The sequence below is a fragment of the Xenopus tropicalis genome, chromosome 5 (assembly GCF_000004195.4).
Source record: "Xenopus tropicalis strain Nigerian chromosome 5, UCB_Xtro_10.0, whole genome shotgun sequence".
Classification (NCBI taxonomy): domain Eukaryota; kingdom Metazoa; phylum Chordata; class Amphibia; order Anura; family Pipidae; genus Xenopus; species Xenopus tropicalis.
The window spans coordinates 154,133,344-154,266,898 of record NC_030681.2 but is presented as its reverse complement, the minus strand read 5'-3'; the positions used below and the strand labels follow the sequence as shown (position 1 = coordinate 154,266,898).

Here is a 133,555-nt window from a genome sequence, read left to right as displayed (position 1 = left end):
GGTCAACTTTATTTCAAATAAAGATTTATCATCCCTTTATTTCCTCTCTATATATTTACATGTAATACACAGTATATATATATATGTGGGAGCTTTTTATATTACCAATACTGTGGGAGCTGCAGAATAACTGGCACAGGTTATCTGAAGTGCAGATTCTCACACCCTAATCCAAGGCAAGCGCTGTTGGCAGTTTCAGTGGGCAGATATAAATGTGAACATGGGCAGTGGGGCTAATTTTCTCAAAGCGCTAAATTGCAAAAGTGCAGCTGCCCATAGCAACCAATCAGTAATAATATTAATAAAATGAAAATAAAAATGTGATTGGTTAAAATTGGAAATTTATTATATATCTTAGTTAAGGTGGCCATACACCTTACATCGGGCAGATCTCGATCTGGTAGTTTTAAAAATTTAGTCGGATCAGGGACCGAACCAACGGATGCCTATACCCTTGGTTCTAATTAGATCGTTTGGCCCCAGGGCCAAAAGACTGAATTAGACCGATATAGCCCACCCGTAGGTGGGGATATCAGGAGGAGATCCACTCGCTTGGCAACCTCACCAAGTGAGCGGATCTTAGTGTGTATGGCCACCTTTATTTGCCCCACTTTAATGATTTATAATTCAGAGTGGGCAGCTCTTCGTGGGGCCCTGTAATGATAAAGCTTCCAGACTGTGCCCCCTCCCTGTGTCACATATTCAGGTTACTTTTTAAGGTTGCACCCCCTGCTACAGTGTCTAGTTATTCAGGATTAGTACAGCTTCCTATGACATAAGGATACTGTTTATTTGCTAAGAAAATATCTACATCCTCTCTACCCCCCTGCGATGTGGGAAAGGCACAAGGCATGCAAATGTTCATTTAGGCAGAACTCGTGTGAACTGTGAGACACCGGACAGACCCACATAATCATTTATTCATTCCATAACAAATACTAAAAAGCAGTAAATGATTTGGAAACATCAAGACTCAGCGTGCCGTAAGGTTATGAGATAGTGCCGCATTGTAGTGAGGCACACACGTGGGACATTCGAAAGCACAGGGGACCAAATGGACCAATTAGCAGCACACATTCATGCTCCAACAACACAGACAGGCTGGACTGGAAGATTCCCCCCCATGCGTAGGCCTGCAACTTGTGCACAGGAATCCAGAGTTATGTGGACCCACCCCCCTTCCCCATAGTACCCTAGGTATGTATATCTTCTGCATGAGAAACAATAACAGCCACCAGAGGGGCACATCTGCAAGAGGACCAGTCATTGATGGGAAACAATAATTTTTTTACAAAAATCTATGTGGACTTGGAAAGGCATGAATGGGGGGTAAAAGTGCTGTGGTTGGGTAGTTCCTCTGTAAGTAGCTTAACAATATAGCAATGTAGGCTTTATACCCCCCCTGCAAAATAATCTTCAAAGGGGCCCGTCACTCACCACAAACCTTCCTGTCCCGCCTGCTCACTCACATAGGAAAGCAGCACGATGTCTCTACAGCTATAGAGGAAGCAAACCATGAGGTCTGAGCCCCCCAAAACAGCAGGTCTGCTTACTCTATACCAGGGATCCCCAACCTTTTATACCTGTGAGCCACATGCAAATGGAAAAAGTGTTGGGGAGCAACACAAGCATGGATAAAGTTCCTGGGGGTGCAAATAAGAGCTATAATTGGCTATTTGGTAGCCCCTATGTGGACTGGGAGCCTATAGAAGGCTCTGTTTGGCTTTACACTGGGTTTTACGCCACCAAAACTGGCCTCCAAGCCAGGAATTTAAAGATGGCAGCCTACTCTGAGGCCCCTGTGAGCAACATGCAAGGGCATGTATCTCACCAACCACTGGCTGGGGATCACTGCTCTATACTGGGTGTTACAGTTTAGTTACTAGTTCAATGGCTTTAGGGCTAACTAATACCCACCATATTATTACTATAAGGAAACAATAGGGTAACCAATGACATACCCCCATCAGGTTAACGCCTCTCATTTGGGCGCGCCCAATCAGCCAATTACAGAGGGGTTCTATGTCTGTGGTATTCTGCAGCTCTCATATAAATATCTGCTTTTACTGTGATTTAAGTAAATACAACAGATCATATGGGCCAGAAACGATTGCTTGCCTAATAGAAGCAAGTGCATGAAGGGGGTGGTGCTGGCAGCATGGTACCATGTAACGTGCTTCACCGCCATGTTTGATTTGGGCAGCGCATCCAGAGAAGGGTAGATAGGAAATCTTATCATTCTCTTAATTTCTGTACTCGCAGCGCCACACTCTTAGAAAAGGAAAAACGTGAAATATGCTATGTAAACTTCCTTATAAAGGGTAAAAAAAAAAAAAAAAGGTCACGCATGCGCACTAGGTAATAGTCGGTCACACTATCGAGACGCCATTGGTGACCGACGTGGGACACGCCCCTTTCTGCGGCTCTGCTCTGGGGTGGGAGTGGTCGTCGAGGATTGACGTGACGACAAGAAGTTCAAAGTCAGACACAAAGGAGAAAGTGCAGGAAGGGAGTGTTCGGCGCATGCGCAGACGGTAGTGGTGGGTCCGTGTGACAGAGATGGGTGCTGCCATGGAAACGCTGTCTGTGTGCGTCGCTCAAACTTACCCTGTCTGACAGGAGGGCCAGGGGCACAGTATGCGCTGTGTGAGTTGTAGTTCAGCAGCCTGAGTTTCCCAGAGACGTTGCCTCGGTCTATCTATCAATCAAAGGCTGTTTAGCAGCAATGGGCAGAATCCTAAGTGGACCCCACAGAACCCACTTACACCAGCCATGAGGGGGTGCCCCCCCCCTTTAACATTCCACTAAATGGGGTTCCTATTACCCAAAGCATTGGGGATCTGGAAAGCCTGCAGCCTGCCCTCTGCGGAACATTTCATATAATAATATTATTCACCCCTCTTACTAGGGTCACAGAGGCAGTCCGTTAGCCCGCACCTACAGCTGATAGGGGGCCTGTAATGCCCAGCGCACCCCCTGACTCTACTGGATTCCGTTTCCCCCAGTTCATATCTGACCCAACCCATTCAGGTAACGATCAGGGGAGCCATCAATCCGGCCCAGTAAGAAGGCCAAGGACAATATTGGGTCCTGGCAGCTTAGGAACCACTGGGATGGTTTTTCTATGTTTATGGTCTGTTTAAACGGGTTGATATAACTCAGCCTGCAGCCTTGTGCCTTTATATGGGCACAGAACCCCTCAGTGACTGCTAATATCCTTATCATTTACAGTAGGGGGTACATTATCCCTTATAATACATGAGTGATACTCAGAGTTCCCTGTATAACTCAGCCTGCAGCCTTGTGCCTTTATATGGGCACAGAACCCCTCAGTGACTGCTAATATCCTTATCATTTACAGTAGGGGGTACATTATCCCTTATAATACATGAGTGATACTCAGAGTTCCCTGTATAACTCAGCCTGCAGCCTTGTGCCTTTATATGGGCACAGAACCCCTCAGTGACTGCTAATATCCTTATCATTTACAGTAGGGGGTACATTATCCCTTATAATACATGAGTGATACTCAGAGTTCCCTGTATAACTCAGCCTGCAGCCTTGTGCCTTTATATGGGGGGCACAGAACCCCTCAGTGACTGCTAATATCCTTATCATTTACAGTAGGGGGTACATTATCCCTTATAATACATGAGTGATACTCACAGTTCCCTGTATAACTCAGCCTGCAGCCTTGTGCCTTTATATGGGCACAGAACCCCTCAGTGACTGCTAATATCCTTATCATTTACAGTAGGGGGTACATTATCCCTTATAATACATGAGTGATACTCAGAGTTCCCTGTATAACTCAGCCTGCAGCCTTGTGCCTTTATATGGGCACAGAACCCCTCAGTGACTGCTAATATCCTTATCATTTACAGTAGGGGGTACATTATCCCTTATAATACATGAGTGATACTCAGAGTTCCCTGTATAACTCAGCCTGCAGCCTTGTGCCTTTATATGGGGGGCACAGAACCCCTCAGTGACTGCTAATATCCTTATCATTTACAGTAGGGGGTACATTATCCCTTATAATACATGAGTGATACTCAGAGTTCCCTGTATAACTCAGCCTGCAGCCTTGTGCCTTTATATGGGGGGCACAGAACCCCTCAGTGACTGCTAATATCCTTATCATTTACAGTAGGAGGTACATTATCCCTTATAATACTCAAGGGATACTCAGTTACTCAGAGCCTTTATAGGGTCACAGTAGGGGAAGGTGTATTGTGAATATAAACTTATATCTATGGGCCAATGTACATATTTGCTACAAGAGCCAATAGGAGTTAGAAGCAATGTGTTACTGGGGATAGTTTCCCATTATTCCAGTGAATCCCAGTTTGGCCACGTATGAGAATGAACAGAGTAAGTTCCGCTGCTCCCCTCAGACAATCCCCATCTGTACTGCAGCCACAATAGTTCTCTGTAGCCATTGAAAAGAATATTTTCTATGAATTTATATTAAAATGATTTCACATGGAAGCGTCAGACTGTTCCTGAATGATAATAATTCTCCCATGGAGCGGAATAATGAGCCATTCATTGGTTTGGGGTTACTGTCCGTGTTTCCCACAGGGGGCAGCGCAGCGAGACCCGCTCTCCTTCATTACTGCCATAGTCAGGATTCTTCTGTCATCATTAATGAACCTCAGCAATTAGGGAGCTGGCACAGAGTGTGGCACTGCCCAGATAGCAGCTCGGGCACCCTGGGAAGTAAGGGGTTCACTGTGGGGCAGCTCACTGGCACAGGGACACATTAATATTCATGTTTTCTTTTGTAAGCTTACTGGGGCAGGGACTGATGGGAATGTGATAGGGACCTTAGATTGTAAGCTCACTGGGGCAGGGACTGGTGGGAATGGGATAGGGACCTTAGATTGTTAGCCCACTGGGGCAGGGACTGATGGGAATGTGATAGGGACCTTAGATTGTAAGCTCACTGGGGCAGGGACTGATGGGAATGGGATAGGGACCTTAGATTGTAAGCTCACTGGGGCAGGGACTGATGGGAATGGGATAGGGACCTTAGATTGTAAGCTCACTGGGGCAGGGACTGATGGGAATGTGATAGGGACCTTAGATTGTAAGCTCACTGGGGCAGGGACTGATGGGAATGTGATAGGGACCTTAGATTGTAAGCTCACTGGGGCAGGGACTGATGGGAATGTGATAGGGACCTTAGATTGTAAGCTCACTGGGGCAGGGACTGATGGGAATGGGATAGGGACCTTAGATTGTAAGCTCACTGGGACAGGGGCTGATGGGAATGTGATAGGGAACTTAGATTGTAAGCTCACTGGGGCAGCGACTGATGGGAATGGGATAGGGACCTTAGATTGTAAGCTTACTGGGGCAGGGACTGATGGGAATGTGATAGGGACCTTAGATTGTAAGCTTACTGGGGCAGGGACTGATGGGAATGGGATAGGGCCCTTAGATTGTAAGCTCACTGGGGCAGGGACTGATGGGAATGTGATAGGGACCTTAGATTGTAAGCTCACTGGGGCAGGGACTGATGGGAATGGGATAGGGACCTTAGATTGTAAGCTCACTGTGGCAGGGACTGATGGGAATGTGATAGGGACCTTAGATTGTAAGCTCACTGGGGCAGGGACTGATGGGAATGGGATAGGGACCTTAGATTGTAAGCTCACTGGGGCAGGGACTGATGGGAATGTGATAGGGACCTTAGATTGTAAGCTCACTGGGGCAGGGGCTGATGGGAATGGGATAGGGACCTTAGATTGTAAGCTCACTGGGGCAGGGGCTGATGGGAATGGGATAGGGACCTTAGATTGTAAGCTCACTGGGGCAGGGGCTGATGGGAATGGGATAGGGGCCTTAGATTGTAAGCTCACTGGGGCAGGGACTGATGGGAATGGGATAGGGACCTTAGATTGTAAGCTCACTGGGGCAGGGGCTGATGGGAATGTGATAGGGACCTTAGATTGTAAGCTCACTGGGGCAGGGGCTGATGGGAATGGGATAGGGACCTTAGATTGTAAGCTCACTGGGGCAGGGGCTGATGGGAATGTGACACGGTGGGACTGTGGGGGGGGGGGTGGCGTTACTCGAGCCTCGCCAGAATAATCTGATCCAATAAAGGGCACATGTGCAGGTGCGAGGGCAGAGGGACACTGAGCCCTTATTATTTGCGCACATTGGGGGGTGTTGCTGTGGGTCCCTGCTGAGGGATTGGCTGTAGCGGCAGGACAACTGTACAAACACAGATCTAAGGCGCCGCTGCGCCCATTTGTGTTGCACTTCCCTAGTTTGTTACACTAGGTCTCAGCACAGCAGCTGCTGAACTACAGTTCCCACAAGTCTCAGCGAGCGGCCGGTGTCTGGATTCCCCCTGATCTTGTCATGTTAGGGGACTGTGTGAGGGACAAGCCATAAGGAGCCTCCTGGTAGCGCCAGTCAGTGTACAGTACGGGGCTGTGTGGCACACACAATGGGTGCCCTGTTACTGGGCAGAGCAGCAACATGAATGGTTAGCTTATGGGTACAGTCTGGGTAGGGTGTCTGCAAGGCGATATTCCCTGATAGGGTGTAGGAGGGGGACTCGATCTCCTCTCTCAGTGTAACCCCCAAATGATACATGCACAAAGTAACACTATATTATATAGGCACAATGGAACCCCCAAATGATATATGCACAAAGTAACACTATATTATATCCAACGGAACCCCCAAATGATATATGCACAAAGTAACACTATATTATATAGGCACAATGGAACCCCCAAATGATATATGCACAAAGTAACACTATATTATATAGGCACAATGGCACCCCCAAATGATATATGCACAAAGTAACACTATATTATATCCAACGGAACCCCCAAATGATATATGCACAAAGTAACACTATATTATATAGGCACAATGGAACCCCCAAATGATATATGCACAAAGTAACACTATATTATATAGGCACAATGGAACCCCCAAATGATATATGCACAAAGTAACACTATATTATATAGGCACAATGGGACCCCCAAATGATATATGCACAAAGTAACACTATATTATATAGGCACAATGGGACCCCCAAATGATATATGCACAAAGTAACACTATATTATATAGGCACAATGGGACCCCCAAATGATATATGCACAAAGTAACACTATATTATATAGGCACAATGGCACCCCCAAATGATATATGCACAAAGTAACACTATATTATATAGACACAATGGGACCCCCAAATGATATATGCACAAAGTAACACTATATTATATAGGCACAATGGGACCCCCAAATGATATATGCACAAAGTAACACTATATTATATAGGCACAATGGCACCCCCAAATGATATATGCACAAAGTAACACTATATTATATAGGCACAATGGCACCCCCAAATGATATATGCACAAAGTAACACTATATTATATAGGCACAATGGCACCCCCAAATGATATATGCACAAAGTAACACTATATTATATAGGCACAATGGAACCCCCAAATGATATATGCACAAAGTAACACTATATTATATAGGCACAATGGGACCCCCAAATGATATATGCACAAAGTAACACTATATTATATAGGCACAATGGCACCCCCAAATGATATATGCACAAAGTAACACTATATTATATAGGCACAATGGCACCCCCAAATGATATATGCACAAAGTAACACTATATTATATAGGCACAATGGCACCCCCAAATGATATATGCACAAAGTAACACATATTCATACCAGAAGGACAGTATGAATATTATGTAAATCCCATTTTTTCCATAGCATTTCAGTGACCAATTAAACATTTCTGCTCTAATGGAAATTACACAAATAGAGGAAACATAATAAAGTCCTTTTCCTACTTCGGCGGTTTATAAATGGGGCCCCAGATCCATGTTATTTAGCAGGAAATCAGTTCACCACTAGGGGGAGATCAATTCATGTTTTTGATCTGAGCAGGGAACATACAGCAATTTGTTCTGAGGCTTCACTGCCAGACCAGCCGGTACATGTGATTGTACGCGTGGGGTCGGTATGCTTGGGGCCAGTACGCGTGGATGCGAGACTGTACGTGTGGGGCCAGTACGGGTGGATGCGAGACTGTACGTGTGGGGCCAGTACGGGTGGATGCGAGACTGTACGTGTGGGGCCAGTACGGGTGGATGCGAGACTGTACGTGTGGGGCCAGTACGGGTGCATGCGAGACTGTACGTGTGGGGCCAGTACGGGTGCATGCGAGACTGTACGTGTGGGGCCAGTACGGGTGGATGCGAGACTGTACGCGTGGATGCGAGACTGTACGTGTGGGGTCAGTACGCGTGGATGCGAGACTGTACGCGTGGGGCCAGTACGCGTGGATGCGAGACTGTACGCGTGGGGCCAGTACGCGTGGATGCGAGACTGTACACGTGGGGCCAGTACGCGTGGATGCGAGACTGTACGCGTGGGGTCAGTACGCGTGGATGCGAGACTGTACGCGTGGATGCGAGACTGTACGCTTGGGGCCAGTACGCGTGGATGCGAGACTGTATGCGTGGGGTCAGTACGCGTGGATGCGAGACTGTACGCGTGGGGCCAGTACGCGTGGATGCGAGACTGTACGCGTGGGGTCAGTACGCGTGGATGCGAGACTGTACGCGTGGGGTCAGTACGCGTGGATGCGAGACTGTACGCGTGGATGCAAGACTGTACGCGTGGGGCCAGTACGCGTGGATGCAAGACTGTACGCGTGGGGCCAGTACGCGTGGATGCAAGACTGTACGCGTGGTGCCAGTACGCGTGGATGCGAGACTGTACGCGTGGGGCCAGTACGCGTGGATGCGAGACTGTACGCGTGGGGCCAGTACGCGTGGATGCGAGACTGTACGCGTGGGGTCAGTACGCGTGGATGCGAGACTGTACGCGTGGGGCCAGTACGCGTGGATGCGAGACTGTACGCGTGGGGCCAGTACGCGTGGATGCGAGACTGTACGCGTGGGGTCAGTACGCGTGGATGCGAGACTGTACGCGTGGGGCCAGTACGCGTGGATGCAAGACTGTACGCGTGGGGCCAGTATGCGTGGATGCAAGACTGTACGCGTGGGGCCAGTACGCGTGGATGCAAGACTGTACGCGTGGGGCCAGTACGGGTGGATGCGAGAGTGTAAGCGTGGGGCCAGTACGCGTGGATTCAAGACTGTACGCGTGTGGCTTCCTGTGAGATTTCATTCAATAACAAATGAGAGTGGCGATCAGTGTTTAGGGCACTGCCACTGTCAGGACCTGCCTGTACTCGAACTCTGGACTTTATATTCAGCAGGTTCTGCATTACTCCATTGAGCCACTTGAGACCTTGGGCATCCAGCTCTAAACATTATATTCACCCCTCTTTGCTCCACTGTTCTGACTTGTCACCTCCTCCTCCCTTAGTAAGCCCAGGTGGTTGCAATTGGACAATTATCGGGCTTTATAAGCCAGTTAGAAGCAACCCCTGGTTGCTTGTTCAATAAGCCTTTTTTGTGATCCTGTGACCGTACCTGCCTGATTCCTGCCTTGTTCCTGCACCCATACCTGCCTGTGTTTCTGTGACCATACCTGCCTGACTCCTGCCTGGTTCCGTTCCTCGTCTCCTGTCCCTGACTTCTGTTGGATCTCCCGGTAGTTGACCTCGGCCTGTTTATTTGACTCCTCTCTGTCTTCAGCCTGCCCCTGACCACTGCCTGTTATTCGGACCCTCCTTGCCTGCTGCCAGTCCTGACCCTCTGCCTGCTCAATGGACTTGTATTGTTTTGCCGCCTGCCTCTGACCACTGGCCTGTTTTATGGACTTGTATTTCTTGCTGAATCCTTAATAAATTCTCTGCATCTCAATATGCCTTCTGCCTATATACAACAGTACCCGTTATATCCATATTACACAGCATATAGGCTCCTACCTGCCAGCCACCCACCTGTGGCTGTACCTGCCAGCCACCCACCTGTGGCTGCTCCGGACAGAATGAACAAGCCACATAACAAGGAGCCTGCTGGTAACTCTGCGGTTCAAAGCAATGTTGAACTACAACTCCCTGCAGAATGGCTTTCATCCATTAAGAGGTATGAAGGGGAAGAAGACTCATTTAATTATTTACTTGACTTATGTAAAAAGTTTTCTACAGTTCAATTTTTTAAGGAAGCTCCTGACAATATGAAGAGCAAATTGATTATTCTTTTCCTTTTGGGCGGTGAGGCCGCAGAGTGGGCCGAAACCTGCATCGATGAAGATGCACATTTTTTAGAAGACCCCTGTTCTTTTCTTTCATTTTTAAAGGCAACATTCACAGGAGATTTATGGCCGGTTTCAGATATATTTTCTTCCACCTCAAATCCTTCTGTTGCTGTACGGCCTAAAACTTTCCAACTCACCCCTCCGGTTCCAAGGTATTCACCCAGGCCCAAGACCTGCCCACCTGCTTCTACTTCTTCCAGTGAGTTTTCCGAGGTAAAAGAATTTTCTGAGGAAGAGTTTTGTGAAGATTCACCTGATGAGGAAGATTGGCAAGATATTTTTGATGATGAAGAATGGGAAGATTTGGACTCAGATGAGGAAGAAATACCTACGGCATTTACCACTAGGTTTAGAGGCCGGTCTGTCTCTAAGAATCCGCCTATCCTCCAACCTTCTTCTGTTTCTTTTCCTGTTGTATCAGCCCCTCAAGATCTCAGACCCGAACCTCAATTTATTTGTTTTTCGAATATAACCAAGTCACCTCTGCTGTCTTCAGCTCCTGTGCCTGCACCTCTGCCGGCTCCAGTCTCTGTGCCAGCGCTTCAGTCTCCTGCTCCGGCCTCTATGCCAGTGTCCCAGCAACAGCGGCCTTGTCCTATTCCAGCACCCAGACAGCGGCCCTGTCCAGTTCCAGCACCCAGACAGCGGCCTTGTCCTGCCTCAGCTTCTGTGCCTGAACTGCAACCCTCAGCTTCTGTGCCTGAACTGCAACCCTCAGCTTCTGTGCCTGAACTGCAACCCTCAGCTTCTGTGCCTGAACTGCAACCCTCAGCTTCTGTGCCTGAACTGCAACCCTCAGCTTCTGTGCCTGAACTGCAACCCTCAGCTTCTGTGCCTGAACTGCAACCCTCAGCTTCTGTGCCTGAACTGCAACCCTCAGCTTCTGTGCCTGAACTGCAACCCTCCGCTCCTGTGCCGGCTCCCCGAAAGCTGTCTGCTCCTGTGCCGGCTCCCCGAAAGCTGTCTGCTCCTGTGCCGGCTCCCCGAAAGCTGCTGCTGCCTGCTCCAGCACCTGCTATTAGCCTACCGGTTCCTGTACCCGCAGTCCAGTCTCCGGTTCCTGTACCCGCAGTCCAGTCTCCGGTTCCTGTACCCGCAGTCCAGTCTCCGGTTCCTGTACCCGCTGTCCAGTCTCCGGTTCCTGTACCTGCTCCGGTGTCTGCTACCCAGCCAGTGCCTGCTCCGGTGTCTGCTACCCAGCCAGTGCCTGCTCCGGTGTCTGCTACCCAGCCAGTGCCTGCTCCGGTGTCTGCTACCCAGCCAGTGCCTGCTCCCCGACGGCTGCCTCCTTCTATGCCTGCACCCCGACGGCTGCCTCCTTCTGTGCCAGCAGTCATGTCTGCATCAATTCCTGCCTCTGTGCCAGTTCTCCAGCCATCCGTTCCTGCCTCTGTGCCAGTTCTCCAGCCATCCGTTCCTGCCTCTGTGCCAGTTCTCCAGCCATCCGTTCCTGCCTCTGTGCCAGTTCTCCAGCCATCCGTTCCTGCCTCTGTGCCAGTTCTCCAGCCATCCGTTCCTGCCTCTGTGCCAGTTCTCCAGCCATCCGTTCCTGCCTCGGTGCCAGCTTCTGTGCCTGCTTCTGCCTCGGTGCCAGCTTCTGTGCCTGCTTCTGCCTCGGTGCCAGCGGTTGTGCCTGCTCCTGCCTCGGTGCCAGCGGTTGTGCCTGCTCCTGCCTCGGTGCCAGCGGTTGTGCCTGCTCCTGCCTCGGTGCCAGCGGTCGTGCCTGCTCCAGCTTCAGTGCCAATACTTCTGCCACCAGCCTCTGAGGACAAAAATGCTTCCGGACCTGCCATCCCTGCTACTGGATCTGGTAGTTCTGGTGTCCCAGACTCTGCCAGTTCTGTTGTAGTGTTTGGTGGTCTTGTTGCTTCCCTGGGCGTCTCTCTTACACCTGTAGTGGGTGTCTATAATGGTCCTCCACCTGTAGTGGGTGTTTTGTGTGGCGACGACTCCGCTGTGGCCCCTGACCCTGGCGACGACTCCGCTGTGGCCCCTGACCCTGGCGACGACTCCGCTGTGGCTCCTGACCCTGGCAACTCATCTGCTGTGGCAACCGCTTCTGGCAATCCTCTTGCACCTGCTCTGGCCCCCAACTCTGATGACCTTTTTGCTCCTGATTGTGGCACTTTACCTGTTTTGGTTTCCAGCTTTGGTGACATTCCTGTTCTGGCCCCTGGCATCTCATCCACTCCGGCTCCTGTCTCTGGCAATTCAGTTGTTTCTGCCCCTGGTTTATTTGGCATAACTTTTTGCAGACAATCATTTCAAGTCTTTTTAAGTATTTTCCTGTTTCTTTTTGTTTCCATGCAATTTGTCAATTTTTCTATTAATGCAAAGAATTCAAGTTTTTTGTTAAATGATGTGACGTTAGCCATGGTCAGCAAGGTAAAACTAAAACATTTCAGTGCTTCTCGGGACAATTTGTTCTATACATCACAACAGATCTCTTCTAAAGGACACTTTCACATTGAGTACATGCATCCACCTGATCTGGGGATCGCCCGGAAGTCGATCCTTCAGGGGGGGGTAATGTCAGGACCTGCCTGTACTCGAACTCTGGACTTTATATTCGGCAGGTTCTGCATTACTCCATTGAGCCACTTGAGACCTTGGGCATCCAGCTCTAAACATTATATTCTCCCCTCTTTGCTCCACTGTTCTGACTTGTCACCTCCTCCTCCCTTAGTAAGCCCAGGTGGTTGCAATTGGACAATTATCGGGCTTTATAAGCCAGTTAGAAGCAACCCCTGGTTGCTTGTTCAATAAGCCTTTTTTGTGATCCTGTGACCGTACCTGCCTGACTCCTACCTGGTTCCTGCACCCATACCTGCCTGTGTTTCTGTGACCATACCTGCCTGACTCCTGCCTGGTTCCGTTCCTCGTCTCCTGTCCCTGACTTCTGTTGGATCTCCCGGTAGTTGACCTCGGCCTGTTTATTTGACTCCTCTCTGTCTTCAGCCTGCCCCTGACCACTGCCTGTTATTCGGACCCTCCTTGCCTGCTGCCAGTCCTGACCCTCTGCCTGCTCAATGGACTTGTATTGTTTTGCTGCCTGCCTCTGACCACTGGCCTGTTTTATGGACTTGTATTTCTTGCTGAATCCTTAATAAATTCTCTGCATCTCAATATGCCTTCTGCCTATATACAACAGTACCCGTTATATCCATATTACACAGCATATAGGCTCCTACCTGCCAGCCACCCACCTGTGGCTGTACCTGCCAGCCACCCACCTGTGGCTGCTCCGGACAGCCACATTGGGTGGATTCTCAGTCTGTGAATCTGCCCCGACCCTACAAAAAGCTTATTGATGTGCCTGGTACCATTGTGTTGGCCTGGGGCAGGAACACAGAGCGGATTGCAGCATGGAATTCTGCGCCTTGTGGCAAGGCCCGGGCCTAGGGTAGTCCTACACTCACTCACCCCTGGTCTGGCCTGTCCTACACTCACTCACCCCTGGTCTGGCCTGTCCTACACTCACTCACCCCTGGTCTGGCCTGTCCTACACTCACTCACCCCCGGTATGGCCTGTCCTACACTCACTCACCCCTGGTCTGGCCTGTCCTACACTCACTCCCCCCCGGTCTGGCCTGTCCTACACTCACTCACCCCCGGTCTGGCCAGTCCTACACTCACTCACCCCTGGTCTGGCCTGTCCTACACTCACTCACCCCTGGTCTGGCCTGTCCTACACTCACTCACCCCTGGTCTGGCCCGTCCTACACTCACTCACCCCCGGTCTGGCCCGTCCTACACTCACTCACCCCCGGTCTGGCCCGTCCTACACTCACTCACCCCCGGTCTGGCCCGTCCTACACTCACTCACCCCCGGTCTGGCCCGTCCTACACTCACTCACCCCCGGTCTGGCCCGTCCTACACTCACTCACCCCCGGTCTGGCCCGTCCTACACTCACTCACCCCCGGTCTGGCCCATCCTACACTCACTCACCCCCGGTCTGGCCTGTCCTACTGCTTCATTATACATTTAACAAAGGGACTGAGTTTTACCTGCAACTTGCTTGCTTTCAAGTTTAAAACCCCCAAATGGTGGCCCTTTTATTGGCCCATTGGCATCACCTGACTGTAGCTGGGAATTATGGGAGCTACAACATGGAGCTGGCCACTTGCTCTGTATAAACTATAGCAAACAAGGGGAAAGAGGCCAAGATGTGCAGCCTACAAGCCGCCTCCCACAGCGTGTGCATGTGAGTACATGATCTTCTATTGCAATTAATGTAATTACTCACATTAAACACTCCTTCTGTTACATTACATGTGGGAGACACGTGTACAGCTGAACATGGGACGCCCCTTCTTGCTCCACATCTAAACACGCCAACACCATGGAGCTAAGGATCACTTTGTTCTTTTTAGGCAAACAGACGTGGGGTTCAAATTAAACTTAATGATGGAGCCACAAAGTACATAGCACAGGTATTCACTAATAAGTAATGGGTTGGGGCAGTGAGCGAATGGTGAGTGGTACGGGGGTTTATAAGACAAAAGCATGAACAATGTAAGTCTGTATAAAACACATAAATTACATTAAACAGCTCATATGTAACACCCTGCTTCATCTAAATAAACCATTTTTATAAATATGCCATTTAAACATTTATTCTTGAACCAACCAAGCGCAAGTGCAGCGGTACCTTAGCTCCCGCACAGAGAAGGAAGCCATCTTGTGAGTGTCTGCTCCAACTGCTCTGGCCAAACAGGCATCTTATGAGCAGGATGATTAGCTGGACATCAGTACTGCTACCCACTGGCCTGTGGCTTTCTGGTTGCGCTAATGGGTTTAGCTTAATTACCAAAGCCACTAAACGGACTTTGCAGATTAAAGGGATACTGCCATAATTTTTATGGGGTACTTTTTAATTCTAAATTAGCAAATAATTCCCTCTTTAACATTCAACATTTTATTTGTGAACCAACAAATGTATTTGTAGCTGTAATATTGGTGTGTAGGCGCCATCTCAGTGCCTTGTGCCTGAGTCTGAGCTTTCAGCCAGCGCTACTCATTAGAACTGCTTTCAGCTAACCTATTGTTTCTCCTACTCCCATGTAACTGGGGGAGTCCCAAGCCGGACTTGGATTTCTTACTATTGAGTGCTATTCTGATACCTACTGGGAGCTGCTATCTTGCTCCCTTCCCATTGTTCTGCTGAGCGGCTGCTGGGGGTGAGGGGGGGGGGATATCACTCCAACTTGCAGCGCAGCAGTAAAGTGTGCCTGAGTCTGAGCTTTCAGCCAGCGCTACACATTAGAACTGCTTTCAGCTAACCTATTGTTTCTCCTACTCCCATGTAACTGGAGGAGTCCCAAGCCGGACTTGGATTTCTTACTATTGAGTGCTATTCTGATACCTACTGGGAGCTGCTATCTTGCTCCCTTCCCATTGTTCTGCTGATCGGCTGCTGGGGGTGAGGGGGGGGATATCACTCCAACTTGCAGCGGAGCAGTAAAGTGTGAGTGAAGTTTATCAGAGCACAGGTCACATGGCTGTGGCACCCTGGGAAATGAAGAATATGGCTAGCCCCATGGGAAAAACAGATTACAATGCAGGATTCTGCTGGAGAAGCTCTATTAAATGATGGGTTTGTAACAAACAGGTTTTCCCGTAACAGTGTTACTTGAAGCATTAAGGGCACACAAACAAGCATAGGGCAGTGTAAGCGAATGAGCACAGCCAGGGGCATTTGGCTAGTAAGTGCCCCCCTGAGGTGGCCCATTGGATGTTGCCCCCCTCCTACCCCTGCGCTTAGATTTTCTTGCACATTGGAGCGGGTTGAGGTGGGGGCACAATAGGACCCGTTCCAGCTGCTCCCATCCCATAGGGGCAGAAGGAGATGCCATATCTCTTTAGGGAGCATCCATTGCCAGCTGCGCATAGTTTTCCCTTTCTCCACTTTCTCTTTATCCAATAGGAGCCTGCCGCGTTTGGTGCCCGTGCCCTTGCTGAAGGTCGTTCCTACGCAGACGGTGCCAGCAGGGGGATAAGGGGAATTTTGCTGGAATTTGGGAGATTTGATATCAGCATCTGGAACATTAGAGACTGGCGAAGGAATGTGCATGGAGAATTGGGAAAAGCAGTTTGGTTTCCATGTGAAGTACAACTCCCTGCTGCTCTTGTCATTGGGATGCTGGGAAATTACACAACACCTGGCGGGTCCCGGATTGGCCTGTACCCCGGGCTTGTCTGCCTGCCTGCCAATATTCAGGGCTGCTATAATGGGTTCCAGTGCTTTGCAGTCAGTGTAGTAAAAGAAGGCAAGTCTGGCACAGCCCAGCAACCCATAGCAGCCAATCAGCCAACAGCTTTTACTGCTCTAATGCAACGAGCATAATGAATACAGACATCTGATTGGGGTGAGTGCTTATTTGTGCCCTGGGTACCCCTGGAACTATAGCAGGGTGACTGTTACCCCAATGTTTCTATATATCTGTAACCTTGTTATGGGCTAAGGGGGCCCAGCCTGAAGGCCAGTTAGGGGGGGATTTGGGGTGAGTGCTTATTTGTGCCCTGGGTACCCCTGGAACTATAGCGGGGTGACTGTTACCCCAATGTTTCTATATATCTGTAACCTTGTTATGGGCTAAGGGGGCCCAGCCTGAAGGCCAGTTAGGGGGGGATTTGGGGTGAGTGCTTATTTGTGCCCTGGGTACCCCTGGAACTATAGCGGGGTGACTGTTACCCCAATGTTTCTATATATCTGTAACCTTGTTATGGGCTAAGGGGGCCCAGCCTGAAGGCCAGTTAGGGGGGGGATTTGGGGTGAGTGCTTATTTGTGCCCTGGGTACCCCTGGAACTATAGCAGGGTGACTGTTACCCCAATGTTTCTATATATCTGTAACCTTGTTATGGGCTAAGGGGGCCCAGCCTGAAGGCCAGTTAGGGGGGGATTTGGGGTGAGTGCTTATTTGTGCCCTGGGTACCCCTGGAACTATAGCAGGGTGACTGTTACCCCAATGTTTCTATATATCTGTAACCTTGTTATGGGCTAAGGGGGCCCAGCCTGAAGGCCAGTTAGGGGGGGGATTTGGGGTGAATGCTTATTTGTGCCCTGGGTACCCCTGGAACTATAGCGGGGTGACTGTTACCCCAATGTTTCTATATATCTGTAACCTTGTTATGGGCTAAGGGGGCCCAGCCTGAAGGCCAGTTGGGGGGGGATTTGGGGTGGGTGCTTATTTGTGCCCTGGGTACCCCTGGAACTATAGCAGGGTGACTCTTACCCCAATGTTTCTATATATCTGTAACCTTGTTATGGGCTAAGGGGGCCCAGCCTGAAGGCCAGTTAGGGGGGGATTTGGGGTGAGTGCTTATTTGTGCCCTGGGTACCCCTGGAACTATAGCAGGGTGACTGTTACCCCAATGTTTCTATATATCTGTAACCTTGTTATGGGCTAAGGGGGCCCAGCCTGAAGGCCAGTTAGGGGGAGATTTGGGGTGAGTGCTTATTTGTGCCCTGGGTACCCCTGGAACTATAGCAGGGTGACTGTTACCCCAATGTTTCTATATATCTGTAACCTTGTTACACTAATTATTATGTATTCTATGTATTCTAATTCTATTTAGGTATGTAGCCAGCCCAAATGCTCTATTTCCATTGTACATATCATTGCCAGGGACTCACACTTACTACCAATAAAATCCTACAATCTCTATTTAGCATTGCTCTTTTAATGTCTCACATTTTGCTTGGCTGTAAGGGGATTCTGGGAGTTGCTATGCCTGTCAGCCAATCACTGGCCTGTTTTGTTTTTTCTGAATCTCTGCAGAATAAGAGCCTTAGTGGCACGTCTGCCACACTCACCAAGCGGCTGAGAACTACAAGCCCCAGAATTCCTGTGCAGGATAACATCTCTGTGGGGAGTGAGCTCAGCCGGTGGGCAGGCTCCGATGGGGAAGCATTAGCTGAGCATTGTGTCCTATCTGGCTGTTTTCCTGCACAGCAAAGCAGTCAGTAGAGGCATCTGCCCCCCACCCTCTCCGAGCACCACAGCATCATTGTGAGACCCCGCCTCATCCCCTGTCCTTGTTTTTGCCTGTCATTCTCACACACAGAACAGCCGCACTGCAATGAATGAGCATCTACAGCTGAGGAACAGCCAAGGCGTTTCCAGATGCCTCCCAGGAACCTGGCACAGGATTTGTCTCCGGCTCTGACTACCCACACACCGGGGGCACTTGGTACATTTCCTTATTTACCCCCTTGCTGCAGATCCCCGTCCTTTCCCGTACAAGCTAGAACGGCTCCTGTGTATCTCATGGGGGCTGCGCAATGAAGCTCCTGCAATTTCTAAGGAGATGCCACCAGGGGATTATTCCGCCCAGTAAATCCTTCTGTTCAGGAAAGCAAAGGTGAGAAGGGGAGGATTGAAAAATCCTTGCACCGGGGCGTCTGTGGGTTCTGAGGTGTGTCTGTGGGTTTGCGTTGCCTTGGGATAAACAAAAGCACCAGACGGGAGCAAAAAGGAGAGTCAAGATGTGCAGCAAAGCTAAGAGTAGCGAGGCGCTGAAGGTGGTGGTACGATGCCGCCCTACCAACAGGAAAGAGGAGGCAGCTGGCTACGAGGGCATTGTTGATATGGATATTAAACTGGGCCAAGTGACTATGAGGCATCCAAGGGCAAATCCAGGGGAACTGGCAAAGACGTTCACATTCGATGCCGTATACGATGCCAGCTCGAAGCAGGCGGACCTGTACGATGAGACAGTTAGGCCTCTTATTGACTCGGTGCTGCAGGGGTTCAACGGGACCATATTTGCTTACGGGCAGACCGGCACCGGAAAGACCTACACTATGCAAGGTGTTTGGGCCGAGCCTGAGAAAAGAGGGGTGATCCCTAATACTTTTGACCATATTTTCACTCACATCTCCCGCTCCCAAAACCAGCAATATTTGGTGAGGGCGTCTTACCTCGAAATCTACCAGGAGGAGATCAGAGACCTTTTGTGCAAAGACCAGAATAGGAAGCTCGAACTCAAGGAGAATCCCGAGACCGGAGTTTACATCAAGGACCTCTCGTCTTTTGTGACAAAGAACGTCAAGGAGATCGAACATGTCATGAATTTGGGCAACCAGTCACGGTCCGTGGCCTGCACATATATGAACGAGTACAGCTCAAGGTCCCACACCATTTTTGTCATCACGGTGGAGTGCAGCGAAATTGGAGTGGATGGGGAAGAGCATATCCGAGTGGGGAAACTCAACCTGGTGGACTTAGCTGGCAGTGAGAGACAAAGCAAAACAGGAATAAATGGTGACAGGCCTAAAGAAGCTTCAAAAATTAACCTCTCACTTTCAGCGCTGGGTAATGTGATCTCTGCACTGGTTGATGGCAGAAGCACCCATATTCCTTACAGAGACTCCAAACTCACCCGCTTGCTTCAGGATTCTCTGGGCGGCAATGCAAAAACCATTATGGTGGCAACTTTAGGGCCGGCTTCGGTCAATTACGACGAGACCTTGTCCACCCTCAGATTTGCCAATAGGGCCAAGAACATCAAGAACAAGCCTAGAATCAACGAGGACCCAAAGGACACATTGTTGAGGGAGTTCCAAGAGGAAATCGCTCGACTAAAAGCCCAGCTGGAGAAACGAGGGATGCTGAGTAAGAAGAGAAGAAGGAACAGCCGCAGAAAAAAGTCTGTGGATGGAGACGGCACTCCAGATACGGAGGCAGAAGAAGACAATGAAGACAAGCTCATCGAGAAGAACGTAGGAAGTTACCTGAAGGAGCAGGCAGAGAGGATTGAGCAGGAGAAGGCCGCCATCCAAGATGATCACAGTCTATTGGCAGAGGAGAAACTGAAGCTGATAGAAGAGAAGGAGAAGATGATGGATGATCTGACCAAGGAGCAGAAAGCTACAGAGCTGCTGGCTGTGAAATTCAAGGTAAGTTGCACTCATTCCACTGGGAGAAACACTTGTTTACTTGCTCAGATGGAGCCGAACCATTGAGGAGGGGGGAGATCAGCCTGCAGTGCTCTAATTGATGTTGAGCTACGAGTACCAGTGTCATTATCAGCCTTCCGCTGTCAGTGGGATGTTGGTAGTTGTAGTCCAACAACATTCCAATGGCTGCTGGTTGAACATCCATGGTGTATATAAGGTGGCCACCTCACCCCTTCAATACTGGCCACATATTGATTCCACGTTTTGCACGGCTAATTAGCAATTAATTTAGATACCTGCTGCATGGCTGCACATAAATCAGTTCAGTCTGCAGCGTGCATTGAAATGAATTGCTAATTAGCCATGTAGGATGTGGGTTTAATATGCGGCCGGGGTGAGGTAGCAACCCTAGTGTATAGTATAATGCAACCCTCTAGTAAAGAAGGTCTGCTTTCCCGTTACTATCGGCCACATATAAAACCCACAATGCATGCTGCAGATTGCACTGGTTTCTAGGCAGCCATGCACCTTAATGGATTGTGTGCACAGCTGTGGCCCCTTAATAACGGGTAAACAGTGATCTTAATCAGGACAATAATAATAAAATAATAATAAGATGATGTTAAATAACCCAGTGCCATTGGGGTCACCCACTATTTCATGTTACCATTTAGTGGGAAGAGATTATCACCCTACAGCTGATGGGGTGAGAGGATGCCTCTGCCTTCTCTTACAACACAGGGCTAATGTATAACTCAAAAAGGTTATCTTTACCTCTGGGGCTTGGGGGTATGTATATTGTAGTAAGGCAGAAGTTGCCATGTTAGCAATGTGCTATATCCAGCCTGCAGCCTTTTGGTTCTCCGGGGATTCTGGGAGTCGTAGTTCAACAAGAGAATAAGAATGATGCTAAAAATCCCAGATGTGAAAAGTAAACATAGCTTTAACCCTTTGGGCACTGATCTATTCAACTCAGAACTGGCCTGAATGATCCCATTTGTCCCCAGTTAAAGGGGTGACAGGATCAGCCTATTGTAGCCCTGTTGCCAAGACAATTGCATCAAAAGGGGCACAGAGTGCCGCACCCACTATACCGGATATAATTAGTGGTACAGTGCGGCTGTGTTCCAAGATCCCCTTCTCATTAGCTATTGGTTACAGAATTAAAAAAACAGAACTGGCATAACTCTGCGCAGTTGGTCAGTACAGGTATGGGATCCGTTATCTGGAAACCGATTATCCAGAAAGTTCCAAATTACCGAAAGGCCCTCTCCCATAGACTCCATTATAAGCAAATAATTCTAATTTTTAAAAATGATTTCCTTTTTCTCTGTTATAATAAAATAATACCTTCTACTTGATCCCAACTAAGATACAATTAATCCTTATTGGGGGCAGAACAGCCCTATTGGGTTTATTTAATGGTTAAATGATTCCCTTTTCTCTGTAATAATAAAACAGTACCTGTACTTGATCCCAACTAAGATATAATTACCCCTTATTGGGGCAGAACAGCCCTATTGGGTTTATTTCATGGTTAAATGATTCCCTTTTCTCTGTAATAATAAAACAGTACCTGTACTTGATCCCAACTAAGATATAATTACCCCTTATTGGGGGCAGAACAGCCCTATTGGGTTTATTTAATGGTTAAATGATTCCCTTTTCTCTGTAATAATAAAACAGTACCTGTACTTGATCCCAACTAAGATATAATTACCCCTTATTGGGGCAGAACAGCCCTATTGGGTTTATTTAATGGTTAAATGATTCCCTTTTCTCTGTAATAATAAAACAGTACCTGTACTTGATCCCAACTAAGATATAATTACCCCTTATTGGGGCAGAATAGCCCTATTGGGTTTATTTAATGGTTAAATGATTCCCTTTTCTCTGTAATAATAAAACAGTACCTGTACTTGATCCCAACTAAGATATAATTACCCCTTATTGGGGGCAGAACAATCCAATTGGGTTTATTTAATGGTTAAATGATTCCCTTTTCTCTGTAATAATAAAACAGTACCTGTACTTGATCCCAACTAAGATATAATTACCCCTTATTGGGGGCAGAACAGCCCTATTGGGTTTATTTAATGGTTTTATGATTCCCTTTTCTCTGTAATAATAAAACAGTACCTTCTACTTGATCCCAACTAAGATACAATTAATCCTTATTCGATGCAGAACATCCCTATTGGGGGATCCAAATTACAGAAAGATCCCTTATCCGGAAAACCCCAGGTCCGAGCATTCTAGATAATGGGTTCCATACCTGTATTAAATTCTATAGGCCAGAGACCAAAATCCCCAGAGACAGCAAGTCAAAACTAGGGACTGTAAACTTTATAAATGAGCCCCAGTGTGTTATGGGTGTTTAGAGAATCAGTATGTCGCTTTATGGCAGAGGCAAGAGCTGTCCCCCCTGGTGGGGCCTTAAGAAGCGTCAGGGTAGGATTTGGAGGGACCCCCAAAAGCCCAGGGAAAGGGTCAGTTTTGGGGGTGAACATTACTATTCTTGGGATTATGGCTGCAACAATGTTCTGTAACCCGGTCATAAAGCAAAATGGGTCTTGACTAATGGTTGGACCTCCCAAGGGGAACCAAAAAAGTCAAACCGTTACTGCCCTTGGGTGAGTGAAATCATGGTTCGGGGGGGACGTGTTGGAAAGCCATTAAGGTTGATGGATTAAAATGATATATTTGTTATTGCCAGCAGTATTGCAGGGGGCCATGGTAACCTCAGGGGGGGTCTGTAACCTTATTCTGGGCATTATCTCATGCAATTCCCGAGTCTGCAAGGGGTATCACCCTGAATGGTTACCTGGGCCGTTATAATGACGGCATGGGTCAGTATACACCCCCCAGTGTCCCTACGGACCATATTCTTTAATTTGGTGCAGCATTTCCTATAGCAGCCCATGGGGGAGGGAATAGGCAACAACATCACGGAGGCCCAATGCTTCCACTGTGACGTGTGGTGCTGTCTCGTGTAGCCCTGGGTAATCTCACATTCTGCACAGTACGGCACCCCGATGGCCCCCACATAGCAGTCTCTTTCCCCTCCTGTGCTTCTACCTACCCCCCCCACCCCGTGCCCAGGCATCTCACAGTAGTGTAGCACATATATATTTATTTTAGCAGCCCCCCAACACTCAAAGATGTGAGCACAATCTGTGCATCAGCTGCAGTCTCAGTACAAAGGAAATATCTAGGAGCTTCCATTCCATATCCAGAGATTAGTTGGGCCAGACGGCAGCAATTACAGAAAGAACACAAGCCCCCAATATACATAGTTGCTTTTGCATGCATCCCCCCATGGCACAGGTCCCCCAAGTACAATATATATAAATACTGTCATGAGAAAACATGATAAACTTCAGTCACACTTTACTGCTGCGCTGCAAGTTGGAGTGATATCCCCCCCCCCTCACCCCCAGCAGCCGATCAGCAGAACAATGGGAAGGGAGCAAGATAGCAGCTCCCAGTAGGTATCAGAATAGCACTCAATAGTAAGAAATCCAAGTCCGGCTTGGGACTCCTCCAGTTACATGGGAGTAGGAGAAACAATAGGTTAGCTGAAAGCAGTTCTAATGTGTAGCGCTGGCTGAAAGCTCAGACTCAGGCACACTTTACTGCTGCGCTGCAAGTTGGAGTGATATCCCCCCCCCCTCACCCCCAGCAGCCGATCAGCAGAACAATGGGAAGGGAGCAAGATAGCAGCTCCCAGTAGGTATCAGAATAGCACTCAATAGTAAGAAATCCAAGTCCGGCTTGGGACTCCTCCAGTTACATGGGAGTAGGAGAAACAATTGGTTAGCTGAAAGCAGTTCTAATGTGTAGCGCTGGCTGAAAGCTCAGACTCAGGCACACTTTACTGTTGCGCTGCAAGTTGGAGTGATATCCCCCCCACCCCCAGCAGCCGATCAGCAGAACAATGGGAAGGGAGCAAGATAGCAGCTCCCAGTAGGTATCAGAATAGCACTCAATAGTAAGAAATCCAAGTCCGGCTTGGGACTCCTCCAGTTACATGGGAGTAGGAGAAACAATAGGTTAGCTGAAAGCAGTTCTAATGTGTAGCGCTGGCTGAAAGCTCAGACTCAGGCACAAGGCACTGAGATGGCGCCTACACACCAATATTACAGCTACAAATAAATATGTTGGTTCAAGAATAAAAGGTTAAATGGCAGAGGGAATTATTTGCTGTGTAACAGTGTCATTTAGAAATAAAAAGTGCCCCATAAATATCATGGCAGTGTCCCTTTAAAGATTTTTTTTCTGTTCGATAAATATGCCCTTGGACTGAAGGATTCTGGGAATGTTTCTATTGCTACGCTACAAGTTTAAGCATCATCCTATAATGTTGGGAGCATGCTGGGATTTTAACTGTTGCCAGGCAACAACACCCAGAATCCCCCAAAGCCCTAGCCTTCAGTATGCTTCTCCCACGTAATGACAAATACAGATATCACCTATCCTAATGCACATACACTCAGCACTGTCAGCATGAAGCACCTTCATAGCTTCTCAGTTCTAAAAATAAAAGTCAAATTATTCTCAGAACTTGTACAGCAGGTAAGTTTTTTCCCTTGGAGAGATTAGCCACCCACGATAGATCTCTGCTACCACCGGTGGTCAGTCTCTCCGAAATGCCTTTCCACTGGCAACAAAGGGAATCGCCATAAAAAGGCCTACGCAGGGCTGCTGCTTACAATGGGGGGGTCAGATAGGATCTGTGCCACTGTGACAGAATGCTCTGTTATACAGATAGCTAGAATCTCAGCCATAAAGCAGGGCAGGACTGCTGCTTACAATGAGGGGGGGGGGGGGGGGTCAGATAGGATCTGTGCCACTGTGACAGAATGCTCTGTTATACAGATAGCTAGAATCTCAGCCATAAAGCAGGGCAGGACTGCTGCTTACAATGGGGGGGTCAGATAGGATCTGTGCCACTGTGACAGAATGCTCTGTTATACAGATAGCTAGAATCTCAGCCATAAAGCAGGGCAGGACTGCTGCTTACAATGGGGGGGGGGGGGGTCAGATAGGATCTGTGCCACTGTGACAGAATGCTCTGTTATACAGATAGCTAGAATCTCAGCCATAAAGCAGGGCAGGACTGCTGCTTACAATGGGGGGATCAGATAGGATCTGTGCCACTGTGACAGAATGCTCTGTTATACAGATAGCTAGAATCTCAGCCATAAAGCAGGGCAGGACTGCTGCTTACAATGGGGGGATCAGATAGGATCTGTGCCACTGTGACAGAATGCTCTGTTATACAGATAGCTAGAATCTCAGCCATAAAGCGGGGCAGGACTGCTGCTTACAATGGGGGGGATCAGATAGGATCTGTGCCACTGTGACAGAATGCTCTGTTATACAGATAGCTAGAATCTCAGCCATAAAGCAGGGCAGGACTGCTGCTTACAATGGGGGGATCAGATAGGATCTGTGCCACTGTGACAGAATGCTCTGTTATACAGATAGCTAGAATCTCAGCCATAAAGCAGGGCAGGACTGCTGCTTACAATGGGGGGATCAGATAGGATCTGTGCCACTGTGACAGAATGCTCTGTTATACAGATAGCTAGAATCTCAGCCATAAAGCAGGGCAGGACTGCTGCTTACAATGAGGGGGGGGGGGGGGGGGTCAGATAGGATCTGTGCCACTGTGACAGAATGCTCTGTTATACAGATAGCTAGAATCTCAGCCATAAAGCAGGGCAGGGCTGCTGCTTACAATGGGGGGGTCAGATAGGATCTGTGCCACTGTGACAGAATGCTCTGTTATACAGATAGCTAGAATCTCAGCCATAAAGCAGGGCAGGACTGCTGCTTACAATGAGGGGGGGGGGGGGGGTCAGATAGGATCTGTGCCACTGTGACAGAATGCTCTGTTATACAGATAGCTAGAATCTCAGCCATAAAGCAGGGCAGGACTGCTGCTTACAATGGGGGGGTCAGATAGGATCTGTGCCACTGTGACAGAATGCTCTGTTATACAGATAGCTAGAATCTCAGCCATAAAGCAGGGCAGGACTGCTGCTTACAATGGGGGGGGGGGGGTCAGATAGGATCTGTGCCACTGTGACAGAATGCTCTGTTATACAGATAGCTAGAATCTCAGCCATAAAGCGGGGCAGGACTGCTGCTTACAATGGGGGGATCAGATAGGATCTGTGCCACTGTGACAGAATGCTCTGTTATACAGATAGCTAGAATCTCAGCCATAAAGCAGGGCAGGACTGCTGCTTACAATGGGGGGATCAGATAGGATCTGTGCCACTGTGACAGAATGCTCTGTTATACAGATAGCTAGAATCTCAGCCATAAAGCAGGGCAGGACTGCTGCTTACAATGGGGGGATCAGATAGGATCTGTGCCACTGTGACAGAATGCTCTGTTATACAGATAGCTAGAATCTCAGCCATAAAGCGGGGCAGGACTGCTGCTTACAATGGGGGGGATCAGATAGGATCTGTGCCACTGTGACAGAATGCTCTGTTATACAGATAGCTAGAATCTCAGCCATAAAGCAGGGCAGGACTGCTGCTTACAATGGGGGGATCAGATAGGATCTGTGCCACTGTGACAGAATGCTCTGTTATACAGATAGCTAGAATCTCAGCCATAAAGCAGGGCAGGACTGCTGCTTACAATGGGGGGATCAGATAGGATCTGTGCCACTGTGACAGAATGCTCTGTTATACAGATAGCTAGAATCTCAGCCATAAAGCAGGGCAGGACTGCTGCTTACAATGGGGGGATCAGATAGGATCTGTGCCACTGTGACAGAATGCTCTGTTATACAGATAGCTAGAATCTCAGCCATAAAGCAGGGCAGGACTGCTGCTTACAATGGGGGGATCAGATAGGATCTGTGCCACTGTGACAGAATGCTCTGTTATACAGATAGCTAGAATCTCAGCCATAAAGCAGGGCAGGACTGCTGCTTACAATGGGGGGATCAGATAGGATCTGTGCCACTGTGACAGAATGCTCTGTTATACAGATAGCTAGAATGTCAGCCATAAAGCAGGGCAGGACTGCTGCTTACAATGGGGGGATCAGATAGGATCTGTGCCACTGTGACAGAATGCTCTGTTATACAGATAGCTAGAATCTCAGCCATAAAGCAGGGCAGGACTGCTGCTTACAATGGGGGGATCAGATAGGATCTGTGCCACTGTGACAGAATGCTCTGTTATACAGATAGCTAGAATCTCAGCCATAAAGCAGGGCAGGACTGCTGCTTACAATGGGGGGATCAGATAGGATCTGTGCCACTGTGACAGAATGCTCTGTTATACAGATAGCTAGAATCTCAGCCATAAAGCAGGGCAGGACTGCTGCTTACAATGGGGATCAATTCAAAATTGCTATTTTATTGAATTTCTTTAAATTGCATGTTATTTTTTTCCCTTATTTTATTTTCATCCCTTTCCTGTGTTTCCCATTTGCCCTTCAGCCTGGCAGGCAGGTCCCTGTGTGGCAGAGAAGACAAAGCCATTAGTGCGGCTGCGGAGGGAATGATTTATTGTGTGGGTGACAGGCTCATGTATGAGGCACGGATATGACGTGACTGGTTACATGGGGGGTGCGGGTGGGTGGGACAGAGCTTGGGATCAATATTAATAAGCAGAAAGGCCAGGGAAGAGTGGATACGGGGCACAGGCACTGCTTAGGGTCACATTCAGCTGAAAGGGAGCTGTTTGTAGGTATATGTTATACAATTTGCTTGAGATGTAGGGTTTCTGCATAATGGATCCTTCTATAATGTGGAGCACTGTGCCTTTAGGCTGCATATAAACATTCCCATAGGCTGCCATATTGTTACCCTTACACAGTACAGTCTCTCTATATTGGTATGTTTACTCTACATGTGATTGGCAGTTGTTACATTGTTTTCCCAACAATAATGTTTATAGCTGTGACTTGTGCAGAATTGTGGGTAACACCCCCCCAGTCCATGTTGCTCTGGGCACCCAGCGGGGTCTCTGTAGTCAGGTCACTGATGCCCCCCCTAGACTGTACAAGAAGAAGCCTTACCTTGCTGTCTGCACATTCTATTGGCTCTCACAGTGGCCAATTGGAATGGAGCAGCCGCTGCCTGTTGGTGGATATTGATTGGCTGACAGGACATATGTTAGTTGGGTGCTACCAATAGATCTACATGGATAATGAGAAACTGCTTCAGTGCAGACATGGCCCCCACTTCCCAGGACACAGCCATGTACTGTGCGCAACATCTTTTCATAGTAAATGTCCTATATGGTCCCGGCAGATCCAGGGTTGGGCCAAGCAGACCGGGCATCCTTGGCCACAAGCAGCAGGGACTATGGGTAGGCAGGAGACATATCTGGTGCCCCCCCCCCCATCACTGTGCCGTAGTCAGGTACCTCTTCTACCTACCCCTAGTTCCAGCCCTGGGCAGATCTCAGACCCTGCCCTAAGGTTGGGGGCGGGCCAAGCTGTCTGGATGGCCTAGGTAAACCGGCCGGCCACTTACATAAGGTCAGCGTCAGACTGGGCCGCCAGGGTAGCCCCAGGTGGCCCAGATCCTATCCCTCCCCCAACGCGCCGCAGGTTTCTTTTAGGAGTGCTCGGGGAGGGGGTTGAAGGGTGTTGGGGGCCTCTGCAGGTGGGGGGGGGGGTGAAGGCAGCGGGTGCCATTGGGGGGTGCAGGTTGGGCCCTGCACCCCCCAGTCCGACCATGCATAAGGTTGGCAATATTGGGCTAATTCAATGATCTAGACCTAGGGACAAACAAGTGAATTACAACAACAGGTATAGGAGCTGCCGGACTGATCTGATGGGAAAATCAAGCCTGCCCAATCAACACCTGCCCGATTCTTCGTCAGATATTGGTCAGAGAGGCCTATCGGGGGTCCCAACACACGGGCCATGTCAATTATGATTCTTTTGGCTACTGACCATTTCAGTGTAAAGTCCCAATATTTGGGATTCATTTTTAAGGACAAGGAACTTGTGGAACTTGCATTCACACACCTATCTGGTCAGCCTTGGCATTTAGTCATGTGATCTCCTTGGCGGATCTTCCTTGGCGGAACCGGGATCATTAGGAGAAATGACACGCCCCTTCCTGTTACTCAGTACACAGAGGAAGACACATTTAAAAATTTCCAATATGGCGTAAGGTACAGAGCGTAGCCCCTCCCACACGCTGCTGCTTTTACAAAGAGGGACTATGGGCTGTGCTGTTGTACCCATAATGCTTTTCTGCTTCCATCCGGGAGCCCCAACAAGATTTTCCTATAAGGCTCAGTCATTTATAACTATATGCTATAATACAGAGTAACCTGCTCCCTGGGTACAACCCTGCTTGGTGTCCTGTATTGATGCAACTGACTTCTTTAGGGTGAAAACACACGGAGTTACTTAGTAGCAGCTACTAAACACCAGAAAATCCCCTGCCATAGACAGTACTGAGAATTGCCCCTGCTAAACACACGTAGAGACAGTTATAAATAAATGATCAGCATTGTCTGTTTTAGTAGCCGTGACAAGTAGCTGCTACTAGTAGCTCTGTGTGTCTTCACTCTTATAAATAGATGAGTGGAAATATGGTTCTAAAGCCAAGGAGCCATGGGGGGGCATCTAAAGGGCAGGGCTGGGGGGCAGCAGAGAGCACAGTTGAGGGGGAAACTTCTTTTTAGCTGGGGGTGTGGGAGTTGGGGGAGTTGAATGATGTATCTGTGCTGCCGGCTGGCTATAAATATGTATGTTACATCCACACATGGAAACCTGTTTCATGTATCCATTCCAAGGGCTCTCAGTGGCACTAACACTACAGTATAATGCTGGGATAGTGTAATCCTGCTAATTATATTGTTATAATACCCAAGGGCCATGAATATCCTGTAAAATATATCCTTATATAGTACTTAGTGATGTCATTAGTTATAATCCGTGCTTAGTTATGTCATTTCTGTTACATGACTTACTGAAACTTGTGTATTATCATAAATAATGTACCCTTTGTAGAAAAATATGGGGATATTGGAGGTTACCTCTGAGTTCCATGACTTGTATAAAAGCCCTGGGACTTTAGCCTCGTACCTTTATATGGGCACAGAACCCTTCAGTGCTAATATCCTTATCATTTACAGTAGGGGGTACATTATTCCTTATAATACATGAGTGATACTCAGAGTTCCCTGTATAACTCAGCCTGCAGCCTTGTGCCTTTATATGGGCACAGAACCCCTCAGTGACTGCTAATATCCTTATCATTTACAGTAGGGGGTACATTATCCCTTATAATACATGAGTGATACTCAGAGTTCCCTGTATAACTCAGCCTGCAGCCTTGTGCCTTTATATGGGGGGCACAGAACCCCTCAGTGACTGCTAATATCCTTATCATTTACAGTAGGGGGTACATTATCCCTTATAATACATGAGTGATACTCAGAGTTCCCTGTATAACTCAGCCTGCAGCCTTGTGCCTTTATATGGGCACAGAACCCCTCAGTGACTGCTAATATCCTTATCATTTACAGTAGGGGGTACATTATCCCTTATAATACACGAGTGATACTCAGAGTTCCCTGTATAACTCAGCCTGCAGCCTTGTGCCTTTATATGGGCACAGAACCCCTCAGTGACTGCTAATATCCTTATCATTTACAGTAGGGGGTACATTATCCCTTATAATACATGAGTGATACTCAGAGTTCCCTGTATAACTCAGCCTGCAGCCTTGTGCCTTTATATGGGGGGCACAGAACCCCTCAGTGACTGCTAATGACATAACTACATTGCCCTAGTCCCACCCCAAGTGTGGGAGATGCTGGATCTGCTAGAAGATGACACACAGTGAGGGGACAGGGCTAACAAGGACCTTATTGAGCTCTATAGAGCAAAGTACAAACCCTTATTGTGGGCCATGCCACCCCAGCTGGCTGAGATAGCCGCATACTGAATATCCATATTGTAGCCCTTTATTCCTGAAGAGCAGTAGTCAGTGCTCCCTCGGGCTATTGATACACCATTGCCCAGTTGGAGGGTGTGAGTTGTAGTTCAGCACCTACTTAGGTGCGTAGGTGTGTAACTAGTATGTACGCATGCAAAACTCATGGCTTAGAGGGAACATAGGATCACTAACCTGTAAGGCCTAAGGGTGAAGACACACAGAGCTACTAGTAGCAGCTACTTGTCCCGGCTACTAAAACAGACAATGCTGATCATTTACTGATAACTGTCTCTACGTGTGTTTAGCAGGGGCAATTCTCAGTACTGTCTATGGCAGGGGATTCTCTGGCGTTTAGTAGCCGTGACAAGTAGCTCTGTGGGTCTTTACCATTAGGATGAAGACACACAGGGCAATTTGCAGCGGAGACTTGTAGTCGCAGCGACTAATCGCCCCATGTGTTTCTGCCCTTACAGCCAGGGCTACCTGCCCCCCTCTATGCTCTGCATGTTGTATCAGTTACAGACCAAAGTTGCCCCTTTAGTGCCACCCTGGGGGGGGTCCCCCATGCAGCAGGAATCTGTGCCAGTAATGAGCCTGGGCATGGGAACGGCTCGGGGGGCACAGGGGGATAGGAAACCGGGGCGGCCGATCACTCACATTCGCTTCCCTGTGTTTGTGCCTCTCTTTGTCTGATGAGCTTTGGCTCCCACTGGGAATTTCATTAGCCTCTGGCTGCCACTTTACTTGCCCATTAGCTTTTGTATTCTGCTGGCCAGCGAGAGTGATTTAATAGCCATGAATAGCAGAGCCCACTGCCTCCTCCATGTACAGCGTGTATTGATCCTTAGCCAATGTATCGGCTTCCATCCTGCACTTATTGCTATTCCCATACACACTCCATAGGTTCCTACAGTAACAGAAGCCTCAATCCCATCCAGTGGCCCTGAGGGATGCTGGGACTTGTAGTTCACACCATGGGAGTCACTTGTGGGAAGTACAGCTGCTTAATGGAAAGGATACAGCGTACCTGGGTGCCCAGCCTGTATCCGGATGCTCCTCTAATAGTCATAAAAGAGGGGGGCCTGCTAATTATATATATATATATATATATAAACCAGTCGCCCCATGATTAATTTGCAGCGGCAACTAATCTCCTCTGAATGTTTTGCTACTGGCGGTAACGTAAATCACTGGTAGGAAAACATATGCGCTGCTTTAGATTTCCGAAGTTGCCCAGAGTTGCCCCCGCTAGTCACAGGGCAACTAATCCCTTCTTGTGTCACTGGCCTTGTTAACTTTCCCTTTAATCCTGTTCATATCTAAGCTATAAACCTGATGTTCTAGTTAATCCCATAAAGCCAAACACAGGTCTGAGTGATTAATCCCCCCGCTAAGGAAGTAAATAGGGGGCTATGATCCTGCGTATCCCTTACACACACAGCTGCACCTTCCTCTGAGGATTTCCCCTTCCTAAATGAGCTCTGCAGCTGCTAGGGTTTCCCGACCCCCCCGGCCAGACCTGCGTCAGAAGGAACTGCGCCTAAGGAGCCATCTTATTTCTCTACTGCAAAATACTGGCCTGAGTGCGGCGGGTATCATTACCCCACTTGGGGTGTTACTGGGCTTGGGGACCCCAGCTTCTGCCCTATGATCCCAGCTCTGACTGGCAGATTTTTTCTCTTATGGTATCTCTCTGTACAGGCTATAAGCAAACTTAGGGGGCTGTTCCTGCTGAATTGTGCTTAGTACAGGGGAATCCCTATGTGCCATAGTTTTATGGTATCTCTCTGTACAGGCTATGAGCAAACTTAGGGGACTGTTCCTGCTGAATTGTGCTTAGTACAGGGGAATCCCTATGTGCCATAGTTTTATGGTATCTCTCTGTACAGGCTATGAGCAAACTTAGGGGGCTGTTCCTGCTGAATTGTGCTTAGTACAGGGGAATCCCTATGCTGCCATAGTTTTATGGTATCTCTCTTGTACATGCTATGAGCAAACTAAGGGGGCTGTTCCTGCTGAATTGTGCTTAGTACAGGGGATCCCTATGTGCCATAGTTTTATGGTATCTCTCTGTACAGGCTATGAGCAAACTTAGGGGGCTGTTCCTGCTGAATTGTGCTTAGTACAGGGGAATCCCTATGTGCTATAGTTTTATGGTACCTCTCTGTACAGGCTATGAGCAAACTTAGGGGGCTGTTCCTGCTGAATTGTGCTTAGTACAGGGGAATCCCTATGTGCCATAGTTTTATGGTATCTCTCTGTACAGGCTATGAGCAAACTTAGGGGGCTGTTCCTGCTGAATTGTGCTTAGTACAGGGGAATCCCTATGTGCCATAGTTTTATGGTATCTCTCTGAACAGGCTATGAGCAAACTTAGGGGACTGTTCCTGCTGAATTGTGCTTAGTACAGGGGAATCCCTATGTGCCATAGTTTTATGGTATCTCTCTGTACAGACTATGAGCAAACTTAGGGGGCTGTTCCTGCTGAATTGTGCTTAGTACAGGGGAATCCCTATGCTGCCATAGTTTTATGGTATCTCTCTTGTACAGGCTATGAGCAAACTAAGGGGGCTGTTCCTGCTGAATTGTGCTTAGTACAGGGGATCCCTATGTGCCATAGTTTTATGGTATCTCTCTGTACAGGCTATGAGCAAACTTAGGGGGCTGTTCCTGCTGAACTGTGCTTATTACAGGGGAATCTCCATTTGAAATTTTATTGTTTTTATTACTTTTTATATCTTATTTTTCAGCTTAGGTCCTCTCCTGTTTATTTATCAGTCTCTCATTCAAACCACTCCCTGGTTGCTATAGTAATGTCCTTCCTAGCAACCAGATAGCTGCTGAAACTGGAGAGTTGCTAAACAAAAAACCAAATAACTAAAAAAACTACCAATAAAAAATGAAGACCAATTGCAAACTGTCTGAGATTATTACTCTCTACATGATACTAAAAGCTAACTGAAAGGTGGATAACCCTTTTAAAAATAACAGAGCTTGTCCCATTCTTCCTGGGAACTACAGGCCACTGCTGGTTGGTCTGATAACTGTATGGGTAGATCCCCTTGGTGGGATCCTAGTGCCAATATCCAACAGTCAGAAGCCCACAAGTCATGGAACTCCGAGGTGACTTCTAATACCCTCATATTTTAAAACAGGGGGTACTTTATTATAATATACAAGTTTCAGTGAGTCATGTGACAGAAATGACATCACAAGCTCAGATTATAACTGATGACATCACTAAGCACCATTTATAAAGGATATAATTTACAGTTTGGTCCCATAGGGAAATGACCCAACTGTATGTTATATATTTATATATAGGGTATGTGACTGGGGGGGGGGGGGGTTAGGGAGGGGTTGTGTTTGTGTCTGTGGGTTTGAGATGCTGCAATGGGAGAAAGGCTGGCGCCATTTTGGCTCTTTGCAGGAGAGTGCAAGCCAGCAGGGTGCCCTAGTGTTTGTGCACCATGGGAGGAAGCCATTGGATATAACCTTGGTATTACCTGTGATTCCCATAAGTCAGAGGGTAAGGGCCCCACGTGGGCATGGGAGCTATGGCAGCTTGAGTGCCCCATAATATACTGGCATTGTCCTTAAAGGGGGGGGGTTCACCTTTATGTTAACTTTCAGTATGTCATAGAATGGCCAATTCTTTTCAATTGGTCTTCATTATTTATTTGCTATAGTTTTTGAATTATTTGCCTTCTTCCAACTCTTTGCCGTTTTTGAACGGGGGTCACTGACCCCGGCAGCCAAAAAAACTATTGCTCTGTGAGGCTCCAGTTTATTTTCTATTCAGCCCCTCTCCTATTTGTATCCCAGTCTCTCATTTAAACCACTCCCTGGCTGCTGAGGTAATTCGGACCCTAGCAACCAAATAGCTGCTGAAACTCCAAACTGCAAAGCTGCTGAACTACAAATAATAAAAAACGAAGACCAATTGCAAAATGTCTCCGAATATCACTCTCTACATCATACTAAAAGTTGATTGTCATTTACAGATATATATTTAAGCGGTTTGGGTTAGAAATGGGGGGGGGGGGCACATCTGCTCATTTAACCAGATGGATGAAAGGATCCATGTGAATAATGCATCAGAGTAAAGTGCCTGAGGGCCCCATCGTAGCACTGACCCGCCTGTGTGTGTGTGGGGGGGGGGGGGGGGGGGGGGCGGTATCTGTGCCCCAGATCTGCTAATACTATTGCCCAGAGAGCATCATTCCCCTCAGGGAGAGGCAATAAAGGACACGGGGGGGGGGGGGGGGGGGGCTAATCTAGATTAATATCTTACTCTGAAGGCACAGAGAGGCCCAAGTAGCCATGCAGACCCTGTCGTTAGGCTGTGTTGCTATGACAACCTATCTCTGCATCACTAAGTACTGGGGGGGGAATAAAAAGGAACAAGCGGGGGGGGGGAGCTTTTATCTGTTAAAACAGAATGATATCACTAATGACACTAAAGCAGTGCATCATTACTAGTGACATCACCCATCTGTTAGTGACAGGGACCCAGAATGGGGTTATGGCTCCCAGGGAAAGGGGCCACAGGTGGCGTTGGGGGGGCACGGGGTGTCGGTGACAATCAGTAACACAATGGATTAACAAATGGGAGGAAATAAAGGTGTCAGGGAGGCACGAGATGTGATAATGCCCTTAATGGGGGTAACACCAGGGGCAGGGTAATTACACATTCATAACACACAGGGTTACCAGGCTTAGTAGAACAGGAGGAATTCCCTTAGCACTTGCACTGATACAGAGCATTCGGCTCACTGACATATAGATTGTAAGCTCTACGGGGCAGGGACCTCCATCCTCTTGTGTCTTTGACTCTTAACTTATTGCAACTATATATTTTATTTATCTGTATTTATTGTTATACTTTGTATTTATCCATTATTATCTTAATAACCCCCTGTTTGTATTAAAGTATTCTACTGTACAGCGCTGCGTACATAAGTATATATATAATATATACATACATACATACATACTGACACACACAAACATTATTGTGTAACAGAACTGCCTGTCTCTGTATATTTCAATCTAGACTTTATACTTTATTTTGCCCCTCCTTGCCCTTCTATCTATATTTCTGGGCCCAGAAACCCCATTTTAGGGCCCCAATGAGTGCCCCGTTACCCCCCACACACTGATCTTCTGAGAGAGAACTGTATTTCCCTTCTAGAAGCGATGTAAAGAAATTGTAACGGATAATTCTTCCAGGAGAAAAAAGAAAATGACTTCCCAGGCAGCTGAAATTGTGTAGAAATCTAGACTATAATTGCATCCCCAGCGGCTGTATAAACCCCGTACTGGGGTATTTCTGAGCGCTAACCATACCGGCTGACTAGCGGCACTTCTTATATCAGTTAATTAGCTCTCTGTTTAGGTGATAACCCCCCCCCCCCCCCTTTCATGCGTTGTCATATTCCCGGACAAGATTAATGAGCAGAGAGTGAGATCAGAAAGCTTAGCAAGGCCGAGGAAACAACCCCAGGGTATGCCATTTTATGAAACGTTATATATTTAGCAACAGACAATTGGCCGGCATTTGGCAAGGGAAACAGAGATTCTTTAAAGAAAGGACTTTTGGGGTTAATATTGCCGCCCCTGATATATACAGTAAAATAAGTGCAGTGTTATAATGCATGGAATGACTAACGGGGCTAACAGATGCCTAGTGTGTTTCTGTAATGTCAATTTGCATGGCGTGGGAGGCACGCTGGCATCCTGTCCCCCCCGGATGGACAGCACGATTAGATTACTATGGAACCATAAATGGATTTATATGATCTGATAAATAGCTCTATTGTGAGCCGGCTGAGTGCGGGGAGGGGATGGGCAAGGGATGAGACGTTGGAACTAAAATCTGAAATGAATATGGTTGGAACTGCTGTATGTAATATACAAAACTTACCAGACAAACGGTTGTGCCCAGCAGCTCCCCATCTTGGATCTTGTTAGGCCCATGTTTTGTGTGTCAGTGGCACTGCACGTGCTCAGTGGGCTGCTGCTGGGAAGCTGAGCTTAGGGGGAGTGGCAAAGTATTAAGCCCAAAATGAGTTCTAAACTGCCATGTAATATATATATATATATATATATATATAGGGATATTATAAGTCCCCGAGGAGTTTCTTCATAATATATAGTGAATAAAGTACCCCCTATTGTAACATATAGGGATATTATAAGCCCCCGAGGAGTTCCTTATAATATATAGTGAATAAAGTGCCCCCTATTGTAACATATAGGGATATTATAAGCCCCTGAGGGGTTCCTTATAATATATAGTGAATAAAGTACCCCCTATTGTAACATATAGGGATATTATAAGCCCCCGAGGAGTTTCTTCATAATATATAGTGAATAAAGTACCCCCTATTGTAACATATAGGGATATTATAAGCCCCCGAGGAGTTCCTTATAATATATAGTGAATAAAGTGCCCCCTATTGTAACATATAGGGATATTGTAAGCCCCTGAGGGGTTTCTTATAATATATAGTGAATAAAGTACCCCCTATTGTAACATATAGGGATATTATAAGCCCCCGAGGAGTTCCTTATAATATATAGTGAATAAAGTGCCCCCTATTGTAACATATAGGGATATTATAAGTCCCAGAGGAGTTCCTTATAATATATAGTGAATAAAGTACCCGCTATTGTAACATATAGGGATATTATAAGTCCCCGAGGAGTTCCTTATAATATATAGTGAATAAAGTGCCCCATATTGTAACATATAGGGATATTATAAGCCCCCGAGGAGTTCCTTATAATATATAGTGAATAAAGTGCCCCCTATTGTAACATATAGGGATATTATAAGTCCCCGGGGAGTTCCTTATAATATATAGTGAATAAAGTGCCCCCTATTGTAACATATAGGGATATTGTAAGCCCCCGAGGAGTTCCTTATAATATATAGTGAATAAAGTGCCCCATATTGTAACATATAGGGATATTATAAGTCCCCGGGGAGTTCCTTATAATATATAGTGAATAAAGTGCCCCCTATTGTAACATATAGGGATATTATAAGTCCCCGAGGAGTTCCTTATAATATATAGCGAATAAAGTGCCCCATATTGTAACATATAGGGATATTATAAGCCCCCGAGGAGTTCCTTATAATATATAGTGAATAAAGTGCCCCCTATTGTAACATATAGGGATATTATAAGCCCCCGAGGAGTTCCTTATAATATATAGTGAATAAAGTGCCCCCTATTGTAACATATAGGGATATTATAAGTCCCCGGGGAGTTCCTTATAATATATAGTGAATAAAGTGCCCCCTATTGTAACATATAGGGATATTGTAAGCCCCTGAGGGGTTTCTTATAATATATAGTGAATAAAGTACCCCCTATTGTAACATATAGGGATATTATAAGCCCCCGAGGAGTTCCTTATAATATATAGTGAATAAAGTACCCCCTATTGTAACATATAGGGATATTATAAGTCACAGAGGAGTTCCATGACCATATAAAAGCACGAAGCCTTCAGCCTCGTGCTTTTATATAGGTCATAGAACTCCAAGGTGACTGCTAATATCCTCATATTTTACAACAGGGGGTACTTTATTTACTATAATATACAGGTTTTAGTAAGTCATGTGACAGAAATGACATCACTAAGCTCTGATTATAACTGATGACATCACTAAGCACCGTTTATAAGGATATAATTTACAGTTTGGGCCGATAGGGAAATGGCCAAACTGTATAATATATATATATATATATATATCTTTGACTGCTAGGTCAATTTGGATTATAAAAAGTTCATATTGACCAGCATTCCATTTTCTTGTGAATCAATATTTGTTATTTATTTATACTCAAGTAGGCTGAATAAATAAAAAATATTGATTCACAATAAAATGGAGTGCTGGTCAATATGAACTATATATATATACACACACAATATAAAAGTATATACTGACAGCAGCACAGAGAATGTGCAGGGAATCAGCAGAAAACAAGATGGAGGCTACTGGGGCATCTATAGGGGCCCAGATCTTCCCTGCTAAAGGGCTATGGGGGCCTTGGGCTGGTACAGAACCCCCACATATAATTTGCAGCAATTCCACCTTTAGTTCTCCTTTAAACCACTGGCAATATCAAATGCATTATCGCGGCTGTTCCATCAGAATCCCCATGCGCTGATCAGTCGCACATCTGGAGCGCCGTCCCCCCCCCCACCCCGGCTTCCTGTGGTGCCTATGGGGCAGATGTTGCACATAACTCACGTTCCCCCCTGGCACGGGATCACAGAGCCAATCATCTTGGGAACGTAAGATGTGAGACACACGGAGCTCTCACTGATCTCTCTGTCCTTATCCTGACTGGGAAGCGCTCCAGCCGTAACCGCTAGATCCCTGCGCTGGGATACCCCACTCTCCTTTGTATCCTGTAGCCCCCCCTACTGTACACAATAGCAGCTTTCTGCCCTTCCCCCATGTAATGTCCCAAGTTCTGCCCCCATAGCTCATAACATGGTTACAGATATATAAAAGCAGCTGTAGTTCTCCCACTAATTCTGTTCATGCTTGGCCCCCCCACCCACTGCCTTGGGCCCCACTCTTCTACACCCCCCTGCAGCAAAGGAACACTATACACTCATTATATTCCCTGATGATCCGCAAAATTATTGTGATTATTAACAAAGTGGGACCATGTTAGATATTTATGCTCAAGAGGGAGGGACAATAACAGCAAATAATTCCCTCATTTAACCGTTTATTCTTGAACCAACAAATGTATTTGTAGCTGTAATATTGGTGTGTAGGCGCCATCTCAGTGCCTTGTGCCTGAGTCTGAGCTTTCAGCCAGCGCTACACATTAGAACTGCTTTCAGCTAACCTATTGTTTCTCCTACTCCCATGTAACTGGAGGAGTCCCAAGCCGGACTTGGATTTCTTACTATTGAGTGCTATTCTGATACCTACTGGGAGCTGCTATCTTGCTCCCTTCCCATTGTTCTACTGATTGGCTGCTGGGGGTGAGGGGGGGATATCACTCCAACTTGCAGCGCAGCAGTAAAGTGTGCCTGAGTCTGAGCTTTCAGCCAGCGCTACACATTAGAACTGCTTTCAGCTAACCTATTGTTTCTCCTACTCCCATGTAACTGAAGGAGTCCAAGCCGGACTTGGATTTCTTACTATTGAGTGCTATTCTGATACCTACTGGGAGCTGCTATCTTGCTCCCTTCCCATTGTTCTGCTGATCGGCTGCTGGGGGTGAGGGGGGGAATATCACTCCAACTTGCAGCGCAGCAGTAAAGTGTGCCTGAGTCTGAGCTTTCAGCCAGCGCTACACATTAGAACTGCTTTCAGCTAACCTATTGTTTCTCCTACTCCCATGTAACTGGAGGAGTCCCAAGCCGGACTTGGATTTCTTACTATTGAGTGCTATTCTGATACCTACTGGGAGCTGCTATCTTGCTCCCTTCCCATTGTTCTGCTGATTGGCTGCTGGGGGGAGGGATATCACTCCAACTTGCAGCGCAGCAGTAAAGTGAGACTGAAGCTTATCAGAGCACAGGTCACATGGCTGTGGCACCCTGGGAAATGAAGAAAATGGCCAACCCTCATGGGAAAACAGATTACAATGCAGGATTCTGCTGGAGAAGCTCTATGAAATGGGTTTTGGCAGCGTACAGCAGGGCAGGGCTGAGTAGTATTACTGCCCAAGGCAATGGCGCCACCCAGCTGATTTAGAGTCCATCAGTTACAAAGCCATTGGGTACAAATAACTCCCACTACTCACTATTGTACTGAATATAAGAGCCAATGAGACGTATTACCTGGTATAGTGAGTAGAACGTTGGGTACATCAGTGAGCCATAGCCGCAGGCTGAATCCCCCCCCCCCTCAGATAGAGCGGCACTGAATCAGACGAGTGTGACCTCTGTCAGTGTCGGGGGGGCTCCATTAGCGCTTGGCTGGGTTCCAGGCTACTCCTGCTTCTGCTTGGCTTCTCTCTGTCTCTCACACTCCTGGGCCCGGCTCTCATCCACTTGCTCAGTTTAATCATTATCATGTTGCTTTATATTATTGGCAGCTCCTTCTGCTTCCTGGAGAGCGCCCCGTCATCTGTCACACAGAGACACACACTTATACTCAGTGGGATGAAAGGCTCACAGTAACCCTCTCACTGCCCTTCAGCATACTCATTTATTTTGTATTTGAACTTACTGTACTCAGCACAGTGTTCTTTAAATATGTCATTTTCTAGACATTACATAGTAACACTATAGTGGTTTGGTTTTGTCTATCTTAACAATATATTCAAATATAGATAGAGCTATAATCTCAGCCATAAAGCAGAGCAGGACTGCTGCTTACAATGGGGGGGGGGGGGGATCAGATAGGATCTGTGCCACTGTGACAGAATGCTCTGTTATACAGATAGCTAGAATCTCAGCCATAAAGCAGGGCAGGACTGCTGCTTACAATGGGGGGGGGATCAGATAGGATCTGTGCCACTGTGACAGAATGCTCTGTTATACAGATAGCTAGAATCTCAGCCATAAAGCAGGGCAGGACTGCTGCTTACAATGGGGGGGGATCAGATAGGATCTGTGCCACTGTGACAGAATGCTCTGTTATACAGATAGCTAGAATCTCAGCCATAAAGCAGGGCGGGACTGCTGCTTACAATGGGGGGATCAGATAGGATCTGTGCCGCTGTGACAGAATGCTCTGTTATACAGATAGCTAGAATCTCAGCCATAAAGCAGGGCAGGACTGCTGCTTACAATGGGGGGATCAGATAGGATCTGTGCCACTGTGACAGAATGCTCTGTTATACAGATAGCTAGAATCTCAGCCATAAAGCAGGGCAGGACTGCTGCTTACAATGGGGGGATCAGATAGGATCTGTGCCACTGTGACAGAATGCTCTGTTATACAGATAGCTAGAATCTCAGCCATAAAGCAGGGCAGGACTGCTGCTTACAATGGGGGGGATCAGATAGGATCTGTGCCGCTGTGACAGAATGCTCTGTTATACAGATAGCTAGAGTTACATTGGCTAGAATTACAATTATAAACAATAAGTGAATATTTTGGTCACATCTGGGTTGAGTGAAGCAGTAAATGCAGGCTTTTGGCTGCTGACACCCCAGTGAATGGGAGGCTCTGGCTGCGGGACTGGCACTAGTGCCGGAGAGGAGACTTTCGGGGCAGACAGCTGACGACATCTCCATTAGTAGAAAGCAAATAAATTATAAAGGATGAAGCTCAAACAAAGGGAACCGTGTCACTGTTTTGTTCTGGAATTTGCTTTGAAACCAACAGACAGACGTTCTGTGTTCTGCACAGAGCCTTGCAGTGTTCCGGGCTCTCACTGGGGCTACATGTGGGATAGATTTCTATTATATATTTGGGACAGGTCCTGGTTATTAGTAAGGGACAGTCTCCAACACGGTCTCTGGTTTCCTTGTGTATCAGGGGCATTGGGGCCCTTCTTTGTTATCTCTCCTTCCCAATCTGCCCTCCTCACCTCTCTTTTATTCCTACCTTTTGCCCTTTGTGTTCAGCCCAGTGCCCATCCCACCCAACCCTCTATCTCCTGCCCTTCTGTGCCCCCCACACCTCTCTCCCTCATATTCTCTCCTCATTTCATCTCCCTTTCCATATTTTGCCATTTGTCTCCCATTCTGTCCCCTATTCCTATGCCCCCCCTACTATTGCTTCCCCCCCAATAGCACTTACCAGCACAGGATTTGGATATGCTACTGGGAGAACTTTGGACCCCCCAAGCTTTATTCAGTACCTGTGTGGCTCGGTTCTTATGGGTGGGAACTAAAGTACAGAAATTGGGTAAGATAAGACAATAGCACAACACCTATTACCCTGAATAGAACACTGCTAGTACACAGATTTTCTTGACATATAATTAGAGGGATGCTATGGCACCCAGGGTATGATCCATGGGTGCCCACTGCAAGGAATGCCTCTACCGGAAACCAGCCCCCACACCCGCCAATGCCTGACCCCACATAAATCAAACTTGCCTTTAGCGCATCAGGGGAGGGAGTCCGACAGCCCAGGGGAGAACCCAGCAGGGATCAGGTCTGGGCCAGCAGGGTCCACTAGGGGCCCGGTGCCCCAACGGCCAAGTCCAACCCTGGCAGGAACACCTTGAATAAATGAAGTGGAAGAAGCTGAGGAGCAGAACTTTATTAGCAATGCACCACACTGCATGTTTCAGGCTATCAACTACTAACCAATTATTTAAAGGTACAAAGCCACACCCCAGAGTGTCCATTGGTTCTCGTAAGTCCAAAAAAGTCCACGAAAAAAATGTCGACATTTAAACTCGCTACAAAAATGACTTTGTGAAGTTTGAAATTGAGTTCAGAAAGTTTTCCCGGCGTTTGAAGGTTGAAATTGAGCTTCCAAAAGGATAGTAAAATCACTGGTGGGTAAAAAAATCCCAGTTCCTATATGCCAACTGTTATCACAATAGATACATTTGAACAGGTTGTACTGGCAGAAATACAAAAATATGGGCAAAAGCCAGGGTGGGCAATGGCAATCACAACTTGACCCTCAAAGAAAGAAAGGCATTGAAACCATTGAGTAATAATCATATTGTGATAAAAAAAAGTCAATAAGGGTGGTACAATTGTAATAATGGACACTACAGCCAATCAGAAAGAAGCTCTGAGTCAACTTAGTCACTATGAGATCATTCCGAGTGATCCCACCCATATGATAAAGAAGGAAATCTACACATTGGTAATAAAATATAATAACGAAGGCTACAATTTTATTGTTTTTGTTACTTTTTATACCTTGTTTTTCAACTTTTGAACTGTTGCTTTATATATCAGATAAATGGATATTTTTCATCATCATCTTTTATGAAAATGCTTCTACCTTGACCTTAGATACTGTTCCACCACCATAGGAAACCACATACTGTAGGTGCTGCAATTGGCCTTGGCTGAGGGAGCGCAAGAGAAAGCAGGATACACAAGGGGGCTTGTAAGAAAGGGAGGCCAGGGGTCCGGAACTTCACACTGATTACAAGCCCTTTGTTCCACATCTGGCTTTGGCTTAGTGAGAATGCTGATACTGTCAAAACAGAATTCCATCCCTTTCACTGGAAACCTATTGTAACATGTCCCACAATTCCCAATGGCGCTCTGTAATCAGCAGTGATTCTACAATAAAGATCACACCTTATTATATTGTGTACGCCAAAGATTCTGTATTATAAGCAGTTTTGTAAGTTCATGTGGTCCTTTGCTTCTTATCGATGCACTTGGGCTTTGGGTCCCTTATTCCATAGCAGAATGTTCCTATAAAGTTTGTAATTATGTGCTAAATGGAAATATGTTGAGTGATATCTGTATCACAATATTGTTCCTATATTCTCTATGGCAGGCAATGGAGAGCAAGCTTCTGGTGGGAGGGAAAAACATCATGGACCACACCAACGAGCAGCAGAAGATGTTGGAGATAAAGAGGCAGGAGATTGCGGAACAGGTCAGTGCTTCTGGTCTAAGCTTTGGAGTTCTACAGTTAGTCTAGATCAGTGCTGTCCAACTTCTGTTGTACCAAGGGCCGGAATTTTTCCGACCTACGTGGTGGAGGGCCGATAATGGAAGCCAGTTTTGACCACTCCCCTTTTTGAAACTGCACCCACTTGAAACCACACCCATGTTATCACATGACCATACCCATATTAATGGTTGTAGTACAGCAAAAACCTGCCATACTCTGCCTGCCCTACCTTGCCTGTGTTTGCCATACTCTGCCTGCTCTACCCTGCCTGTGTGTGCCATACTCTGCCTTCCCTACCCTGCCTGTGTGTGCCATACTCTGCCTGCCCTACCCTGCCTGTGTGTGCCATACTCTGCCTTCCCTACCCTGCCTGTGTGTGCCATACTCTGCCTTCCCTACCCTGCCTGCGTGCCATACTTTCACTGTGTGCCATTCTTGGCTGGTTTGTGCCATATTTGGCCTGTGTGTGCCATACTCTGCCTGCCCTACCCTGCCTGTGTGTGCCATACTCTGCCTTCCCTACCCTGCCTGTGTGTGCCATACTCTGCCTTCCCTACCCTGCCTGCGTGTGCCATACTTTCACTGTGTGTGCCATTCTTGGCTGGTTTGTGCCAAACGTGGCCTGTGTGTGCGCCATGCTCTGCCTGTGTGTGCCATACTCTGCCTTCCCTACCCTGCCTGTGTGTGCCATACTCTGCTTGCCCTATGCTGCCTGTGTGTATGGCACACACAGGCAGCCTACAGTGACACAATGCTGGCACTGCTCCTACAGTCTGCACAATAACTATATATTAAAAAAACGTTTTAATTGCAGTACCACCTCAGTATATGTTCTTTTTGTAGTATGCAGGGATTATTTGTGGGTTTCTACTGCTCCTGAGGTGTGAACAGGGGAACAATGGGGGTGATTACTGCCTGAGCCTGAGGTGTGAACACTGCAGGGGGGGAACAATGCAGAGATTAAAAGGTGTGAACAACACAGGGGATTACATATTTAAACAATACAGCCTGATTACAGCCTGAATCTGAGGTGAGAACCATGCAGGGGGGGCAGTTAATCACAGTACTGATACCATTTAAAGCTTACACAAGAGTAAGCCATCAAAGCAGCCAGACAGGTGGGGGGCCACACAGAGGGGGGTCGCGGGCCACCAGTTGGACAGCACTGGTCTAGATGTTTATTTCCATTGCCAATACCAACTGGGTCCCTCTCACACTATATGAGGCCTGTCTAAGGGTTCCTTCCTGGTGGAGAAGTTGGATTAGGGCTAAAATAAGGGTCATCTTCTCTACTTTTATTTTACTGGCCATACACGTTAAGATTTTTCTCTCCTTAACCTCCTTATGGTCTTTCCACATTGCTGTTTATTCTTCTGCCAGATAACACTTAGTTAAATTTCTGTATAGTCAACTGAAAGGGTGGAGAAACACCCAAAGCCTCCCATACTGCCTCCGACTTACCATTGACTGTAATGGAAACCACCTGACACAGGTAGTTCTTGGCCTGAAAAGAGGCATAGGAGTATTTTCGTGCGAATGACAGCCTTTAATTAAGCAGTTTCCATAAGGGTGAAGACACACTGAGCTACTTAGTAGCAGCTACTTGTCACGGCAACTAAACGCCAGAAAATCCCCTACCATAGAAAATACTGAGAATTGCCTCTGCTAAACACACGTAGAGACCATTATCAGTAAATAATCAGCATTGTCTGTTTTATTAGCCTCCGTGTGTCTTCACCCTTAAGTTGGCTGGGACTGAGATGCAAGAGCAGAAGTTTAGAAGTAGCTACAGAGCCACAGATTAACGTTCATTGGTTGAATGAAATCCAGACTACAATAATATAATGATAAACAGTGAATTCGCCTGTAGTCTTAATGATGCCAAATATGCATACTCAATTCACTGAGTTAGGATAGAATGAAATATATATAATATAGCTTAGTCTAGATCATTAAGCTTCCAATGGATCCTGATTCAATATGTTCTCATCGGCGGAAACCAACAAACTTCACGTCTCATTGCAGAAACGCAGAGAGCGAGAGATTCTGCAGCAAATGCTCCTGCGTGACGAGGCGACGGTGGATCTTCGGGGGACCTACACGTCTCTGCAGCAGGAGGTAGAAATGAAGACCAAGAAACTCAAGAAGGTGAGGCGGCACCATGTAATAACTTCATGGGCAAAAAACACCCATATCTGTAAAAGGTATCAGCCACTTGTCTCCGAGGCTTCTAAAATGTAATCACAGTGTTGCTGTTCTCTATTGTAGCTCTATGCCAAACTGCAGGCAGTGAAGGGTGAGATCCAGGACCAACATGATGAATATGTGCGGGTGAGACAGGACCTTGAGCAGGCTCAGAATGAACAGACAAGGGAGCTGAAATTCAAGTAAGTTCCATTCCTACTGCTAGGCAACTAGGCTAGCCAACTTCTGTCTTGGTGACATAAATGTGACTGATCTCAGTCTATTTCCTCAGAACAAGGCTATGGTAGAATAAGTGGATCCCAAGAGAGTTAGCCCATCTATGGCCATATTTAAGCTTCCAAGCCATAGGTGCCCCCATACGTCTCCATATTTATGTCCCCAAATATTAAAACGTGAGCTGTAGAGTGCATGCTGAGCCTCACTTGTATTGTAGCTAGGGCCGCCATCAGGGGGGCACAGGGAAAAACATCCTGGACGATTTTAACTTTAATCAGCTCCAGGCCCTGTCATTGGTAGTCAGTGGGTAATCCTATTGGTCACACACCATGCATACAACCTTATAAAAGTGAAGATGCAGCAGGGAGCCACGGGACACAGCTGAAGCTGGAGGATGCAGGGGGAACCGAAGGACACAGTAAGAGCCAGAGGAAACAGGAGGAAGCTGGGGGGGGAGCTGGAGGAAGCTGGGGGGAGCTGGAGGATGCTTGGGGGGCCCCGGAGGAAGCAGGAGGGTGCTTGGGGGAGCTGGATGATGCTTGGTGGGCCCTGGAGGAAGCAGGAGGATGCTTGTGGGGCCCTGGAGGATGCTTGGGGGCCCTGGAGGAAGCAGGAGGATGATGCTTGGGGGCCCTGGAGAAATCTGGAGGATGCTTGGGGGGAGCCGGAGGATGCTGGGTGGGAGCTAGAAGACTCTGGGGGGGGAGCTGGAGGAAGCAGGGGGGAGTTGGAGGAAGCATTAGTGGAGCAGGAAGCAGCGGGGAGCAGGCCATAGTATGAGGAGCACCAATGTTTTAGGGGACCCTGAACTGGCTAGCAATGTTTTAAAGGGTCCCTGCCCTGGCACCAATCTAAATGTAACCCCTGGCCACCAATGTTTTAGGGGGGCTCTGGCTACCAATGTTTTAGGGGGCCCTGGCTACCAATGTCTGTGTGTCCTTTGTACTGATGGGAGGGGTCACTGGGGGAGGGGCCATTGGGGGCGGGGGGGGGCCAGAAAATTTTGTTGTGAGGGGCCCGTGATGGCGGCCCTGATTGTAGCATTGCCTCCTTGGTTTATTCAAAAGTGGAATGGGTCTCCTTGCCCTTTCTAGGTACTTGATCATCGAGAACTTCATTCCGCCGGAAGAGAAAAATAAGATCATGAACCGACTTTACTATGACTCTGAAGAGGACCAGTGGAAATTCCAGCCTCTTGTTCCCCCTGGAAAGTACGTTCTCAGCACCCACACCCCTCCTGCTTGTTCCACTGTATAAAAAACATTGTGCGGGTGTAGATCACTGGCAGGGATCCCCAACCTTTTTTACTTGTAAGATGTAAAAATTGTTGGTGGGCCACACAAGCATGAAAAAAGTTCTTTGGGGGTGCCAAATAAAGGCTGTGATTGGCTATTTAGAAGCCCCATGTGGTCTGCTGGCCTGCAGGAGGTTCTGCTTGGAGTAAAACAGTGTCTCTGTGCTTCCAAAACTTGCCTCCAAGCCAAAAATGTAGGAATGGGCACCTACTTTGAGGCCACTGGGAGCAACATCAATGGGGTTGGTGAGCAACATATTGCCCCCGTGCCACTGGTTGGGGGTCACTGATCCATGGGGAGGGAAAAGCCACTGTCTCAAAACTGCTCTATTTAATCTAGAGAACACAAGCATTGGCCACTGTAACCGCCTGTATATATTAGTAGCAAACATACACAGATCCCTATCCTGTACCATCTCTGCCAGGGAGTACCAACTCCCACCTAGCCCTGAATTGCTATTATTTCTCATACTGGTTACTGAGAATCCCTGACAATCTCTCTTCTCTCAGTGCCAGTGGAGGGAACGACACAATGAAGAGGCGCCCATCGTCTGCAGTGGGATATAAAAGACCAATAAGTCAGTATGCCCGGGTCGCCATGGTAATGGGGTATCATCCCAGATATCGGGTGAGTTGCTGAATGATTGGTTTGGCAAATAAGCTTCTGGTTGGCTCCATGTAAGCCCAGATTGGATATGGATGCTCCTGGATGGTGTGTGTAACGCTACTGCATCTTGCTTTTAGGCTGAAAACATTATGTTCCTGGAACTAGACCTGACCCCTCCTGCATTGTTTGAGATGGACTTCTCTAAGGATCGGAGTGAGCAGGACCCCCGGGCCCTTCACTTGGAAAGGCTCACTCGCCTTGATAGTCTCATGGAGCGCCCGGCTGCAGCACGAGTCCGGAAGTCCAGGTCCTGGTGGGTTATATGTTAGTTACTACTGGGATTACACCAGTTGGGTGGAGGTTATTGTGAATTTTGTTTAACAATGTACACCTTTTGGTGTCAATGGAGAGCTCATTGAAGGGAGCCATGGCTTGTGTAATTGTCTTCTCCATCATTCCTGGGCACAAGCCAAAGATGCCTGCATCCTTTCCCCGATGCCCAACATGGTTTGGCCTGCACGTGAGGGTATATTAAACAGTTCTACCCATGGTACCATGCTCTATTAGTCCACTACTAAGTAATTAACTTAGATTTATACCTGTAAATAAAGTTGTGACTTAGGTTATTAGGCTTTTAACCCCGTTATATTATCTGTGTTTTCAGGTGTCAGCAGCCGAAGCTTCTTCCGTCCTCAACCACCCACATCTCCCTGACGTCGAGCAGCCAAAGGTGCCCTCTGTCTCCCACCCACGAGTAACACGGCCTTTACTCCATAGCCCCACCCATGCACTAAACTTTATTCCAGGCTTTTGCTTCCAACAGACTAACCAGCCGGATCTTAACCTTGTTATTCTCAATGGAGCTTGGATCTCAGCTGAGCAAAGAACACTATAATTTAATGGATGAGCATATTTATTTATTTATTGATGTGGACGGGCCCGTGCTGCCTTCTAGTGGCACTTCCGGGTATGCAGAGAATTAAGGGCACGGGTAGTCGCAGCTCCCACGGGAGGGACATGTGGTATCTCTTGACTGTTACCTCTGCATTCTCAGTAGGGCCTCGAGCCACAGAACTGTACAGTAAGGTGATTAATGTTGTGTTGTTAGTGCCCTCTCTCTACAAAGTCCTAGTGGACAGCCAAGAAAGATCATTTCCTGACATCCAGAAACCAAAGGGGAACATGTTCAGCCCAGTCTACACTTCATCAATATATTTGCCACCACTAGGACTGCTGCGTCCTTATCTCCAGCCATTGTGTGTGACTTACATCCCAGCCTCGACATCATTGCAAGTGATGGTCATCAGGATTTGGCCAAGTCTCATTTTACAAATGCCAGTGCCTTAACTCAAAGGCTTTCCATCTACAGCTCAGTCTCTGACAAAGCCTCTCGAATGTTCCACAAGATTCCCTTCTCCAGTCCTATGACACGGGCTTGCCTGGAGATGAAGCACACTTGAGACATGTCCTTCAAAGTAGTTTCCAGCTGAGCTCAGCACTGATCATAGTCCAGAAGGAGACCTGCTGCTACAGACTTGACCATCCTGCTTATAGTTACTCCATGCTAGGAGGCCCCATTTGCTTTCACGTTCACTCTAAAATGGGCCGACCAAAATATTTCCATGTCTGGACATTCTTGAACTTACTTTTCAGCGTGAAGGATCCAAGTGCAAGCTTAGCGTTCAGTCTATGTCCGTCGGTTTTGTACAAATGAGGTCTTTCTAAAGCAAATCCTTTCTCGAAAGTATGGACCAAGGTCATGCCATTGCCACCAATCGCGAGCCTGTAACAAAAGAACTAGTTCTGGAGAGTACCTAGCACGTACCATACCTGCATGTCCGAGCAAACATATAACGGCAGGTACATCTAAGGAGTTGTATTTACATAATTATCAGTACTGCCGACCTTTCGTGTAACCCCCCCATGCTAAACCAATGTGTAACCAGATTGATGTGGGACAGGTCTGGTCTCGGCTCCATTTCTATTGTATCCTAGTGAGGGAGAGATGAGATGTTCCAATGGGGATGGATTCTGTATTTGTACAGTGGCTTTTATCTTCCATATTTGTTCGCTAAGCATATTTGATTAACAATTACACCACCATTGTTCCATTTGTATTTAGGCCTCAATTTAAGACTCGTACTGGCCTTTGGTTTGGCGCCCTCACTTCTTTTGGCATTAAAGCACCAGTAGCACCATAATGTGACAATATACACGATAAAGTTAGTATCATCCTACACCTACAAAGAAACTGTTTGGTTTGCCACCTTTCTATTGGAATTTACTGCCCTTTGGGGAGCTGTGATGTCACGCGTGTTGATTAGTGATGTCATTGGGGCAAGGGAATGGGCAGATCAGGGGGAAGGATGGTGGCAGTACCTAGTGAGAGCAGGGATGGAGGACTTAAAGGGTAGGAAAGGACAGGTAATTACCTGTACATTGCTCTTACATTTGTATACTATTTGGCCAGCAGTTACTGGTGAAATACCAAGTGGCGACCCTAATTGGCAACAAAGGTCCTATTATATCTGAGAGAGGTTTCATGCTGTAGAGGGCCATGAATGGCACAAAACATTTTATTATCATGCCCATACATAATGGATTAAATTCGTGAAAATAAATATAGCTCCTCCCTCTCCGGCCGCTACCACCACATTGGGCCCCGTACAAGTAAGATACTTATTGTTCTTTCCCAAGACAGACAATATTAGGGCAGGACTTACTGAATCATTCTAGTCCAATATACAGGAAAAAGTCAGGGAGGGAACGTTGATAACAATATATAAATTCATACTACACTGTCGCCATGGCAACTTCCACTCATTTTTGCATAAATGCAACTAAATCTTCACAATAAGTGCGGTTTTCATTTGCAAACATAAATGGAAGATAGTCACTGCATACAAAGGATATACTTCCCCTTGAATCCCTGTCCTTTAGGGAAGGTTGTTCTATAGAGTTCTATGTTTATAAAAGTGTTGTAAAAGCGTCATTAATTTGATCACTTTAATTCCACTCTAACAGGTTATTAAACCATAAATTGACATAATGATAATAATACAGTGATTATGAGTGACGGGTGCGCTATTCTTATTCACGGTGTCGCGCCGAGGAACCACGGCCCCCACGTCGGAACTCTACAACTGGGGGGGGGGGGGGGGGTGTGGGTTCAACTGCAGGGGTATTAATGTGTATACTGTATGGTGCAATAATACTCAGTATGTCTATGCAGACGCAGAAATGTACAGATGTTTTGTGTCCATAAATTTCCATAATTATATTCATGCCCTCGCCAGTCGTCTCATAAAATGGCCGCCGCGTCGCTCAGTATGGATTATCCTGCCTGCATTAAAGGAGAAGGAAAGGCTAATAAAGAGTTAATCCCAAGCTGCAGGCATACCTTCAGTTCTCTCAATAGTGCCCTTAAGTCTCCCCATACTTCACCTGTTCAGAAGATCAGAAGCCAAACAGGAAAAGAAACGCTGAGCAGGGTAGAGAAGATTCCCATAATGCAACGCTCCTTCCCAGACTTGGCGACTTGTTACTGTAGGCGGCACATGCGCACACAGCAGAAGCGTCTGGTTGCCGTGGCGAAGCAGGAAGGTTAACTCTGTGACATGCAGGCGTGGGGCAGGTGCAGGGAGGGACGGAGGGTTTGTGGCAGAAGCGGGGAGCAGGGGGTTTGTGGAGCGGCGGGGAAGGGGTGTGTTTTTTAGTATCTTTCTTCCTTGAGAGATGCAGATGCGAGTAGATGCCGAGCCGCGGCGGCAGTGGGGGGGGGGGGGTGCTGCCGACAGAGGATGATGCTGTGGGGGGCATGCTATGACAGATGGGAGTAGTTGGTGAGCCGCAGAACTGCGAGTGGCGGTGGCGGGGCTGGGGGGGTGCTGCCGGCAGAGGATGATCTGTAACATGCTATGGGGGGGGGGGGGGTGGTTGTGGCAGGTGAGCGATGAACGGAGCGGAGGTCACTCTGTGACATGCTGTGGGGTAGGGGACACTCTGTGACACGCTGGACAAGATGGCGGCGCCGTTCACTGAAACAAGTATGTAGGTTCTAGTATGTGTATCTCTGTATATCTTTCATTAGGCAAGCCAGGAATATAGCGATTTTACACAGCAATAGTAGTACTATTTAATAGTGTGCAGTGGCCGCAGTGTCCCTAGTACTGATTTCCCTGTGTGCGCTAAACATGGCCGCAGTGTCGCTCAGTGCTGCTATTATTGTGCCTGGGAGCACGAGGGAGAGACAGAGAGAGAATTAGGGCACGAGAGGCCCCAGCTGGGATTAGTGAGTGCAATCTAATAGCCTTTGTCTTTCCTCCATTTACTGCAGATAATGGGCCCCGGGTGGAAAGAGATGCCCCAGTCTAAGCACCTTCAGATAAAGCCACTTGCCGTTTCCTACATGGAGGAGTGAGTCCAGCTGCGCGGGTGCCTTTTTGACACAATAACTTTGTTTCCTGCATGCGATGAGCTTTAATCTTCTTCTGAGCGTAAAATGCGTCGGCTCTGTAGGAGCGAAGTGTCCCCCCCCCGTCCTATCTGCTTTATTCTGATTTGCCCAGGGACCCAGCGCTTCACAGGAAGGCATTTCAATTACGCTTTCAATACAAAATAATAAAGGGGACGTTGACCTTTATATTAACTCTTGGAATGCTGCAGAAGGCAATAATATGCAACTGGACATTTGTGTGTCTGTGTTTTATTATTATATTTCTTCTTCACCCTCCAAGGAGAAATCAGCAGATCTGTTGTAAGGCTTACCTTCCACTTTAAACCCTTCCTTTTGCCATTCAGACCAAGACCTGGTTGCTAGGTCAGCAGGCCTAGCAACCTGGATAGCAACTCCAAACTTGATAGCTGCAAAAAAAAAAAATATATATTAAAAAAAACAACACAAAAATAAAGTCCAGGTGCAAAGTGTCTAATTAATAATAATAATAATAATAATAATAAAGTAATACATGATAATGAAATGTAAATGTACAGTTAACTTCCCCTTTGTTGTTTGCAGATGGGTTTGTGGCCTCAAGGCAGGGGTTAATAAAATAAATGAATATAAAAAAACACAGTTATTATGTAACACAATAAATATTATTCTAAGAGTAGTATGTGGAGCCCAAAGCAGATGTTTTCAATATCCATTTTCCTGCAATCAGATAGGTGTCTGCAGCCACACGGGAAGGACATCGATTTTGTTTATCGTAATACAAGAGATAAATGCATGAAGGAGAAATCAGCCAATGAGCAGAGGGCACCCTACAGACACCGACTCCATACGTGACTCCATATATAAAATAAAACAGGATTCTTCACAAACAAGGGATACCAATCCCTGTACTGCTTTCAGCTAACCTTTTGTTTCTCCTACTCCCATGTAACTGGAGGAGTCCCAAGCTGGACTTGGATTTCTTACTATTGAGTGCTATTCTGATACCTACTGGGAGCTGCTATCTTGCTCCCTTCCCATTGTTCTGCTGATCGGCTGCTGGGGGTGAGGGGGGGGGGATATCACTCCAACTTGCAGCGCAGCAGTAAAGTGTGCCTGAGTCTGAGCTTTCAGCCAGTGCTACACATTAGAACTGCTTTCAGCTAACCTTTTGTTTCTCCTACTCCCATGTAACTGGAGGAGTCCCAAGCCGGACTTGGATTTCTTACTATTGAGTGCTATTCTGATACCTACAGGGAGCTGCTATCTTGCTCCCTTCCCATTGTTCTGCTGATCGGCTGCTGGGGGTGAGGGGGGGGATATCACTCCAACTTGCAGCGCAGCAGTAAAGTGTGCCTGAGTCTAAGCTTTCAGAAGCAGCCAGCGCTACACATTAGAACTGCTTTCAGCTAACCTATTGTTTCTCCTACTCCCATGTAACTGGAGGAGTCCCAAGCCGGACTTGGATTTCTTACTATTGAGTGCTATTCTGATACCTACTGGGAGCTGCTATCTTGCTCCCTTCCCATTGTTCTGCTGATCGGCTGCTGGGGGTGAGGGGGGGGGTATCACTCCAACTTGCAGCGCAGCAGTAAAGTGTGAGTGAAGTTTATCAGAGCACAGGTCACATGGCTGTGGCACCCTGGGAAATGAAGCATATGGCTAGCCCCATAGGAAAAACAGATTACAATGCAGGGTAAAAGGCTCATTCTGAAGGGGTTAAAGTGCATTTCCATGTATCCCTATGTGCCTGGGGGTAGTGGGGGGGGTTATATAGGCACTGCTGCTGTCTCTTCTCATTAAAGGTGTTTAACAAAACGAGTGAGAAACTAAATGTGTAATAAACGGCACCTATTCTACAAATAGAAAAACAGAGAAATCTGCGGGGAGAGAAATAATATAATATGCATTTAGGAATTATTAAATAATTTAATGGTTTGTTCTGCAGCCCTGTCAGTAAACACAGCGACCCAGCAGAATCCGGCATTGTAGCCTGTTTTTCCCATGGGGCTAGCCATATTCTTCATTTCCCAGGGTGCCACAGCCATGTGACCTGTGCTCTGATAAACTTCACTCACACTTTACTGCTGCGCTGCAAGTTGGAGTGATATCCCCCCCCTCACCCCCAGCAGCCGATCAGCAGAACAATGGGAAGGGAGCAAGATAGCAGCTCCCAGTAGGTATCAGAATAGCACTCAATAGTAAGAAATCCAAGTCCGGCTTGGGACTCCTCCAGTTACATGGGAGTAGGAGAAACAATAGGTTAGCTGAAAGCAGTTCTAATGGGTAGCGCTGGCTGAAAGCTCAGACTCAGGCACAAGGCACTGAGATGGCGCCTACACACCAATATTACAGCTACAAATACATTTGTTGGTTGAAGAATAAAAGGTTAAATGGCAGAGGGAATTATTTGCTGTGTAACAGTGTCATTTAGAGATAAAAAGTGTCCCACAAACTGTGTCTCTTTTCAACCCCAGCTACTATGTATCATGTTACACTGAGGGCAGAATGGAAACACATTTGCCTTCTGCATAGAAATGCAGAATTATACTGGAGGCATCGCATGTCCCTGCCCCAAAAAGCTTACAGTCTAGGCTTCAGGCCAGAGGCACAAGGAGATATACTAACGGGCCCAGGGCCACAATAGGATGGCATTTCAATCAATGATTTAACCCCTGAGAAACTAGGTTCCCAGGATCATTTCAGAATTCTCTTAAGACTGTCGCCCAGCAAGTAAATTTGTTAGGGCACAGCGAGGGGCGCCCATTCTCCTCCCCGGGATGCAGGGATTACAGGCAGTGCATGCTGATTGGGTGCCATGACAACCGTATCCAAGGGCTCATCCTTTAGCTCTGCACAAATTGCTACATCAAGTGTGGGGGGGGGGAGGTTCTAGGAGAGGTTTGGGGGGGCTCCAGGCTAAGGGGCGGAGTTCCCTATTAGTTAGGAAGGAGCGAGTAAAAAGCTTTGATAGAGATGTGTCAAAGCTTTGATAGAGAGTGACCGGGACCGGGACTTATGGTGCAAATACAGGTGGAGAAATGAGAAACTTTTGATGGGCAGCAATGTTGAGAGTTGTAGTTTAACAACTGGAGAGAACCCTAAAGTAAAAAAGCACTGTAAGGCTTCTCCCCAGCTGTTAAACTACAACTCTCAAATTGCTGCCCATCAAAAGGTTCTTGTTTGTCATTTCTCCACCTGTATTTGCACCATATGGGATGCAGAGTGTAAGTGCTGTCATCTCCAAAGGTTCAACGTGTTCTAGAGCAATTTGCCCCTTACTGACAAACCTTATGTGAGGCAACAGGTTATTACAGCTCCTTGTCCTGGGACAGATAAACATGATCCAAGCAGCTCAGCTAATTTATCTGCTATTATAGCGCCACCTGGTGTCTGTTTTAGCCATAGATATGCCCCATCTCTCTCTCTTCCTGATACCCCCTTTCTTCCTGCCCTTCACTCTACCTGCCACCTCCATCCTCTCAATGGTGCCTCCTACCTCACTTAACTGATCACTTACCTTGGTGTCTCCTTCCATAGGGCTGCGGGATACAGAGGTCACAAACAATTAAAAAAACAGTAACCACAAAAATAAAAGTGTATCAAAGTAATTAATATATTCCATACTGTTGCCCTGAGCTGGTAAAAGTTGTGTGTTTTCTTCAGAAACCCTAATATAGTTTATATATAAACAAAGCTGCTGTGTATCCATGGGGGCAGCTTTTCAAGCTGGAAAAAAAGAATAAAAGGCACAGGTTATATAGCAGATAACAGATAGACTATAATGGGATTTTACCTGTTATCTTCTTAGTAACCTGTGCTTTTTCTTATTTTCTCCAGCTTGCATGGCTGCCCCCTTAGCTACACAGCAGCCTTGTTCATACAGGTATGGGACCCCTTTTCCGGAAACCCGTTATCCAAAAGTTCCGAATTACAGAAAGGCCATCTTACATAGACTCTATTATAAGCAAATAATTATAATTTTTGAAAATTATTTCCTTTTTCTCTGTAATAATAAAACAGTTCCTGTACTTGATCCCAAATAAGATATAATTACCCCTTATTGGGGGCAGAACAGCCCTATTGGGTTTATTTAATGGTTAAATGATTCCCTTTTCTCTGTAATAATAAAACAGTACCTGTACTTGATCCCAACTAAGATATAATTACCCCTTATTGGGGCAGAACAGCCCTATTGGGTTTATTTAATGGTTAAATGATTCCCTTTTCTCTGTAATAATAAAACAGTACCTGTACTTGATCCCAACTAAGATATAATTACCCCTTATTGGGGCAGAACAGCCCTATTGGGTTTATTTCATGGTTAAATGATTCCCTTTTCTCTGTAATAATAAAACAGTACCTGTACTTGATCCCAACTAAGATATAATTACCCCTTATTGGGGCAGAACAGCCTGGGGATGGGAGAGATGTTTGCGCTGCTCCCTGGCTGTAGGACCCCATACATGAAGATGTTACAGAATGCCCTATTCCTAGCAACTTTATAACTGGGCTTCATTATTTATTTTCTATAGTTGAATCACTCCCTTTTTCTTCTGCTTTCAAATGGGGGTCACTGACCCCAACAGCCCTGTGAGCTTACAATGTCATTATTATTATTTCTTTTTATTATTTGGGCCCTCTCATATTCATATTTGAGTCTCCTATTCAACCCGCTCCCCAGTTGCTAAGGTAAATTCGGACCCTAGCAACCAGATAGCTGTTGAAATTCCAAACTGGAGAGCTGCTGAACAAAAAGCAAAATAATTAAAAAACAAAACCCACAAATAAAAAATGAAGACCAACTGCAAATTGTCTCAGAAAATGACTCTCTACATTACCTCAAAGGTGAACGTCCCCTTTAATCGTTATGTATTATGAATGCACTTAGTACTATGTTTATAACTTTTTTCTTTGTAATAGATAGATATTTTGCAGTTTTTACCAATCCCAGGCTTGGGGCTCAGCAGGTTCCCCCCTCAGTCAGGGAACCCATCCAGCTCTCCCACATTCACCTACCTGTGCGGCGTCGCCTCCCACCGCGCCTGCGCGCAACTTATCCCTGAAATCATTGAAGTTCCCAAGACACGCCCTTAACGCTAGAGGCCACGCCCCCATCATAACAGCACGCCCCTGTGTTTGACAGCGGGTACAGTAGGTGTCGTGACGTCAGGCAGGCAGGGTCACATGACCTGGTCCCCTTACAGTACGGAGCCAACATGGCAGCGGGCAGCTGAGCGCGGCAACACCGACTCGCAGCGACTCCGAGCGGCACCCAAGCCGGGACATGAGGGACGCTGCACGGAGGAAGAGGAGGAGGCGGCGGAGGAAGAAGAAGGGACGGACATGGGCTGAGGCCGCCAAGACGGTGAGAAAGAGTTTATAGGGGATGGAGGCCTGACTGGCACTGAGGGACAGGTGTTATTGTTATACTGTGTGATTGGCTAATGGCACTGTCTGCACTCACTAGCGCCCCCTCCGTTACTGACTATACCTACACTAAGTTGGCCACCCTGCTCACTAGATAGTGGCTGTACCAACACTGACTAGTTATGCCTCCCTATTACTGGAGTGCCCCCTTACCCCTATATGGCACGGGTATATACCCCTCCCCGGGGCACCTCCTACAGGCTCTGTGTGTGGCACCCAGTACCTCCCCCTGGCACCCAGTACCTCCCCCTGGCACCCAGTACCTTCCCCTGGCACCGAGTACCTCCCCCTGGCACCCAGTACCTCCCCCTGGCACCCAGTACCTCCCCCTGGCACCCAGTACCTTCCCCTGGCACCCAGTACCTTCCCCTGGCACCCAGTACCTTCCCCCTGGCACCGAGTACCCCCCTGGCACCCAGTACCTCCCCCTGGCACCCAGTACCTCCCCCTGGCACCCAGTACCTTCGCCTTGGCACCCAGTACCTCCCCCTGGCACCGAGTACCTCCCCTGGCACCCAGTACCTCCCCCTGGCACCCAGTACCTTCGCCTTGGCACCCAGTACCTCCCCCTGGCACCGAGTACCTCCCCCTGGCACCGAGTACCTCCCCCTGGCACCCAGTACCTTTGCCTTGGCACCCAGTACCTCCCCCTGGCACCCATTACCTTCGCCTTGGCACCCAGTACCTCCCCCTGGCACCCAGTACCTCCCCCTGGCACCCAGTACCTCCCCTGGCTCCCAGTACCTCCCCCTGGCACCCAGAACCTCCCCCTGGCACCGAGTACCTCCCCCTGGCACCGAGTACCTCCCCCTGGCACAGAATACCTCCCCCTGGCACCGAGTACCTTCGCCTGGCACTGAGTACCTCCCCCTGGCACCGAGTACCTTCCCCCTGGCACCGAGTACCTTCCCCCTGGCACCGAGTACCTTCCCCCCTGCACCGAGTACCTCCCCCTGGCACTTCCTGCACCGAGTACCTTCCCCCTGGCACCGAGTACCTTCCCCCCGGCACCGAGTACCTCCCCCTGGCACTTCCTGCACCGAGTACCTTCCCCCTGGCACCGAGTACCTTCCCCCTGGCACCGAGTACCTCCCCCTGGCACTTCCTGCACCGAGTACCTTCCCCCTGGCACCGAGTACCTCCCCCCTGGCACCGAGTACCTCCCCCCTGGCACCGAGTACCTCCCCCTGGCACCGAGTACCTGGCTGAAATCCAGCCAACACTAAGGGGCAGATTTAGAGCTTAATGCATTAAAACCCACGTTCTATTCATTCCTATGGGGTATTTGGAAGTGTATTTATTAAATGGTGAACTCCCCGGCAGCCAAACCCTATTGCTCTGTGAGGCCCCAGTTTTATTGTTATTGTTACTTTTTATTACTTACTTTTGTATTCAGCCCCTCCCCTATTTGTAAATCAGTCTCATATAAACCACTGCCTGGTTGCTACAGTAAATTGAACCCTACCAACCAGATAACGGCTGAAATTCCCAACTTGCAGAGCTGCTGAACAATTACTGAAATAAATAAAAAACTACAAATAATAAAAAATGAAGACCAATTGCAATTTGTCTGAAAATATTACTCTCTACATCATACTAAAAGTTAACTAAATGGTGAACAACCGGGGCCCCCGCACCCCCCAATGGCCTTCGACCCCCTCAGTGGGTGTTGGGGAACCCGGCGGATCACGGGAGCACCCTGGGAGTTCGGGTCTGGTCCGACGCTGGATAAATCTGAGTACATGATGTTGTCCCTTTAAGAGAACGCCTCTTTTAATTTCCCCCATTGGTGGGGGGGTGTCACATGATCGCACCTTGTGTTGTGTGTGCGACTCTCCTGGGGGGGTCGATGTTGGGAATAAAGAGCAAGTTCTGCTGCTAATGGCACCTTCTCTCTCCCAGTGTTAATAACAGCAAGTTCTGTAGCGGGAGTCGTATAAATACCATTAGCAGCTCCGCTTTGGGCCCCGTAGGTGTCAGCTCTGCAGCACAGGGATTCATAGATTTGTTTTCTGCTGGAAAAGAGATGGATGAGAAGGTTCCCCCCTCCCTACTCATCCAGGGCCTAATCCCAAGTTATATATATATATAGTGAATAAAGTACCCCCTATTGTAACATATAGGGATATTATAAGCCCCCGAGGGGTTCCTTATAATATATAGTGAATAAAGTGCCCCCTATTATAACATATAGGGATATTATAAGTCCCCGAGGAGTTCCTTATAATATATAGTGAATAAAGTGCCCCCTATTGTAACATATAGGGATATTATAAGTCCCCGAGGAGTTCCTTATAATATATAGTGAATAAAGTGCCCCCTATTGTAACATATAGGGATATTATAAGCCCCCGAGGGGTTCCTTATAATATATAGTGAATAAAGTACCCCCTATTGTAACATATAGGGATATTATAAGTCACCGAGGGGTTCCTTATAATATATAGTGAATAAAGTACCCCCTATTGTAACATATAGGGATATTATAAGTCACCGAGGGGTTCCTTATAATATATAGTGAATAAAGTGCCCCCTATTGTAACATATAGGGATATTATAAGCCCCCGAGGAGTTCCTTATAATATATAGTGAATAAAGTGCCCCCTATTGTAACATATAGGGATATTATAAGCCCCCGAGGAGTTCCTTATAATATATAGTGAATAAAGTGCCCCCTATTGTAACATATGGGATATTATTATTACACAGAGGAGTTCCATGACCATATAAATACATTTTTAATATCCTCATATTTTACAACAGGGAGTACTTTATTTATTATAATATACAAGTTTCAGTGAGTCATGTGACAGAAATGACATCACTAAGCTCTGATTATAACTGATGACATCACTAAGCACTGTTTATAAGGATATCATTTACAGTTTGGTCCCATAGGGAAATTACGCAACTGTATATATATATATATATATATATATATATATATATATTATTCACACACATTTAAAACTGTTGTGCAAGTGAAAGAAAGGGGTAAATGCAACTTCCATTATTTCCTGGCTGGGCTATGGTTTTAGTCTGTGTGGCATGTCCCATAGAAGATAATGACTACTATTTTTGGGCTTAGACTGGTCTGCCATGGTACCCAGTAGATGTTGGTTTATTTTATGTTGCAGTGGGACCCCCTAGACTCCAGCTACATGCCACGTAGCGCCACGCTTTGGAAGGGGTGAGGAAATACACTGTGAGCTGCCGTTGAGCCCTTCCTGACACCGTCCTGTGGGCCTGCACCTAATATATATATATATTTTGGGATAGTGATGAACCATCATTCATACAGTTCAGCCACTTCCCCCGGCGCCCCCTGTTGGTCAGTAGGATTCCCTATATCACACATGCATTGCACTCGCTAGTCAGTACTGATATACAGTAAGGATAATATGGGAATCGGGGCTCTCAGGGGCCCGGGGAGAGGGAAGTTGAGGACAGATTAGGCACAGGCGATTAGGCAGATTTATTTGGCGGGGATTAGTCTGATCCCACAGGATTAGCCGGACTGGCTGACACTAGAGGACTGATGATAAATGGGAGCCTAGGATCTATTGGGGGGAGGAGTTTGGGCGTCATTTCTTTGTGATTAAAGGGACAGTAACGTTGGCCTGTTAATAAATCTGAGTTAATTTCAGACCACAATGCTTTGCAATAAAGATTAGAAGGATAAATCAATAAACTCAGAGGTGTGTTTTTTCAGCCTGCACTACTACTGCTGTGCCACATGGTGGGGGACTGGGCCGCAGGGAGGAAGTATGTGGGGAAGGTTCCCTGGAACAGACAATGGATGGGACGGCAGAAAGGAGAATGCCTTGAGTCCCCACATGTTACTGAACTGCAACACCCAATTTATGGTAGTTTCAAGGCATGCTGGGATTTGTAGTCCAGCAACATCTAGGACTTTAGCATAAAAACAAGGGTCTAATTGCTCCCCTGGGGCATTAAAGGGATAGGTTACATTTAATTTAACTTTTGGTATGTTATAGAATGAACCGTTCTAAGCAACTTTTCAGTTGGTCTTCATTTGCCTTTTTCATCCAACTCCCCAGCAGCCAAAAACTGTGAGGCTTTTTTATCATTATTGTTACTTTGTATAACTTTTTTTGCTATTCAGTCCCTCCCCTATTCATATATCAGTCTCTCATTCAAGCCACTCCCTGGTTGCTAAGGTAATTTGGAGCCCAGCAACCAGATAACTGTTATACCTCCAAACTGGAGAGTTGCTGAACGATTATTGAAATAACTAAAATAATTTAAAAAAAAATGAAGACCAATTGCAAATTGTTTTGGAATATCACTCTGTACACCATATTAAAGTTAACTCAAAGGTGAACAACCCCTTTAAAAGAAAACCGTCTGTCCTTACTCAGAACTCCGGTCCGCAATGCCCTCGCTGCCCCCCACACCCTAGCCTTTTCCATGGACATAGTAAGGAACCCTGTGAGCATTATGTATACAGCAGGGGGGCCTTAACCGTGCCCATTAATACAAATAAACCCTGATATTTTCTGGTCTATTGGCCTCCCCCTATGCATGCTGGGAGTGAATGAGACCTAATTTATCCTTTACAGCTGCAGTACACACATGTTCCACTAGAGGGATTATTTACTGTACAGACTACATTAGGCAAGTGAATTCCTGCCTATATAAGCACCCTAAACCTTTACTGTACCCCAATACTCATATGTATATAGATTCTATTCAGGCAAATATATATATTATATATATATAATCCGTCCTTATTATAGTGCCGGTCCCGTACCCACAGTATCACTGTATATATGATCACTGCATATTACTGTACAGACTATACCATTGCTATTCGGGCAATAATCACACTAAGTTGTCATGTTGTAGGTCCTGGAGAAATATCACAACACCCCAATGAGCCATAAGGAGATCCTACAAGTCATCCAGCGCGAAGGCCTGAAAGAGATCAGGTGGGTCCCCCAAATAAGAACAGCCAATCTACTCTCATGGTGCGTCCTGTTTCTGTGCTCCGACAGCCGAAACCGTGCAGCAGAAGCCAGCTCTCCTCTAGCCAACACCCCCACTACTCCAGTGCCTTGCATGCTGCTTCTTAAAGAGGTGGTTCACCATTCTAAGCAACTATTTAATTTGTTTTCATTACTTATTTGTTATAGATTTGAAATTATTTGACTCCTTCTGACGCTTCCCAACTCTCAAATGGGGGTCACTGACCCCGGCAGCCAAAACCTATTGCTCTGTGAGGCTCCAGTTTTATTCTTATTGTTACTTTTTATTACTTATCTTTTTAATCAGCCCCTCCCCTATTCATATAGCAGTCTCTCATTCAAACCACTCCCTGGTTGCTAAGGTAATATGAACCCTAGCAACCAGCTGCTGAAACTCCAAGCTGGGGAGCTGCTAAACAAAAACTGAAATTATTAAGAAACTACAAATAATAAAAAAAGTAAGACCAATTGCAAATTGTCTCAGAATATTACTCCCTACATTATACTAAAAGTTAATACACCCCTTTACATCTGTAAATCACCAAACATGCAAGGCATTGTGGGAACTGAATTCTCGGGGAGCTGGCTTCTGCTATATTGTTTCAAGAATGCAGAGAAGCAGTGTAGAGAATAGAAAGGGACAGTAGCAATTACAGTGCTGGACTACAACTCCCAGATTGCATTTTTACTTTAGTTTTATGTTGTTGAATGTGGGAGTTGTAGTGTAGCAACATCTGGTGATCGAAGTGTAAGAAACGAGGTAAAAAGCCAGCAGTGGGTGCAGCCCAGTAAGTAGGCATTGCCCAGTGGCCATTGCGCAGGGGGCACAGGTTGATGAACCCAGAAAATTTTTGGAAGAATTGGGGTGAGTGCTTATTTGTGCCCTGGGTACCCCTGGAACTATAGCAGGGTGACTGTTACCCCAATGTTTCTATATATCTGTAACCTTGTTATGGGCTAAGGGGCCCAGCCTGAAGGCCAGTTAGGGGGGGATTTGGGGTGAGTGCTTATTTGTGCCCTGGGTACCCCTGGAACTATAGCGGGGTGACTGTTACCCCAATGTTTCTATATATCTGTAACCTTGTTATGGGCTAAGGGGGCCCAGCCTGAAGGCCAGTTAGGGGGGGATTTGGGGTGAGTGCTTATTTGTGCCCTGGGTACCCCTGGAACTATAGCGGGGTGACTGTTACCCCAATGTTTCTATATATCTGTAACCTTGTTATGGGCTAAGGGGGCCCAGCCTGAAGGCCAGTTAGGGGGGGATTTGGGGTGAGTGCTTATTTGTGCCCTGGGTACCCCTGGAACTATAGCGGGGTGACTGTTACCCCAATGTTTCTATATATCTGTAACCTTGTTATGGGCTAAGGGGGCCCAGCCTGAAGGCCAGTTAGGGGGGGATTTGGGGTGAGTGCTTATTTGTGCCCTGGGTACCCCTGGAACTATAGCGGGGTGACTGTTACCCCAATGTTTCTATATATCTGTAACCTTGTTATGGGCTAAGGGGGCCCAGCCTGAAGGCCAGTTAGGGGGGGATTTGGGGTGAGTGCTTATTTGTTGCCCTGGGTACCCCTGGAACTATAGCGGGGTGACTGTTACCCCAATGTTTTTATATATCTGTAACCTTGTTATGGGCTAAGGGGGCCCAGCCTGAAGGCCAGTTAGGGGGGGATTTGGGGTGAGTGCTTATTTGTACCCTGGGTACCCCTGGAACTATAGCGGGTGACTGTTACCCCAATGTTTCTATATATCTGTAACCTTGTTATGGGCTAAGGGGGCCCAGCCTGAAGGCCAGTTAGGGGGGGATTTGGGGTGAGTGCTTATTTGTGCCCTGGGTACCCCTGGAACTATAGCGGGGTGACTGTTACCCCATGTTTCTATATATCTGTAACCTTGTTATGGGCTAAGGGGGCCCAGCCTGAAGGCCAGTTAGGGGGGATTTGGGGGTGAGTGCTTATTTGTGCCCTGGGTACCCCTGGAACTATAGCAGGGTGACTGTTACCCCAATGTTTCTATATATCTGTAACCTTGTTATGGGCTAAGGGGGCCCAGCCTGAAGGCCAGTTAGGGGGGGATTTGGGGTGAGTGCTTATTTGTGCCCTGGGTACCCCTGGAACTATAGCGGGGTGACTGTTACCCCAATGTTTCTATATATCTGTAACCTTGTTATGGGCTAAGGGGGCCCAGCCTGAAGGCCAGTTAGGGGGGGATTTGGGGTGAGTGCTTATTTGTGCCCTGGGTACCCCTGGAACTATAGCGGGGTGACTGTTACCCCAATGTTTCTATATATCTGTAACCTTGTTATGGGCTAAGGGGGCCCAGCCTGAAGGCCAGTTAGGGGGGGATTTGGGGTGAGTGCTTATTTGTGCCCTGGGTACCCCTGGAACTATAGCAGGGTGACTGTTACCCCAATGTTTCTATATATCTGTAACCTTGTTATGGGCTAAGGGGGCCCAGCCTGAAGGCCAGTTAGGGGGGATTTGGGGTGAGTGCTTATTTGTGCCCTGGGTACCCCTTGAACTATAAATGCCAGTGTGTATATCAGACGGGTATCAGTGTGTAACACTATTATGCTCCCCGGGCTGATTACATAATTCACACACTTATCTGAGTGGACTTTTTCCCTGTTTATCCATAAGTGGTTTATTGAAGTAACTTCCTCTTGCTAAAGTCCTGGGCTCGTGACATGATTGAAATGAGTCACTTTTACCCTTTCACAGCGGCACGTCCCCCCTCGCCTGCCTGAACGCCATGTTGCACACTAATTCCCGGGGAGAAGAGGGAATATTCTACAAGGTTCCGGGGAGGATGGGAGTCTATACACTTAAGGTAAAATGACATGTTTCCTATACACTTACACCAAAGCACCCATGTGCTCACTCTGCTGCTCACTCCTGAAACTGTGGGTCTGGGTCATGCCAACCAATCAGATCAGTGGCATGCATTCAGCCAATCATATCACTGACATGGAAGGGAAGAGGCACGCACAGAGGTGCATGATACTTGCACTTTTATTGCAACCTAAACATAAGGGAAATTAAAGGGTTGCCTTACCTTTAATGTTATAGAATTGCCTATTCTAAGCAACTTTTCAATTGGTCTTCATTATTTATTTCATATAGTTTTTTATCTATTTGCCTTTTTTTTTTTTTCTAACTCTTTGCAACTTTCAAAATGGGGGTCACTGACCCCGGCAGCCAAAAAACAATTGCTCTGTGAGGCTCCAGTTTTAGTGTTACTGTTACTTTTTATTATTTATCTTTCTATTCAGTCCCTTTCCTATTTATATACCAGCCTCTGATTCAAACTGCTCCCTGGTTACTAAGGTAATTTGTACCCTAGCAACCAGATAGCTGCTGAACCTGGAGAGCTCCTGAACTGAAAATGTAGACCAATTGCAAATTGTCTCAGGAAATTACTCTCTACATCATACTAAAAGTTAACTCAAAGGTGATCAACCCCTTTAAATTTTGTTTTATAAATTATGGAAAGGGGGTGTCTCAATTTTTTTAGGTACCATTGGTGACCAAAGTTGACACCAGGGTGCCTTTTCTTAACAAACCTGCCTGGGTACTTTGCTTTGGAGTGTGGTGGTATCATCTTTACTGAGTCATCCCTTATAGTGGCTTGGCTCATACACACTATTTTCTATGTACAGATATGGGATCTATTATCCAGAAAGTTCTGAATTACAGGAAGGCCATTTCCCGTAGACACAATTTTAATCAAATAAATCTAAATTTTAAAAATTGTTTCCTTTCTCTCTGGGGTTTATTTAATGGTTAAATGATTCCCTTTTCTCTGTAATAATTAAACAGTACCTGTACTTGATCCCAACTAAGATATAATTACCCCTTATTGGGGCAGAACAGCTCTATTGGGTTTATTTCATGGTTAAATGATTCCCTTTTCTCTGTAATAATAAAACAGTACCTGTACTTGATCCCAACTAAGATATAATTACCCCTTATTGGGGCAGAACAGCCCTATTGGGTTTATTTCATGGTTAAATGATTCCCTTTTCTCTGTAATAATAAAACAGTACCTGTACTTGATCCCAACTAAGATATAATTACCCCTTATTGGGGGCAGAACAGCCCTATTGGGTTTATTTAATGGTTAAATGATTTTTAGCTATGGATATCCAAATTACGGAATAACTCCTTATCCAGAAAACCCCAGGTCCTGAGCATTCTGGATAACAGTGTCCCATACCTGTATAATAGCAATTAGTGGGAGCAGCCAGACTGCAATGGAAGAGTGCCCTCTAGTGGCCATATTGGCATGAATACTGGTTAAACGCTTGCTTGGATTTGCCAAGGGATGAATAATGCAGCATTGCTCAGATATGGAAATCTCCTTGTTTTACTCAACAAGAAAAGCTTGCTTTGTTTAAATATTGCAATAAATTATAAATTAATTTTAAAATCTGAGCTGTCAATCATATTTTGCCTGCCCCGCCTCTATGCCCTTGGGCTTGGGGGGATAGCCAATCATGGGCTCCTAGGCCGAGCCCTTTGCACACAATCCCTGATTGTTGCTTTGAAATCTGAATACGCTCAGCAGGATTAGAATTTATACTGTCCAGGAATAGATTGTAAGCTCTAGTGCTCAGGGACTTGCTGCGACTTCTGTAGCACCAGGGGCCCTCACTGCACATCCCCATTCATCTTCCCACCCCCGGACAGACCTTTATTACACATATCTGGCTCGGTACAATCACATTGGGGCAATAATAGTGTTTCCAGAGTACAGTGGTGCCTTTGTGCCGGGCAGTCACGTGAGAGATGTGTTGTGTTTGGCCTCTTGTCCTCTCTGTCACCCAACGCTCCATCAGTAATAGCTGTCTCATTTAAAGGGAAAGTATTCCCTGACTACTGAAAGCATGTATCTTCCATTTTTAACCTTTTAGTAGTCTTTACATCGCCAAAACAAAGGTTATTAATATAGAAAAAAGGAAAGCATGAATAGCTGCTGTGGGTCAGTAGGAGAGCTGGGTGTCTGAGTACCTGCTGGGTGCAGTATGGCAAGGGCAGCATTTAGGGTGCAGCAGAGCAAAGGAGCAAGCAGTAAAGCTTCTTGTTGTAAATTCCTTGGAATGAATAGGATTTAATTCATGTCCCTCATGATGTGTTCAGATGATCAGCGACAAGATGAGAATAGAGCACATTATACCCTATGGAACTGTGCACACAGTGGCAGGAAAGTCTGTGAGCTCTGATAACAAAAGAACATTATTTGGCAGGAGAGAACCTGAATACAAAAATAAGTAATAAAAAGTAACAATAACAATAAAACTGGAGCCTCACAGAGCAATAGGTTTTTGGCTGCCGGGGTCAGTGACCCCCATTTGAAAGCTGGAAAGAGTCAGAAGAAGAAGGCAAATAAAGGAAAAACTATAAAAAAGAAATAATGAAGAAACATTGCTTAGAATTGGCCATTCTATAACATACTAACAGTTAAGAACCCGGTCATTAGTAATGAGCATCAGTAATGGGCAGACCTTGGGTGAAAGGGAGGGATGCCTTGCCCTTTATGTATGCCACTATCCCTACCCAAGAGGAGTTGGTTGCTGGGAACTGCCATATGAGGTGTATGTGAAATAGATACAGATAATAGGCAACATCTGTGTATTCTATGGGGTGGGGGGCAGGTCCAGACTGGGGTTCAAAATAGGCCCTGACTTTTTAACTGAGCTACTAGTAGCAGCTACTTGTCACAGCTACTAAAAGCCAGAAAATCCCCTGCCATAGACAATACTGAGAATTGCCACTGCTAAACACACGTAGAGACAGTTATCAGTAAATGATCAGCATTGTCTGTTTTAGTAGCTGTGACAAGTAGCTGCTACTAGTAGCTCTGTGTGTTTTTACCTTTAGGGCTCTGGCACACGGGGGAGATTAGTCGCCCGCGACAAACCTCCCTGTTCGCGGGCGACTAATCTCCCCGAGTTGCCTACCCCTGCCATCCCACCGGCGAACATGTAAGTCGCCGGCGGGATGGCAGACGCGGCGGCGCGATTTCGCGCAAATCGCCGAGAAAGACTCGCAAGTCTTTTTCGGCGATTTCCTGAAATCGCCCCGCCGCGTGTGCCATCCCGCCGGCGACTTACATGTTCGCCGGCGGGATGGCGGGTCATGGCAACTCGGGGAGATTAGTCGCCCGCGAACAGGGAGTTTTGTCGCGGGCGACTAATCTCCCCCGTGTGCCAGAGCCCTTATGGTGAAGAAACACTGAGCTACTAGTAGCAGCTACTTTTTGTGTGTACTTATGTGACTTATACCTATTGTATGGGGCATGTATACAACAGCCTCCAGTGATCACGTGAGTGTTTGATGACTCTTTCTGTGACTGCGGGGACTCTGGATTTCTCAGTTTATTTCCTGGTATCTCAGTGGCGCTGCTTTAGCCCCAGTCTGATCTCCATGCCGTGCAGGTAGAGCCCCAGGAGGGGCATGGGGGCAGGTAGAGCCCCAGGGCTCAGGGCGTAGGGGCAGGTAGAGCCCCAGGGCTCGGGGTGTGGGGGCAGGTAGGTACTGAATGTACCCTGGGAGGCTGACAGGTAAGTAGGGCAAGGAATGCATAAAGGGATTTATATTGAAATCCCTTGTGTGTGTGTGTCTTTTCTGGCAGAAAGACGTTGGCGATGGGGTGAAGGAGATTTCTGACTGCTCAGAAGACAGCAGCGAGGCTCATTCTGACTCCCAGACTTCGGAGCACAGCAGCACCACCAGCGGCAGCACCAGCAGCAACAGCAGCGGCAGCGCCAAGGACAGGCGTAGCAGCCGATGGAGAAGAAAAGGTACCGAATGTGAATGAATTCAAGCTCAGTACTTGCCTGCTATCTGCCCCAGCCTACCTATTTTACTTGGGAATTGCCCCATCTCATATACACACAGCAGTGACAGGCAGAGCTCAGTGCCTAAACACCTGCTTGATGGTTCTGGTGCTGACGTCACTGCTCTGTTTGTGTCTAGCTGGGTGCTATACCTTTAAAAGGGTTGTTCAGCTTTTGTATGAAATAGAGAGTGATATTTTGAGACAATTTGCAATTGGTCTTCATTTTTTATTATTTGTAGTTTTTAAGTTATTTCATTTTCAGTTCAGGAGCTCTCCAGTTTGGAATTTCAGCAGTTATTTGGTTGCTAGGGTCCAAGTTACCTTAGCAACCAGGCAGGGGTTTGGATGAGAGACTGGTATATGAATAGGAGAGGGGCTGAATAGAAAAGAAAGTTAAAAAAAGTAACAATAATAATAAAACTGGAGCCTCACAGAGCAATAGTTTTTGGCTTCCGGGGTCAGTGACCCCCATTTGAAAGCTTGAAAAAGAAGCCAAATAATTCAAAAACTATAACAAATAAATAGTGAAGACCAACTGAAAAGTTGTTTAAAATAGGCCTTTCTTTAACATACTAAAAGTTAGCTTAAAGCTGAACCCACCCCTTTAATAGCAGTAAAGTAATGCCTTGTGGGTGCCCCACTTATGTTTCTTCAGGGGCCCCTTGTCATGGCTACTGATATAGATTTATATCTGTAGTGACAGGTCACATGGTCCCTTATTGCCCCTGCATTATACTGTTATTTGGGGGTTGGAATCATTTAGTAATGTAATATATTTGCATAGGATTTAAAGCACAGCTTTGGTCTGTGGGCCCTTGGATTCATGGTTTAGGGCCCCTGTAGACATAAGTAGGGGGGGGGTTGAGTATTTGTTGGGCTCTCCGCCGTTAGCAAATGCAGCGGGTTATTTGTAGGGACAGACTGACAATACTGTGACACTTCCTGGTGCCTTACCTAGTATTGTCTGTATTGCGCTATACTGCCCCCTGTGGGTATATGGGCCCTGTCTGCGTTGGCAATGCTCTATGTATGAAGAAGTGTGCTGCACCTTTATTTCATGCTCCAATATAGAACAGCTAATGTTCTTAATGGTTGCTAGGCTCAGTGACCTGGCAACCAGAAAGCAGTTTAATATGTTTGCACATCTTTCTATCCCTTCTCCTTCTGTTCATACTCCACTCTAACACAGGAGCAGAGGCCTGGTTGCTAGGGTCAGTGAGACCCCCCCCCATGTTACCACATCGGCCCCTCTGTGGGACATTGTCTCTGTTAGAGCGACACATGCGTATTCTCTCTTCCTGTTCCACTTTCTGATTCACATTTCTGTTTGTGCTAAGAGAGAGCAGGAAACCCGAGGCCGGAGAGCTGGTTATGTGGAATCTATAGAACCGGGCCGGGCCCTTAGCCTTGCCTGGCTCTGCCCTTAGGGGAAGGTGGTGGTGCAGATATTCCGCCATTGGGTTCACTTGGTTTTATCTCAGGAAATGGAATTCTAAGCAACTTTCCCATGCACTGGTGGTTCTGACTCCTGAAATAATATAGCAGAAGCCATTTTTAACAGACCTCTCTGGGCAGGAGGAATATTAACATCTGCTACATTGTTTCAAGAGTCAGACCCCCTGGGATAGAAAGTGATTTTTTAAAGGGGTTGTTCACCTTTGAGTTAACCGAGTCAGTTTGCAGTTGGTCTTCATTTTCTATTATTTGTAGATTTTTAGTTATTTCATTTTCAGTTCAGGAGCTCGCCAGATTGGGGTTTTAGCAGCTGTTTGGTTGCTAGGGTCCAAGTTACCTTAGCAACCAAGGAGTGGTTATATGAATAGGAGAGGGTTTGAAATGAAAGTGACAAAAACTGACAATAACAATAAAACCGGAGCCTCACAGAGCAATAGTTTTTGGCTGCCGGGGTCAGTGACCCCCATTTAAAAGCTGTAAAGAGTCAGAAGAGGAAGGCAAATAATTCAGAAACTATAAAAAATAAATACTAAAGACCAATTGAAAAGTTGGTTAGAATTGACCCTCACTTTAACTGTTTCCTTTATTTCGGAGAGCCCCCCCCCCCTGCCCCGGCTGCATGTTTCATGGGCCCTGGATTTTTTTTTGCTTTAGAATTAGCAGTTTTAAACCTCACCTTTTTTTCAAATGCACTGAAACAGGAAGTTCGATACGATCAACGAACCACTTCCTTATATGAGCAAAAATATAGTGCATTCAGCAAGTGCAGAGGTTCAGCCGTATGTTTCTATAATCTGTGTAGCCAACTGAAATATCATTACTGTAAGAGTGGGCTTTGCACAACCCGACCAGTGAAGGAAAGCATCGGGGGGATCCAGGGTTCAATGTGACAAGGCCGTGACAGGCCATTAGAGCGAGGCACCATGCACAGAGACCTAGAGCAGCGCAAAGGAGAACAGCAAAGAGGTAAGAAGATTCCACCAATGTGCAGCTGGATCTGTGCCACTGTGACAGAATGCTCTGTTATACAGATGGCTAGAATCTCAGCCATAAAGCAGGGCAGGACTGCTGCTTACAATGGGGGGATCAGATAGGATCTGTGCCACTGTGACAGAATGCTCTGTTATACAGATAGCTAGAATCTCAGCCATAAAGCAGGGCAGGACTGCTGCTTACAACGGGGGGATCAGATAGGATCTGTGCCACTGTGACAGAATGCTCTGTTATACAGATAGCTAGAATCTCAGCCATAAAGCAGGGCAGGACTGCTGCTTACAATGGGGGGATCAGATAGGATCTGTGCCACTGTGACAGAATGCTCTGTTATACAGATAGCTAGAATCTCAGCCATAAAGCAGGGCAGGACTGCTGCCTACAATGGGGGGGATCAGATAGGATCTGTGCCACTGTGACAGAATGCTCTGTTATACAGATAGCTAGAATCTCAGCCATAAAGCAGGGCAGGACTGCTGCTTACAATGGGGGGGATCAGATAGGATCTGTGCCACTGTGACAGAATGCTCTGTTATACAGATAGCTAGAATCTCAGCCATAAAGCAGGGCAGGACTGCTGCTTACAATGGGGGGATCAGATAGGATCTGTGCCACTGTGACAGAATGCTCTGTTATACAGATAGCTAGAATCTCAGCCATAAAGCAGGGCAGGACTGCTGCTTACAATGGGGGGATCAGATAGGATCTGTGCCACTGTGGCAGAATGCTCTGTTATACAGATAGCTAGAATCTCAGCCATAAAGCAGGGCAGGACTGCTGCTTAAAACGGGGGGATCAGATAGGATCTGTGCCACTGTGACAGAATGCTCTGTTATACAGATAGCTAGAATCTCAGCCATAAAGCAGGGCAGGACTGCTGCTTACAATGGGGGGGGATCAGATAGGATCTGTGCCACTGTGACAGAATGCTCTGTTATACAGATAGCTAGAATCTCAGCCATAAAGCAGGGCAGGACTGCTGCTTACAATGGGGGGATCAGATAGGATCTGTGCCACTGTGACAGAATGCTCTGTTATACAGATAGCTAGAATCTCAGCCATAAAGCAGGGCAGGACTGCTGCTTACAATGGGGGGGATCAGATAGGATCTGTGCCACTGTGGCAGAATGCTCTGTTATACAGATAGCTAGAATCTCAGCCATAAAGCAGGGCAGGACTGCTGCTTACAATGGGGGGGGGGTCAGATAGGATCTGTGCCACTGTGACAGAATGCTCTGTTATACAGATAGCTAGAATCTCAGCCATAAAGCAGGGCAGGACTGCTGCTTACAATGGGGGATCAGATAGGATCTGTGCCACTGTGACAGAATGCTCTGTTATACAGATAGCTAGAATCTCAGCCATAAAGCAGGGCAGGACTGCTGCTTACAATGGGGGGATCAGATAGGATCTGTGCCACTGTGACAGAATGCTCTGTTATACAGATAGCTAGAATCTCAGCCATAAAGCAGGGCAGGACTGCTGCTTACAATGGGGGGGGGGGGGGGGATCAGATAGGATCTGTGCCACTGTGACAGAATGCTCTGTTATACAGATAGCTATGATCTCAGCCATAAAGCAGGGCCTCTCCTCAGGGGTCTATACTGAACCTTTACAGGGGTTGTTCACCTTCAGTGTTTAAATCTTGTTAAACCACCAACAATGCACTAAGCATGGCAGAAAATCAATTTTCCATAAAACTGTACAAAGGCCGCTGTAATTGCTACTATTTATACCTGTTAAATCAGTCGTTCTGTCTCTCTGACCAGTTTTCTGGGGGATGGGCGTGGTCTATTTTAAACCTGACACACTCAGAACTTCCTGTATGCTGACATCATCACTCCCAGGCTTTGCCTTTACTTATTTCCTATTAGACCAGTTTATTGGTTGCTTATGCACTCTAACCAGTTGTATAAGCTGAAAGCTCATTGGTTAATTTCTCCCTGGCAGTGGCATAGGCACACAGTCTCAGCATATCACTAAGGTACGGTTACTCTGTCACAGGCACAGGAAGCAGTGTCAGACTGACAGGTGGCACAGCCAATAGGAGTTAAGCCTGCTGCCAGTACTGTGTGTGACTGACTGACGGATCAGCATAGGGAGGATTCTGAGGTGAATCTCTCTTCAGCTGCACATTTTTCATTAGCTGTGTATATGGCAAAGATTGTTGTATCAGTGTGAACTGTTGTACAAAGGTGAATTACCCCTTAAAGTGTTCCAGTTGGAGCAGCCCCAGTGCATGGGTAGCAATACAGAGCCCTATGTATAAGGAGCAGCTAGTTAGTGGCAGTGCCAAGTGCAACTGGGCAGAACCCGTGATCTTCCTGCAGGCAGAACTGTGGGGCGTCTGTCCCTGCCCAGACATGAGCCCTCACTTCCTGGCACTCCTTCCCTAATCCTCTGTGCCACCCCAGCAACACGGGATCCTGTCTCCCCAGCGAGCCCGGCTCTCCATGGGTCAGGTAAAGTGTAGGGCAGCTGGGCATGGCTTCTCTGGGCTTGTGCCCTTATTCTGCCCCTTTGCACTCAAATCTGCAGTCTGTACAGTTCCTCAGAACTATTATCTGTATGGGTGCAGCCAGGGTGGGTCTGCCTGAGAGACTGGCTCTGCACAAGCAATCCATGATTCATTATGGGATTATGTAATCTGTCCTGTGCCTCGTATTGCTTTATTTACTGCTACTATAGGCACCATCTCTCCCTACTATACCTGCTATCCCACAGCCCCAGTCCCTTCCCAGAGGCTATTATCCCCCCACTGCTACTATAGGCACCATCTCTCCCTACTATACCTGCTATCCCACAGCCCCAGTCCCTTCCCAGAGGCTATTATCCCCCCACTGCTACTATAGGCACCATCTCTCCCTACTATACCTGCTATCCCACAGCCCCAGTCCCTTCCCAGAGGCTATTATCCCCCCCACTGCTACTATAGGCACCATCTCTCCCTACTATACCTGCTATCCCACAGCCCCAGTCCCTTCCCAGAGGCTATTATCCCCCCACTGCTACTATAGGCACCATCTCTCCCTACTATACCTGCTATCCCACAGCCCCAGTCCCTCCCAGAGGCTATTATCCCCCCACTGCTACTATAGGCACCATCTCTCCCTACTATACCTGCTATCCCACAGCCCCAGTCCCTTCCCTTCTTGTTAAATATGAATGCAGTATAAATGTTACTGTGCTGGACACCAGTATAGAAGTTGCAGTAGTTGCAGGTAGTCATATGCATTGCAAATCTATGGGCAATCTATGGGCAAACAAAGTATATAGTGAATTTGTAACCCAGTTGTTTTCTTCTCACTTCAAGACCCTTTTTCAGACCCAAGGACCCACGTTAGCCAGTAGTTCTGGCTATAGAATGGGGAGGGCCAATAAGTGTACCCCCAAATGTCTGCCTGGCTGAACTTCAAAGTGGGCTTCCAGGAGTATGTTTGAAAGGCATAAGGCCTTCCCCACAAATCTCAGTGGCCAGCTGGGCTCACCGGCCGCCCCGGGGGGATAGCCCCACAATTTGGGGAGTCCAGGCCTGAGCAGTGGAAGAATTCAAATAGAGATGTATAAAATTTGAGTAATTCAGGTAATTCTAAAATCTGTGTAAATTGCAAAAGTGCTCCGAAGAGGAAACTCAATATTTATTATTATTAACAACATTTATTTATAAAGCGCCAACATATCCCGCAGCGCTGTACAATAAGTGGGTTACATACATTGGGCATACAGAGTAACATATAAAGCAATCAATAACCGATACAGGAGGGGAAGGGAGCCCTGCCCAAAAGAGCTTACACTCTACAAGGAGTAACATATAAAGCAATCAGTAACCGATACAGGAGGGGAAGAGAGCCCTGCCCAAAAGAGCTTACACTCTACAAGGAGTAACATATAAAGCAACCAATAACCGATACAGGAGGGGAAGGGAGCCCTGCCCAAAAGAGCTTACAATCTACAAGGAGTAACATATAAAGCAACCAATAACCGATACAGGAGGGGAAGAGAGCCCTGCCCAAAAGAGCTTACACTCTACAAGGAGAAAGGGTTGAGACACAAGGTATTTATGCCTTGCACTCACCTATTTCAATTGGTCGTGATTATTACCAGGCAGCAGTGCTGTAGATGTTCCTGGTAAGATGCATTCTAATATCCCAGGGATTGTTCTGTGTATCAGCCTGGGTTACAGCCCCTGTTTCCCCACCGGCTAAGGGGGGGCTTAAATGTTTATTTAACCCAATAAATCCCAGCGTGGTTGCCGTGCTGGGGCTCAGCATCTGGAGGCAATTACTCGGCTGAGCACAAAGCTGGGGTTATTTTGGTTTGCTGACTGCACAGATTTCGGGGGAGAGAAGGGAAACGTAGCCCTGTATTTTTAGTGCAGCTGAAACTCTGCTCCAGTTCAAACTGAGTGCGTTTCCATCTGACGCCGGGTGGCAAATCAATCACCCCCGCTGCGCGACTGCTAAATGCATCGCAATGTTGGTCTCCTTGCATTTCCCTGCCTGCTGTTGGAGCTAATAGTGTTAGGCAGTCGCACACTGATAAGTACAAGTACCCGCTCCATTCACCCTGAAGACATTCCGTAAGGAGTTGCCATAACGGATCATACGCTCCTGGATATGCTTGGTAAGGCCATTACTATCCTTTATTTATATACCCCAGTCACAGCCCCTGAGGAGCTTGCAATCTAATTGCTCTCACACTAGGGGCAGTTTTATCCCATTACCCTACCTGTGTACCCAGAGGCAACCAACTCTGCCAACAGGTAGAGCCAAATTTGAACCGTAGGCCCCAGTGCTGCAGTACTGTATAAACTATCCACTGTGGCCCCTGGGGCCAGATCCCCCCCTGCCTGGGCTTAGGCCATACAGTGTGTGGCCCTGGCTTGTCCAATTAATTAGAAATCTGATGCACCAATAGGAAGCTTGCAGGGTTGCAATAAAAGGCACTAACCCATAGCAACCAATTAGCAGGTAGAAATCACCTATTTGAATGCAAACATCTTATTGGTTGCTATGTGTTACTTCTCCTGGGCACACTTTAGTGATTAGTGTGTAATACTTGTGCAAATCCATTGGCTGGTGATGGTCACTAGGATTCGGATGCACCAATGGGAAGCTTACTCAATTCAATACCCAATGCTTATTACTCTTTGTTAATACTTGTGTAAGGTGATAGGTTAGTAGGAGGTTTGTTGTGTTCCAGAACTATAAGCTTAAACAATAACTCCAAGTGGAGGTTAGGCAGGAACACATCTACCCCTAAGTCTGTACACTTGTGCCCCTAATGTGGGGATGGTACACCCAGGACTCTATTCCTTCTACTTTCCTCGTAGGAGCATCAGGTTGCTCCCTAAACCCCCTAAGCCTGACTGTTACTCCTACAGCGAGCTATAGATATCCTCACAACTAACTTTCCTTACCCAGGCTCCAACCCTCTCCCTCTTTCCTTTCCAGGTTTTTCCCATTTATACCATAGAACAGTGACCCCTGCTGGTCAGTTATGGAACTGCCAGGAGCATAATTTTACACAGTATAAGAAAACAGTTTTCCCCTCCTAACTGCAATTTAGGCCCCAACTTAGCTGTCTATAACCTTTAGGGATCTGCCTGCAAACATAAAGGGTAACTAATCTATCAGTCCCTTATACTTGAATGAGAAGTGTCATTCTGCTAAAAAAAATTCCAGAGAGCAAACACGTAGCAATTTTTTTATGATTTGTGGTTATCTAATTATTTCACTTTTTGTTTAGAAGCTCTCCAGTTTGGAATTTCAGCAGTTATTTGGTTGCTAGGGTCCAAGGTGCCTTAGCAACCAGGGAGTGGTTTGGCTGAGAGACTGGTATATGAATAGCAGAGGGGCTGAATAGAAAAATAAGTAATACAAGTAACAATAACAATAAAATTGGAGCCTCACAGAGCAATAGTTTCTGGCTGCCGGGGTCAGTGACCCCCATTTGAGTCACAAAAGAAGGAAATTAATTAAACAACCATAAATAATGAAGACCAATTGAAAAGTTGCTTTGAATTAGCCATTCTATAACATTATGTAGGTTAATTTAAACGTGAACCACCCCTTTAAGTCAAGCCCTGTTACAGATTTGATTTTGTTGAATTTTATGGGTGTAGCACCACCTAGTGGCAACTTTAAGTCCCGTCCCATTGCTGGGAGTATCTGCGCTGGGAGAAACTGTGCTGGGAGTAGTCCAGGACTCTGATTCAAAATAGGCCCTGGCATTCCCAGTACCCAGAGGCCCAAACAGCCCCCCCAAGCAGCCCAATATTCTAATGCCCCAGCACAGTTATTCCCAGCAGCACCCATGGCTGTGGGAGGAGTTACGCTGCTGGGTTAGGGGCAACTGGCACTGATCTGTCAGACAGACTTGGACCTTATACATGATTTCTTTTCTCTTTAACCCCTGGGCGGGTGTAGCTGCCCAAACAGCGCCCCCTGCAGCCATACCCCGGCCTGTGTAGCTCACTGACGGCTGTTGCATTTCCATAGGGCATATTACACTAACATTTTTATTTCTTTTGCTCCATAGTTTGTGTGCTCCAAAACTCATGCTTTTTATTTTTATTTTATGTTTGTTTCTGTAGTCGCATCTAGAATATCCCAGCCATCCTCTCCCCAATCAGGCTGTCCATCTCCCTCCATCCCTGCGGGGAAAGTCATCTCTCCATCTCAGAAGCACAGCAAGAAGGCCCTCAAACAGGTAACCAGCCGGCACTGCCTCATATACAGTGGGTCTAACAGGGGCTCCCTATGGGTCAGCGCTAGTCTTATTAACTTTCCTCTCTCATCATTCCATCCATATAATCCCTTTACTTTCACTGTATCTCTTTGTACAGGCTATGAACAAACTTAGGGGGCTGTTCCTGCTGAATTGTGCTTAGTACAGGGGAATCCCTATGTGCCATAGTTTTATGGTATCTCTCTGTACAGGCTATGAGCAAACTTAGGGGGCTGTTCCTGCTGAATTGTGTTTAGTACAGGGGAATCCCTATGTGCCATAGTTTTATGGTATCTCTCTGTACAGGCTATGGGCAAACTTAGGGGGCTGTTCCTGCTGAATTGTGTTTAGTACAGGGGAATCCCTATGTGCCATAGTTTTATGGGATCTCTCTGTACAGGCTATGAGCAAACTTAGGGGGCTGTTCCTGCTGAATTGTGCTTAGTACAGGGGAATCCCTATGTGCCATAGTTTTATGGTATCTCTCTGTACAGGCTATGAGCAAACTTAGGGGGCTGTTTCTGCTGAATTGTGCTTAGTACAGGGGAATCCCTATGTGCCATAGTTTTATTGTATCTCTCTGTACAGGCTATGAGCAAACTTAGGAGGCTGTTCCTGCTGAATTGTGCTTAGTACAGGGGAATCCCTATGTGCCATAGTTTTATGGTATCTCTCTGTACAGGCTATGAGCAAACTTAGGGGGCTGTTCCTGCTGAATTGTGCAAAGGAAACACTCACCCAATGTTCCCTATAGGGAAACACATCAGAAAACCATGAAGCTCTTTGTGAGATACCTGAGACGCACCCATGTAGAACAGTCACGGTGCTGCTCTGCGTGTCTCTTTGCTTTCCCTTCTTTCAGCATCTCATTTACATACATGAATAATTAATAGGCATGGTAATGAGGCAGTAGCTTAGTGCAGCCGGCCCCAACCATTCTGTCAGCCTTTGTTTTATATTTCACTTTATATCAGTTTTTATATCTGATTTAATGAGGAACCCCCTACGCTGCTTCAAATGGAAGCTCCTTTCCTCTAATCTAAAGGGGGGGCCTCTGGTGCGTTGATTGTTTTTATGGGAAAAAAGAACATCCCCCAACTGCCTATAATCCCCTCTAATGTACTTGTACAGAGTAATCATGTCCCCTCGCAAGCGCCTCTTTTCCAGAGAAAACAACCCCAACCTCGACAGTCTAACCTCATAGCTTAACCCTTCCATCCCCTTTACCAGTTTAGTTGCAGTCTCTGCACTCTCTCCAGCTCATTAATATCCTTCTTAAGGACTGGAGCCCAAAACTGCCCCCCATACTCACTGTCACTGCCCCCCATACTCACTGTCACTGCCCCCCATACTCACTGTTACTGCCCCCCATACTCACTGTAACTGCCCCCCATACTCACTGTTACTGCCCCCCATACTCACTGTAACTGCCCCCCATACTCACTGTTACTGCCCCCCATACTCACTGTCACTGCCCCCCATACTCACTGTTACTGCCCCCATACTCACTGTTACTGCCCCCCATACTCACTGTAACTGCCCCCCATACTCACTGTTACTGCCCCCCTTACTCACTGTTACTGCCCCCCATACTCACTGTAACTGCCCCCCCATACTCACTGTAACTGCCCCCCATACTCACTGTTACTGCCCCCCATACTCACTGTTACTGCCCCCCATACTCACTGTAACTGCCCCCCATACTCACTGTAACTGCCCCCCATACTCACTGTTACTGCCCCCCATACTCACTGTAACTGCCCCCCATACTCACTGTTACTGCCCCCCATACTCACTGTAACTGCCCCCCATACTCACTGTTACTGCCCCCCATACTCACTGTAACTGCCCCCCATACTCACTGTTACTGCCCCCCATACTCACTGTTACTGCCCCCCATACTCACTGTAACTGCCCCCCATACTCACTGTAACTGCCCCCCATACTCACTGTAACTGCCCCCCCATACTCACTGTAACTGCCCCCCATACTCACTGTAACTGCCCCCCATACTCACTGTAACTGCCCCCCATACTCACTGTTACTGCCCCCCATACTCACTGTAACTGCCCCCCATACTCACTGTAACTGCCCCCCATACTCACTGTTACTGCCCTTTTTATACAAGACAGCACTTTATTTGCTTTAGTAGCCACAGAATGACACTGCCTGGAATTAGGCAACTTGTTATCTACAAAAACCCCTAGATCCTTCTCCATTAAGGATGCCCCCAACACACTACCATTCAGTAGATAGTTTGCGTTTATATTATTTCTACCAAAGGGCAGAACTTTGCACTTATCAACATTGAACCTCATTTTCCAGTTTGCTGCCCAGTTTTCCAATTTAGTCAAATCACTCTGCAAAGCGGCACATCCTGCATGGAACTTATAGTTTGGCACAATTTTGTGTCATCAGCAGAAATAGAAACAGTACTGTCTATGCCCCCCTCCAGGTCATTAATAAACAAGTTAAAAAGCAAAGGCCCAAGGACTGACCCCTGCAGTACCCACTAACCACACTGGCCCAATTAGAAAATGTTCCATTTACCACCACTCTTTGTACTCTATCCTTCAGCCAGTTCTCTATCCAATTACAGATATTATGTTCTAGGCCAATATTCCTCAATTTGATCATTAACCTTCTGTGAGGTACTGTATCAAACGCTTTAGCAAAGTCTAAGCAAATCACATCCACTGCCATTCCAGAGTCTAGGTTTCTGCTCACCTCCTCATTAAAGGCAGATAAATTAGTTTACCCTGCTCCATCTTCTCAGCCCCTCTTGCTTACTGCCATGTACTCATGTTTCTCTCTCCCTCACAGGCTTTGAAGCAGCAACAGCAAAGGAAGAAGCAGCAGCAGAGGGTGGGAATGCCAGTCCCTGCCAGCCAGCGCCTCCTGCTGACTACAGTGAAGACTGCAAACAATGTTGCCCCTGCCAAGCCAACCCCAACCCACAGTATGTTGCCTATACATCTATCCTACATCACTAGCTCCTCCCCTTGTCGCCGATAGGCTGTTCAGCAGTGTATGGACCATTCACATACAGAGTGTGGCACTTAATCACAGACCCATAATCACAGAAATGTTGTTCGACAGCTCTCCTGTTTGGAGGTTCAGCAGCTATTTGGTTGCTAGGGTCCAAATTACCTTAGCAACCAGGGTGTGTTTTGAATGAGAGACTGGTATATGAATAGGGGAGGGGCTGAATAGAAAAATAAATACTAAAAAGTAACAATAACAGTAAAACTGGAGCCTCACAGAGCGATAGTTTCTAGCTGCCGGGGTCAGTGACCCCCCGTTTAAAAGCTGCAAAGAGAAGAAGAAGGCAAATACTTCAAAAACTATAATGAATAAATAATGAAGTCCAATTGAAAAGTTGCTTATAACTGGCCATTCTATATCATACTGAAAGGTGAACCCCCCTATAATCCTGTGTACGTCCTGCCCCAGGCTCATCTTGCCAGTTTGCATGGCACCCGTGCCTACGTAATGTTATACCACGAGGGGTTGTGCCATTATTCAGCCCTGAGGGTATAAAAGAGCCATGATTGCCCCGTGCCACTCACAGTGACCCCCCCTTCTGTTCCTTGTGTGCAGCATGGGAAGCCAAACAGCCAGAGGGCCAAGCAAGCAATGCCCACATCTCTGCGCCATCCGGCACCTCCCTGGCATCTCTACATGGACTGGGGAAGAAGGCATTGCCGAGATCAGACCGGCTGCAAGCCAGTAAGCACCGCTGTAACTGCCCCTGCCAACCAATCATATTGACAGACCTTAGTGCCAACTGTGGGTCACCTGTACCTGCAAATGTAGCCAGAAAGCTGAGCCCTGCTGCGCCATACATGCTGTGGGCAGTGCCTGACTGCCGGAGGGGGTTCTGCTTCACTAATGTGGGTGCTCTGGGCAGTATATATGGGTGGTATAGTGGCACTGTTGTGGGTGCTCTGGGCAATATATATGGGTGGTAGAGTGGTACTGCTGTGGGTGCTCTGGGCACTGTGTGAGGGGAGTATTGTGCCACAGTCACAGGGTATGACATTTACTCTTTACACTCACGTGCAGGACATATAAAAAGAACAAAATGCGCAGAGATCGACGTAGAGACACCGGACTCCATCTTGGTCAATACCAACCTACGGGCACTGATAAACAAACACACCTTCTCACTCCTGCCCGGGGACTGTCAGCAACGGCTCCTCCTCCTGCTGCCTGAAGTGGACCGACCAGTGAGTACCATCATGCAGTAACGTGGGTTGGGCGTCCCCATACCAGGGGGCAGGTAGTGTATCAGCCACCCCTTTTACATATGGCTTAAAGGAGTAGTTCAGTGTAAAAATGAAACTGGGTACAATAAAAAATATTTATATATATATAGTTAGTTAGGCAAAAATGTAATTTATAAAGGTTGGAGTGAGCAGATGTCTAACATAATAGCCAGAACACTATTGACTACTACTAACTATATTACAAATATGCACAGTCTGTCTATTTTACCCAGTTTCATTTTTACACCGAACTGTTCCTTTAAGGGGGAGTGTCCTTTGTAGAGAAGGCCCGTTTTGTTGTAGTAGAGACGGGGCTTTGCATATGATGTGAGTTGTCGTTCCAGACTGGTCCCGACGGCCTGATGAAGCTCAACAGTTCCGCCCTAAACAACGAGTTCTTTACCTCGGCGTCCCAGAGCTGGAAGGAGCGGCTCTCAGAAGGTGAGAGGATGGGGATCATGAACATCGGAATCCTAGAGGGGCCTCTGGCTGGGTTTAACCCCCTATATTCTTGATACTGGGCTGTTGTATATATTGTATATAACACCCAGACGTGCCGTTTCATTGGCGGATGCCTCTAATCTGTCTCAAACAGCCATAGCCATTGGTACAATGCATCAGCACAACACGGGCCAGTATATTTCATATGGCAGAGAACCTGACCAATAAAGAGTGAGGAATATGATTCTTTCTGTCCCATCCAGGGGAATTCACCCCAGAGATGCAGCTTCGTATCCGCCAGGAAATTGAGAAAGAGAAGAAGGTGGAGTCGTGGAAGGAGCGCTTCTATGAGAGTTACTATGGGGAGAAGTGAGTGGGACATTCCCATCCATTTTGTATCTTCTTTATTCACAAATCAGCACTGAACTGGGCAGAACTAAGAATCATGTTCCTGCCCCATAGACTCAGTGGCTCGGGGGCAAATTGCAGGTCCAATTACAACTTATCTTTCTGTTTTATTCTCAGCTCTGGGCTAAACCCTGACGATTACAAAGAGCTGATTGCAGAGACCAACGATACTTTGGCCAGAACCCAAGTCTCCCCTCCAAAGGAACAGTGTAAGTCCGACCCGTGCCCTGAACTCCAGCCGGTTGAGGCCAAGGTTGAGACCACAGCCCAGAAGGGTATAAATGAAGGCCCACCAATAAAGAAGGAAGATGAAGGCACTGTTCATGTAAAGGCCGAATTACCAACAGCCGGTGATACCCAGCGCCCCCCCGAAGTCATGCCAGCGGATACCAAAGAGAAAGTCAGCACTGTTCCTGTGAAGACAGCAGAGGGCGCTGCAGAGGTTATAACCCCAGTTCCCAGCAAAGAGACTGGGCATAAAATATCCCCTAAGCCGGAGGAGACAGACTCAGAGAGCCAGGGTACACCAACCCCAACCCCACTAACCAGTCCTGTCCATATGCAGCCTCCCAGCACTCCCACAGCCAAGGCTGCGCCGGCTCAGGGTTCCGGGGCAGAGGGGTCGCCAGAGAAAGTGGAGCTCGCAATCGGCACACGAGTCAAGAGGAAGCTGGATGTGGGCGCCGGGGATTCGGATAATGCTGGGAAATGCATACGGATATCGGAGCAGCAAGAAATCCAGCGGCCATTTCGTGACTTGTGTAGCCCCAGTACCAAAGGGACGGCCCAGGGGTCGGAACAAAAAGTGCCCCCACTTAAGGTAAAACAGGACTGTCTGTTCCCATTCACTGCTGTTGTCTCCACTGTTAAACATAACTTCCTGGTTTGCCCACTAGTAATCATGGTCACTAGCCCATAACTACCAATCAGATGTTTGCTTTCAAAGTCTTGCCTTCGCCACACCAGTGAATGGTAACTGCTTGGATGTCAGGGGTTATTGGCCCGGGGCAATAAAATTGAAAAAATGTCTGCAATGGCCTCTGTGTATGAATCCAGGGGTACAGGAGCCCTGGGAGATTATAGTAGGGCTCATTTACAAAGAACATTGCAGGGGCAAAGTGCACAAAATGGGTGTAAACCAGTGTTTTTTCACTTTGCACCCTTCCCAGCACTCAGTCTTAGTCTTTACAAAAGCCCCTCCCAGGTTCCAAGCTGCAGGACAGAAAATGTGCAAAAAGGCAATACAGAAGGTTTACAAAGGTAAACTTCCCCTTTAAACCAGAATTCAGCCTGCACTGCTTTTATTAGTTTGGACATTTCTTGTCAATCATTTAGTGTGTCAGCTAGTGATACCATTCTGTACTGACTGTGTACTAATGAGGGTACTATTTCTGTCTCTCCTTTAGATCCCTGTCTCTTGGTTACCTACAAAGCCCTTTCCCAGCAGCCGGGTCTCTTCCAGGCCCTATTTTCCAACCACCGGCACCAGTCCCAGCAGAACAGGAGCAAGAACCTTGGCAGACATCAAAGCCAAAGCCCAGCTGGCCAGAGCCCAGAGGGCAGCAGCGGCGGCAGCAGCAACATCAGCTGGCCTCTCTGTCGGTTCATCAGTGCCAGGGCCAGGGCCTGGAGGGGGAACCGGACCTGGAGGAGGAGCCGGACCTGGAGGAGGAGCCAGACCTGGAGGAGAGGCGAGGAATCCAGCAGCTGGCACCAGTGAAACAGGACACAGGGCCGGAGTACTGGACGTGGGAAGTACTGGAAGCTGGAGAGGTGAGAGGGGAAATCCAGCCCTTCCATCATGCACCCAGACTTCCAGGGAGACCCAGAACCCACTGCAGGTATCACCTGACAGTACAGCAAGAACACAGCTACTGCAAAAATCCAGTCTACAACCCAGACACCCAATAACAGGAGCCCAGGCATCTCTAGCCTATGGCTGTCCCTTACCTGCCCGGAGCAGTGCCAGCATCAGAATGCCCAATCCGTTATCTGATAGACTGGTGGCAACATCTGGCACTGTGGCCCCTGGGGTTACAGCTATACCTCCATCAAGCACAAGCTGCTCATCACCACAGAACCTAAAAGGTATCCGGGCCAACCTAGCTGCTCAAATCAGACCTAGAATTTCTTTAGGCACTCAGACAATCCCACCAAGGCCTACGGAGACAGTCCCACCAAAGCCTGCCGAGACAATCCCACCAAAGCCTGCCGAGACAATCCCACCAAAGCCTGCCGAGACAATCCCACCAAGGCCTGCCGAGACAATCCCACCAAGGCCTGCCGAGACAATCCCACCAAGGCCTGCCGAGACAATCCCACCAAGGCCTGCCGAGACAATCCCACCAAGGCCTGCCGAGACAATCCCACCAAGGCCTGCCGAGACAATCCCACCAAGGCCAGCTGAGACAATCCCACCAAGGCCAGCTGAGACAATCCCACCAAGGCCTGTCGACACAATCCCACCAAGGCCTGTCCTGTCTCAGGCAGTAACTTCTAACCTTTCCACACCAGCCAAAGCTCAGGCACCCAGTCAGCCAGCAGGTCCCATTCCAAGCACTCAGAGGGTGCCCATAAGGACGGGCTCTAGCATACCCGCCAATAACCCTCTGGTTACCCAACTCCTGCAGGGCAAGAGTGTCCCCATGGAGCAGATAATGCCCAGACCTCTCAACAAGATGGAAGTAAAGACCATTCCTATAGGTTCTGGTCAGAAGGAGAGGGTAACTAACACAGCTGGAGTTAGTGCCCCTGCAGGGGGCATCATGGTAAGTAGAGAAGATTCAGAAAAGCCCTCACACATGGCTGTCCAACAGCTGGAAAGGTTTCTTAGCCAAAATCGGCAGCTGCCGTCCAGCCAAAGGATCCTGCAGCTCTTCTCTGGAAGAGATCTGAGCAGTATTAGCCAATCACAGAGCCAGGAAGCAGCCAGCAGTACCGCCCAAGAGCAAACTCTCCAATCACTGATCAGAAAGGTTCAACAAGAGAAATCATTGGTCGGCCCCAATCCAGCTGAACCGAGTGAAAACACATCCGCCAGTCAGAGGTTCATGTTTGGCTTTGTGGGCCGGCGAACGTCTAAACCTGCCATGTCGGGGCACTACTTGCTAAACATCGCTACGTACGGCCGCGTTCCCGAGAGCTTCCGGCGAGCACAGGCTGTAAGTCCTGAGCGGGGCATCAACCTGAGTGACCCAGAGAGGTCTCAACCCAGAGACGATGAAACAGAATCCGTTACTGAGAGCGAAGAAGAAGAAAACAGTGAGAACAATCCAGAGGATAGTGAATATGCCCCCCGATATCTCCCCATAGCCGTAAGTCACCCCACCACACTCAGGACTGCAAAACTCGAGGCCCCCATGTTAGATCTGAAAGAAACGGTCCAGGCTTTATCAAGGGGGGACATTTATGATGAGTCCCACATAGCCAGAGACTTTATCCAGGCCGCCCAGGCCAAGATGGTGAATGTATTGGGCATAAAGCTGAAAGGTGATGCTTCTGAGCTGTTCAGGGCGAGCAAGTCCCACGAGGGCTCCCAGCCGCCCCATTCTGAGCAGATACACACGGGCGGGCCCGCCAGCCTCATCGGATCCAGTTACGGAGGAACCATCAATATCACCACTTCGCCCGAGGGAATGCAGGGGCCCTCCATCCCTACAGGGGGCCATCTCACACCCACCAGCGCTGACAATCTGGTCTCCTTCTCTGTCACCGTCACAACCATCCCATCCAGCCACATCGTAGACTCAAGTGATCACGACCAACCCGTTTCTGTCCAGGCCTTCACCGAGGACCCCGGCAGGGACACGGCCCCTTCCAAATGCTACTGTCGACTGAAAGCCATGATCATTTGTAAAGGCTGTGGCGCCTTCTGCCACGACGACTGCATTGGGCCCTCGAAACTCTGCGTCTCCTGCCTGGTGGTGCGGTGACGGCAAACCCACGGCTACGATCTCATTGGCCGAGAAGGAAGGACACAGAGGGTACTCTAATGGATCAACAATGTTGACACGTTTGCACTTATGAAATCCTGTATATAATATATATATATATATATGTGAGTGTGAGTGTGGGGTCCGAATAGGCCTATTTTGTAGATTTATAGGAATACTGCCCAAAGAATATGTCCCCCAAATGCACAGCAATACCCCCTAGCGTCCTGCCCTTAGACTCCTCTTGTCTGACCTGCAGGAACAGCGTGCACTAAAGGGGGGCTGGGGGGGTCTCTGGTCAAGCAATAATTTTATATTGTCCGTTCCATTGGGAGTTCACTGTCTTGTTGTCTGTCCTTCTGCCCCATTGCCCCAGGGTTGTTTTTATTTGTAGGAGCAGATGTAGGAAGATAAAGCGTTTTTAAAGACTGAATTATGAGCACTTACTGTGGGGGTGGTGGATCCCTGGGGGGGGGCACAGATCCACTTTCTGGCTGTAGCAACACTCCTCTTCATTTAGGGACTGGGGATTGGGATCAGATTCCAAACAATCTTAGGGGTGTATTTATTAAAATGGGAGACAAACATCACCCGTGATTTGTCTCTGTCTTCAATTTTAATAAATACACAATCACTTTCTATGAGAAAATCATCAATAGATCCTAATGTTATTGGGCATCACTGTGATTTTATCTTGTGTCTTCTCCCTTATTACTGACCCCAATTCCTTTATTTAGTGCTGTAGGGAAAAGCACATTGGGCATTCAGCAATCTAACTGTCCTGGGCTGACCCGGGGTAACTGCCAGGAAGCAATTGCCCCTTCTTGAGGCACATTGAAACCACTGACAGATGGAGTTTATTCAGCTTCCTCTGAATCATCTAGAAGTTAGGTAGGAATGGGTAGCTGTGATGTTTGGAGTTATAGTTCAGCAGCAGCTGTGGGACACGCCCACAGAACTGTTTGCACCTCCCAAAGGACACGCCCCATATTTTGTAAATAAAAGGTGTTTTTAGTAATGATCGTGATTTGTAATGACAATTAGTGTTTAGCCTGATAGCAATAAAACGAACGGAAAACGGGTTTAAACGACAGGGTTTGTAAGAGAATGGGGGGCCCCCGAGAGAGCCCATTGGTTATCCATGTGAGCCACTACCAACAGGGGGGCAGAGTGATCTAACAACACTAAGTGACCTGGTTGCTATGGACTCAGAACTGCCCCGGAGTTCAGGTGCAATGGCTGAAATGTATTATTTTAAAATAAATGTCATTTTATCTCAGTTTTGTTACTTGAATGAGAGACGTTGGAGAAGTTTGGAGAGTCTGATACAAAGGGAAGGGCCCCATTCATATATTGCCGTGTGTGTGGCCCCTGCCTGGGGCCCATCTCCAGACAGAGTTGGCAGCTTATCAGCCCCTGTATGGGCCCCTCCTGATGCTCTGCCTAACCACTGTCTCGCTATAGAGCAGCCACATATCCCTCAGTCAGCTTAGTCCCTATGGGGTATGGCTCTAGAGCAGTCCAGTTCTGTGTATTTGCTGTGTGCTAGACCAGTTCAGTTCTGTGCATTCGATGGCTCTAGAACATTAGGTGTTGCTTATGTTCTCAGATAAAAGTCACGTTCTGCACCTTCGCTGAGTGGTGGAACAACTTGTGTTCTAGAGCTTAGACCTTCCTTTGTTGCCAGAAACCCAGATAAGGCTCTGTGCTGGTCCGGTCTCTTCATGGACCCCCATCTTTCAGGTGTAACCTCTCACTTATCGCCTCTTCTGATTCTCACTCATTCTAACTGACACTTAGCCCTGAGTAAATGCCATTCAGATTTAGTACCCACAGTAGGAGCCGCTGTACCGTTGCTACACAATATACTGGGTAGGGAGTGGATTTATTGCCATGGCTGCTATGTTACTTCTCATTTCCTTACAGAACCTCCCCCAGCATCCCACTGCAAAAGGGACAGAGTTACTACTCACATTTCATGGCGTTGCCCCCTCTGTGTTTTTGTGGATTCAGGGTATGAAATGGCCATAGATTGTCTGTCTGAGCTTTTCAACTTCACATTTTTTTTCAGTAGATATAATAACGCTCATTGATATTTCTCTGTCCCTGTGTTACTTAATCTGCAGCGTTGTACCTGGAGCCATCTTTAGTGGTAGTAAGTAAGGGGCAACTGTCTGATGTCTGCCCCTAGTGATCCCCACAGTCCCGAAGTTCAAGGTAAGAAGAGAGTAGCAAATCTCAATAATGCACAATAATAATAGCCTCTGGGAAGGGACTGGGGCTGTGGGATAGCAGGTATAGTAGGGAGAGATGGTACCTATAGTAGCAGTGGGGGGATAATAGCCTCTGGGAAGGGACTGGGGCTGTGGGATAGCAGGTATAGTAGGGAGAGATGGTGCCTATAGTAGCAGTGGGGGGATAATAGCCTCTGGGAAGGGACTGGGGCTGTGGGATAGCAGGTATAGTAGGGAGAGATGGTGCCTATAGTAGCAGTGGGGGGATAATAGCCTCTGGGAAGGGACTGGGGCTGTGGGATAGCAGGTATAGTAGGGAGAGATGGTGCCTATAGTAGCAGTGGGGGGATAATAGCCTCTGGGAAGGGACTGGGGCTGTGCGATAGCAGGTATAGTAGGGAGAGATGGTGCCTATAGTAGCAGTGGGGGGATAATAGCCTCTGGGAAGGGACTGGGGCTGTGGGATAGTAGGGAGAGATGGTGCCTATAGTAGCAGTGGGATAATAGCCTCTGGGAAGGGACTGGGGCTGTGGGATAGCAGGTATAGTAGGGAGAGATGGTGCCTATAGTAGCAGTGGGGGATAATAGCCTCTGGGAAGGGACTGGGGCTGTGGGATAGCAGGTATAGTAGGGAGAGATGGTGCCTATAGTAGCAGTAGGGGGGATAATAGCCTCTGGGAAGGGACTGGGGCTGTGGGATAGCAGGTATAGTAGGGAGAGATGGTGCCTATAGTAGCAGTGGGGGGGATAATAGCCTCTGGGAAGGGACTGGGGCTGTGGGATAGCAGTTATAGTAGGGAGAGATGGTGCCTATAGTAGCAGTGGGGGGGATAATAGCCTCTGGGAAGGGACTGGGGCTGTGGGATAGCAGGTATAGTAGGGAGAGATGGTGCCTATAGTAGCAGTGGGGGGATAATAGCCTCTGGGAAGGGACTGGGGCTGTGGGATAGCAGGTATAGTAGGGAGAGATGGTGCCTATAGTAGCAGTGGGGGGATAATAGCCTCTGGGAAGGGACTGGGGCTGTGGGATAGCAGGTATAGTAGGGAGAGATGGTGCCTATAGTAGCAGTGGGGGGATAATAGCCTCTGGGAAGGGACTGGGGCTGTGGGATAGCAGGTATAGTAGGGAGAGATGGTGCCTATAGTAGCAGTGGGGGGGATAATAGCCTCTGGGAAGGGACTGGGGCTGTGGGATAGCAGGTATAGTAGGGAGAGATGGTGCCAATAGTAGCAGTAGGGGGGATAATAGCCTCTGGGAAGGGACTGGGGCTGTGGGATAGCAGGTATAGTAGGGAGAGATGGTGCCTATAGTAGCAGTGGGGGGGATAATAGCCTCTGGGAAGGGACTGGGGCTGTGGGATAGCAGGTATAGTAGGGAGAGATGGTGCCTATAGTAGCAGTAGGGGGGATAATAGCCTCTGGGAAGGGACTGGGGCTGTGGGATAGCAGGTATAGTAGGGAGAGATGGTGCCTATAGTAGCAGTGGGGGGATAATAGCCTCTGGGAAGGGACTGGGGCTGTGGGATAGCAGGTATAGTAGGGAGAGATGGTGCCTATAGTAGCAGTGGGGGGATAATAGCCTCTGGGAAGGGACTGGGGCTGTGGGATAGCAGGTATAGTAGGGAGAGATGGTGCCTATAGTAGCAGTGGGATAATAGCCTCTGGGAAGGGACTGGGGCTGTGGGATAGCAGGTATAGTAGGGAGAGATGGTGCCTATAGTAGCAGTGGGGGGGATAATAGCCTCTGGGAAGGGACTGGGGCTGTGGGATAGCAGGTATAGTAGGAGAGATGGTGCCTATAGTAGCAGTGGGGGGATAATAGCCTCTGGGAAGGGACTGGGGCTGTGGGATAGCAGGTATAGTAGGGAGAGATGGTGCCTATAGTAGCAGTGGGGGGATAATAGCCTCTGGGAAGGGACTGGGGCTGTGGGATAGCAGGTATAGTAGGGAGAGATGGTGCCTATAGTAGCAGTGGGGGGGATAATAGCCTCTGGGAAGGGACTGGGGCTGTGGGATAGCAGGTATAGTAGGGAGAGATGGTGCCTATAGTAGCAGTGGGGGGATAATAGCCTCTGGGAAGGGACTGGGGCTGTGGGATAGCAGGTATAGTAGGGAGAGATGGTGCCTATAGTAGCAGTGGGGGGGATAATATCCTCTTAGAAGGGGTATAGTAGAGAGAGATGGTGCCACAGGTACTGGGGGTGCTGGGAATCCCTATTTAGTACAGGTTGGAGCAGTTGAGTTGATCAGAAACATCATGTGACAGGACAGACTGTTCCCAATGATTTGGTCGCTACAGGAATAAACCAATGATATGTAACTACATTTGGCTGCAAAGTGAGAGAAATAATATATTTAAGTAATATATTTGTGTAGTTTGGAGGAAGAGATCAGGGTTTATATACAGGGTATGACTGTTTTTAGGAAGATTTTTAACTGTGGAATTTACCCAGAATGCAATAAGATTTACAGTTTTTATCAGTGGGGGGAGAGCGTTTGATTCCCATTGGGACTGTTAATCAGCCGTTAGGGGACGTACAGAGAAGAAATCTATTTTTTTTCAGACTATTGTGGGAAAACCATTTAATGGAGACGTCTATGTTTGCGAGAGGGGAAATCTGTATCTGTGTATATAATTTTATGTACATTTCTAAAAATCACATATTCTTTATTTTAGAATGTATTTGTAAACAATTACAAAATAAACTCCAGATCTGATGTGATGATGAATGTGCAGCCTGCCGTGCTTTCTGCTGGACCCCAGGGGGCGATAGAGGGGCCCGGACTAAGCTTACTATTGGCAATGAGCCGATGGGCGTCACACAACCCATACACACACACAGGCAGCAGTAAGAAGTGTTCCCAACACTGCACTGAGTCCTCTATCAAAAGAAACACGGGATTTCTTGTCTCCTTTTGTGTAAACATGTTCTTCTGTTTCAGACTTCCTGCTCTCAGAAAAATCCTGCTTCCCCTCCCATCAGAATTCGCTCCCCCTCCCAACTCTGTGTAATCTGAGCTACCAACAGCCAGAGCTGCAGCAGGGAAGCTACTGAGACTGAGCTAAATGGCAGCTGCTATCTTAAACAAACAGAGGGAGCTTCTAGGGCTGTTACTCAGGTATGGTAAAGCTTTCTGCAGAATATAGTGTTCTAGATGGCACTAATGTGACAGTAAAATGCCTTTACTTCTCCTTTAAAGGAGAAGGAAACATGTCTCCAAGCCAGAAATGTCAAAATGGATCCTATTTGAGGCCTCTGGGAGCAACATCCAAGGGGTTGGGGAGCAACGTGATGCTCCGGACCTACTGGTTGGGGATCACTGATGTAGGTTGATGTTGTTGATCAGTGATCCCCAAACAGTGGGTCCAGAGCATCATGTTGCTCCCCAACCCCTTGGATGTTGCTCCCAGTGGCCTCAACGTAGGTGCCATTTTTACATTTCTGGCTTGGAGGCAAGGTTTGGAAGCACAGAGACCGTTTTACCCCAAGCAGAACCTCCTGCAGGCCAGCAGTCACATGGGGCTATCAAATAGCCAATCACAGTCCTTATTTGGCACCCCCAAATAACTTTTTTCCATGCTTGTGTGGCCCACCAACCCTTTTCACATCTGAGTGTGGCTCTTGAGTAAAAAAGGTTGTGGATCGCTGTTGTTGATTATAATGGAGGGAGGGGCGGGGTTTAGGTGGGAATATGAGAATTTCAGCTTTGGACATATCAGGATTCAGCATGTGGTTTGGCTTTGCTGTGTTTTAGTGATCAGCTGCCTTAAATGATCCGTGTTGGGTGGGTGCTCGAGCAGCTCAGACCCTTGCCAGGGGGAACAAATCATATACCATGAAACACACTGCGCCACTTCCATTTGCAAAGATGAAAAAGTGTTTTATTTAGGTTAAAGACCAGGCAGCAACATTTCATGCTTCCTCTTGCCCCTTTCTCAAGATCCAGAGCTACGGGCCTTGGACTCCCAATAATTGACCCCATAACCAACATATTGGTTGTGCCTAGTCAATTGGACCCACAGGGTGCCCTGCCCAACCAAGTGTCTAAATTGGCAGAAAGAACATTAAAAGAACAGTTCAGTGTAAAAATGAAACTGGGTAAAACAGACAGACTGCGCAAAATAAAAAATGTTTTCAATATAGTTGGTTAGGTAAAAATGTCATCTATAAAGGCTGGAGTGGGCAGATGTCTAACATAATAGCCAGAACACTACTTCCTGCTTTCAGCTCTCTAAGCTGTTAGTTAGTCAGTGACTTAAGGGGGAGCCACATGGGACCTAACTGTCAGTTTGTGAGCACTCAGGTCAGATTCAAAAGCAACTAACTGACAGTTATGTCCCAGCTTAGAGAGCTGAAAGCAGGAAGTAGTGTTCCAGTTTCCAGTTTATTTCCTTGCTGTTACTGATTTATCAGACACGGAGATTGTGCTTCAGTGATGTTCTTTGCAGGGGTCCCTGTTCCATCTCCTCCCTGGAGCAGAACTGCACGGATCAGAGATTTGGGAGGTTTATACACCCCACTCTTGCTGACAGCACCCCTTTTGGACCCTGCCTCATGTGACTCCATTGCCAACTGGGTGACGCTGCTTTAAAATCCTGAGATAAAACCTCTGCTTTATTAGAGGAAACATTCCTTCCCCTCTTTCTTTCCTAAAGGCAATGGATGTAGTGCCAGGATCAATGCGCTGCCATTTAATCAGGACTTCTGCTTCAGCCTGCAACAAAGTGAAACATTGGAATTACCCACGGGGGCAGGGATGCTGGGGTAATTGCTTTGGTGCCCTCCAGTTCGACATAGCTGGGCCTCTTTCATTGGGAATTCCTCTGGACTTATATTTGGGCAACATGGCCAAAAGGAGCACTGGGCATGCTGGGAATGGGGTAGCTAGGCTTTGGTTCTAGTCCACCATTATATGGCTTAAAGGAAAACTATACCCCAAACAATACTGTAGGTCTCTATAAAAATCTATTGCATAAACAGCCCATATGTAAAACCCTGCTTCATCTAAATAAACCATTTTCATATAAATATACTTGTTTAGCAGTATGTGCCATTGGGTAATCCTAAATAGGAAACTGCCATTTTAAGTACTAAGGGCCGCCCCCTGGGATCATAGGAGTCACAGTGCACACAAACAAGCCAAGGCACACATACATGCTAGGCCTCATCAGCCAATGAATGGGCAGAGTTCTGTCTTTTGCTCCCACACTACTTCCTGTTACAGTTAGAGCTGCATCACTTCCTGTCAGCAGATCTCTGAGGGAGCACACAGCCCATCACTAAATGGCGGCTCAAGGGAAAGGATGTAAAAGGGCAATATTTACTGATATATATATTCCAGTTTGGGGAGATTCTTTAATAGGCCCCTTAACATAATATAAACTGTCCGTTGGTTATGTATTCATTCTGGGGGTGTAGTTTCCCTTTATGGGGGCCACACAGGGGCAGATCTATTGATCAGTAGTGATGAGCGAAATTCTGATCACTGCTGATCACTATTGATTGGTCAAATCCACTTACCCACAGATGTATCTCCTCCACGTGTCACACTTTAAACTTAGATTTTGCCGCTTCGGGTTATAAGGTTCACACCCATTTCTGGAATTAAGATACAAACATGTCAGCACAGTCACACAGTTCCCCGCAATGAACACGTGGTAGATATGTAACATGAGAACAGGCCCTATATATATTATATATATATATATATATCTCAGCAGGGGAGCCTTGAGGTTATACACAGGCGCCTATAGATTCCTGCTGAATGCACCAATCACGTGTAAGCTGCCATGTCGACTCGGTATTCACTAATACAGATACTGAGCCGTTACCCAATACAGTTTATCCCATTTCCATTAGAAATCAGGGTGTGCGTCAGAATTGCCAGAATAGGAGAAATAAAGATACAGTGACTCACGGGTGGGGGCCCTCCTGCTGGATCCAGAAATCTTCATCCATGTTTATGCAGCCGCTAATGTTCTGTAAGAGAGGGAGAATTAAATTTAAAGGTCCCTTACATGAATGCTGTGCCGGGTGCAAACCCTGGGGAGCCCCATTTATCACATCAGCAGGATTAGAGGGGAAACTATTGATCCCTATACATATACATATATATATGGGATCCCTTATCTAGAAACCCATTATCCAGAAGGTTCCAAATTACTGGAAGGTGATCTCCCATGGACTCCATTTTAATTAAATAATTCAGATTTTTAAGAATGATTCCCTTTTCTCTGTAATAATAAAACAGTACCTGTACTTGATCCCAACTAAGATATAATTACCCATTATTGGGGCAGAACAGCCCTATTGGGTTTATTTAATGGTTAAATGATTCCCTTTTCTCTGTAATAATAAAACAGTACCTGTACTTGATCCCAAATAAGATATAATTACCCCTTATTGGGGCAGAACAGCCCTATTGGGTTTATTTCATGGTTAAATGATTCCCTTTTCTCTGTAATAATAAAACAGTACCTTTACTTGATCCCAACTAAGATATAATTACCCCTTATTGGGGCAGAACAGTCCTATTGGGTTTATTTAATGGTTAAATGATTCCCTTTTCTCTGTAATAATAAAACAGTACCTGTACTTGATCCCAACTAAGATATAATTACCCCTTATTGGGGCAGAACAGCCCTATTGGGTTTATTTAATGGTTAAATGATTCCCTTTTCTCTGTAATAATAAAACAGTACCTGTACTTGATCCCAACTAAGATATAATTACCCCTTATTGGGGGCAGAACAGCCCTATTGGGTTTATTTCATGGTAAAATGATTCCCTTTTCTCTGTAATAATAAAACAGTACCTGTACTTGATCCCAACTAAGATATAATTACCCCTTATTGGGGGCAGAACAGCCCTATTGGGTTTATTTCATGGTTAAATGATTCCCTTTTCTCTGTAATAATAAAACAGTACCTGTACTTGATCCCAACTAAGATATAATTACCCCTTATTGGGGCAGAACAGCCCTATTGGGTTTATTTCATGGTTAAATGATTCCCTTTTCTCTGTAATAATAAAACAGTACCTGTACTTGATCCCAACTAAGATATAATTACCCCTTATTGGGGCAGAACAGCCCTATTGGGTTTATTTCATGGTTAAATGATTCCCTTTTCTCTGTAATAATAAAACAGTACCTGTACTTGATCCCAACTAAGATATAATTACCCCTTATTGGGGGCAGAACAGCCCTATTGGGTTTATTTAATGGTTAAATGATTCCCTTTTCTCTGTAATAATAAAACAGTACCTGTACTTGATCCCAACTAAGATATAATTACCCCTTATTGGGGGTAGAACAGCCCTATTGGGTTTATTTCATGGTTAAACGATTCCCTTTTCTCTGTAATAATAAAACAGTACCTGTACTTGATCCCAACTAAGATATAATTACCCCTTATTGGGGGCAGAACAGCCCTATTGGGTTTATTTAATGGTTAAATGATTCCCTTTTCTCTGTAATAATAAAACAGTACCTGTACTTGATCCCAACTAAGATATAATTACCCCTTATTGGGGGCAGAACAGCCCTATTGGGTTTATTTAATGGTTAAATGATTCCCTTTTCTCTGTAATAATAAAACAGTACCTGTACTTGATCCCAACTAAGATATAATTACCCCTTATTGGGGGCAGAACAGCCCTATTGGGTTTATTTCATGGTTAAATGATTCCCTTTTCTCTGTAATAATAAAACAGTACCTGTACTTGATCCCAACTAAGATATAATTACCCCTTATTGGGGGCAGAACAGCCCTATTGGGTTTATTTAATGGTTAAATGATTCCCTTTTCTCTGTAATAATAAAACAGTACCTGTACTTGATCCCAACTAAGATATAATTATCCCTTATTGGGGGCAGAACAGCCCTATTGGGTTTATTTCATGGTTAAATGATTCCCTTTTCTCTGTAATAATAAAACAGTACCTGTACTTGATCCCAACTAAGATATAATTACCCCTTATTGGGGGCAGAACAGCCCTATTAAGGTTATTTAAATTAACTTTTAGTATGTTAAAGAATGGTCAATTCTAAGCAACTTTTCAATTGGCCTTCATTATTTTATTTTTTTTATAGTTTTTGAATTATTTGCCTTCTTCTAACTCTGCATTTTTTAAATGGGGGTCACTGACCCCGGCAGCCAAACCCTATTACTTTTTGTAACTTTCTTTACTATTCAGCCCCTCCCCTATTCATATACCAGTCTCTCATCCAAACCACTCCCTGGTTGCTAAGGTAACTTGGACCCTAGCAACCAAATAGCTGCTGAACTGAAAATAAAATAACTAAAAAACTATATCCATTCATAATAAATAATCAATGGCTTTGGGTTGTGCAGTCCTCCTGATACAGAATGCCCCGAGATAGTTTCAAAGCAGTCCCAACGCCATGTCATTTGTCCCTTAAAGGAGACAAATAGGTTGCCATGTAAGTACCATTTTTTTGCCCCCGATCACATGGCAGGGTAATCATATAACCAAAACAGATGGTAGAACTGTGGGGCATGATAATGCTGAGTTTATCTGCGAGTGCCATTATGGGGGGGTAATGTTACCTTGGTGCTGGACTTGGCTAGTAGTTGCCCCCCATTCATTGCACAGTTGGTATTGGCATCTTCCCATGGGGCCTCCTCAGTCGAGATGTTCAGTTTGGTTCCGTTGCAGTTCTGCCAGATCAGGGCCCCCCCCATGTCAGTAGAACCTTTCTCTTGATTATCCGGGTTATTACCTGGGTCACCTGGGAAGGCATAAGGACTTGATAATATTGGGTAAAGGTGCCCATACACGGGCAGATTCAGCTGTTGATTTTGGTCCTTCAGACCCCCGACGGCCTACCCACCTACATCAGCCCAAAAATTGGTCAGATCTCAATCAGGAAGGTTTGATTTTCAATTGGATCAACTCGTTGACGTGACCCTCAGGCCAACGGTGCCTATGCCCGCCGGTTTAATTAGATTGTTTGGCCCTAAGGCTGAATGTTTGAATTAGCCCATATTAGGAGAAGATCTGCTCATTTGGCACCCTTCTTGCGTATGGCCACCTTATCACACACCTTCCATTGGGGGCAGATTTCCTAAGCAAATGGCAAGTTGTATCTGGGTGCCTTGTTCTGCAGTACCCCAGCCTTCCAGTGTCCCCTACGGTTCCACCCTGTCCCTAATGCTCCCTGTGCCCCAGTTCCTTATCGAGAACAGTGAGTCACTTCCTTCTACTGCCCCCCAGGGAATGGCACAGTGTGCAACTGGGGCAACACTAACTGCATATTGTAGAGCCTTAACTTTCCCTTCTTCATATATCAACCCAGCCTGTGGCTCTCCTTGTACCCAGTGATGGAACAACATAAAATTAAATACAAAAGTCTGTCACCTGTTTTTGTGGCAGGAAGGATGAGGAAAACAAGAGCCATAGTGATGCCAATGGCAATGAGCGCTGCCATAATCAGCCACCGTTTCTGCAGGGGAAGAAGGAAGGAGAGTCAGTAAGAGGGGGCAGGATAGAGAGATCTGAGAGACAGGGATTGTGCCAAGGGGTAAATATCAGAATCTCATACAGGACACAGTGAGCTCCAAGCCTGCAATGGATCTCAAGTAAACAGATGGGGAACTCACTACAGAAATCCCTTGGGGAAAAATCAGTTGCCCGCCTTGGGTCTGCAGGTCAAGCCAATGAAAGCACTAGTGAACGTGATGGATGTGAGTCTTTTTTCAGCCCTAGCTGCTAGGCAACATGTTTTTACATTTCCCCAGTGCGAGAGGATCATTTTTGCCGCTGAGGCAGCACAACACAGGGATATGCCGCTGGGGGTGGAAGTGTTTGACACTTGGGCTGAAATATTCTACATATGGGGATGATCTGCTCTGTAGCCCAATATCAGCGCCAGCATCACCTACTGGTATAAAAGTAACTATTCCAAGTGCAGAGCCAGTGTGCAAGGAAGGGCACGGGATAGCTTGTCGGGGATTCCTAACCAATCTCCATAGGCCTGAAAGGCTGCCATAGAGCAGTAAGTGTCACAGCCCTAAGGCCTCATTTCCCGGGCCCTGCCATTATACCCACCTTCTGTATCCAATGCCATATCCGCTGCCACCCTGAGCGCGGCCCTTGGTTACCAGGCGTTTCCAGGTGCCCATTGCCAGTACTAAGGGAGTTCTGTAGATCAGGCGAGAGAGAGAAAGGATAAGGTCAGTTCCAGTCTGGGTACATGTGGTGGGTATTTGCCCCATGGGCACACAATCTGGCTAATCTAAATACCCAAAATTTCCTGCAGCCATACAATAAGCTCTCTGGTGCTTTATTGGACAGTAGAAAGGGCTGACATTAGAAAGCTTCATATTCCCTCAAAATAAAATGCTTGGGGCACCCTATGTCCACCACTTTGTAAGCACCAGCAGGGCCATTATAGAATAAAAATGTCCAGTTCATAAAATGCTGAAAACCTGGGGCCCGAGCATATGAGGGAGTTACAGCAATTGCCTTGTCACAAGCTTGCACCCAATGAATTTGGCACAAAATGGTCTCTTGGTTCTAGACTGGGAGATGGCATCATTATTAAAGGAACAGTAACACAAAATAAATATGTGTTATAAAGGAATTACCTGTATCGTGTACTGTTGCCCTGCTGTGTAGCCCCGGGGGGCAGCCATTCCTGCACCGGTACAGCTGGGGTGTTTGCTACAGAAACCCTACTATAGTTTATATAAATACCCCGCTGTGTAGCCCCGGGGGCAGCCATTCCTGCACTGGTACAGCTGGGGTGTTTGCTACAGAAACCCTACTATAGTTTATATAAATACCCCGCTGTGTAGCCCCGGGGGCAGCCATTCCTGCACTGGTACAGCTGGGGTGTTTGCTACAGAAACCCTACTATAGTTTATATAAATACCCCGCTGTGTAGCCCCGGGGGCAGCCATTCCTGCACTGGTACAGCTGGGGTGTTTGCTACAGAAACCCTACTATAGTTTATATAAATACCCCGCTGTGTAGCCCCGGGGGCAGCCGTTCCTGCACTGGTACAGCTGGGGTGTTTGCTACAGAAACCCTACTATAGTTTATATAAATACCCCGCTGTGTAGCCCCAGGGGCAGCCATTCCTGCACTGGTACAGCTGGGGTGTTTGCTACAGAAACCCTACTATAGTTTATATAAATACCCCGCTGTGTAGCCCCAGGGGCAGCCATTCCTGCACTGGTACAGCTGGGGTGTTTGCTACAGAAACCCTACTATAGTTTATATAAATACCCCGCTGTGTAGCCCCAGGGGCAGCCATTCCTGCACTGGTACAGCTGGGGTGTTTGCTACAGAAACCCTACTATAGTTTATATAAATACCCCGCTGTGTAGCCCCAGGGGCAGCCATTCCTGCACTGGTACAGCTGGGGTGTTTGCTACAGAAACCCTACTATAGTTTATATAAATACCCCGCTGTGTAGCCCCAGGGGCAGCCATTCCTGCACTGGTACAGCTGGGGTGTTTGCTACAGAAACCCTACTATAGTTTATATAAATACCCCGCTGTGTAGCCCCGGGGGCAGCCATTCCTGCACTGGTACAGCTGGGGTGTTTGCTACAGAAACCCTACTATAGTTTATATAAATACCCCGCTGTGTAGCCCCGGGGGCAGCCATTCCTGCACTGGTACAGCTGGGGTGTTTGCTACAGAAACCCTACTATAGTTTATATAAATACCCCGCTGTGTAGCCCCGGGGGCAGCCATTCCTGCACCGGTACAGCTGGGGTGTTTGCTACAGAAACCCTACTATAGTTTATATAAATACCCCGCTGTGTAGCCCCGGGGGCAGCCATTCCTGCACCGGTACAGCTGGGGTGTTTGCTACAGAAACCCTACTATAGTTTATATAAATACCCCGCTGTGTAGCCCCGGGGGCAGCCATTCCTGCACCGGTACAGCTGGGGTGTTTGCTACAGAAACCCTACTATAGTTTATATAAATACCCCGCTGTGTAGCCCCAGGGGCAGCCATTCCTGCACTGGTACAGCTGGGGTGTTTGCTACAGAAACCCTACTATAGTTTATATAAATACCCCGCTGTGTAGCCCCGGGGGCAGCCATTCCTGCACTGGTACAGCTGGGGTGTTTGCTACAGAAACCCTACTATAGTTTATATAAATACCCCGCTGTGTAGCCCCAGGGGCAGCCATTCCTGCACTGGTACAGCTGGGGTGTTTGCTACAGAAACCCTACTATAGTTTATATAAATACCCCGCTGTGTAGCCCCGGGGGCAGCCATTCCTGCACTGGTACAGCTGGGGTGTTTGCTACAGAAACCCTACTATAGTTTATATAAATACCCCGCTGTGTAGCCCCGGGGGCAGCCATTCCTGCACTGGTACAGCTGGGGTGTTTGCTACAGAAACCCTACTATAGTTTATATAAATACCCCGCTGTGTAGCCCCGGGGGCAGCCGTTCCTGCACCGGTACAGCTGGGGTGTTTGCTACAGAAACCCTACTATAGTTTATATAAATACCCCGCTGTGTAGCCCCGGGGGCAGCCATTCCTGCACTGGTACAGCTGGGGTGTTTGCTACAGAAACCCTACTATAGTTTATATAAATACCCCGCTGTGTAACTGTGAAACTCGGCCCCCCCCCCCTTCAGGCCTGAATTTATTTACCGGTGAAGAAAGACTCTTCAATTTTTGGGCCCAGAGGGGGTGCAGGCCCGGGGTCATTCCCACCCCTGCTAGTTAAGCCCCAGTACACTCGTGTATATCATAAAGCCACTTACATTTTTGAGTTTCATTGTAAGACAAGTGAAACCCTTATAATGAAACCAATGATCCCGACTAACATAATAGCCACAACCCAGCTTCATGCTTCGGGTCTCTCTAACCTTTTCCCTGGGTCTCTCGTGGGCCCTATGGAACAGAGATGCAAGAGAGACAGTCGGGCTCTGGCTATTATGTTAGACATCCGCTCACTCCGGCCTTTAGATATGATATTTATGGCTAATTAACTATATTATAAATATCTTTCGATTTCGCCTATTTACCCAGTTTCATTTCTACACGGAACTGTTCCTTGAAACACTTCCCCCAGTGCAGTCAGTATTAACCAACCTCCATTGCCTGTTGTGGTATCCAGTCTCTCACGCTGACCTCTTAAAGCAGTAGTTTGACTTTTGGCTACTGATATGGATACTGTACTTTCTGTCACGTTGCATCTATGCTCACATTAAAATGGCGACACTTCCTGTATGCGCGGCGTGACTGCACCTCAATATTATAACACCAGAGTCTCGCGGGAAGATAAAGAGGTTCTCATCGTCATCTTGTGCTTCTAACTCCTCAGAGCAGAGGGGAAGCCCCTTCTCTCACCCCACAATGCTCTCCACTGCTTCAGCCACGTGGCCCCCAGTCATGTCATTCAAAGCAATGATGTCATAGCAGGGCCACCATCTGACCCCGTACAGGTTATTTATATGGGGCCCCCCCATGAACACAGGCAGCAGTACCAACATTTAGGCCATGCCTCTTATAGGAGAAGGAAAGGTAATAACTCAGTAAGCTTTATCAGAAAGGTCTGTGTAAATACAGCCATAAGCACTCACAGAAACGCTGCACTGAGTAAAAATATTTATTGTGTCTGTAATTCCTGTGCCAGAGACACACAGCTCTCTGCTCTCTCCTGCTCCCCCTCCTTCAAGAATGCTAAGAACTCACTCCCCCTTTAGGAATGTGGATCTGAGCCAATCAGCAGGAAGCTGACTCATAGTCTTACTAACTGAGCATGTACACTAGGGGGCTGATTTACTAACCCACGAATCCGACCCGAATTGGAAAAGTTCCGACTTGAAAACGAACATTTTGCGACTTTTTCGTATGTTTTGCGATTTTTTCGGATTCTGTACGAATTTTTCGTTACCAACACGATTTTTGCGTAAAAACGCGAGTTTTTCGTATCCATTACGAAAGTTGCGCATTTTGCGTAGCGTTAAAACTTACGCGAAAAGTTGCGCATTTTTCGCGTAAGTTTTAACGCTACGCAAAATGCGCAACTTTTTACGCAACTTTCGTAATGGATACGAAAAACTCACGTTTTTACGCAAAAATCGTATTGGATCCGAAAAATTCGTAAAGAATCCGAAAAAATCGCAAAACATACGAAAAAATCGCAAAGTACCGATCATTACGAAAAAAACGCAATCGGACTCCATTCGACCCGTTCGTGGGTAAGTAAATCAGCCCCTAGGTCTGGGTGTCTGTGCAGGAGTGAGGCATTATGGGAACTGTCTCTACACAGCTCAGCATTTTTTCTTCCTGTTTGGCTTCTGATCTTCTGAACAGGTAAAATATGGGGAGACTTGAGGGCACTATTGAAAGAACTGAAGGTATGCCTGCAGCTTGGGATTAACTCTTTATTAGCCTTTCCTTCTCCTTTAAATGCACAATACAAACAGCTGATGTGACTCTATAATAACCAGTCATTCCCCTGCTGGAAAGTTCATGTATGAGCCGCTCATATCATTCAGTAAATAGATCCCAATACAAACAGCCGATGTGACTCTATAATAACCAGTCATTCCCCTGCTGGAAAGTTCATGTAGGAGCCGCTCATATCATTCAGTAAATAGATCCCAATACAAACAGCCGATGTGACTCTATAATAACCAGTCATTCCCCTGCTGGAAAGTTCATGTAAGAGCCGCTCATATCATTCAGTAAATAGATCCCAATACAAACAGCCGATGTGACTCTATAATAACCAGTCATTCCCCTGCTGGAAAGTTCATGTAGGAGCCGCTCATATCATTCAGTAAATAGATCCCAATACAAACAGCCGATGTGACTCTATAATAACCAGTCATTCCCCTGCTGGAAAGTTCATGTAGGAGCCGCTCATATCAGTCAGTAAATAGATCCCAATACAAACAGCTGATGTGACTCTATAATAACCAGTCATTTCCCTGCTGGAAAGTTCATGTAGGAGCCGCTCATATCATTCAGTAAATAGATCCCAATACAAACAGCTGATGTGACTCTATAATAACCAGTCATTCCCCTGCTGGAAAGTTCATGTAGGAGCCGCTCATATCAGTCAGTAAATAGATCCCAATACAAACAGCTGATGTGACTCTATAATAACCAGTCATTCCCCTGCTGGAAAGTTCATGTAGGAGCCGCTCATATCAGTCAGTAAATAGATCCCAATACAAACAGCTGATGTGACTCTATAATAACCAGTCATTCCCCTGCTGGAAAGTTCATGTAGGAGCCGCTCATATCATTCAGTAAATAGATCCCAATCCAAACAGCTGATGTGACTCTATAATAACCAGTCATTCCCCTGCTGGAAAGTTCATGTAGGAGCCGCTCATATCATTCAGTAAATAGATCCCAATACAAACAGCTGATGTGACTCTATAATAACCAGTCATTCCCCTGCTGGAAAGTTCATGTAGGAGCCGCTCATATCATTCAGTAAATAGATCCCAATACAAACAGCCGATGTGAATCTATAATAACCAGTCATTCCCCTGCTGGAAAGTTCATGTAGGAGCCGCTCATATCAGTCAGTAAATAGATCCCAATACAAACAGCTGATGTGACTCTATAATAACCAGTCATTCCCCTGCTGGAAAGTTCATGTAGGAGCCGCTCATATCAGTCAGTAAATAGATCCCAATACAAACAGCTGATGTGACTCTATAATAACCAGTCATTCCCCTGCTGGAAAGTTCATGTAGGAGCCGCTCATATCATTCAGTAAATAGATCCCAATACAAACAGCCGATGTGACTCTATAATAACCAGTCATTCCCCTGCTGGAAAGTTCATGTAGGAGCCGCTCATATCAGTCAGTAAATAGATCCCAATACAAACAGCTGATGTGACTCTATAATAACCAGTCATTCCCCTGCTGGAAAGTTCATGTAGGAGCCGCTCATATCATTCAGTAAATAGATCCCAATACAAACAGCCGATGTGAATCTATAATAACCAGTCATTCCCCTGCTGGAAAGTTCATGTAGGAGCCGCTCATATCATTCAGTAAATAGATCCCAATACAAACAGCCGATGTGAATCTATAATAACCAGTCATTCCCCTGCTGGAAAGTTCATGTAGGAGCCGCTCATATCAGTCAGTAAATAGATCCCAATACAAACAGCCGATGTGACTCTATAATAACCAGTCATTCCCCTGCTGGAAAGTTCATGTAGGAGCCGCTCATATCAGTCAGTAAATAGATCCCAATACAAACAGCCGATGTGACTCTATAATAACCAGTCATTTCCCTGCTGGAAAGTTCATGTAGGAGCCGTTCATATCATTCAGTAAATAGATCCCAATACAAACAGCTGATGTGACTCTATAATAACCAGTCATTCCCCTGCTGGAAAGTTCATGTAGGAGCCGTTCATATCATTCAGTAAATAGATCCCAATACAAACAGCTGATGTGACTCTATAATAACCAGTCATTCCCCTGCTGGAAAGTTCATGTAGGAGCCGCTCATATCAGTCAGTAAATAGATCCCAATACAAACAGCTGATGTGACTCTATAATAACCAGTCATTCCCCTGCTGGAAAGTTCATGTAGGAGCCGCTCATATCATTCAGTAAATAGATCCCAATACAAACAGCTGATGTGACTCTATAATAACCAGTCATTCCCCTGCTGGAAAGTTCATGTAGGAGCCGCTCATATCATTCAGTAAATAGATCCCAATACAAACAGCTGATGTGACTCTATAATAACCAGTCATTCCCCTGCTGGAAAGTTCATGTAGGAGCCGCTCATATCATTCAGTAAATAGATCCCAATACAAACAGCCGATGTGAATCTATAATAACCAGTCATTCCCCTGCTGGAAAGTTCATGTAGGAGCCGCTCATATCAGTCAGTAAATAGATCCCAATACAAACAGCCGATGTGACTCTATAATAACCAGTCATTCCCCTGCTGGAAAGTTCATGTAGGAGCCGCTCATATCAGTCAGTAAATAGATCCCAATACAAACAGCTGATGTGACTCTATAATAACCAGTCATTCCCCTGCTGGAAAGTTCATGTAGGAGCCGCTCATATCAGTCAGTAAATAGATCCCAATACAAACAGCTGATGTGACTCTATAATAACCAGTCATTCCCCTGCTGGAAAGTTCATGTAGGAGCCGCTCATATCATTCAGTAAATAGATCCCAATACAAACAGCCGATGTGACTCTATAATAACCAGTCATTCCCCTGCTGGAAAGTTCATGTAGGAGCCGCTCATATCAGTCAGTAAATAGATCCCATTACAAACAGCCGATGTGACTCTATAATAACCAGTCATTCCCCTGCTGGAAAGTTCATGTAGGAGCCACTCATATAATTCAGTAAATAGATCCCAATACAAACAGCTGATGTGACTCTATAATAACCAGTCATTCCCCTGCTGGAAAGTTCATGTAGGAGCCGCTCATATCATTCAGTAAATAGATCCCAATACAAACAGCCGATGTGAATCTATAATAACCAGTCATTCCCCTGCTGGAAAGTTCATGTAGGAGCCGCTCATATCAGTCAGTAAATAGATCCCAATACAAACAGCTGATGTGACTCTATAATAACCAGTCATTCCCCTGCTGGAAAGTTCATGTAGGAGCCGCTCATATCAGTCAGTAAATAGATCCCAATACAAACAGCTGATGTGACTCTATAATAACCAGTCATTCCCCTGCTGGAAAGTTCATGTAGGAGCCGCTCATATCATTCAGTAAATAGATCCCAATACAAACAGCCGATGTGAATCTATAATAACCAGTCATTCCCCTGCTGGAAAGTTCATGTAGGAGCCGCTCATATAATTCAGTAAATAGATCCCAATACAAACAGCCGATGTGAATCTATAATAACCAGTCATTCCCCTGCTGGAAAGTTCATGTAGGAGCCGCTCATATCATTCAGTAAATAGATCCCAATACAAACAGCCGATGTGAATCTATAATAACCAGTCATTCCCCTGCTGGAAAGTTCATGTAGGAGCCGCTCATATCAGTCAGTAAATAGATCCCAATACAAACAGCTGATGTGACTCTATAATAACCAGTCATTCCCCTGCTGGAAAGTTCATGTAGGAGCCGCTCATATCAGTCAGTAAATAGATCCCAATACAAACAGCTGATGTGACTCTATAATAACCAGTCATTCCCCTGCTGGAAAGTTCATGTAGGAGCCGCTCATATCATTCAGTAAATAGATCCCAATACAAACAGCCGATGTGACTCTATAATAACCAGTCATTCCCCTGCTGGAAAGTTCATGTAGGAGCCGCTCATATCAGTCAGTAAATAGATCCCATTACAAACAGCCGATGTGAATCTATAATAACCAGTCATTCCCCTGCTGGAAAGTTCATGTAGGAGCCGCTCATATCAGTCAGTAAATAGATCCCAATACAAACAGCTGATGTGACTCTATAATAACCAGTCATTCCCCTGCTGGAAAGTTCATGTAGGAGCCGCTCATATCATTCAGTAAATAGATCCCAATACAAACAGCCGATGTGACTCTATAATAACCAGTCATTCCCCTGCTGGAAAGTTCATGTAGGAGCCGCTCATATCAGTCAGTAAATAGATCCCAATACAAACAGCTGATGTGACTCTATAATAAGCAGTCATTCCCCTGCTGGAAAGTTCATGTAGGAGCCGCTCATATCATTCAGTAAATAGATCCCAATACAAACAGCCGATGTGAATCTATAATAACCAGTCATTCCCCTGCTGGAAAGTTCATGTAGGAGCCGCTCATATAATTCAGTAAATAGATCCCAATACAAACAGCCGATGTGAATCTATAATAACCAGTCATTCCCCTGCTGGAAAGTTCATGTAGGAGCCGCTCATATCATTCAGTAAATAGATCCCAATACAAACAGCCGATGTGAATCTATAATAACCAGTCATTCCCCTGCTGGAAAGTTCATGTAGGAGCCGCTCATATCAGTCAGTAAATAGATCCCAATACAAACAGCTGATGTGACTCTATAATAACCAGTCATTCCCCTGCTGGAAAGTTCATGTAGGAGCCGCTCATATCAGTCAGTAAATAGATCCCAATACAAACAGCTGATGTGACTCTATAATAACCAGTCATTCCCCTGCTGGAAAGTTCATGTAGGAGCCGCTCATATCATTCAGTAAATAGATCCCAATACAAACAGCCGATGTGACTCTATAATAACCAGTCATTCCCCTGCTGGAAAGTTCATGTAGGAGCCGCTCATATCAGTCAGTAAATAGATCCCATTACAAACAGCCGATGTGAATCTATAATAACCAGTCATTCCCCTGCTGGAAAGTTCATGTAGGAGCCGCTCATATCAGTCAGTAAATAGATCCCAATACAAACAGCTGATGTGACTCTATAATAACCAGTCATTCCCCTGCTGGAAAGTTCATGTAGGAGCCGCTCATATCATTCAGTAAATAGATCCCAATACAAACAGCCGATGTGACTCTATAATAACCAGTCATTCCCCTGCTGGAAAGTTCATGTAGGAGCCGCTCATATCAGTCAGTAAATAGATCCCAATACAAACAGCTGATGTGACTCTATAATAAGCAGTCATTCCCCTGCTGGAAAGTTCATGTAGGAGCCGCTCATATCATTCAGTAAATAGATCCCAATACAAACAGCCGATGTGACTCTATAGAAGGAAAATGGAACATCTTTAAAACATTGCTTTGTAGGTATACGCAACAGTATATCCCCCTAGTAAGTAAGGAGAGGCATCGCAAAGCAAAACCTTTATGGCTGAATAAAAGAGTAAAGGTCGAGGTTGGTAAGAAAAAACGTGCTTTTAGGGCATTCAAGTTAGCTGGGACAGCGGAAACTTTCATCAGGTACAAGGAAGCAAATAAAGCAGCAAAAAAGCTATCAAGCAAGCTAAAATAGAGATGGAAAGGGATATTGCAGCTAGGAGTAAAAAGAATCCAAAATTATTTTTTAATTATGTGAATAGTAAAAAAATGAAGCAAGAAGGGGTGGGAACTTTATTATCACGGGGGGGTACGTTGGTTGATGAAAACGGGGAAAAAGCTGAAATTTTGAACTCTTATTTTTCATCTGTCTATACATCTGAGGAGCCAGATAATGAAGGCTTCCCTTGTAATATGCCCAGTTCTAGTAATTTAGCTACTGGCGCGTGGGTCACTCGGGAGGAAATTCAAAAGAGACTTGAACATGTAAAGGTAAACAAAGGTCCAGGGCCGGATGGGATTCATCCCAGGGTATTAAATGAGCTGAGCGCTGTGATCGCCAAACCTCTTCACTTAATTTTTCAGGATTCATTGAAGTCTGGCATGGTGCCGAGAGACTGGCGGATTGCTAATGTGGTGCCGTTATTTAAAAAGGGATCCCGTTCTCAGCCTGAAAACTATAGGCCTGTTAGTCTGACATCAGTAGTAGGAAAACTTTTGGAAGGGGTAATAAGGGATAGGGTACTTGAATACATTGCAGTTCACAATACTATTAGTTTGTGCCACATGGTTTTATGCGTAACAGATCTTGCCAGACTAATTTAGTTGCCTTTTATGAGGAGGTGAGTAGGAACCTTGATGCTGGAATGGCAGTTGATGTCATCTACTTGGACTTTGCTAAAGCGTTTGATACAGTACCTCACAGAAGGTTAATGATCAAATTAAGGAATATTGGCCTAGAACATAATATTTGTAATTGGATAGAGAACTGGCTGAAGGATAGAGTACAAAGAGTGGTTGTAAATGGAACATTTTCTAATTGGGCCAGTGTGGTTAGTGGAGTACCGCAGGGGTCAGTCCTTGGGCCTTTGCTGTTTAACTTGTTTATTAATGGCCTGGAGGGGGGCATAGACAGTACTGTTTCTATTTTTGCTGATGACACTAAATTGTGCAAAACTATAAGTTCCATGCAGGATGTGCCGCTTTGCAGAGTGATTTGACAAAATTAGATAACTGGGCAGCAAACTGGGAAATGAGGTTCAATGTTGATAAGTGCAAAGTTATGCCCTTTGGTAGAAATAATATAAACGCAAACTATCTACTGAATGGTAGTGTGTTGGGGGTTTCCTTAATGGAGAAGGATCTAGGGGTTTTTGTTGATAACAAGTTGTCTAATTCCAGGCAGTGTCATTCTGTGGCTACTAAAGCAAATAAAGTGCTGTCTTGTATAAAAAAGGGCATTGACTCAAGGGATGAGAACATAATTTTGCCCCTTTATAGGTCCCTGGTAAGGCCTCACCTTGAGTATGCGGTGCAGTTTTGGGCTCCAGTCCTTAAGAAGGATATTAATGAGCTGGAGAGAGTGCAGAGACTGCAACTAAACTGGTAAAGGGGATGGAAGGGTTAAACTATGAGGTGAGACTGTCGAGGTTGGGGTTGTTTTCTCTGGAAAAGAGGCGCTTGCGAGGGGACATGATTACTCTGTACAAGTACATTAGAGGGGATTATAGGCAGTTGGGGGATGTTCTTTTTTCCCATAAAAACAATCAACGCACCAGAGGTCACCCCTTTAGATTAGAGGAACGGAGCTTCCATTTGAAGCAGCGTAGGTGGTTTTTCACGGTGAGGGCAGTGAGGTTATGGAATGCCCTTCCTAGTGATGGGGTAATGGCAGACTCTGTTATTGCCTATAAGAGGGGCCTGGATGAGTTCTTGATCAATCAGAATATCCAAGGCTATTGTGATACTAATATCTACAGTTAGTACTAGTGGTTGTATTTATAGTTTATGTATGTGAGTATATATTGGTAGGTGTGGGTTAGGTGTGCTGGGTTTACTTGGATGGGTTGAACTTGATGGACACAGGTCTTTTTTCAACCCTATGTAACTATGTAACTATGTAACTATGTAACTATATAATAACCAGTCATTCCCCTGCTGGAAAGTTCATGTAGGAGCCGCTCATATCAGTCAGTAAATAGATCCCATTACAAACAGCCGATGTGAATCTATAATAACCAGTCATTCCCCTGCTGGAAAGTTCATGTAGGAGCCGCTCATATCATTCAGTAAATAGATCCCAATACAAACAGCTGATGTGACTCTATAATAACCAGTCATTCCCCTGCTGGAAAGTTCATGTAGGAGCCGCTCATATCAGTCAGTAAATAGATCCCAATACAAACAGCTGATGTGACTCTATAATAACCAGTCATTCCCCTGCTGGAAAGTTCATGTAGGAGCCGCTCATATCATTCAGTAAATAGATCCCAATACAAACAGCCGATGTGACTCTATAATAACCAGTCATTCCCCTGCTGGAAAGTTCATGTAGGAGCCGCTCATATCAGTCAGTAAATAGATCCCATTACAAACAGCCGATGTGACTCTATAATAACCAGTCATTCCCCTGCTGGAAAGTTCATGTAGGAGCCACTCATATAATTCAGTAAATAGATCCCAATACAAACAGCTGATGTGACTCTATAATAACCAGTCATTCCCCTGCTGGAAAGTTCATGTAGGAGCCGCTCATATCATTCAGTAAATAGATCCCAATACAAACAGCTGATGTGACTCTATAATAACCAGTCATTCCCCTGCTGGAAAGTTCATGTAGGAGCCGCTCATATCAGTCAGTAAATAGATCCCAATACAAACAGCTGATGTGACTCTATAATAACCAGTCATTCCCCTGCTGGAAAGTTCATGTAGGAGCCGCTCATATCAGTCAGTAAATAGATCCCAATACAAACAGCCGATGTGACTCTATAATAACCAGTCATTCCCCTGCTGGAAAGTTCATGTAGGAGCCGCTCATATCAGTCAGTAAATAGATCCCAATACAAACAGCCGATGTGACTCTATAATAACCAGTCATTCCCCTGCTGGAAAGTTCATGTAGGAGCCGCTCATATCATTCAGTAAATAGATCCCAATACAAACAGCCGATGTGACTCTATAATAACCAGTCATTCCCCTGCTGGAAAGTTCATGTAGGAGCCGCTCATATCATTCAGTAAATAGATCCCAATACAAACAGCTGATGTGACTCTATAATAACCAGTCATTACCCTGCTGGAAAGTTCATGTAGGAGCCGCTCATATCAGTCAGTAAATAGATCCCAATACAAACAGCTGATGTGACTCTATAATAACCAGTCATTCCCCTGCTGGAAAGTTCATGTAGGAGCCGCTCATATCATTCAGTAAATAGATCCCAATACAAACAGCCGATGTGACTCTATAATAACCAGTCATTCCCCTGCTGGAAAGTTCATGTAGGAGCCGCTCATATCAGTCAGTAAATAGATCCCAATACAAACAGCTGATGTGACTCTATAATAACCAGTCATTCCCCTGCTGGAAAGTTCATGTAGGAGCCGCTCATATCAGTCAGTAAATAGATCCCAATACAAACAGCCGATGTGACTCTATAATAACCAGTCATTCCCCTGCTGGAAAGTTCATGTAGGAGCCGCTCATATCATTCAGTAAATAGATCCCAATACAAACAGCTGATGTGACTCTATAATAACCAGTCATTCCCCTGCTGGAAAGTTCATGTAGGAGCCGCTCATATCAGTCAGTAAATAGATCCCAATACAAACAGCTGATGTGACTCTATAATAACCAGTCATTCCCCTGCTGGAAAGTTCATGTAGGAGCCGCTCATATCAGTCAGTAAATAGATCCCAATACAAACAGCCGATGTGACTCTATAATAACCAGTCATTCCCCTGCTGGAAAGTTCATGTAGGAGCCGCTCATATCATTCAGTAAATAGATCCCAATACAAACAGCTGATGTGACTCTATAATAACCAGTCATTCCCCTGCTGGAAAGTTCATGTAGGAGCCGCTCATATCATTCAGTAAATAGATCCCAATACAAACAGCTGATGTGACTCTATAATAACCAGTCATTCCCCTGCTGGAAAGTTCATGTAGGAGCTGCTCATATCATTCAGTAAATAGATCCCAATACAAACAGCTGATGTGACTCTATAATAACCAGTCATTCCCCTGCTGGAAAGTTCATGTAGGAGCCGCTCATATCATGTAATCCATTTACAATGTCAAGACTCAATCTCTCCCCCAGCCCGTACCATGGGAGGTAAATGGTCAGCATATGGTTAAATTGGGATACTGGTGCCCCTTCTACAGTAAGTGCTTGGCCATTGGTTGCCCCACTTTGCAGTAGGCAGTGCCAGTCTTACGGAATGACGTAGCTGAGGCTTCTCCTATGTAGGCAAGTACAGAAGGCAACCAAGCCATATATACGCCACATAGCAACGGGTGCAGGTCACATTATGCCTTTATATACATTTACTCCCAAATTGTGGGTGGCAGAAGAATATTCCCAGGGTGGTTCTCCTACAGGTAAAGCACCCCCTACATTGCTAGCACCCATTTTTCTGTAAAGATTTTAATCAAGTTTGACACTTGGTGCCTGGGGTTGGAGCAATGTCCTTTGTTACCAATAAGTCCCCCAGGTTCCTGCGAGACATCTGTGATGGGTTCCCCTATATCAGTGCTGTCCAACTTCTGCGGTGCCGAGGGCCGGAATTTCTCTAGTATACATGGCACACCCACTTCAAACCACACCCATTTTATCACAATGGTGGTAGCACAGCAAAAACCCAGATGCTTGGTCCTCACTTCGGGGATATCTACAGTTATTCATATATGAAAGAATTATATTATGTCATATTAAACACACCCTTAAATCCATATGCCTCCTCCTCCCCTGTGGATAGCACAGCAACCCCCAGCACATAGTTACACACCTTAGGGACCATTTAATGGCTATTTCCAACTGCCAACAAACTCCCAGAACAAACCCCTGCCAGGTTCACCTCCCCAAGGCAGCATAGGGCAAGCAGAGTATGGCACACACAGGCAGCACTCTGCCTGCCCTACGCTACCTGTGTGTGCCATACTATGCCTGTCCTATGCTGCCTGTGTGTGCCATACCCTCCCTGCCCTATACTGCCTATGTGCCATACTCTGCCTACCCTATGCTGTCTGTGTGTGCCATATACACAGGCAGCATAGTCCAGGCAGTATATACAATGTCTGAGGTGTGAACAGGGGAACAATGGGGGTGATTACAGCCTGAGCAGGAGGTGTGAACACTGCAGGGGGTGAACAATGCAGAGATTAAAAGGTGTGAAAAACACAGGGGATTACATGTTTAAACAATACAGGGGGATTACAGCCTGAATCTGAGGTGAGAACCATGCAGGGGGCAAATTAATCCCAGTACGATACTATTTAAAGTTTACACAAAGATAAACCATCAAAGCAGCCAGACAGGTGGGGGGCCACACAGAGGGGGGTCGCGGGCCGCCAGTTGGACAGCACTGCCCTATAGCAATCTCATATTATATAGTGAATAAAGTACCCCCTATTGTAACATATAGGGATATTATAAGCCCCCGAGGAGTTCCTTATAATATATAGTGAATAAAGTGCCCCCTATTGTAACATATAGGGATATTATAAGCCCCCGAGGAGTTCCTTATAATATATAGTGAATAAAGTGCCCCCTATTGTAACATATAGGGATATTATAAGCCCCCGAGGAGTTCCTTATAATATATAGTGAATAAAGTACCCCCTATTGTAACATATAGGGATATTATAAGCCCCCGAGGAGTTCCTTATAATATATAGTGAATAAAGTACCCCCTATTGTAACATATAGGGATATTATAAGCCCCCGAGGAGTTCCTTATAATATATAGTGAATAAAGTACCCCCTATTGTAACATATAGGGATATTATAAGCCCCCGAGGAGTTCCTTACAATAGGGGGTACTTTATTCACTATATATTATAAGGAACTCCTCGGGGGCTTATAATATCCCTATATGTTACAATAGGGGGTACTTTATTCACTATATATTATAACATATAGGGATATTATAAGCCCCCGAGGAGTTCCTTATAATATATAGTGAATAAAGTACCCCCTATTGTAACATATAGGGATATTATAAGCCCCCGAGGAGTTCCTTATAATATATAGTGAATAAAGTACCCCCTATTGTAACATATAGGGATATTATAAGCCCCCGTGGAGTTCCTTATAATATATAGTGAATAAAGTGCCCCCTATTGTAACATATAGGGATATTATCACTATTGTCACCGAGGAGTTCCATTGCCATATAAAGGTGCAAGGCCGAAAGCCGAGGGCTTTTATACAGGTTATGGAACTCTGAGGTGACTTTTAATATCCTGATATTTTACAACAGGGGGTACTTTATTTATTATAATATACAAGTTTCAGGGACAAACGACATCACTAAGCTCCAATTATAACTGATGACATCACTAAGCCCCGTTTATAACGATATAATTTACAGGATATTCATGGATCTTGTGTATTATACATAAATATATAGAGCCCGGTGCCATCGTTGGGCCACATCATTAAAATGTCACCCTGGAGAGTCAGTGGGTAAGAGATAGCGATGGGTTTGGGCTGTAGGGCTGTTAGTGTCTCAGAAGCCCCAGTCTATATACCCACCTTCTGTATCCACTGCCATATCCGCTGCCGTATCCGCTGCCACCCTGAGCGCTGCCCTTGGTTACCAGGCGTTTCCAGGTGCCCATTGCCAGTACTAAGGGAGTTCTGTAGATCAGGCGAGAGAGAGAAAGGATAAGGTCAGTTCCAGTCTGGGTACATGTGGTGGGTATTTGCCCCATGGGCACACAATCTGCCTACTAGTAACAGTCATTACACTCCCTGCCCCGCTGAGTGTTTGGGGCCCCTGTATGTACCGCAGTGGCTCTTACTAAGCACCCCCAGGGCCACATATTGCCTTGTGTGAGCGCCGGCGTAAATACAACTGTTACAGGCTGGGTCCCATAAATGTCACTGGGCCCCTTACAACAACCCCCTTGTACCAGACTGGCACCCAGTGAATTCATTGTCCATTATCCCAATAAAGAGCTCAAAGCACTAAACTGAGTGTATTCTAACCCTATTGCACCTATTCATGCATCTTAAAGGGAAACTACACCCCCAGAATGAATACGTAACCAACAGACAGTTTATATTATGTTAAGGGGCCTATTAAAGAATCTCCCCAAACTGGAATATATATATCAGTAAATATTGCCCTTTTATATCCTTTCCCTTGAGCCGCCATTTAGTGATGGGCTGTGTGCTCCCTCAGAGATCAGCTGACAGGAAGTGATGCAGCTCTAACTGTAACAGGAAGTAGTGTGGGAGCAAAAGGCAGAACTCTGCCCATTCATTGGCTGATGGGGCCTAGCATGTATGTGTGCCTTGGCTTGTTTGTGTGCACTGTGACTCCTATGATCCCAGGGGGCAGATGTTTTTAATACAGTTTTGCATAAAGAGGTTTTTCTTTCACTTCAATGGCCCCATGAGGAATCCTTTGAGTGGCTGACTGCACAGGGGACTGTAGGTGCCTCTGGGCACATTAATGAGCATTGCCCAGCAACTGCCATATTAGTACCGCTATTTACTAAATATTCCAGTTAAATACACTGAATTAGAGATAAATATAAATTCTATTTTTTTTAATAAAGATCACCACTGGCATGTCTTTGTTCAGGTTAAAGAGCAAGTAAATCCCCAGAATAAACCCCTCCCTTGTGCCCCTCCTGCCCAATTTGCCTAAATTTCACAAAGCACCTGGGCCCCCATTTGGATGAGGATTTCACAGGGCCCAGCACAACAGTATCGCCTCTCCCCCCCCCCCCCCCCATGGCTCTCAGTCCCAGGGGGTGAAGGTGCCATTACTTATAAAATGTGAGGTACAGGGGAACCCATTTTCCCCTAGGCCTGCGTGGGAGGGGGCTGGCAGTGCATGGGTTAATGTTGTGCTGAAAACCATTGTTGCTAGGGTTATGATGTCACAGGGCAAAGTTATCTTAGGGCATGATTGGCCCCCGGCAACCACATGTTCTTAAAGGGGTCTTTTAGTATGATGTAGAGAGTGATATTCTGAGACATTTTGCAATTGGTCTTCATTTTTTATTATTTGTAGTTTAATTGTTTCAATTTTTGTTCAGCAGCTCTGCAGTTTGGGAGTTTAAGCAGCTACTGGGTTGCTAAGGTCCAAATTAACTTAGCAACCAGGGGGTGGTTAGAATGAGAGACAGGTATATGAATAGGAGAGGGACTGAATACAAAAATAAGTAATGAAAAGTAACAATAAAACTGGAGCCTCACACAACAGTTTTCTGGCTGCCGGGGTCAGTGACCCCCATTTGAAAGCTGCAAAAAGTTGGAAGAAGGCAAATACTTAAACAACTATAACATAAATAATAAATAGACCAAATGAAAAGTTGCCATTCTATAAAAAAAGTTAACTGAAAGGCGAACTACCCCTTTAACAGCAGGAATGTCAGGGCTATATAAAGGGGTGCAGGGCAGATACCCCTCTATCCGGCGGCTGGATATATCCCTGCTTCAATCTCCCGTCCACCCCCCCAGTTAATATATTGTTCTATAATTACTTACCCGATACCAGGGACACTGACCCGGGGTATCAGGTAAGTAATTACTGGGGGTACCTACCATTTGGTGCCCCCCGAGCTGCACTGTATCCCTGTGAGTTAAACGGATATTGAGCAAGTTATAGATAATGTACAGAAAGGTTTGTTCTTCAGTGTTTGGAGATCGTTCTAACAATTATTTTCTGCTCCAAACCAACTCTATCTACTGATATAGGGGCGGCAATGGGGCCCAATGTGGCCCCGACCTACACGAACATATTCATGAACAGATTTGAGGAATTTGTGTATAATCACAAGTGCTTTGGGCAATATAATTTCTGAGATTAATATGTTCCTTTCGTGTATTGAACTTACCATGCAAGTGAGCCAAGAACAAATTTCTTTTTTAGATACAAATGTTTCCAAGTGCAATGGGTCTCAGTCACTTATACGTTAAGCCCACGGACAGAAACACCTTAGTGCTTCATCCGCAACAAGTAAAAAAATCACTCCCTAAATCCCAATTTATTAGGGTTGGACGAGATGCAAGAGAAATTTAAGGAGCAGGCAGGGTCAGACTGGGGGGTGAAGGGCCCACTGGGGCTCCCCCCCCCCAGGGCCCTGCAGGTGCCCCCACCGGCCGCATCCCCCTAACCCCCCACCCCCCGCAGGGGCCCTCACCCGATGTCCTCCCTCGAGTGCGCGTACATTTAACGTGTCAGGGGAAGATTGGTCGGGCAGGGGGAGTGCCGGCAAGGGTCAGGTCTGGGCCGCTGGGGCCCACTAGGGCTGGGGTCCACTGGGATTTTTCCCGGTGTCCCGGCGGCCCAGTCCGACCCTGGGAGAGGGGATACACAAATAATTTATTAATGAGTCGGAGAGAAGAGATTGAGAAACAGGACAGGATGATAAAAGGCAGAGTTAAGGTGCCCATACACGGGCCGACTACAGCTGCCGATATGGGTCCCTTGGACCGATTCGGCAGCTAATCGGCCCGTGTATGGGCAGAACAGAGCTGCCTGGCCGACCGATATCTGGCCTGAAATCGGCCAGATCTCGATCGGCCAGGTTAGAAAATCCGGTCGGATCGGGGACCGCATCGGCTCGTTGATGCGGTCCCTGAACCGACTGCCCCATAACATCTAATGTAATCCAATCGTTTGGCCCCAGGGCCAAACGATCGGATTATTTTTTTTTCAAGCCCCTTCCTACCCGATATCGCCCACCCGTAGGTGGGGATATCGGGTGAAGATCCGCTCGCTTGGCGACGTCGCCAAGCGAGCGGATCTTATAGTGTATGGGCACCTTTAAACAATTGAGTGATCGCTTTCCCTTTATAACGAGGTACAATGTCTTGAGCCATCAGGGGGCGACATTGTTAGGAAACATTGGGGGTTTGAGAGATGGGGATAGGGGGGTCTCTAGTTTCAGGAAATTCCCATTTATATCCTATAAAAGAAACTGCACAATTGGTTCAATGCTGAGTAAAGCCGGCCATACCTGTAGCGATTCCGACCTTTCCTGCGACCATTGGTCGTTCCCACCCTCTACTGACATTCAGGGCTGAATCGTTAGATATGGGGGTCGAAACAATAGGAATTCTGCCTCTACCTGGCGATACGTAGATTTTGTTCAGGCGCCTTCAATGGCACCCAATCAAAATATTTTAACCGGCCCGATCGGCCGCATATAAGTCGCCTCTTCCAGCAGCCATACATGCACCGAATATCGTATGAAACGAGGTTTTGTACAGTATTATCGGTGCATGTATGGCTGGCTTAAGTCACACATGGGGACTGGCAAAGGTGGTCAGACCTTATTAATTATGAGGAGGCGGAAACAGGACTAAAATGTTGTAGAGAAAGGAAGCAATGTGGATAAAGAGTCTATAGAGACCCCCCAGGGATTGAATAGGGAGTGCGGTTACAAACCATTTTTCATTGATTTTAATGGGTTTTTAATCTTTGTGTTACACAGTTACTGTGTTTTGGATAAATCCGGGTAAATTGAAAAGAAGTAACAGATTTTAGTTTTGTAACAAGTTGCCTCTTACTGATATGTTGCAGCGTTTATATGTATAATGGCCACTAGGTGGCGAGATAATATCATGTATAGAGAGAGGGCCGCTCACTCATTGGCTGCCAAGTTTGAGAGGACACTCAGGCCCCATACCTCGCTATATCCCAAAGCCGTGTGTATCTAATAAAGGGTTTATAATACAGATACTAAGGCGCTGTATGGTGAATTCTCATACGATAATTACACAGGAGCTGAATGTATGAACATAGTAACATTACAGCGACACACGGGGGGGCTCAGTCTCAGCTCCCGGTACCTTTGCGCAACCCCAGTACCCCCCCCCCCCCCCCCCCCCCCAGTATAGCGTTACTTTAGCTCCAAGGGCCCCGGTACTAGATCTGCAGCACCCCCCCCCCCCCCCCCCCCCATCTCCTTACAAGGTAATCGGCGCAAACCAGAGGCCCGGTACTCAGGTACCGCCTCACCCCCAACCCCCTAACTCTGCCCCTGCCCACGGTGCGGCTAATGGGCGCTCCCCCGGCACCTGTCTCCCCATAGGGAACAGTAGGGGCAGAGATACGGTAACTGCCCCGGCATCGTGGGCGGAAGGCTCTGGGGCAGTTGCGGTCGGTGCCAACCCCAAAAAGAGAAACTTTTCCGGACCCGGGACCCTCACACTTACCGGCTGCTGGGGGGCAGGAGCAGCCTTATAGCTTGCGGATCCGTTCATACCCACCGGGCAGGTACCGGGCTTGTCTGGCAGGAAAGGTTGAAGCGCAGCCTCATACATCGCGCAGCAGCATATCGCGACAGTGCGACCCGGGAAACAACTTATGTAGCGGGGGCGCCGCGGGCAGCGGTGTGTGCGGGAGTCTGCACTGATACAGTGTAATATATAGCTGTACTGTAGCCCCGCCCCGCAATCAGGCAGGAGGGAGGAGGCAGGAGGGGGAGTGGGGGCAGGTGAACTAAGACAACATTCCGCGCACAACAACACGGACACTGCGATTTATTTATTTTTATTAGTCATTTCCTTTTATTGTATTGTAAATCCGCCCCCTCTTACTCCGTTTTGAAACATAAGAATTTACAAACAGCCCAATTAAACAAACAAAAAACACATTTGCTGCCACATTAAATTCATTAGATAATAACTATTTCCTATTTCCCTTCCCTGGGGGTCCCTGAGGGGCTCATACACACAGATACTGCCTGCTGGGTAATGGGGATTTCTTGCCTTTTTACTACATAACACAATAGGGAGGGGGGGGTTATAGTAAGAGCTCTCCCCCAGGGATACTGTGTATTCACTTACACACAGACTTGTCCTATTTACAGTATATATATATATGTATTTCTTTGCCCTTATGGGAATAATCACTTCAGTGACTCCAGTACTGAGGGGCCACAGCTTTTCCGTTGGTGCCAGTGTCGGTGCCCAATGGCTCAATATATTAAACAAAGATTATTTTTGGTATTTAAACCATTGTATGTATTAATGTTTCCCTTCCCATAAATACATCAACATTTTAACCCTAGGTTACCCAAGATTATTCCGGGACATAATATTGTACAGCTGTAATAGATATTAGCAGGGAGGGTCAGTGGGCCATATATATATATATCATTATCATATAATGTGCCGTACTTTGCATGTTCTTTCTCTGTAATTACGATTAATTTTTATTGACCGTTTATTTTGTTACTTCCCCTGACAATGGGGCCAATGTTTCTTGTGTTTATGTGTTTTCTTAATCGCTATTAAAAACTGCGCTAACCCCGGGAAAAAAAAAAAAAAAAAAATATATATATATATATAAAACATCAATAAACAACTGTGTCGATTTGTAACGAATAAAGATACATTTCACATACATAATAAGCATTCACACAATCATCCACATTAATTGCGACAGTCGCATCTGCAGGTTACACTCGTTTCAAAATCGAATAAATGCCATAATAACCACATAATTAAATGTAATTACTATATAACCCCATGAACATACGGATATAGAAGATCCAACTGTTGTAAATTAGAAACCATGAGTGTTAATATTCTGTGAAACAACAAAAAAATACTTAATACATAGTCCGTTTCGTTCGCTGCACTTATTATCGCCCTGGACATACAATTTCATTTATTGCAGGTAGTATCTGATTGCTTTCCATGTATTATTAATCTATATTTATTTATTTAGGTCTATTAAACAACATAGCATAATTACATGTACAGACCATTCCGTTCAACACGATTATCATCATTTCCTAGTTAATTCCTTTCGCATTTATGCAAAACGACACAATCGGCCAAGAACAAAAACCGTCGCACAAATCGCACAGACTTGCAGTTATCCGGGTTGGTATTATACATATAATAATATGATGAATCACAATATGGATCTTACTTTATTATGTTAGGTAACAAATATAACGAGATTTGACCCCCGCAAGTTGCGGAAAGATGGCGCAAAGTGACCGAGAGCGCAAAGAGAGAGAATCCCCAGAGAAACAAACGGGGTATTCGGAGTGAATTGAATCACCTTAGAGAGCTGGAAATAACTGGATCGGAACCACATTATTCCTATACATAGATCAGTGGATTGTCAGACCCTGTATATGAGCGTAGTGCTAGTTATTAGTCCCCACCGTATATTCGTATTTGTAGAACTCCTCAGCCATATGTATTCAATATATAATGAGAATATTAAGGGCGAATATTCATTTCAGGTATTTAGGGAGCGCTGGATCGTCCAACAATCGGCTCCGATCCTCTCCCAGGGATGCCCGACATTGCGCCTTGATTATTGCACCTTCCATATTGGAATCAGTTTGCAGATCTATATATTTAATTCTAAATTCATTTATACCCACCAGCACAGTTTTATTTTTGGTAACGAAACCATGGAAGTTGTGACACTGCACCCCCCCCCCCCCATTACTCCTACTGGTAACGAAAAACTATAATAAACGGAAGCAGAGTAAACCGATACATATTATATCATTGTAAAAAGACCAACATATTACAGAAATAACGAGAGGAGTGAAGATGAAATACAGTCACCATTAGATAATACAGGGAATAGCCGCATATTTATACAAAGTCAGTTCATGGGTTTAGATTATGGAAGTCACAAGGCGACACAAACAGAGCCAAGAGCCAGGCACAAAACAAAACTCGAAAAATAAATCAGAGACAAGAAAACCACCAGTGAAGCCGCTATGAATGGAATTTGGTTTGTGGGGGAATTACTTGTGGTTGCTGCTTGGGCTACAAACCCCACAATTACTCATAGTACTGAGAATTGCCTCTCTGTATAGGGTGAAGACACACGGAGCTACTAAAACAGACAATTCTGACCATTTACTGATAACTGTCTATATGTGTGTATTAGCAGGGGCAATTCTCATTACTGTCTATGGCAGGGGATTCTCTGGGTTTAGTAGCTGCTACTAAGTAGCTCCATGTTCTGTTTGTAGTTACCTCTTGGTGCTACTGCCAATCACATGATTAATAATGTAAATTATGCATTTTTAGCTGTATCACCTGCCTCTACAAACACAGACTTTGCCTTATTAATATTCTACAATATATTCCAGGGGAGCCCCCCATCCCCCCATCCCCCAGGGCTGAGTTGGGATTTACTGTATGGAGTTTCTGGTTTGGAGCCAGTAGATTCCTTCTTTGCAGAGTGGATTTAATATTCCTTTTAGTTTTTCTAATATAAAATTCTATTTTTTCTGTTTTGATTCATCATTTAATGTAACTTTTTTTTTCTAGTTTTTGCTATTTATGTATTTATTGCACTTTCCCAGGTTCCCCAACCAGTGTAAAGTCTTTATATACTAGGCATGTATCACTTTGCCTTACAGCCAGCACCAGGGTGGGACTGGGGGTGCAGAGCCCCCACCTGCCGTACCCCTTTGCACCCCTAACCCCCCACAGTATCAGCACAGGGTGCAACAAGGGATTCACTCTCTATCTCTGAGCCCTACCACCTGGAGTCCCTACAGTACCAACCAGGGTATTACCCCCCTCTAACTCTCCTCAGTGGAGCACAAAGCTGCTCTTACTATCTCCCCCTGTCTGTCTAATATTCCTAGAGCCTTCTATAACTGGACCTGCCTGTTTCTACCTTCTCATTCATGGGGTCCCTAATCCCTATTCACTAAGGCCTTGGATACCTTAGGGCTTAATCTTCTTATTGAGACCTTTCTCCACCTCAGGTTCTCCAGCAGCATCTACCCCCTGTGGAAATGGGAGTCCAAAGAGACAGGACCATGCACTCCCTCCATCCCTCTCTCCCCCTCCCTTCTCTTCTTCCCCCTCCCATCTCTACTCTCCCCCCCTCCCTTCTCTTCTTCCCCCTCCCATCTCTATTCTCTTCCCCTCCCTTCTCCTCCTCCCCCTCCCATCTCTACTCTCTCCCCCTCCCTTCTCTTCTTCCCCCTCCCATCTCTACTCTCCCCCCTCCCTTCTCTTCTTCCCCCTCCCATCTCTATTCTCTTCCCCTCCCTTCTCCTCCTCCCCCTCCCATCTCTACTCTCTCCCCCTCCCTTTTGCTCCTATCATCTCTCTCTCCCCCTCCCAACTGTGTAATCTGAGCTCCCAGCAGCCAGAGCTGCAGCAGGAAGCTACTGAGACCCAGCTAAAATGCCTTTCCTTCTCCTTTAAGTACAATACAATAATAATGCAGACAAGTATTAACAAATACAAAAAAACGTAACTTCTCAGCCACATGGAAATCACTGGGAGGAAGTGACACGTCATAATCTTACTAGTAAGAGAGAGTGTGATTAGTCAGATTAGACAGACAGATGCCCTGGATATAATTATGAATGAAGTTACATTCCCTTATCAGCCGCAGAGTTGGAGATAAGAAGCTTTTTGTGTTTCTTGGTTAAGACCCAATTAAAAACAAACTGTACGATAAGGATACGCAGATTATTGTAGGCAATTTGCCAGTATAAATATAACTGTTACATGAGTAGTGATTGCAGGGAACCCCCATACAGCAAAGGGGCAATGCTGGCTCACACGTGGATATTCCAAAAGGGTAAAAGGACAAATGACAGGACAGATCCCGCTGGGATAGGGAGAGATGGAACTATAACCCCCAGCAGGGAACCTGCAGTATATTGAACTGTACTACCCACAATGCATCAGGAACAGAAACATCATTAACTACTTCATCCCCATACAAGCAAGGCTGTTAATATGAGAGGCCCTCAAGCTCTATTCAGTCCCTCTTCTACTCATATTCCTGCCTCTCATTCACACCACTGCCTGGTTGCTAAGGTAAACAAGACCCTAGCAACATGGCTTAGTTATCATCAAGTTCAATTATCACAGAAATAAAAAGCAAATTTTTAGAGCTTTTTGGATAAGTAGTATATCAGACCCCATACAATTATGGATTAATTAAGGATTGGATATAGACAGAACCAACCAACCATTTGGTTTTAAACGGGACATCCCAGTTTTCCGTTAAAAAAACTGAAAGGAATTCCAGCCAATTGTTGCAGTAATTGCACCCTGGCATCATAACCCCGCCCAACATACCTGACCCTGATGTCATCATGCCCACTCCCCTGCCCCACCCTCAATACCATCAGCCCCACCCCCTTTGTTCGGGTTTAACCACTGGCAAAGACGGCAACAAGTGAGTTGCATAAAGCTCAGAAATGCAGAATATCAGCCCTGAGATAATCGAGGTAATGGGGGTCATTTATCAACATTGGCCAAATTTGTCCATGGGCAGTAAACCCATAGCAACCAATCAAATTGTTGCATATATTGTTTTACCTGCAGCTGGCTGGAAAAAAAGCCAATCACTGACTTGTTGCTATGGGTTACTGCCCACGGGCACATACAAAGCTGTATAAACAGTTCCCAGCATGCCACGGGTTAGTGACTTAGCAAGTGACAGCACCCACAGGAGATTTACAGAGGAGAGTTGTCACTTTAAAGGCAGCTTTTGTGGCATAAAATAGGGACTTTCCCAGGAACTACTTTTTTTGCTGTCTTAAAGTGATACTAACACAAAAATCAAAATAATGTTGTGCCTCAAAAGTTAGCTATGAAAAGTTAGCTGCCAACCAGTAAATGTCACCTTGAAGATTGAATCTGACTGTTTTACAGCCCGACTGCCGCTTCTTTCCCTGTCTGTTACCCTTTCTCTTCACTGACATCACGTGACATCGGCGGGACCTGCTCTTTAGCCAAAAAGAGTCAAAAAGGGTCAGGAAAGCAGCAAGATTCTGATTGGCTGCACTGAATGCATAGGAGGTGCTTTTAAACACCAACGGACTATTGCAGCACAAACATGGCAGCTCAATAGGGGATAATACGGAAATATAACTGTAATAGCCAAGTAGTTTTGCACTGAAATGAGAAAGCTAATACAATAATAAAGCAATGAGAGGTTTAAAAGACATTATGATTTTTGGTGTCGGTATCCCTTTAAGAGAAACAATACAGAGCTACGCATTTTACTCTCTCCTTGCAATACTGACAGTTACATAATTCATATATTTTTCACAATCTCAGCACAACATTTTCTACTTACAGTTATTTACTGGTAAAGCCAATAGTCCACTGTGGGAGCGGTGGGAAAGACACGGACCACAGACACCCATCCATAAGCAGGGGCTGCTGGGAATTGTAGTTCGTTGTTTCTTGCCTCTGGAATAAAGGAAAAAACAGCAAGTTATTACTTATATGTCCAGTGTCGGACTGGCCCACAGGGATACCAGGAAAACTCCCGGCGGGCCCTCCTTCTCCCCCACCCATTTGCCTTGTACGCCTATACCAGTGATCCCCAACCAGTGGCTCGGGGGGAACATGTTGCTCCCCAACCCCTTGGATGTTGCTCTCAGTGCCCCCAAACCAGGGAGTTATTTTTGAATTCCTGACTTGGGGGCAAGTTTTGGTCGAATAAAAACAAGATTTCCTACCAAATAAAGCCCCTGTAAGCTGATAGGGTGCATAGAGGCCCCTAATAGCCAATCACAGCCCTTATTTGGCTCCTCCATGAACTTTTATGGTGCTTGTGTTGCTCCCCAAGTCTTTTTATATTTGACTGGGGCCCAGGAATAAGAAAGGTTGGGGACCCCTGGCCTATACCATGGCCATTACTCTATTCTATATGAGAAGAAATGCAGGAAAGGATAGATAATAGTATGTAAGAAGAAGTAATTAAGAGACTAAAGAAAGTGAGTGGACAGAGAAGGGGAGAGTGGGCCTAAGGCCTAAGGGTTTCTGGTTGGCCCTCGGCACCCCAGTCCCACACTGTATATGCCAAAAGTAACACATATAACAAGCAAACGTTCCTCCCCCAGGGAGCCTGTATATATCAGGAATAGCACCCACTGAGCGCTTTCCCGCTGCTGGGGGATCCCAACCGTTTGTGCAGGGATCTGTGTTTGGCTCTCACCGGAGCCCATGTTATGTTCATGCAGTGAGCACTCAGTGTGTCCCATTGTGGCCACCGTCCTTTCTGAGTACCAAGTGTCAAAATCCAGGGTGCCTCCTGTGAATGAAGATAATGTTGGTGGCCCCCCCATACATTCCATTATACCTGAATCTTATCCATGGGGGACATGGGGAGACTCATTGTTTAATAAGGACAGCCGAATCTTTGCCTAAATTGGTCTTTCATTTGTGTTTCCTATATCTAATTATATATTATATATATTTTATATATATATTTGTCTATGTAAGCAATAAGTAATTAATCCACTGGGGATTTAATCTCTATGAATGTGCATCATTCAACAAATGTAGGTGAATAAATGTATTGCTTATATTTATTTATATTTAATTATAATTACACTGCTCAGTAGGCCTCTGGGGTTCATATTGTGGGGGATTTATATGGTCCCCTAATGACCTGTAGCTGATTCAGTGCTGCAAAATGGATGACAGAAATGTCATCAAAGTTTTAGGAAAGGTTTGCTGCTTGGTACTTTGGAGTAGAAAAACATTTGAACCCATTTTGGATTCGGGGGAATGTGTACTTTCCAAAAATATATGACTTTCTGGGGTGAACATTATATTTTGTAGGTTTACCCCACGTAAAATACTGTAAATGTGTTTGGTGTAGCTGAAACAACAAAAATGCTAGATCATAAGGTTTATCCAACTACATGGAAATATATCTTCTGCATACTAAGTTTGTGGCTTAATGATGCAATAAAAAAACCCACAAACATTTTGCTTCCCCCTCCCCCCAGGCTTATAGTCATTCAGGCACTTGTTCCATCTCAAAGTTGTGATTTCTCAGATTTAGTCCTTAGTGTTTAAAGAACTATGGGGGGGGTTCACTTATTGACATCAGTAATTCTAGATACCAGTTGTGAATACATTTAGGGACGTCCCCCTACTGCAAAGTAAACAGTATGTCGGGGGTCACAGTGAGAAACAGCACAAGGGAAATAAAAGATTATTATCCAGCTGAGACCAGTTTTCTCCTGCCAGTTCGGTCTTTCCGTTACCAGAAACCCAAGCGGGTCTCAAACCCCTCACTGGGAGAGGAGAAGCGCTCTTTCCGGGCTCAGCGCCAAAATGCCCCTCCCCCCCATATATAAGTGTCAGTCAGTGCCAGCTGTAAAGGAATGTACCCTAACCCTCCAGCCCCTGCACTGCGCTCACTACAACTCCCAGCATCCCCTGTGACACATGGTTGTGGAACCATTTTATATTTAGACTGGTGGATGTGCCTCTAGTTACTCCCCACGGCAGTGGCGGCCCGTGTTATTATTTACAACATGTGGGAGAAACAGATATTCGCTGTGACACTTTCATTTGACACTTTCAGATTCTTGCAGTTCCTATACACCGGCAATAGTCACATTTCCCTATTAGTTTCTCTACTAGTGCCTCTACTGGGCATCCGCAGAACTGCACCCTCCTAGCTTTGCGCTTTTGCTAAACTGACGGGTCTTCTCGGCCGAATAAGCCGAGTGCAATCGTGTTATTTTCAGATCATTGAAACCTTAATCTCTTGCCAATGGGGGGCGCTGCAGCTGCACATTTATCCATTTGCTACCATAAGCCAAATACCCTTATTACTTGCCACATATGCCTTATTTGCAGGGGCCCATCTCTATTTAGAATGACTGGCCCTGGATTTTAATAACTGAGATGCTCCTCCCACTGTCTGCTCTCTGTCAGTTGTCAGTCTGTCAGATAAAGGAGAATTGCCCCAATCATGGGGCAGCCTGGTCACTTGCTGTTACAGACATTGGCCAGCAAGGCCACACTGACCCCCAGGGTATTTCTGAGGCCGCATCATATGTTTCTATTTAGTGTAAGGGTGAAGACACACAGAGCTACTAGTAGCAGCTACTAAAACAGACAATGCTGATCATTTACTGATAACTGTCTCTATGTGTGTTTAGCAGAGGCAATTCTCAGTACTGTCTATGGCAGGGGATTTCCTGGCCGTGACAAGTAGCTGCTACTAAGTAGCTCTGTGTGTCTTCGCCCTAAAGAGGAATTTGGCTTATAAACCCCAGGAGTAGATGACATGGGCTACTCTGCTTAGGAGCAAAATGTTTTGGCACTGTTATTTATTGTGGGCCAGCCGTGCCATAGCGCTGAGCCCAGCTAGCCAAAGCCGCCCCACATAGGGCCACATCATCCTATTGAGCAGAACAGGGCGTAGCTGAATATAAGGGGAGAGTCACTTACCCTGCTTGGGTACATAGAGGGGCTTCTCTACTGGTTCCAGCTCTGCCCCCCACATTCTCCCAGTCTGTCTGTGCCCAGCAAAGCCGTTTATAATCCCCTCTGGTTGGGCGTTTTCTCTATAACATATAGTTAATATCTCCTCATCACGGAGACGAGTGAAGATATTGAAAATGAAAGCAGAACCAGGAAACTGTGAACAGGAAATGGTTTGTGTTAGAAAACAACAGCAAAGGACTGTGGGAAAGAAGGCTCCGGGGCCCCAACGTTGCCCAACCAATCAAATTACCCGCTGACCACCAATGACCCAAGGGGGCCCTTGCTTAAAGACTGTATCTTGGCTGGGCCCCCTTTAAAGTGCCAATCATCTGGGCCCTGGACAATTGTGCCCCCTGTGCCCTGAGTAGCACCCCCCCCACACTAAGGCTGTTGGTAGGATGCTGGGAGATGTAGTTTAACATCCTGTGGAGCTCGCAGGGATAGACAGGACCTTAGTTTCCTGCTCTGACGAGATTCTCACCTTTTCTACCCCCCGTTCTGCTTCCTGCTTGTTGTTTAAACACAATATATTTTCACAGTTATTTCAAGGCAAAAAGAAAAGGCAGTGGATTATAGTGGGAAGTTGTTTGGCCTTCGCCATCATCATCATCTTCGCAGCAGTAAATCATATTAGGGGTAACACAGGTATGATATTTGTTCTTGTCGCCTTAGTTACTTGATTGAACTCAGGGCTTTGTTTTTACTAAGTTTTCCTTTCTCTCTAGGTGGCTCGGCTCAGAAGTACAATGAGACAGTTCCTGATGGAGAGACAGTTACTGCTGAGACTGCTACAGACTGTGAGAGATGGGTTCATGTATCTGCCAGTGACAGCTCCTTTCAGTGCAGCTAGGACTCCTGTGCCAGCAAAGGGAATGGACTACTGAAAGAACCAGATATAGAAGTAAGTTCAACCCCCCAGTGCTTAAGTATAAGGATAAAGTAACATAAATCTGTCTGAACATCACCAGACTTGGCAAGGCAGTTTGGAATATACTACCCATGGGGTGTGTGTATATATATATATACAGTGGAGGAAATAATTATTTGACCCCTCACTGATTTTGTAAGTTTGTCCAATGACAAAGAAATGAAAAGTCTCAGAACAGTATCATTTCAATGGTAGGTTTAACAGTGGCAGATAGCACATCAAAAGGAAAATCGAAAAAATAACTTTAAATAAAAGATGGCAACTGATTTGCATTTCATTGAGTGAAATAAGTTTTTGAACCCTCTAACAAAAAAAGACTTAATACTTAGTGGAAAACCCCTTGTTTGCAAGCACAGAGGTCAAACGTTTCTTGTAATTGATGAGCAAGTTTGCGCACATTTTAGGAGGAATGTTGGTCCCACTCCTCTTTGCAGATCATCTCTAAATCCCTAAGGTTTCTGTCTCTGTGCAACTCTGAGCTTGAGCTCCCTCCATAGGTTTTCTATTGGATTAAGGTCCGGAGACTGACTAGGCCACTCCATGACCTTAATGTGCTTCTTCTTGAGCCACTCCTTTGTTGCCTTTGCTGTATGTTTTGGGTCATTGTCGTGCTGGAACACCCATCCACGACCCATTTTCAGTTTCCTGGCAGAGGGAAGGAGGTTGTCGTTCAGGATTTCACGATACATGGCTCCGTCCATTTTCCCGTTAATGCGAATAAGTTGTCCTGTGCCCTTAGCAGAAAAACACCCCCAAAGCAAAATGTTTCCACCCCCATGCTTGACGGTGGGGACGGTGTTTTGGGGGTCATAGGCAGCATTTTTCTTCCTCCAAACACAGCGAGTTGAGTTAATGCCAAAGAGCTCTATTTTGGTCTCATCAGACCACAGCACCTTCTCCAAGTCACTCACAGAATCATTCAGGTGTTCATTGACAAACTTCAGGCCTGCACATGTGCCTTCTTGAGCAGGGGGACCTTGCGAGCCCTGCAGGATTTTAATCCATTGCGGTGTAATGTGTTTCCAATGGTTTTCTTGGTGACTGTGGTCCCTGCTAATTTGAGGTCAGTAACTAACTCCTCCCGTGTAGTTCTAGGATGCTTTTTCACCTTTCTCAGAATCATTGACACCCCACGAGGTGAGATCTTGCGTGGAGCCCCAGAGCGAGGTCGATTGATGGTCATTTTGTGCTCCTTCAATTTTCGAACAATCGCACCAACAGTTGTCACCTTCTCTCCCAGCTTCTTGCTAATGGTTTTGTAGCCCATTCCAGCCTTGTGCAGGTCTACAATTTTGTCTCTGACATCCTTGGACAGCTCTTTGGTCTTTCCCATGTTGGAGAGTTTGGAGTCTGCTTGATTGA

General features: G+C 46.4%; 3 protein-coding genes across 9 annotated transcripts; 2 read left to right on the top strand and 1 right to left on the bottom strand.

The window, feature by feature from the left end:
• The first annotated feature begins 18,160 nt into the window (after nt 1-18,160).
• kif3c (kinesin family member 3C) lies at nt 18,161-52,244 on the top strand. 2 transcript variants are annotated; one of them, XM_004914940.4, is made up of 8 exons: nt 18,161-20,153; nt 44,510-44,611; nt 46,655-46,777; nt 46,898-47,016; nt 48,145-48,261; nt 48,855-48,972; nt 49,089-49,258; nt 49,616-52,244. In XM_004914940.4, exons 1-8 carry the CDS (start codon nt 18,741-18,743, stop codon nt 49,707-49,709), a joined length of 2,256 nt encoding a protein of 751 aa, XP_004914997.1. In that variant the 5' UTR covers nt 18,161-18,740; the 3' UTR covers nt 49,710-52,244. The 2 variants fall into 2 exon arrangements, with proteins under 2 accessions (XP_004914997.1, XP_002942156.1); XM_002942110.5 differs by having other exon boundaries at nt 18,162-20,153; nt 49,089-49,264.
• A 6,287-nt stretch (nt 52,245-58,531) lies between these two features.
• Nucleotides 58,532-90,770, top strand: asxl2 (ASXL transcriptional regulator 2). Of its 5 annotated transcripts, XM_018089999.2 has the most exons (12): nt 58,533-58,751; nt 63,683-63,765; nt 66,519-66,627; nt 70,432-70,600; nt 79,682-79,797; nt 82,639-82,774; nt 83,416-83,544; nt 83,881-84,044; nt 84,428-84,524; nt 84,788-84,893; nt 85,050-85,752; nt 86,339-90,770. In XM_018089999.2, the coding sequence occupies exons 1-12, from the start codon at nt 58,671-58,673 to the stop codon at nt 88,862-88,864; spliced, it is 4,419 nt and encodes a 1,472-aa protein (XP_017945488.2). In that variant the 5' UTR covers nt 58,533-58,670; the 3' UTR covers nt 88,865-90,770. The 5 variants fall into 5 exon arrangements, with proteins under 5 accessions (XP_031758971.1, XP_017945488.2, XP_017945489.2 ...); XM_031903111.1 differs by lacking the exon at nt 83,416-83,544 and having other exon boundaries at nt 58,532-58,751; XM_018090000.2 differs by lacking the exons at nt 58,533-58,751; nt 63,683-63,765; nt 66,519-66,627; nt 70,432-70,600 and adding an exon at nt 72,861-73,059.
• Nucleotides 90,771-94,959: 4,189 nt separating this feature from the next.
• Nucleotides 94,960-122,412, bottom strand: LOC101734820. Of its 2 annotated transcripts, none has more exons than XM_031903110.1 (8): nt 122,272-122,412; nt 117,574-117,678; nt 101,172-101,264; nt 100,482-100,566; nt 99,671-99,852; nt 97,018-97,079; nt 96,621-96,698; nt 94,960-95,814 (listed from the first exon to the last, which is right to left on the bottom strand). In XM_031903110.1, exons 1-8 carry the CDS (start codon nt 122,323-122,325, stop codon nt 95,796-95,798), a joined length of 678 nt encoding a protein of 225 aa, XP_031758970.1. In that variant the 5' UTR covers nt 122,326-122,412; the 3' UTR covers nt 94,960-95,795. The 2 variants fall into 2 exon arrangements, with proteins under 2 accessions (XP_031758970.1, XP_031758969.1); XM_031903109.1 differs by having other exon boundaries at nt 122,218-122,411.
• Nucleotides 122,413-133,555: the final 11,143 nt, after the last annotated feature.

Coding starts and splice junctions, on each gene's coding strand:
- kif3c (XM_002942110.5), top strand. CDS start 18,741: ATGTGCAGCAAAGCTAAGAGTAGCGAGGCGCTGAAGGTGGTGGTACGA. Junction 20,154..44,509: donor TGCTGGCTGTGAAATTCAAG/GTAAGTTGCACT, acceptor TCTCTATGGCAG/GCAATGGAGAGCAAGCTTCT. Junction 46,778..46,897: donor AGACCAAGAAACTCAAGAAG/GTGAGGCGGCAC, acceptor TCTCTATTGTAG/CTCTATGCCAAACTGCAGGC.
- asxl2 (XM_018089999.2), top strand. CDS start 58,671: ATGAGGGACGCTGCACGGAGGAAGAGGAGGAGGCGGCGGAGGAAGAAG. Junction 58,752..63,682: donor GGGCTGAGGCCGCCAAGACG/GTGAGAAAGAGT, acceptor GTCATGTTGTAG/GTCCTGGAGAAATATCACAA. Junction 84,525..84,787: donor GAAGGAGCGGCTCTCAGAAG/GTGAGAGGATGG, acceptor TGTCCCATCCAG/GGGAATTCACCCCAGAGATG.
- LOC101734820 (XM_031903109.1), bottom strand. CDS start 122,325: ATGTATGAGGCTGCGCTTCAACCTTTCCTGCCAGACAAGCCCGGTACC. Junction 99,853..100,481: donor CCTTCCTGCCACAAAAACAG/GTGACAGACTTT, acceptor ATGCCTTCCCAG/GTGACCCAGGTAATAACCCG. Junction 96,699..97,017: donor CAGCAGGAGGGCCCCCACCC/GTGAGTCACTGT, acceptor TCTTAATTCCAG/AAATGGGTGTGAACCTTATA.